General features: G+C 52.4%; 32 protein-coding genes across 32 annotated transcripts; 17 read left to right on the plus strand and 15 right to left on the minus strand.

Moving 5' to 3' along the window:
• Positions 1–393: 393 nt before the first annotated feature.
• Positions 394–861, plus strand: CH63R_12801 (uncharacterized protein; the record flags this gene model as incomplete). Its single annotated transcript, XM_018307775.1, has 1 exon — positions 394–861. One exon carries the CDS (start codon positions 394–396, stop codon positions 859–861), a length of 468 nt encoding a protein of 155 aa, XP_018152192.1.
• A 3,721-nt stretch (positions 862–4,582) lies between these two features.
• On the minus strand, positions 4,583–5,917 carry CH63R_12802 (putative cytosolic iron-sulfur protein assembly protein 1; the record flags this gene model as incomplete). The annotated part of the gene is made up of 1 exon (XM_018307776.1): positions 4,583–5,917. One exon carries the CDS (start codon positions 5,915–5,917, stop codon positions 4,583–4,585), a length of 1,335 nt encoding a protein of 444 aa, XP_018152193.1.
• Positions 5,918–6,997: 1,080 nt separating this feature from the next.
• Positions 6,998–7,612, minus strand: CH63R_12803 (uncharacterized protein; the record flags this gene model as incomplete). The annotated part of the gene is made up of 3 exons (XM_018307777.1): positions 6,998–7,129; positions 7,271–7,316; positions 7,497–7,612. The coding sequence occupies 3 exons, from the start codon at positions 7,610–7,612 to the stop codon at positions 6,998–7,000; spliced, it is 294 nt and encodes a 97-aa protein (XP_018152194.1).
• Positions 7,613–8,221: 609 nt separating this feature from the next.
• Positions 8,222–8,646, plus strand: CH63R_12804 (uncharacterized protein; the record flags this gene model as incomplete). Its single annotated transcript, XM_018307778.1, has 2 exons — positions 8,222–8,386; positions 8,518–8,646. The coding sequence occupies 2 exons, from the start codon at positions 8,222–8,224 to the stop codon at positions 8,644–8,646; spliced, it is 294 nt and encodes a 97-aa protein (XP_018152195.1).
• A 1,741-nt stretch (positions 8,647–10,387) lies between these two features.
• Positions 10,388–10,618, plus strand: CH63R_12805 (uncharacterized protein; the record flags this gene model as incomplete). The annotated part of the gene is made up of 1 exon (XM_018307779.1): positions 10,388–10,618. One exon carries the CDS (start codon positions 10,388–10,390, stop codon positions 10,616–10,618), a length of 231 nt encoding a protein of 76 aa, XP_018152196.1.
• A 1,067-nt stretch (positions 10,619–11,685) lies between these two features.
• Positions 11,686–14,669, plus strand: CH63R_12806 (Mhyt domain signaling; the record flags this gene model as incomplete). The annotated part of the gene is made up of 3 exons (XM_018307780.1): positions 11,686–11,855; positions 11,918–12,545; positions 12,609–14,669. 3 exons carry the CDS (start codon positions 11,686–11,688, stop codon positions 14,667–14,669), a joined length of 2,859 nt encoding a protein of 952 aa, XP_018152197.1.
• A 1,171-nt stretch (positions 14,670–15,840) lies between these two features.
• On the minus strand, positions 15,841–16,074 carry CH63R_12807 (uncharacterized protein; the record flags this gene model as incomplete). Its single annotated transcript, XM_018307781.1, has 1 exon — positions 15,841–16,074. The coding sequence occupies one exon, from the start codon at positions 16,072–16,074 to the stop codon at positions 15,841–15,843; it is 234 nt and encodes a 77-aa protein (XP_018152198.1).
• Positions 16,075–16,147: 73 nt separating this feature from the next.
• On the plus strand, positions 16,148–16,792 carry CH63R_12808 (Glycerol-3-phosphate dehydrogenase; the record flags this gene model as incomplete). The annotated part of the gene is made up of 1 exon (XM_018307782.1): positions 16,148–16,792. The coding sequence occupies one exon, from the start codon at positions 16,148–16,150 to the stop codon at positions 16,790–16,792; it is 645 nt and encodes a 214-aa protein (XP_018152199.1).
• Positions 16,793–17,845: 1,053 nt separating this feature from the next.
• On the minus strand, positions 17,846–18,706 carry CH63R_12809 (Regulator of g-protein signaling; the record flags this gene model as incomplete). The annotated part of the gene is made up of 1 exon (XM_018307783.1): positions 17,846–18,706. The coding sequence occupies one exon, from the start codon at positions 18,704–18,706 to the stop codon at positions 17,846–17,848; it is 861 nt and encodes a 286-aa protein (XP_018152200.1).
• Positions 18,707–18,718: 12 nt separating this feature from the next.
• CH63R_12810 (Regulator of g-protein signaling) lies at positions 18,719–19,642 on the minus strand (the record flags this gene model as incomplete). Its single annotated transcript, XM_018307784.1, has 1 exon — positions 18,719–19,642. One exon carries the CDS (start codon positions 19,640–19,642, stop codon positions 18,719–18,721), a length of 924 nt encoding a protein of 307 aa, XP_018152201.1.
• Positions 19,643–21,568: 1,926 nt separating this feature from the next.
• Positions 21,569–21,787, plus strand: CH63R_12811 (uncharacterized protein; the record flags this gene model as incomplete). The annotated part of the gene is made up of 1 exon (XM_018307785.1): positions 21,569–21,787. The coding sequence occupies one exon, from the start codon at positions 21,569–21,571 to the stop codon at positions 21,785–21,787; it is 219 nt and encodes a 72-aa protein (XP_018152202.1).
• A 4,323-nt stretch (positions 21,788–26,110) lies between these two features.
• Positions 26,111–26,556, minus strand: CH63R_12812 (uncharacterized protein; the record flags this gene model as incomplete). The annotated part of the gene is made up of 2 exons (XM_018307786.1): positions 26,111–26,184; positions 26,247–26,556. The coding sequence occupies 2 exons, from the start codon at positions 26,554–26,556 to the stop codon at positions 26,111–26,113; spliced, it is 384 nt and encodes a 127-aa protein (XP_018152203.1).
• Positions 26,557–30,034: 3,478 nt separating this feature from the next.
• On the plus strand, positions 30,035–31,640 carry CH63R_12813 (uncharacterized protein; the record flags this gene model as incomplete). The annotated part of the gene is made up of 4 exons (XM_018307787.1): positions 30,035–30,246; positions 30,512–30,579; positions 30,849–31,435; positions 31,503–31,640. 4 exons carry the CDS (start codon positions 30,035–30,037, stop codon positions 31,638–31,640), a joined length of 1,005 nt encoding a protein of 334 aa, XP_018152204.1.
• A 2,768-nt stretch (positions 31,641–34,408) lies between these two features.
• On the minus strand, positions 34,409–38,225 carry CH63R_12814 (Ulp1 protease family protein; the record flags this gene model as incomplete). Its single annotated transcript, XM_018307788.1, has 3 exons — positions 34,409–36,747; positions 36,800–36,890; positions 36,942–38,225. The coding sequence occupies 3 exons, from the start codon at positions 38,223–38,225 to the stop codon at positions 34,409–34,411; spliced, it is 3,714 nt and encodes a 1,237-aa protein (XP_018152205.1).
• A 1,044-nt stretch (positions 38,226–39,269) lies between these two features.
• CH63R_12815 (FAD binding domain-containing protein) lies at positions 39,270–41,363 on the minus strand (the record flags this gene model as incomplete). The annotated part of the gene is made up of 4 exons (XM_018307789.1): positions 39,270–40,229; positions 40,283–40,576; positions 40,633–41,255; positions 41,318–41,363. 4 exons carry the CDS (start codon positions 41,361–41,363, stop codon positions 39,270–39,272), a joined length of 1,923 nt encoding a protein of 640 aa, XP_018152206.1.
• A 2,831-nt stretch (positions 41,364–44,194) lies between these two features.
• On the plus strand, positions 44,195–45,044 carry CH63R_12816 (uncharacterized protein; the record flags this gene model as incomplete). The annotated part of the gene is made up of 2 exons (XM_018307790.1): positions 44,195–44,214; positions 44,393–45,044. The coding sequence occupies 2 exons, from the start codon at positions 44,195–44,197 to the stop codon at positions 45,042–45,044; spliced, it is 672 nt and encodes a 223-aa protein (XP_018152207.1).
• A 375-nt stretch (positions 45,045–45,419) lies between these two features.
• CH63R_12817 (uncharacterized protein) lies at positions 45,420–48,952 on the plus strand (the record flags this gene model as incomplete). Its single annotated transcript, XM_018307791.1, has 7 exons — positions 45,420–46,017; positions 46,082–46,342; positions 46,395–46,514; positions 46,618–46,683; positions 46,816–47,302; positions 47,354–48,188; positions 48,248–48,952. 7 exons carry the CDS (start codon positions 45,420–45,422, stop codon positions 48,950–48,952), a joined length of 3,072 nt encoding a protein of 1,023 aa, XP_018152208.1.
• A 563-nt stretch (positions 48,953–49,515) lies between these two features.
• CH63R_12818 (uncharacterized protein) lies at positions 49,516–50,391 on the minus strand (the record flags this gene model as incomplete). Its single annotated transcript, XM_018307792.1, has 1 exon — positions 49,516–50,391. The coding sequence occupies one exon, from the start codon at positions 50,389–50,391 to the stop codon at positions 49,516–49,518; it is 876 nt and encodes a 291-aa protein (XP_018152209.1).
• A 2,244-nt stretch (positions 50,392–52,635) lies between these two features.
• CH63R_12819 (Major facilitator superfamily transporter) lies at positions 52,636–54,229 on the plus strand (the record flags this gene model as incomplete). The annotated part of the gene is made up of 3 exons (XM_018307793.1): positions 52,636–52,818; positions 52,956–53,632; positions 53,725–54,229. The coding sequence occupies 3 exons, from the start codon at positions 52,636–52,638 to the stop codon at positions 54,227–54,229; spliced, it is 1,365 nt and encodes a 454-aa protein (XP_018152210.1).
• Positions 54,230–54,301: 72 nt separating this feature from the next.
• Positions 54,302–57,872, minus strand: CH63R_12820 (leucine carboxyl methyltransferase; the record flags this gene model as incomplete). Its single annotated transcript, XM_018307794.1, has 7 exons — positions 54,302–54,754; positions 54,839–55,129; positions 55,184–55,834; positions 55,897–56,921; positions 56,980–57,341; positions 57,412–57,683; positions 57,792–57,872. The coding sequence occupies 7 exons, from the start codon at positions 57,870–57,872 to the stop codon at positions 54,302–54,304; spliced, it is 3,135 nt and encodes a 1,044-aa protein (XP_018152211.1).
• Positions 57,873–59,292: 1,420 nt separating this feature from the next.
• CH63R_12821 (Autophagy-like protein 18) lies at positions 59,293–60,930 on the plus strand (the record flags this gene model as incomplete). Its single annotated transcript, XM_018307795.1, has 4 exons — positions 59,293–59,353; positions 59,447–59,601; positions 59,667–60,805; positions 60,882–60,930. The coding sequence occupies 4 exons, from the start codon at positions 59,293–59,295 to the stop codon at positions 60,928–60,930; spliced, it is 1,404 nt and encodes a 467-aa protein (XP_018152212.1).
• A 1,008-nt stretch (positions 60,931–61,938) lies between these two features.
• On the minus strand, positions 61,939–64,069 carry CH63R_12822 (Dual specificity phosphatase; the record flags this gene model as incomplete). The annotated part of the gene is made up of 2 exons (XM_018307796.1): positions 61,939–62,246; positions 62,299–64,069. 2 exons carry the CDS (start codon positions 64,067–64,069, stop codon positions 61,939–61,941), a joined length of 2,079 nt encoding a protein of 692 aa, XP_018152213.1.
• Positions 64,070–68,830: 4,761 nt separating this feature from the next.
• CH63R_12823 (DDHD domain-containing protein) lies at positions 68,831–71,952 on the plus strand (the record flags this gene model as incomplete). Its single annotated transcript, XM_018307797.1, has 2 exons — positions 68,831–70,038; positions 70,089–71,952. The coding sequence occupies 2 exons, from the start codon at positions 68,831–68,833 to the stop codon at positions 71,950–71,952; spliced, it is 3,072 nt and encodes a 1,023-aa protein (XP_018152214.1).
• Positions 71,953–72,265: 313 nt separating this feature from the next.
• CH63R_12824 (DNA repair helicase rad15) lies at positions 72,266–74,960 on the minus strand (the record flags this gene model as incomplete). Its single annotated transcript, XM_018307798.1, has 7 exons — positions 72,266–73,624; positions 73,694–73,791; positions 73,860–74,190; positions 74,251–74,367; positions 74,423–74,676; positions 74,745–74,876; positions 74,945–74,960. The coding sequence occupies 7 exons, from the start codon at positions 74,958–74,960 to the stop codon at positions 72,266–72,268; spliced, it is 2,307 nt and encodes a 768-aa protein (XP_018152215.1).
• Positions 74,961–75,838: 878 nt separating this feature from the next.
• Positions 75,839–76,057, plus strand: CH63R_12825 (uncharacterized protein; the record flags this gene model as incomplete). The annotated part of the gene is made up of 1 exon (XM_018307799.1): positions 75,839–76,057. One exon carries the CDS (start codon positions 75,839–75,841, stop codon positions 76,055–76,057), a length of 219 nt encoding a protein of 72 aa, XP_018152216.1.
• Positions 76,058–83,041: 6,984 nt separating this feature from the next.
• On the plus strand, positions 83,042–84,414 carry CH63R_12826 (Epithelial zinc-finger ezf protein-like protein; the record flags this gene model as incomplete). The annotated part of the gene is made up of 2 exons (XM_018307800.1): positions 83,042–84,081; positions 84,150–84,414. 2 exons carry the CDS (start codon positions 83,042–83,044, stop codon positions 84,412–84,414), a joined length of 1,305 nt encoding a protein of 434 aa, XP_018152217.1.
• Positions 84,415–87,605: 3,191 nt separating this feature from the next.
• Positions 87,606–92,797, minus strand: CH63R_12827 (DNA-directed RNA polymerase; the record flags this gene model as incomplete). The annotated part of the gene is made up of 2 exons (XM_018307801.1): positions 87,606–92,553; positions 92,616–92,797. 2 exons carry the CDS (start codon positions 92,795–92,797, stop codon positions 87,606–87,608), a joined length of 5,130 nt encoding a protein of 1,709 aa, XP_018152218.1.
• Positions 92,798–93,426: 629 nt separating this feature from the next.
• On the plus strand, positions 93,427–94,890 carry CH63R_12828 (Pre-mRNA processing factor 3; the record flags this gene model as incomplete). The annotated part of the gene is made up of 1 exon (XM_018307802.1): positions 93,427–94,890. The coding sequence occupies one exon, from the start codon at positions 93,427–93,429 to the stop codon at positions 94,888–94,890; it is 1,464 nt and encodes a 487-aa protein (XP_018152219.1).
• A 1,103-nt stretch (positions 94,891–95,993) lies between these two features.
• On the minus strand, positions 95,994–96,904 carry CH63R_12829 (histone H3; the record flags this gene model as incomplete). The annotated part of the gene is made up of 3 exons (XM_018307803.1): positions 95,994–96,191; positions 96,251–96,444; positions 96,508–96,904. 3 exons carry the CDS (start codon positions 96,902–96,904, stop codon positions 95,994–95,996), a joined length of 789 nt encoding a protein of 262 aa, XP_018152220.1.
• A 1,441-nt stretch (positions 96,905–98,345) lies between these two features.
• On the plus strand, positions 98,346–98,940 carry CH63R_12830 (Histone H4; the record flags this gene model as incomplete). Its single annotated transcript, XM_018307804.1, has 3 exons — positions 98,346–98,517; positions 98,583–98,720; positions 98,777–98,940. 3 exons carry the CDS (start codon positions 98,346–98,348, stop codon positions 98,938–98,940), a joined length of 474 nt encoding a protein of 157 aa, XP_018152221.1.
• A 10,346-nt stretch (positions 98,941–109,286) lies between these two features.
• On the plus strand, positions 109,287–111,398 carry CH63R_12831 (C2H2 transcription factor; the record flags this gene model as incomplete). The annotated part of the gene is made up of 1 exon (XM_018307805.1): positions 109,287–111,398. One exon carries the CDS (start codon positions 109,287–109,289, stop codon positions 111,396–111,398), a length of 2,112 nt encoding a protein of 703 aa, XP_018152222.1.
• A 1,555-nt stretch (positions 111,399–112,953) lies between these two features.
• Positions 112,954–117,776, minus strand: CH63R_12832 (Pentafunctional AROM polypeptide; the record flags this gene model as incomplete). The annotated part of the gene is made up of 2 exons (XM_018307806.1): positions 112,954–113,049; positions 113,127–117,776. 2 exons carry the CDS (start codon positions 117,774–117,776, stop codon positions 112,954–112,956), a joined length of 4,746 nt encoding a protein of 1,581 aa, XP_018152223.1.
• Positions 117,777–129,755: the final 11,979 nt, after the last annotated feature.

The raw sequence follows: 129,755 nt of genomic DNA on the forward strand, positions 1-129,755 counted from the left end.
GAAGTTATTGTGGTGGAAGAATCTCATCGTCAGACTGACTCAAGACTACTGTGAAAAAGGTCTGGGGTGCCTATCTTGCAAGCGCGGATGCGCGCGCACGCAACTTCGCCAGAGAGCAGCCGCCGCCTTGGAGAGGATTTGGCCGTGATCGGGCGGGTGGCATCGACTCTGCGCATACGCCATCGCCAAGATCCTTCGGCCACCGACGTCGTCCTACTCGTTGTCGTCCTCATCCTCGTCTTCGTCGTCTTTGTCTGCCCGATGATCCGGCGCACCCCGCGGCAACGGAGTTGGGTATGCGCACATCGCTGCCGTCCGCGGCCGTGGTCCACGGGGTGCCAGCAAAGGCCGAACTCTGTTTTGCGGGACTGAGGAGCCACCTATCCACCCACCATGACTCCTTTGACTGGGCTGTTGGGACGATCGGCGGGCCGGCCGCTCAATCGCTCGCTAGCAATCCCACGCTTGCACGGCGCTGGCCGCCTGGGATCGCCGAGGCCGAATGCCACCACCGAGCAGGTTTACGGATACCTGTACGTCCAGCTTCCTGCTGTCGCGATGAGGGTGGGTTTCCACGGATATGAGCGCACGGGTTGGAATACCGTGTACGGCAAGTCATCGCCGGGCCGCATGCAATGCGACAACACCACGGCAGTTCAACGCCAACCGGTTGAGGCCTTTTTTCTTCTCCTCTGCTGCAATGCCCTCTCCCTCGATGCCATCGACGCCCATCGCAACAGCAGACTCTGCCGTTGCAGCCCTCGGCGGACGTGCGTCTCCCGGGGTGTCGCGGACAGGGCCGCCAAAGTCTATCGGTGTCGTGCTACGGACCCTGGAATACCATGGAACGTTCAAAGTTAATTTTTTTTATTAGTTTTTTTTTCCCCTTCCCCTCCGCCCGCGCGCGCGCGCGCGCTCGTGGTGGCTTATGGCGATTGCAATCCCGACAATGCGAACGTGTCGGCGCGGTGTCGAGACTTTGGCGATCGAATGTGATAAACCTTTTGGCCCAATCCGTGCATCTCAGTCGATGATCAAACGCTCGATCGGGCCCAGGACCTCTTGTCCTACGCCCTGTTTCGGACGGAATCCTTTCTCGTTGTCGTCTTCTTCGTTATGTAAGATTTGGACTAAATAAAGCACGGTTAGACTTTCGGGAAGGTGAAAAAAGGTTGAATGTCCGTCGAGGCCGGGCGGGCACAGACTCTTTCGACACGAGTCCGCGGTGAAAACTCTGTCATCGCATCTTTTGCGTTTGCCAGGGCATGAAGTTTGTTTCAGAAGCAAAGCCGAAGCTTGAGCTTTTCGGTCGTTTTCGCACCGGACGCCGGCCTCCGGAAGGTTCGCGGAAGGTTCGCGGAAGGTTCGCGGAAGGGGGGGGAGGGAGGGCCACCGTGCAGTGGCGGCGGGCTGCCGGACTGGTCGAGCGGTGCGAACCCGAGAAGGAAGCGAGTTTCCTTGAGAGGTTGGGTGGGTGAGGGTCTGAGTCGTCCGGGTGATGGCTTCCGTCTGCAGGGGACGAGGCGAGGTTGTCTGACCGTCGGGCTCGGTGCTATTGTCAACGGGGTGGGATGCGGGTCGCCGTCGGATGGCCCCACCGTCGGAGAGCGGCCGGGGCCGGAGCACGGCACCGCACGGCTGTCACCATCGTCGTTCGGTGGGGAATCAAGGGCAGTATCTCTGAGGGAGATGTAGACATGAGGCCGATGATTTGGTCGGCATTGGCGACTGGAGTGTACGTTGGCTCAAGAGTCCGTCAGGTCCCAGCAAATTCGGCATCTCACACATCACTGTAGAGTCACAAATCACATCTCTTTTTTTGAATGTCAACGGTAACGGCTCTCTAGGGGAAGGATGACCGCCCAACCCAAAGATGGTACTCCTGTGTACCAACATGTCTCCTCGTCTACTGCACATTGTAGTTGAGCCCTGAAACCTTTGCGAATCCTGAGTTCCCAGAAGGTCTCATATTGAGGAGCAAGATTACCCGGGTTTCCTCAGTGCAATTAGTCAACATGTTTAGCCATGGACAACTTGCAGTAGTAGATGGGGCCTCTGAGCCAAGTCTAGACGTGCGAGAAGGTATATCAAAGAAGCCAAAGATAATCTTTGTGCCAGTGTTTCTCTTTCATTTTGAAGACGAGTAACTTTTATACTCAGTGCTATAACCCACTCGCAAGCTAATCTCAATGAAGCAGCCGAGAAGAATTAGGCAACATTTTCCCTTCTCTCACAGGTGACAGAGAAGCTTCCCATTCATGAGATCTCTCGACTAGAAAATACCTGCAATTAGCCGGACCATAGAGAGAGGGACGAACCTCTGAGCCGAGCTTCTGGCACAAGAATAAGGCCGACTGGAACGGAACTCGCTTCGGCAAGCCAAATTCATAATTTTGCGGTAGAGTACAACAGACAGCTTAACGAGACGATGAAGTAAACATGAAAATAGAACGAGTTAGTATGTGAAAATAATCAGGGGGGCCGAGAGAGAGACAGAGAGACAGAGACTCAGAGGGCAAAGCAGATAACTTACTACATGATTTCCTTGGTCCGGAAATCTAGCTTGGAATGACCTGCTAAAGAGTCGGAGAATGGAATTTAAAAGGTACGTCGGGCTTTTTGTGTATGAAAGTGATCCCGTTGAACACCAGCCAATATACCAGGGAATAATCCGGAGAACCCTGAGGACGGCAAAGACAGCGTCAAGGAGAGATAGAAGCACCTCGAGGGGGGGTATGACGGCGACCAGAAACGAGCACGATATCAGCAAGGGGTGTCCGAACGACAAGAAAGGCTCTCGGGGACCCAAGCCCCTTGGGCAGGCTTCGGGTAGGGAATGGCCAGTTAACGGCGGCGAAAGTCAGGAGTCTCCCTGAACTGCCTAGGGACGACTTGGTAAAGAGCTATTGGATACTAAGATCAAAAATATGAACGTTGTCATGCCATCCAAAGTAGATTCGACAAGCAGGCCTTCAGGTGAAAGAATCGGGCACCTGGAACTAGTTATCCACGATTTTACCAATGGAACGAGTTACGAACCCCTCGAGACTATTGAAAAAGAAGAGATCTTATGCGAGGAGAAACAGGCACTGCCATCGACGGGCATGTTTCTGCTTGGGTTGTGGGTCTTCACACACCGGCGGTAACCATTGCTGCCAACAAGCCGATGTGACGTACTGTGGGCGACCGCTGATAACTTCGGGCTTCGTGGCCTTTTGTATCGATCGATATTGGCTAATCCTTGTGGCCAGACGACGGCAGTCCCGCCGGGTGAATATTTGCAGATTGTGCAGATACCTGCAAGCGACAGGTTGACCGAGTCTCGAGACAGCAGCGGCGCAATCTCTTTGGCACAAGAAGCGCAAGTGGGCTAGCTATCATTTCTCTAACTTGCGGACTCGGGTTTTCGGTTGCCTATTGAGAACGCTTGGAATTGAAAAAGACTTCTCAAACGTCCTACGGTCCTTTAGAAGCTGCCAAGTGGGGTGTGAGCAGTGCTTTTGGTCACGCGACCACTTCTGAAGATGCCGGATTATAGAGTGAAAATGATAAATAACTCTCAATGCTAACCTGTTTCTGCTTGTTTCTTAGTCCCCATGTTCATGCGAATGTTGTCTGAATGGCTCGGTATGCCTCTGGCGCTAGCCGTATACCAATACCTGGCATGGCAGTGGGCAATATCTCTTCAAAAGGCAGTCATGAAGATGGTACAAGTCAATCTACGCAGCTGTTTCCAGTTCGAGATCAGTCCTGGATACTCAGCCAACAGCAATTCGAGATAGTCGGTCGGCCTGCTTGGAATCCGATAATTCATTGTCAGGCGTATAAAGTCTTGCTAAACACCCTCCACCAAGCCAGGGTGTTTGGAAATGGGGAAGATAGTATTCTCTTCGAGAAAGACCTAATTCCATAGCTTTGACAGTGAGCTAAGAAGGATTAGACTGATGGCTACTCTCGTGAAAGTCACGGACTGATGTTACTGTCTTATTCGACTTTATGTTACTCAAGTAACCATATTCCTCTATATCCAGCCTCTTAGTAACACTTATCCCTTAACTTCCTGTTTGTAGGTAAGTAGAATACTTGTTTTGTTCTCAGTTACTTCTTATATGACGACAAACAAACACAATTGTAGCAACTAAGAACTCTACAGGCTTTATGTTAGTTTATTTATAGCAGCATTCCATATGTAGATAAAAAGGCTAACATGCCCTATGAATTACATCACACTGTACAATTCTACTGCAAGGAAACAAATTGGCTAGACTAGGAAGAACTTATAGCCCTGTAATGGTCCAGTACATAATAACACCATAGGCAACATGTTGAACACTGTTGACTTTAAGAAAGATTGTGTAAGGCTCCTCAGGTGGCAAAGACAAGTCCAGTCTGAACAGGAAGGCAAAGAGATCAGGTGTTGTGTGATATTGATGTCCACCTTTGATACTCTTGAGGAGGTGAAAATCACCGCTCTAGGTGAATTACACCTCACTGGTGGTCTATGAAGACTTGTCTGGATGACATATTCACAGCTCCCTGTACTTTCGGCCGCCACGACCACCCTAGCCCTCCACTGCATCCTCTACGACACGACCACCTGCCAAGGCTTGACCAGTCCTTCGTCTCCCGTAGTGACCAGCATCTCCTCGACGCCCTTGTTCTCAGTTCCAGCGTCGTACCTCTTGCACCAAGTGATGTGGTTGATCTCGTACGGGCCGTGGGCGGTTGGCACCTCCGCCACGACACGCCACGTGCTCGATCCCGCTGCCGCCACGGTCGCGCTCTCTCCGCTCGTGGCAGCCGCTTCCGTATCGCTCGTCTTGCAGTCTTCCCGATATACTGCAATGAGGCTGTCGCTTCCCGTGCTGGCAACCATGCCGGACGTCGCGCTCCACGTCACCGAGTAGATGTCTCGCGTATGCACCTTGGGCAGGACAGCCGTGCACACCCACTCCTCCCGCAGCGACCTTCGCATCGTGTTGGGGATGCCGCCCAGGCCGCCTCGAAAGGCTGCCCCAGGCCCTTCATCCTCCTCGTCCTCAACCTTCAGGCTCCATATCCGTATCGTCTGGTCTGCCGAGTAACTGAGCAGTCGCGGGAAGCCGCCGTCCTCCCTCGGCTTCTGCTCCCATTGCACGCCCCAGACGGTGCTCTCATGGCCTTCAAGCACCGCCACACACACCCACTCGCCATCGCCGTCCTCGCGCCATACGCGGACCGTGTTGTCGTAGCTCGCGCTCGCGAGGACGTCGGCGCTGTACCGTCGGCGTGAGTTCCTTCCAGGCACGTCCGGGCACCAGGCGATGCCCTTCATGTCACCGTTGTGCTCGTTCAGCACGGCGACCGTCTCCCACTCGTCGTCACCCTCGGTGGCGCCCACGTCCTCCCATATCCAGACGGTCTGATCTCTACTGCAAGTGGCGAGATACGCACCCGACGGGGCGAAGGAGACGCCTTTGATCTCCGAGTCGTGGCCCTCGAGAACCAGCGTAAACTCCCAGTCCGTATCGCCGTCGCTGCCGTCGGTGGCACGCCTCTTCGCCGCGCCGCTGAGGTCGATCTCGAGGGGCTCCGGGGCGGAAACGTCGTCGCCGCCCGCGAACGGAAGTTCACCGTCCCAACGCCAAAGGCCGGCGGTAGAGTCGAAGCTGCCGGTGACGAGGCAAAGCTGTTGGGGAGGGAGGTTCGGCTTCCAGGTGACCGAGCGAATGGACCGTGTGTGGCCGCCGGTCAGGGTGCTGTGGGAGGAGAGAGTGGACAGAGAAAAGATCTTGACCGATTTGGAGTAGGCGGTCGCGATGAGCGGGAGTGTCGGATGGGGTACGGAACACCACGCGCGCTCGTAAAGGTCGGGTGTGAAGGGCGTGAGCGGGAGCACTTGGACCGCCGAAGACGGCGCCTCTGTCGACGGAGGCATTTCGATGGCGGGGTTGTTCCTGGGGAGCGCAGGGAAGGGGGGATTTCGATTATGGTGTTCGGTCGCAAAAAAAGGATTCGCCAAGATCGGATCAATCGGAAGGGAACAGGCCAAATCTTGCAAGAAGCAGTCGGAAAAGAGTGGTAGCCGATCTGGAGATGTAGGACCGTCAATGTCGAGTTGAAAGTTGCTCGAGAAGGTCCGCCGCATGTGGGGTAGGGATGCGATAACCAGTGATGCAATTACCTAGGTATCGTACGCGCTCCACCCACGGTCGCTGTGTAATCTTTTTCTTCTTTTCTTCTGCTATTTTTTTTTTTTTGCAGCAATGGAGGGGCAACTGCCCCGCGTTCGGGGCCTCTCTGGGCATCTTGTCTGGGCTCGGGCAATTGTTCTTCCAGTATGGGCACCTCCGGTCCCGGGAACCCGGCCCCACTACACGGTCTCTGCTTCACCGGGACCCATTCTACCGAACCCCCTTGCATTGACTCTCGGCATATCCTCCTCGAAAGAGCAAAGCATATACATCACCACCGACAAACGTACATCTTGGACTCGACAAAGTACCGCCAACGACCCATCCCGATAGGGGCTCAAATAGCGCTCCGTGCCCCCCCCCCCCCCCCCCCCCCCCCTGGGTTCAATTGAATCAGTTCATCGCGATGGGGGCTTGGTCGTGCAATGGAAGACCAGTCTCATACAAATGAGTCTAAGACCTGTGGCACTTGGAACACCAACACAATCCAACAGGAAAGATGAACCAAGTGGGACCAGTGACATCTGAAACTCCACGGTTTAATTTACCCTTCCTGTGACGCCCTTTGTGTGTGTTACGCACAACAAGGAACAAGCTTTTGCGACATTGCCGTGGCTGCATCGCCAGCTACTCATGGTGAGACGAGAAAGCCAACGTGGACGGCAGCCATCGCATACAGACTCTTTGTCATTTTCTTTTCCTCCCCCGTCGCCTCACTGAGTGGCAGTCGAGGGTTGCCGGACCACTGGGCTTCGTACCACGTCGTCAGCACTCACCGGGCCGGACGGGCGACAGACGGACAGGTTTCTTGCCTCGGCTTGGGTCTATGCCTGGCTTCCGCGGTCGACCCAGATTGCCAGCCGTTGGGACAACCCCGAGTCGGACAAAGCGGCCATGTCTCCACCATCAAAGATGAGCGACGGCCCGTTGTTTGAGATGTCGAAGAGAACCGCCCGCTGTCTCTCACAATGGTGTTTCAAGGCTAACGTGTGTGGTCAGGGAAACAAGCGCTGTCAAGATATTCGCTAGTCGTTCAGGTCTGTCAGCCCGCCAGCCCAGAAACACACCAGTCAGCAGCCAAAGGTTTGCTGGCGCACCGACTTGTCCGTGTTGCGGCGCTGGTCAGCTGTCGTCTGGTGTAAGCTGGAAGAGAGGGAAGGGATTGATGGGACATGGGCTCGCGCGACATATGATCGTTCAGATGACTGGAGCGTCCGAACCATCCTGCGTACCGTTTACCAGTCAGAATCAGACCTCGCGCTTGCCTGTCACTAGTTCAGGGGGTCGGTCGGTCGGTAGACTCTCTTGAGGGGCCCTACGAACCTATGTACAAACGACGATGGAGGGGAGAGGCGACAGGGTCCCAGAATCGTATTGAGCAACAGTCGCTCGTCCACTTCGCGCCTCCGGTTCGCCCTCATCCATGTCTGGTTGGCCATCTTCCAAGTCTGAACAAATAGCATTAGGACGGCGAAAACTCTTCGGCTTAATTGGGCTAGAGAAGAGAGCCATGGTGCACCCACAGAACGCCTGGAAACACCCACCATCGCCTCTATCCCCGAAGCTAGTGCAACTAGACTGGATTGTCCAAAACACCAGCGCCGACAGACCCCTTCAGGCTCAGGGAAATGAGGACCATACAAGCATCATAGCCACATGGCATGAGGGGGGGGGCCTTTCGGTATTGTTTTGGCTTCTTTCCCTGCCGAGTGGCGTGCCCTCACCGTTTCGCAAAAGAAAGGAAGAAACACATCTATGGCGTTCTGGAATGAGCGTCATGAAGAAGTAAAGCAAATCGAAACCTCTGGAGACGACACCTTGATGCTTTACCAAGCCTTCATCGATCGACCGGGTGGACCCCAGTCTGTCCGTCACAGCAGGATAGTCCCTCGGCGCAACCGGCCGGTCAGCGGATGCTGCTTGCCTGGAAGCGGACGTCTGCGTTCCAAGGCTCTGTGTCATCGACCCTCACGGCTTGTCTCCGTTCCGTGTCCAATTCGTCGCTCCAAAAACAGCAATAGGCAAGACCAGCGTGGAAAAGTGTGATTATGTCAGGAGGCAGGCAGGCAGCACAGCGCAAGCAGCCAGCCGCCAGCGAGGGAAAAAAGGCGGCCCGCCGCCCATCTGCTGGTCTCGCGGCCCTTTTGTCTGACGAGGAGGAGCTGAACCGCCAACCGAGACATTGGATTCAGTGCGTCCTTCTGGACGACTCTGTACGCCGTGTCATCCGTCACGCTCGTTGCTTTTCCTTCGTCCCCCTAATGGATACACTCCAATGTAGTTCCGGTTCCGTGACGGCCACATGGGCATAGGGGATGGCCGGGCGGATACCAACAAACCATAGAATGCCCTTCGGCGCGACCGTGACGACGGCCCGGAGGACTGGGTCGCTCGGTTTGCCGGCGAGGATAAGTCGGTCGATGGGCTTGTTTGGGGCAAGTGGGACGATCTACCGCCCGAATGGTCCGACTGACGATTGTTTTGGGATTACCGACAGCAGAATCTCGCCACCCGGGGAAGCCATCATCATCGCCTTTCATCGTTAGCCCTGGTGAAGGGCGAGTGAGGCCACTTCGAGTCAGGTAGGCCGCGGGCAATTTGATTCTAGGGAGGGGAGAGGTGTTCAGAGCACAATGCACACTTTCTCTGGCTTCGCAAACCATATCCTGTGGACATCTGCTCCCTTGGCTGGACCGACAACCTCTTCGTTCGGAGGCTCTGGCGTTTCCCCAGAGCCAGGGTCGGGGGGGGGGGGGGGGGGGGGGGCATGGCGTCTCTAGGTACAGGAGATGATGCACCCCTTGCTCTCGCGCGCTGCATGTGTCGAGCAGCCCTGTGCGTCGCCGGGAAGATGCACACTCGACTGGAGGATGGCCAAATTTGCATCTGTGGCGCTCGCTAGCTTGTAGCTTGTGGGCGATACCCATCCGTGCCACACACACACACACACGCACACATACACGCACACAGACACACAGACACAAGGAAATAGAAATGGCCCAGCAGGGGGCGTTGCTTTCCCTCCTGTCAACCCGAGAAAACACCACAAGAAGGCAACAAGAGGGGGGCGGCGGCGGCGGCGGCGCATACCCACAGATAAGACCTTGAAGTCTCGACTCGATTCGGGCTGGTTGAAAACGGATTATGGAAAGAAACCAGAACCCCGACATGGCCGGTCCTGGCAGTCGAAACCCATACGCATCGGGGTTAGCATTGGACGTGCCGGGGGCGCATACCCAAGGCAGGAGGACAGTACCGCGTTTGGCTGACCGTCAGAGGTCGTCTTGGTCTTTCCAATGAAGGTTTTTGTTGGCTTGGAATAGATACTGAGTGAGATACGTGGCCAAGGTGGTCCCTCTTCAAATCGCTTAGGTAGGTACAAAGTTTGAGGAGGAATTAAAACCCCCCCCAGTCAGTAGAAAACGTAGTATAAGTGCCGTGCCGTGCCTAGCAATGGAGACTGTACAATGGTATCTGTGGTAACGAGAAACGCACTTGGGATACGACACGTCGTGCTTATTGTCGATGGGGCAGACCGTAATGTAGGTAGAAATCAGGGGGGATGCCGCTTCGGGTCCAGCTGAAAAGCCCAGGCCTGGTGAGGTGAGCATTGCGGGAAACAAAAAGAAACGAATGCAGGATAAGCGAAGGGCCATCGGCCGGAAAGCTTCACTGTCGCTCACAGATTTGCATCTTGATGAACGAATGAACTTACTGGATGTCTTTCCTTTCCCGAGGAACCCCCCCTCCCTCTTCCCCCTGGTGTCCGTTCGCAGGGATGAGCGCAGATCATGCATCCATCCATGTGCATCTCATCTCGTCCAAAAATCCGACCCTAGGAGGCTCAGACTCCCGTCCGAAGCATATGCGAACAGCCTGTTCGTGGTCGGGTGTCCTTGGATGGTCCGAATGCATCACCAAAGAGAGGATTGGTGGGTGTCCCCCCCCGGATTCCTTCATTTTCGGCAGTAGCCAGAGTCTACTGCTGCGCCTCTCGACCTCTCTTGTCTGTTCTCGTGCGGTTTCTCGCCTCCGGGTTGGTCTGCAGCGGGGAACGGCGCCGAGACCAGCAGCATTCCTGGAATCCTGAGCCAACCGTTGCTCGAGCGCGAACAGCCGTGGCGTCGGGGCTAGGTGCTTAGGCGGCGCCTCCAGTAGAAGTCGCCAAAAAAAACCACCCAAAAGTCATTCATTGTCGAACAAGACCTGCAGGCATGCCGCCCTTTCCAGCATCATCGAGGGCGGTCGATGACGGGCCCATCACTCCCTTGATCCTACTCCGTGTCTCTCAAGTTGCTGCTATTGCTGGTCAGCCTATGCCCGTCGGCGGTGGCGATCCGGGTTTGGTTTTGGCTCGTGTCTTGCTCGTCCTGCGTGTCTACGACATTTGCCATGACGGCGACTGGCTGCAACTGAACCGCACCCAGCTCCCTGCGCTAGGCTAGCCGGAAGTGGTTGGGTTTCGTTTCTTTTCCCTGTGTTTCATTCATCCATTCATTCGTGGGGGGGGGATATGGAACAGGGAGGTTGTGCAGACGTTGAACTTCTGTCTCTTCTGTCTCTTCTGTCAAATTCCTCACCCAAGTCGCACCAGTCGTAGCAGATTTAGTCGAGTGCTTCTTTCTTCCGGACCGGACCAGGGAACAAACAAGCCAATCTCAGGACACGCCGCTACTGCGAACAATTATAAATCTCTTTTTCGGCGCTAGGCCGTCGCGACACCAGCAGGTGACCAAAAGATCGTGGGCCCGAGCTGGACGAGGGCGAAAGAGAGAGAGAGAGAGAGAGAGAGAGAGAGGAAAGGAGGGAGGGAGATGGATAGTCGCCGGCCTTGGGAGAGAACTAGCCGCATGGGAAAAGAGGCTTGTCCTGTCTGATCTTGATCGGCTCGGATGCTCGTTACCGAAAACCACCACCACTCACCCCCCTCGACCTGATCGAGTCCATCAGCTCAGGCGTGCCCAGGAACACCCGGCTCTTGGCCAGGCGCGGCATAGGCCCGTCTATTAGGTCTCCAGCAACCCTTCCTGACTTGCTGTGGAGTAGCCTCATCACTAGGTGACGGTTGTCGCGTCCGCTAAGGGTAAAGGAAGGTGGGAAACCATTTTCTCAGCTAGACCCTTCGTGACAGCCACCCTCCGAGGCCAGTGAGGATACTTGGCAAAAGGCTGCGCCCAGCGTCTCCGAGAGTCCCGTACCGCCACCCTCTCTGTCTCACTTTGACAGACACCCTGAATGATATGTCCTGGATAGACCCCCCGTCTTCCTTGAGGAATCACGCCCTCCCCTTGATTCCCTTTAACTTGGTCAACGGCCTCCCCATTCCCCGACTTGCCACGCGAGTCCAAAGATATATATCAACAAGCCGGCCGAACTTCGCGAACCGAGAGTGTGTATGAGAGGAAGAAAGTGAAGCGAGAGAGAAAGAGAAGAGAGAAGGAAAGAAAAAGAGAGACATTCGAGAACGACAGACACTATCCTGGGTGGCCCATCCCAGTCAGTTGCCGCCAACATGTCCGCCGCAACAATGGAAGCACTGTTCGACAGGTATCATGGGCATGTGGTCCCAAGAGCCTTCAATGGCGGCTTCATCACGCTCAGCTTCGCCGTCAGTCTGATCGGCGCAGCATCCACCCTCGAGCTGCTGAACAGGCGAACTTCGCCCAAAGGCAAATTCAACCAGTACGCGGTGATCCCTCGACAACCACTCCGCGGCGTCTTTTGGCTAACGCTCGTCGGGACAGTCTCCTCCTAGTCAGTTCCGCCGTCACGATGGGCGGCATCGCAATTTGGTGCATGGTGAGTCGGGTTTCCCTGCAGACCCGCTTGTTGTATTCGCTGACACGTCCCGTCTTTCTCTCTCAGCATTTCATCGGTAATCGAGCCATCGACTTGGGCAATGGAGAACCCGAGCTGCAGATTGCGTATTCGAGCGGCTTCACGGCCTTATCCTTCTTCGTCCCCATCGCCGTGCTCCTCGCCGCATTCGTCGCCGTCGGTATCAACAACACCGTGTCCTGGTGGCGGGTTTGTATTGGAGGCGTCCTGGCCGGTGCCGCTATCTGCGGGATGCATTATCTCGGCAACAACTCCATCGACAACTACATCTGCATCTACAACCCGATCAACGTCGTTGGCGCAGCCCTCATCGCCGTTGCCGCCAGCATCGTCGCCCTCGCCCTCTTCTTCGTCTTCCGGGCGGCGTGGACTACGTCCTGGTGGAAGCGCGCCGCGTGCTCCGTCGTCTTGGCCGGTGCGGTCTCGGGTATGCATTGGTGCGCTGCCACCGGCACAGAGTACGAGCTTGTACGTCTCAACACCGGGAGCAACGAGCTGTCCCGTAACACCACCGTCATTGTCGTTATTTGCCTGGTAGGTTTAGCGAACGCTGCTGTCTCCGAGGCGATCATATCATAGCGGCTAACATGTCGACAGTCGATTGGCGCTTGTTTCGTCATGGGCGGAACGGCCATTTACACCGCCCGCATCATGAGACGCTATGCCAGCAAGGCCCAGCAGGTGGTTATCGCGGCGGCGGTGTTCGACAAGCACAACCGTATCCTTGTCAACCCGGACGGTCTGATCCCGACGGAGAAGATCACCGACACGTTCCTCGAGAAGAATGCCAGCGACACCTTTAGCATTGCCCATCCCCTCTTTCTGTGGATGTTCCAGGCGTCGCGGAACTGGTCGGGCATCTCGACGCTCGTCGGCGGCATGTCGAACCACCTGGCCCACCTCCCGAGGCGTGGTCGCGACCGTGATTCCCGCGCCGGCATTCAGCTCATCAATGAGCACGGCGAGCTCATCGAGAACTACGACGTCATCTTCCGCGAGCTCTTCTGCGTCGCCGCCGCCGGCCTAGCCGAGAAGATGAAGGAGCATCTGACATCTGTTGGATTGCTCTGGGACGAGATCCTGCCCACCGGTGCCAGCGGAGAACGGCCCGGGCACGGATCGAGCAGCCAACAAGATAGCCCTGCCGTGAGGCCCGACGGGACAACGAGAAAGGTTGAGGCATCCAGCACCACGGCCGATCTCGCGGAGAAGGGCATCGGTCGTCGGAAGAATCACGAGTTCGGCCGTGGGGCTCTCATGTTCCTGGTCCGACGAGTGCAGACGGACCGTGAGACCGAGAGGCTAGAGGCGGCCGGCTACCGTTTCGCAGAGCTCCGCCAGGTCAGCAACATCATCGTGTCCAGCATGCAGATCAAGTCGGCCGACTTCGAGTCCAAGCTACACAACATGGCCGCGTACGCCAACGAAAACAACCAGCTCGAGCCCGGGGTGCACATGGGATTCTTTGGCATCCGCGCCCGTGTTGGCAGCTACGGGTTCGACGTCGCCGTCCGCAAGGGCGCCCGGCACCTGCTGCCCAGCGTGCAGATGCCTATTGACCGCATCGAGCAGTGGCATCTGGATTTCCTCCGACAGCTCGACCGACTGACGGCCCTCGGCATGAGCAGAAGGATTGCCTCCCTGAGCAACGTGGGCACAAGAGAGGCGCACTTCGCGGCTCAGTTGACAGACAGCCTCGACGCATTGCGGACCTGGATCGATGACCCCATTCTCAACGAAGCCATCCTCACCAGCACCGTTGTCACGCTACCGGCGAACCATGCCCCTGGCGATGCGGCGCCGCCTCAGCCGACAAGCCTGATTGCTTTCCGCTTGGTTATCCCGATCCACGTCAACGTCACCAGTTCCAAGTGCGAGTTCATCCCATTGAACTTCTTCAAGGTTCATCAGCTCGTCGGCCGCCACGCGTCGCGGAATCTTGCCTTTACGCAGTCGGTGCACCGCGAGCTGGCGCCGGTCCTCCAGTCCGTTCCTCCTCTCGAGAAGCCGACGCCGGCAAAACACAGTGACAAACAATCGCGCCTGTCATCACGTATTCATAGGTTTGGTAAACTGAGCCCGTCGCACCCGGTTGACTCGGAAGGGAACCCGATCCCCACAGTCCTCGGACGCGCTTCGTCGGCGACAAACTCAAACGAATCAAGCTCAACTCTCAAGCTCTGGTCGGGACGTCGCGATAGCGACGCCCTCTCGCCGGGAACTTCGAGCTTTGAAGCAGCTCCTCCGGCGTACACAAACCACGAGGCGGGTAACCAGTCAACGCCCTTTGGTGGCATCATGGTGTCGGAGGAGATCCGAGTCGAGGTCTCCAACGCCGACGATGTTGCGCACCCGGTGGCTCACGAAGCGACGATATCGCATCGGCGGACGCCGACGATGATGACCAGACGAGCAAGCGACAGCACCGGAAACATGGTCGGTGAGCAGGCGGGGACGGCGACGGAAGAGGGGCGTAGCAACGGCGGCGGTGGCGGCGGCGGCGGCGGCATCGAGATGCGGACGCTGCAGGTGGCCGAGGTAAGAACCAAAGTTCATACCGGCGGAGCGACTCAGACGTCGAACGTGGAGGCGGAGAGAGAGAATGAGGCGCCGACGTTCGTGGACGAGCTGTTTGCAATTGCCATTGAGAACCGGTAAACGTGCCTTTGGGGCGGGTTGTTGGGCTTAGGCGTAATGTTGCTCAGGATTTGGGTTCATTTGTGATACGTTGGATGGCGGAAGCATGAATAGATACCCGGAATTACACTGGATAGGCGATTGGTAGGCGGCAAATGTGAAAGCGTAATCTTTCGATGCTATGCTGGCACATGTATCTTGGTGTCTGTCTTGGTCATGTATCGTGAGGAAAGCATGAGTATCGTACCTCAGTGAAATACAAGTATCAGGAACAGCAATGGTTGCCCGCCCGTGCATCAGGTCGTTATGCATATAACAGCTCGTTTATGAATCAAAAGATTTAGGCCTACTTTACCATGGCTCCAAGCACTGTTTAGATGCATGGCCCACATCCCAATCCGGGCCTACCAATGACGTCAAGTATTGCCGGATCGGGCATGTCTGGAAGTACAAGTAAGCATGGACATGGGACTAAACAGGGGGCCCTTGAATGTGTCCAGTAGAGATGGAGATGTGGTTATTGATATGGATGGTGTCTCTTCGCTTGATCACGAACTCTCCGGTAGTGACAGATGGAGTAGCTCGGGCAATCCAGTACGAGCGGTACGGTGTTGAGAAGTTGGGGTGGCCTAGGGCGCACTTTCTTTCCCATTTGGCTTCTGGACGAATGCGCCTGTAGCAATACAGATATGGAAGCGTGCCCTCCACCTCGTGTGTGAGACTTGGAAACTGAATAAATAAACACGCTCATTATCGTCCTCATTCTATCCGCTGCAACCCACATTGCTCTGTTACCCGGGCTGGCAAAAGGTTGGGGAGATTTTAGTCGACCTCTTCAGGGTGTTCCTGCTAGCTCTTGGTAACGACAACCGGTGTCGGTCCGGGTGTCGGTCGGTCCGCTCGGCAAGGGACAGCAAGCGGCACAGCCATGAATAAAATAAAATAAAAAATAAGAATGGTTCCGTTCGTACGTCTCGGCGACGGTCTCCCACGTCGCGTCGCTCTCGTTGTTGTGTGCTCTAGGCACGGCCGACAGTGCCACCCCTACACTACGTCTACCGGCCTTGCGACATCCCCAGCGGCGGAACGAGCAGCAAGAGCACGAAGCTGATGAACACTGTTGCCATGCGCGGATCCAGGAAGACCGTCTAAAGTCTTGACCATGCCCCGTATCGGCGGGTGAAGGAGGACCTCAAGGAACGCAAGTATCTTGCTCCCCATCGACTGGTGGTGCAAGGCCTCTCACTACTGGTTGGGGACCAAGTGCTACGACTTCCTTGCCGGCAATGAGGGCATCGAGAGCTCCCACTCCCTGATGCGGAGCAAGACTCTCGAGGCGTTCCCCGTGTTGAAACGGTCCGACCTCGCCGGCGCCCACAACGACTTCCGCATAACCGTATCCATCGGCGTGACAGCCGCCCTGCATGGCGCCAGCGTCGTGAACCACTCGCGGGTTCACGAGCCTGCAAGGATGCTAACGTGAAGCTTTGCGGCAGGACATGGGGTCTGCCAGAGACCGCCAGACGCCTCCGCCGCATGAAATCCGCATCAGGGCCAAATTCATCATCAACTGCACGGGGCCCTTCACCGACTCGCTCCGTAAGATGGATGACCATAACTGCAAGACCATCGTCGCCCCAGTCTCGAGAGTCTACGCCATCCTGCCCGGCCAACATGGGCCTCGTCGACCCCTCCACGTCCGGCGGCCGCGTCACCTTCTTCCCACCGTGGCAGGACAAAACCATCGCTGGCACCACCAACGAGCCCGCGTCCATCACGCCGAATCCGCTGCCCGACGAAAAGTCGATTGGATGGATCCCAAGCTCGTCCGCAACCACCTCGTTGACGTCTCCGCTTCGGGCCCCCTGACCTGCGCTGACAGCCAATTGACGACTTACCCAGAACTACGGCGACCGCGCCTGGTCCGTCGCCATTCTCTGCCGGCCCACAGACAAGCGCGGCGAGCGCCCCTCCTTCGAGGCCCAGACCTTGCTCGAGGCTCTGCCCAAGGTCATGGACATCGTGACCAGGGAGCTGAAATGACGGGAACAGGCGATGGCAAGATCTCAAGTGGCGAGAAAATGAGGTGCCGCGGCGATGCTGCAGTGAGCCATCCTCTTCTTCTTCATGCGTCCGTATGCTAAAGTCCGCCGGCTAACCGTCGCGTTCCTCGAGCCCATGGGGGTGCCCGGGTCGATGCTTTGCATCGCCCGCAAACAGGTCGAGCAGCGCAAAGATTGACTTTGCCAGCCAGCCAGGAGCACAAGATGTGCTCGCGCCACGACGACGGAACCGCTGACGAGCAGCAGTTGCCCGCGGAGACTGCGATGCTGCTTCGCATTGGCGGTAAGCCGGAAAGCTTGTTTCGTTTAGTGAGCCGTGTCGGCCGTAAGGTAAGCGAGAGGTGACTTGAGGGTAGCGAGGGAGGGCTCGAGATGCAGAGCAACAAGGTTAGTCGAGGACAAAGAAGAGTTGTGCCACTAGTTGAATGTCTCGGACGGACAGACTGGCCCCCTCGCCCCCCGGTGTGGTTGAGCAATAATACATGGGACCGGTTAGTTGCTCTGGACCTTATGTCACACTTCAAATAGGACGAAAATGGGATTCCAGAGATGTTGGTTGTGAGAATAGAGTTCTTTTCCCTTCTTCCCCCCCCCCAAAACATCAAGATCCTACTTCGTGAAGTGATGTAGCACATCTAGAAAACATGGTCATAAGCCTCGTCTCAGCCATTCCAAATATGCCAGTGAGCAGGGAGCCTTATTCTAATCCCTCAGGAACTCTGAATGAATAATGCTTTTTGTTCCCTGTGTCTTGCGTGAAATAAAAGCAGCCGCTTCCCGCCAAAGCTCCTCGCAATGCATCATGAGATTTGTCCAGGCTTGGCCAAGCCTTGTAAATGCCACAATAACTCCTCATGCAAATGACCCAATCCCATTGTCTATAATTTTCCCCGTTCTTTTCCAGATGATGTAGTCGTGATATCTTGTCGCAGATATAATAATAAAAACCCCAATATATAAAAGAAAAAGAAAAAAAAGGGGGTCTTGATGCCAGAATACAATAGTTGAATGTCAAAAGGTAGAAAATGTAAAAGAAAAAAGTGGTATCATAGCTTCGTGCGAAAGCTGAAGAGTGGGATTTCGATTGGGAGCAGCAAGACTGCTTCATTCGTGAGATATTCGTGTGTGAAATGTCTAGCTGGAGGTGCTGCTAGCTCGGCGTATGTCAACGCTGTCAAAGTCTTTGGGGGCATTCCCCATGCTGAAAACGCGATGCAGGAGACTGCGCTTCGTCATGCTAGTCCGGCGGTACTGGTAGTCCTGGTCGTACGGGCATGACAAGGTCGGACTGCTGTGTTGGCTCTGCCGCTCGAGCTCGGCATCCCAGCCGTAGATGTCTTCGTCAGGCGCAGCATGGCAGTACGAACCGTTCTCGCTCTGGACAACGGGGACGGCCTCCTCATCCGGCGGAGACTGTACGCTGATGCCAAGTAGGTTGGAAAAGTCGGTGAATTGGCAGTCGATCGGTGGGGACATCGGCAGTGGCAGCTCGCTTGACTTGACATCCGCGGCAGCCGCCGCCGCCGCCGCCGCCGGAACAGCCATGGCCTCGGCATCAGGCTTCTTGCCGTCCGCCTCCGGTATGGCGGCAGGGATGGCAGGAGTGGCCATTGCGGGGGAGGGTACCACGACATTCTGAACTGGCGGCATCGACTCGAGCTTTGCATCGTCGGCGATCTCGGTCGTGATCTTGAGCGGAGCTGGGGTTCGTGATCGAACGCGGATCGGGCGTCGTACCAGCCAGGGCCGACTGTTGCGGTACGGATTCAGTTCCTTTGCGGTCATACCACCGTTACATCCACCGTCGATGTGTTGTGAACCAGCGAGCGCAACCTTCTCAGAGTCCCTGCTCGCCTCTTCCGCCACTGTGAGAGGTAGTCGTTTGCCTGGATGGGGCTCCTCCCAAGGGTTGAAAAGGTGACGGACACGCGAGAAACCGTCCAACGGGAGGTGGGAAGACGATGTTGCTGGGGTGGTGGATGTAGTTGATGGCATGACCTCTGATTCCTATAATGGGTTGCTGTGGCTGGCTTCCGCCATGGTGACGTCTCCGTCCGTGGTGGGCGCCGAAGAAGGTGCGTTGTTGCGGCGGTTAGATCGCGACTTGCGATGCAGTCCCAGCTTTGCGCCAACCTTCTTCCAGCCGTTGTTGTGGGCCGTCAAGGCCCGTTGGAGGCCGCCGGGCGAGGTACTGAATGTCCAGTCCGACGTGGGCGGCGTGGTAGGAGGCGTCATGGGCTCTGTGCCGGGCGAGGCGGCACTGCCGCTGTCATCCGTCAGTCCTTCGCGCTCCACGCCCAATGCAGAGGCCGATCGACTGGTGGCTCCACTGCGACCAACAGTCAGCTGAGGAAGAAACTTGGGAGATCTCTTGGGTTCTTCTGACCTGGTCCCGGCGCCCTCTACCTGGAGGCGAGAGCGTCCTTGCCGCGCATCATGTCCGTCCTCCTCCATGTGCACATCACCGTGACCAGGCATGACGGACTCAATAAAAGGCACGAGAACGGAGTCGTTCATGAGCTCATAAACGATCTTGACGGCCTCGTCCAGTTCGGAAGGAGGGGGAGGGGTAGGAGGGCACTGCTGGGCGGTGAGACGATCCCGTACACGGGAAGGCAGGTTGACTTCTCGGGGAGCGTAAGGGATGATGTATGCCTGCATCAGCTTCTCCCATAGCGAGCAAACGTGCTCTTTGCCGTCGCCAATCCACTCCTGATTAGTAATGATCTGCTCGTAGGCCGTGCGATACCGCTCGGCATCCATGGTGAACTCGAGCGTTTCCAAGCAGTGGTTCTGAGAAAGATAGGCCATGAAGGCTGCTAGCGTCCATGGTGGCGAGGAAGTGTTGGACAGGATTTCCGAGAGTGAGGGAGGCGTCAGGATGACAGCGCCCGGCATCAAGGCCCCGCTGGTGGGCCTGGACCTTGACATGATAGTGGTATGTTCCCAGTCCGCGACAGCTAGAGCCGGACTGGGCGGTGACAATTCCCTCTCGGGCGATGGCGATGGACTCAGGTAGATGGGGGAATGTCTTCTTATCCTGGACCTTTTCATTTCCACGCCGAGTTGTCGAGTAGAAAACGAAAGGTACCAGATGCGCTATTCCGAGAAATAGCGACGAACTGAGGTGGAAGGGCAGTCTGGTGTGCCTAGAGTCGGCTCAATGGACCCATAGAAGAAGGGCGTTGAGTGGTGTGCTGGACTGTGTTCGCGAGAATGGTCTTCGATTTCCAGAGACGCGGGGAAAGCCAGACAGGTATTCGCGGCTTGGCTAATTGACGTTGATGTCCACCAAAACTCTTGCTTGGCAGTCGTATAGCCTCGATGATGATCCCACACGATTTCCAGCTCACTAGATCCGAAGCAAAGTGTCGTTTGGGGCCGAAACTCGGTCGTTTGATTCGATAGGCGGTTTCAAGTGTTAGTCGTGTAAACTGCTGGTGTGTTACTGAGGTGTCGGGATCGAGAGACTCTACACAGCTATCGATTGAGAAAGCTGACGTGCCGGGACGAATGGGGCCCACGCGAGGTAAATAGCCCAGAGCGTTACAGATGGGAGCAATTCCTCCAGGCGGGCTTGGAAAGAGGCTTGCACTAAGACCAGACTGGATACGCTAGAAGTGTCTTGGTGACGGGAATGGAATTGACTCGTTGCAATCGGCAGCGTGCGTGCAAAATGCTGCTTGCAGAATGTCGCAGAAGACAGTGAGTTCAATGGCAAGAATGCAGGCGAGCCACCAAGGTAGACCAGTAGCAGGATGCCGGGGAGATCTATGCGGAATGCAACCAAGCCACACGTTCGACAGTCGCCCAATACAGTCGGGAGATCGATACGGTGAGGAGAGGGGTCACTCTTTTCGTTCGTGGCTTGCAGAGGTAGCGACGTGACGTCTTGCTGGACTAGGCGAATTCGAATTCGGGATGCGGATGCTGATCGAAGGAAACGAACGATACGGAAGGCGGTGGTTGAACTCGTCGGGACTGTACAAAGAGCAGGCTGCTCGAGAATCCGGAGCTGGACGGAATGGGAGCCGAGCAAAGATGAAGCGGCGAACGAACGACCAGTGAAGGAAAGGGTTGTGTGACGGCGCGAAGAGCGAAAGCCGACGGCGAAGTGCTTTCGTAAAGGTGTTGAAGGAGGGCGGCGGCGATATATGCGATATGTTGTGTAGTCCGGCGACGGGTATCTCTTGAGGGTATCACGCGAAGTTTGACCGTTGCGAATGGCGATGACGGAATGGTTGTTGTGTATCGTGAGAGAGTGGAAGAAGAAGGAAAAAGGAAAATGGTCTGGAATGTCGAGGGCGGATCGGGAGTGTTTGAGAAGGAGAGCGTAGGTGAAGCAATGGCGGTAGGAACGATGGGGACGGCGGGTAGAGGAGAGGACATGAGATAGCTAAAAAAGCGTCTCCCCGTTCCCGTACTGGCTCGGTCAGGCAGAGGAGGGAGGTACCTCTTGGGCGGCGGCCGTACCGCACCGCAGACGACTGGAGAAGGCAAGGAATGCTGGAGTAAGGTCAGATCAGGATGGTACGGGGCCAGTGAGAGGAAGTGCTCCGCACCGACTAGCGCGCCCTGGGTCGTGTACCTCATGTACCTGTTCCCAGGACAGGTACGTACCTATACCCTTCTGTCTCTGCTTGACATCACTATCCAGCGAGTGACGCCGGGTAGGAGTACTTTCCCTCTGCCCCTTTGGTGTGTGCAAACCCACCCACACCAACGCATCCATGCGCAAACACACTAGAAGGACCCTCGTTTGGTACCTAGTCTCCAGCTGGTGAGCAAGGGGGGCAAGAAGACCGAGAAGCCTTTTAGGGGGAAATCACATCAAATCAGATTCCTTCCTACGTCTCCATGCCATCCATGGTCATCACCCCCTTCCCCAATCCACCAGACCAGTACGCCAGGACATCCCCAGCCCGGTCCATCGCTATTGCCTGTTTGGAGGGCGGCCAGGACGACGGACGGCACGCTGGACGGCACGCTGGACGGGGCGACGAGGGCAAGCTGAGCAGGGGAGGCCTGATAACGGGGGGAGGCGAGGAACAGGTTCATGATGCGGAAGGTATCTGACGCGGCCTAGCGAGCAAGCCGCAGTACTTGATAATGAACTTCCGCTCAGGTATCACCAGCAGAAGCGCACTGGCCCACCACGGACGGAAATGCCTACGGCCTACGGGCGTGCTTACAGGGGCTTGCCAGCCAAGCAGAAGAGACAGGATGGGGCAGGTGGTACATCATTGCCTGAAAGGAGAAGGCGGCGGACGGCCCAATGTAGCCAAGCAAAGGGAATGTGCATTGTATCTCTTGTCGTCTCTCTCTCTCTCTCGGTCTCCTCTTTCCATCCCGCTGCGATCTGAAAGCCGTCCATCTCAGCTTCGACCGCAGATGAGAAGACGGACAGAGTGACGCGAGAAGCTTTATGCAGGTTGTATGGGCGAGGGCTTGCCAGGAGGCACGGTACACAACCACCGCAGGCAGAAGCGGGCACCGGTAACCGGTGGAGGCATGTCGTGACTAACAAGTGACGCGTTGCTCTTGCGACGACGGAGTGGCACAGAGGCGGGGAGAATTATTAGTTGTGGTCTGTCAGAAAGTAGCAGCCTGAGAGGGACGGGACCGGACCGGGTACCCTTTTGGAGCCTAGAGTCCAGACAAGCCAGCGCCGTGTGGTCTTGCCTGTCCGATTATTCTGCGGAGTCGCATCATCGCAGGGGTTGCGGATGTGACCCTCCTGCCCTGTAGTAGCAGGGTATGATAGGGAATGGGCAGGGACGGCGCCATGAAGGCTGATCACAAGTGAAATGGTCTCAGTAGTGAATATTGTGCGACGGACAGCCTTCTGGGAGGGTGAAATGGAAGACTGATAGAAGGCGGGATGGAAGGGCGGGAGGAAGAGAAGCAGACGGGGGGGAAAAAAGGAAGGAAAAAAGGGGTTGGGACTGCAAAGCCAAAGCAAACGGAAAGGGGTGGGGCCACAGTGGTGGAAAGGAGCAGGAGGTGTGTGTGGGGCTTTGCGTCTTTGGTGCGCGCTAGAAGATTTCAAAGGCGGGTCCCATGGCCCAATGACAGCGTTGTAAGAAGCGATCATGCCTGGTTGAGGGAAGTCTGCATGGAAAATGGCAGCAGCACTAAAATGGAAGGAAAATGGAACAATTCGAAGAAGCGCAAGGCGCTTCGAAGAAGGGAGACGCAGGGAGTGGTGAGCAATGATGGGATTAACTGGAGCGGGGCACGGGTCTCGGAGGTCTAGGCGTGGTCTTTTCACTGAAAGTATTCTTCATCGTTGTTTTTCTCTCTCGCCCCCTGCATCCCCCAATCTTCCTTTGGCCGCTATACCCCTTCACTGCAATCTCTTGGGTGTGCCTTGACGGTACGGAACCGCCTTCAGCAGCAATTTCTGGGTCCTTCTCCTCCATCCCCCCATTTGGAGCAGCGTTTGGTGGCAGCTCGATGGTCTAGATGCCGCCATCCCCAGTGACAAGTGCCCGTTTTCAACGGAGACGACGCCCGCCGTGGCCACTGGTCAACGCTATTGGATGCCACACTGGGACTTCGAAGCCGCTGAGCCCGATCCAATCCTAAATCCAGTCCAGTCCCACTGCCTGTCAATTCTTCCGCTGCCCGCCGTGACCACTCTTGCCATTCCCGCTAGTTCGTTGCCCTCCCTCGTCTAGGGATTGGAACCGTCGAGCGATTACGCGCTGTTGACATCCATCCAGGCAGCTGGGGACATCCCCTTCGCGATGGATCTGTCTGTACTTCGTACTCTGTACACTACACGACCGTTCAGCCGTTTGTTCAGTCCACCACATGACGGATGGCCCCCACAATGTCATGATATCTCGCATATGGGACGGACATTTCATCCCCATTGCCAAGGACAGTGTCATGGTCCACAGCCTCGCTCTGTCGCCCGCACGCCAAAGTGAGGAGAAGCCGTCATCGTGATCCCGGTGCGTGCCGACTATCCTTCTCGTCTGCTTGGCCCCATGGCCGTTTCCCCCGTTTCATCCCTCTTGGCGCCCAATCACTTTGCGCGCTTGTCGGCCATCCATCCACAGAATCTGTCTGCCCTTCCTCTGGTTTTCCATCTCATCCGCTGGCCGCTCCATCCTCTTTCGATGCCGTCGGGCGCCGGCCTGACGCTTTTGACCTTAACAACGCATGCCAATGGCGTAATTTGATGTCACGGATTTTACAATCATCGCCGCGTGCCTCTTTGGCTCGGACTATGAGCTTGGGAGCATTCCCTCAGCCCCATGCCCTGATGATTTGACACATTCCTTCAGTGGCAGTCTCCGAAATCCGAAGTCTCACACTGCACCATCACCTGGCTTCGACTTGTTCCAAGGGATGCCATCCGTGCGCTCGCCCTTTTGCCCCCTCTACCCTCACACACACACACACACTCTCTCTCTCTCTCTCCCTCTCTGTCTCTCTTTCTATCTCTATCTCAACTCTGCAGTCGCAATCTTGTCTCGTTCGCTTGTGTCCGTCCCGCTCGGTCCATACCCTCGCTCATCTCCCTCATTCACTCGACCGTCTCCTCGTCTCATCGTCCGTTTCGCTCTCGGTCAGCTTCACTGCCGCCATAGCCCATGGATCAACCCAGTCACAGTCTGCCTTCAGCCGGCTCCGCAAAAAGTGGCAGATCCCAGGGCCTCCCTGCTCGCCTAGCTTCCAGTAGTGGCTGACAGAGCACTTACGGAGCAACGGAGAGAGGAGTGAGCGAGTATGGAAGAACCCTCTCACTGCCGCTGCCGCCGCCGCCACAACACACCTACGACGGTTCACTGAAATGAGCTTCTGAATAGGTACCTGCAGACCACAGTAACAATGAGCCGCGAGCCACGGCGGCGGACCCTCCTATCCCTCACCCGTAACGTCGCACGTCGTTGTATCATATCACCGGCGGCCGCTGTTGGCGTTGCTCCCGGCCCGCCCGCTTCTCATTCCCGGGGATTGCCATCGTGACTGACTTGTTGACCTGTTCACTTGGTGACTAGATGGCTGAGTCGATGACTCGGTGTGTGGAATCATTTTCGGCATGCTTGACGGTGTGGACCAATATGACCAGCCAAAGTCGGGCATTCCTGGCGTTTGCTCCTCGGTCTCCCCATGCCGGGCTTCGCGGCTTCCCATGTAGCAACGATGCTCTCCCCTTGGCAGGTCAATCTTGAGCTTGGCATTGCTTCTTCCACATTCAGAACGCTCCTCGTCTCTCTGAGTTTCTATCTCGACTTTCTGCACATCACCACACTCGCGTCCTCGGCCATCTCCCTCTACTTACCCCAGACCCAAGATGCCAGTGGGTATGCATGTACAGATGGATGTTGGAAACTACTGTAGCGAACGCGCACGCTGCACGCTGAGGTAAGTGGCCATGTTTAATTAACCTGTCTCCTCTTCCGACTCCTATGCCTTTTGGGGAGGACTAGCGCGGTGGATCAGCAATAAGAGCATGCCATGCTATGGGCTCCGATATCTGATCACTATGCGGGCGAGTGGGATGCTGCTCTTCGACTTTCCGATCGAGGCATAATGCCATGAGACAGCCATGATTATGATGCGGGCGCCATCGTGCCAGAGCCAAGGCGGGCCAGGAGAATCCAGCCCGTCGTCACTCACTCGCACTCACACCACCTACGTCCGACCGGAAGGGAGAGGAATGACGCTTTGCCGTCCTCCTCATGCTCTTTGCAGGGGCTAAAACCCCGGGGACGACTAACGATAGAGCCCGTGAGACCGAGATGCGATGTGCCGCATTCCGGCATGTGGCGTCATAACTTCTGTCCGAACGTCTCTTCAACGCACGGGTACGGTACACTCCTTGGCCTTTCCCCTCGTCTCTTTCACTCTCAGGTGTGTTGCCTCGCGACATGAGGCGACAATGCGACGATGAGAGAGGTAGCTTTTGCGTTTCAACAGAAGAAGCCCGCCCTTCTCCCTCTTAATAATTGCCGGCGTCATTCATCCCAGCTTGACAACCAAGAGCATCTGACCTAGGGCATCCATCACATCACCCATGCCGGGTACCCCAGGGTGCGGTGTCGTCCTACGGGTATAAGGTGTTCGCTTTCCGAAAGCAGAAAGTGACACTCAAAGACTAATACTAGGGTCGCGACGCCCGCACGAGGGGGGGGCACACAAGTCTAGCGATGGCGAGTTTGCGTGTCGGGTTCCCTGCCTGCCTGCTAATCTAGCTGATGCAATACAATAACCCCATTCCGTGGCCGTGATTGGCCATTGGATCCTGCCGCTGAAGAGAGAACACAAGCAAGCCAGCAGGATGGGCAAGTGAACCAAGGTACGTTGCCAAGGCGGTCCCTCTTGAGGTCGCATAGGTACACAATATGAAGAAAGATGGGCAAGTGAACGAACAGTTCTCTCCATCTAGCCTCTTGGCCAGAAGCACCCTTTCGATCTCATCATCAGTGTTTGGACGCACTCATACGCCCTTTCGGACCCTGGTTGGAGACGTCAGCACACACACACACACACACACACACGGGCGGGCGGGCGCCCACACCACTGGCCCGGCAGTTGAGGAATGTGGCAGTCCATACATTCATTGCCTTGCCGGGGCGGCTGACACTCAGGACGGGCGTCGGGATATGAGCTAAATCCCGGCAAACACTGGGGGATGGTGCAGAGGAGTCTAAAGAAGCAAACCCCTTGGGGGCCGAAATGGCGGGTGTAACAAAAGTGAAAAGAAGGGAAAGCAAAGAAACCCCCCCCCGGCCAGCCGGCCACACCACAAATCGGCAACAGCTCGCGAAGGTTTGAAAGGACCCCAGGACCTTATCCGATTCGAACCCTCCCTCCGCCCACTCCTCCATCGGTCCCGGGCGTAGCACCCGAGTGAAAGACAGTCGCGGCTGCCGCGGCCATTCGTCCGAATTCTCCGTGAGCAAACAGCCACCGCTGCGTTGCTCGGATCTGTTGGCTATTTACGATGTACTTTTCAATGTCCGTGGTTCCGTAGTTTGTTTGTTCCATGTCACTCCATGCCCACCCCATTCCTGGAGTGAGACAGCTTATTACCGGCCGTCCGTTTATTCCTTTCCAACGCGAATGACGGCATAACCCCCTCCCCCGCACGAATCACCTTCCTGACTGCTGTCGCTGGCGATACGTTTTGCGGGGCTGGGGAGGAGGCGGAGATCGACTTTGTGAGGGGATGCGGTGTGAAGTCATCGTCGTCGGATCACCCAGACTCGCGTGGTCTACTCGCACCATGGTCTGCCGCTTATGACATGTGGTCTATGTGGGTTTTCTCGCGCTGCTGCGCCGAACCCGAGGGAGTTGGCCGTGTGAGCCTCTGCCGTCGCAAGCCGCCGCCGCACTTCCTTTCCCCCCATCCCTACCCGAGCAGCCCCCCATCCGCTTGAACCTTGCTTGGCAGCTGGCCGCCGCCTGCTGTATTGACAATGAACCCCCGTTATCAAGAGGGGCTACTTACACATGTCTCGGCCCAAGGTTGCCGGTCATGGTCGGAGGTGCGGGGGCAAGGCAGAGGAAACAAGAAGGAAGAAACGAGCAAACGGATGCAGATGGCGGGACCCCTCACGGGAATAGTGAGCAAATGGGCGACGTCGTTGCTGGTTGCAAACGAACAAACAAACAGTCACGAGCTTTGGCACCGGGAGGGGGGGAGAGTGGGACATGTGTGGCTGGAGATGGCTGATATTTGGGGCGGTGTGCCCACCGTCTGCCGACAACCCACACACACAACGACGCCACGACGATCGTTGAGGGGTTTCCTTCCGGGGTACGTCGAGGCGGGGACGGCAAGCCTGATATCTGATACATAGCATCGATCGATGTCGCCCATGGCGAGTTCCTGTCTACCTTCAGATACTCCCGAGTCCAGAGTTCGAATTCGAGTTCGAGGAGTGAATATGGGGCCGCCAACGCTTCGCTCCCAGGGGCTTGCATTCAGAGCTCACCGACGAGGGGAGGGGCCGCCTTGGCCACGCATCTCGGCCTGCTTGGCGCGCCTTTGATGAGAGTGTCCTTGGCCATTTCCTGCATGTGCATGTGCGAGAGTGCGTTGCGCTGCACGGTCCCAAGAGGGTTGCAGTTGCAGCCGTTCCGGATGCGAATGGGGCAACGGAAGTGGCTGTCGATCAGTGTGACGAGGAGGCGGAAATGGAAGACGGGAAGGAAGAACGAGAAAGAAAAGAAGAAGAAGAATAGAGACGAAAAGGAATAAGGGGAGCGCAAAAAGAAAGGATAGAGGCTCGTGGCAGGCGTCGGGGCTCCTTTGCCTTGTCGTCGGTGAGCTTGGCTCGAGCTCCGTGTTGTTGCTGGCGTGGCTGTCTTATTTAGTTGCCGCCAAGGCAGCCTCCGATACAAAAACAATCCGAGTCGAACCGTCTCTGACCAGCCAGTCCGTCTCCGGCGATGTTCGGGTTCGTCTTGATTCAACGCTGGCCGATGTGGTTGATTCACCTGACTCTTGGGCGGGTTTGAACAAAATATCGTATACCTACGTATAGTGGTTGACGGTGGTCTTCACACGCCAGAGTCTAGGGGCTCAACTCTGAAGCTTTCATCGGTCAATCAAGTTGACAGACGCTGCAACACCGGTACACTTCCACTAACAACCACAAACCGTCATAAGTGCCTACCAACCTTACCTACGTAGGTTCCGAAGACGGAGGGGGGGCCTATAACCAACCATTGAGCTGATCAATGCACGTCTGACGGGCCCCTCCCAATTGCTATAGATAGTGCAAATCGTGGCTGGGCCCACGTGCGAACCCATCATGCCATCTGCCAACCGTTTGCAACCAGGCGTTACACGGTCACGGTTTCGGGGCCGTCGTGGTGACGGACGATCTCAGGCTGAAAAAGACAAGTGCAAATGCCAAGAGTGTGTGGCGGCGGCACGAGCAGGCCCAACATTGCAGGGCAGGGCAGGCATGTATCCGTATACTTTCCAACGAAGCTTGGAAGTTAATTAAGTTCCACGGATGCACGGGACGGGACAAGGCAGGGCTGTGTTGGCCAAGGCAAAGCGACGTTGAGGCTTTCGACGCGCCACGGAGCTGACGACATGAAGGAGGAGGTCGGGTGGGTTAGTCAGGTCGGAATACTTATTCATCATCCGAGGCGGCTCGGCAAGCCTGAGATGATGGGCGAGGGAAGCAAAAAAAAGGCAGCGGTGCATCGACTTTGGTGGGCTCTGGAGCCTCTCAAGGCTTTGGGCTCCGCAGGGTTCCAGAAACCGCTGCAGAAGCTTTTGTTTCTGTTGAAGTTTGGGGCTTTTCTTCTCCCGCGCTTCTACGCATGCGCCGATCATACTGACTGCATCCACCCTCGCAGGTTGCATGTATCTCGATCTAACGTCCGACGTGGGACGCACCCTGTGTCGGTCCATCCGTAATGTCAAGAACATTTTTCCCGCCCATGAAAGATGACAGGGAATACGGATTACGAGTGGCTGACGTCGGCATGAGAGCCGCGCCTTTGTTCTTCGTCTTATTCTCGCGTGTAGGATGAGACTCCTATTGCTGTTCTATTCGGCCGTTTGCGAGGCCGACGGCAACATACGATCTCCTTTCCGGCGGGCGTGTGCGGACGTGTGCGGACGTGTGCGGACGTATGTGTAGAGTGGATAGGCATGCTCCCACCGCTTGGGGGACCAAGTCCCTCAAGTGCGTGGCCCAGTCCAACGGCGAGTCCGTAGCTGGGGCTTCCACGTTGGGCAGGAGTTCACCCCCCCCCCCCCCCCCCACCCCGTTTTCCTTTTTTGTTATTGTTGTTGCAGTTTGCTCTCTCTTCGGACAAGTGTGGAGATACGGAGTCACGGAATGAGTGATTTGTTTGCCGTAATCCAGGTGCTTGACAATGCGGTCAACATTCCAGACTCCAGAGTTTTCTATCCGAGGGCTTGGAGTGACATCGCACTGACCGGCCTTTTGGAGTCTGCCCCCGGGACGATCGCCAAACACTGTTTAGAGGGGCCGAGAAGATACCTTGGCACGGCAGGTAAAGCACAGAGGGGGATGCGCCCAACAATGCGAAAACAGGACGGAATGTAGAGGCCCAGTCTAGGCCATGACGATCAAAGGGACGGTCCAAGGATGACATGACGGGTGACGGATGACGGATGATGGAAGGAATGAATTTGGATTCTGGAAGGATTGGACGAGAAACGGACATAACACGGAGACGGAACCGCGAGACATTGCATCGTACAACGATTGAAGTCTACCCAACTAGGTACCCAGGTATCCGCGAGCAAAGAAAGCAGGGTGAGAAGACCCAAAACAGAACACAGAAGATGCAAAGCCAAATGCAAAAGCAAAAATGTCAAACCCGGGAAAAGGCAATCCGGAGCCCAATGTCGTCATCGGCCGAATAGGAATGCGCAGAGAAGGTTCTTTGGCACCTTCCGTGCGTGCTGGCTTCGTCCTTCCTCCCTGTCCCTTGTGTGCGCGGAGAGCAACGGCTAGGAAATTACGGGCCTCACGATGGAGAAGGAGCGGCACACCCCCGATCTACCTGTACATTGCTGTTATGTAAGCGCACATCATTATCGGGACGTCCTCGGCGAGGGCCATCCATGTCGTTGTCACGTCCGTCTGTTCTGCGATGGGCTGTTTGCATTGCACACACAAGCACACAGAGACACGCGCCATTGAAAAAAAGTTACGCTCCTATGCAACCTCACTGGCAAGGTGATAAATCAATCGCTTGTCTCCGCCCCATCGGAACTGAGCCGAGTGTGGCATGCAGCATTTTTTTTTTAAAATAAAAAACATAAACAACAACACATCCCCATAGCAAGGCTGCTACTGGACTGGCTGGCAGGACACCCTGCGAGACACCCTCCCGCGATGGTGTACAGATACGTGCGCCGAAAGCTCCAGAGGGGGAAAATGAACATGTCGCCATTGTGGCAAACCAATTGCTTCTGGAACCCTTCCATTTACGGCCTAGTGCCCTTCCGGCTCAGCTGGACCTTGATCGATCCCGGGCCATCCTGACCTGAACCTTCCGATCTTGAAATCTGCGTTCGTGGCAGCAATGCATGCCGCGCCCTGCAAATAGACAGACGTCCTGCGTGCTACTGTACGGCGGCTACGGGTGGAACGCATCACTGGCACTGACACTGACGCAGTGGCCAGTGGCCAGGACGTCCAGCACGGAGGGACTTGTGTGCTGGAAGCCGGGGGGACCGCAGGCAACACGACGCAATCCGGTCACGCACTGCGGCGGCACCTTGGATATGCTTGGATATGGGGGCCATGTCATGGGACGGGAAGAGAACACACCATCAACAAGTCGCAACCCAACCTCGAGAAACCCATCGGATCCCGGCCCATGTCAGCCACAACCGCCCTCACCGTACTGCATGTCCATCAGGTACCACTTCACGAGCGAGCAGTTGCTTGCACGGGCGCCTGCCTCCCCAGCCAGCAGCGACACAGGCAATGTTCCATAACGCCGACGGCGTCGCCGGGAGCCCGACTTTGCTTCCCAATCCCAATTTACATCGCACACACCCGAGGCGCCGATGCCCGTCCGCCCGCCCGCCCGCATGGCGCCGACATCCCAATTCTTGCCCAGACCGGTGCTCGAATTTTCAGCTGCTTTGCCCACCTAGCCGCCCAGGTCTTCTCCACAACTCCTTCGAGTAGCGCGGTGACGCCGGAACGCACCACGCTTCGCTCTCACTTTCGCGCCATCGCGAGTCAACACCTCATCGTGTGTGGCACGAGACGAGAGTTCTTTTGCAGAGCAACGCGTGTATGTACAGAGACCACAATCTTAGGCGAGCCCGGCTGACCGGCCCAACGAGTCGGCTGCCGCCGTCGCTGCCAAGTCGCCCGCCGTTGGGAGTCGCCCAGATAGCCAACGGCGTCGGTTGCCACACGGCCAACATCCGTTGCGAGGACGGGCGTCCAACTAGACCACCTTGGTCGTCAGGGCTTGCAATACGTTGTGGTGTGACCTGCCAGCTCTGCTCCCTGTCTCGAAGTGGCTTACAGCCAGGCATAGAGTGCGACGTGTGTCTGTTCATGATTTACTGTTCGGCAAGCAATGACCTGCTGACTTGGGATGGACGGGCCGCTCTCTGATCGAGTTGCGCCGAGGAAAACTGTAGTGGTTTTCCTTGGCCAACCCGCAGAACCATCAATCCAGCAGTTCGTCTCCGGGTCTCCCTACCCGAGGGCCCGACTGAGCGTGCCACGTCCGAAAGCTGTTCGACCAAACCGCCAGGCGCCGCCCTCCGTCGTTGTCGCCAGGTCCAGAATGCAAGCCCACAACGTCGTACGTGCCATGCACGAGGCTCGTGAAGCCTGTCTTTTCCCCTGTCTTCTCCCGTCATGTTCAGGGTCCGAGACTCTCGGCTGGCTGGAAATGCCGCTGTCAGACTCGAAGAGCAAGACCTGACTCTTAATCGGCCCGCTCACGTCCCACGTCCGTCCCACGACAACCACATTGAACCCTGCCCAGGACTGTGTACGTACGGACGACGATCGGCAGGGACAGCGAATAGATTCCCCCCCCCCCTCCAAATCCCCGGATCTGCTGCTTGTTCCCTGGTCCCGTCGAGGGCGATAGATATGTCGGCGGACTGTCTGACATGATGACTAAGACATGCGGACGGACAGCCCGAGTGATAAGCTCCAATAACCCGACAACAACGTTTGCTAACCCATTCCTACAACCTGAACGTCTCAATCGCAACGTCTCCACCTCGTGAGTTGATGGAGATCGGTTGAAGCCTGGGCGACAGCAACACGGCAGGACAGGGGGGCCCGAATTGACTTTCCCGCCTGCTTCCTGTCAATCGATGGAGGGGTTTGACAGCTCAACGCCAAATACCCGCCCACCACGCGGTGTGGCCGTCGCCGTATTTTGGTAAGGAAAAACCCACCCCCCGCTGCGCCGCCGTACCTACGCGTACCTACTACCTGCGAGCATACGGATACGCAACGAACGCGGACCCCTTGTTCCAAGAAGGGAACACGAGAGAGGGAGAGAATGAGGGAAGAGGGAAGGGGGAAAAAACCTGCGACTTGCCACCTCGGAAGCGCCAATCCATCGACAATGCATGCATCTGCCTGAATCGCCGGACCCTTGAAAGCTCCTCCTCCCGCCCGTCACTTGGCGCCCATCTCACATGTATCAGACCGACGGGACAGCCTGAACCCTTGGGTCGATCGTTGAGGGGCCCAAAGTATTGATGGCTGCCTCGCAACATCAACAACACACAGAAAGAAAAGAAAGGGAGAAAAAAAAACTAGAAGAAAATAGTGGAGTATCAGCCAGCCTTGTTTTGCCTCTTCCAGGGCTGGCTGGACTCAGACAATGAGGGAGGTACGACAGACAGCATGGAACGGTGCACTTTCCTAGTGCCAGCCTGCGTTTATCGCCTCTTGGGACCAAGTCAGCAACCCCCCATCCCCCCACCATCTCTATCTAGCCTCTTTGCCTATGGCCTTGGGGTGATGGGGCTCGGCGGGTGTTTATGTCAGTATCTCGTAACAACAAGTGATGAAGAGATACAGAGGCAGGCAGGCAGGCAGGCAGGCAGAGAGAGTTGTCCCGAATGCGTCTGTAACTCGCGAAGCCGCGGTCGGCGCGCGTGCGGTTGGAATGCTATCGCCAACAAGACATAGAGCCCCTCAACCAAGCCCCATCGTCCGGGCCGGGAGAGGGGCGTTGCGCGCTTGTCTCGATGCTCGGCGTCCCGCACCTGAAACCGAGCCTTTTTCTTGCCTGCCACAATGACCAGGGCGGAAGGCCTTCCGGCCAATGAAAAGCATGTCTTCTTAGCGGGCGAACACGACGATATCGGCCCAGGTAGGTCCGTATACCCAAGGTACGAACGGATCACCCAGATACCGCCCCCCCGAGCTTCCTGTCCGGCCGGCACCGAAACCCTGGCTAGACACGAGGCCGGAAGGGGTGACTCGGGCTATGCCTTGTCCATGCAGGCAGCGAATACGTGTGCGGTTGGGATGAGTGAGTCAAATCACCACTTTGTTTAAACTGGACAACGCACAGTTGCCCATATCCATCCTAGGGCTCTGGACGAAAATTTCAAGAAGAGAAAGGGGGGAGGGAAATCATCCGACACGAACCCCGCCGGGCTGCCCTGGGCCAGTGGACTTGGGTCGTCAAGGCTCGATTAGTGAAGCCTAATACCTCACGAACTGGATGCCTTCATCACCCGACAAGTGCGTGTGTGGGATTTAGGAATAGTACCAACCAGACCTTTCTGCTTTTTTCGTCGTGCGGTATGTCTTGCTACCTATGAGCAAGAGAAGCCGCTTGTTCTCGTCATATCATCTTTCCTAAATGACCACCGAGAACCCATAGTAGAACAAGATCTTAAAAAAAAAAGAAGAAGAAACAAAGACTCGTACAAGCATCTTAGCAAGACACTATGTGGTATTCCAGAACTCCCAAACACTTTTGGTCAACGCCAAGTTGCCCATGCTCCTTTTCCTCCTCGAGGAAAAATGCGGTGATAATGATAATGATACGCAATTGGGACGAACGCTTTCGTTCCCACCCTCTTCCGCGATTGCTCGATTCGGGCATGCCCAACTACATACGAAAGATGACTCTTCGATCATGAAGGGGGAAAGTCCGGCTATGATACCTCGGCTTCTTCGGTCTGCTTTTCCGCACGAGGAGGTAAGAACAAGACATTTTGTTGGTGGCTCAGAGGCCAGCAAGATCAAATTCGCCGCTGAAGCCCCTGTTCAGCAGCATCCCGGCGAGTCGGAGACGCTGCAGTGGCAGATCGTCGCCAGAATAAGCGTCAATGGCATTGAGGCCGAGAGCCAGACACATTCCGTTCGTGATGGTGAAGACACCGCAGTCGTAGCCATTCGTCTGCTGCGGAGCTTCGTGACAGACCGACCTCCACTCGCTTGGTTTGTAGTCGCTTCCCAAGAAGGCTTCGACCCAAGACAAGGCTCTGTTGGTATGGGCGACCGAGCCTTTCGGGTTGAAGGAGTCCATGTGCGATACCGTTCGCTTCTGGGGCCGAACAACGAGTAACGTCCAGTGGTTGTTCTTGCAGATGGGCATGAGAATCGTCTCAAGCTTCAGAAAGTTTGCCTTCGTAACTCCATATCGGCGAAGTGCTCGTTCAGTGTTTTGCACGCCGTTGTCCTCCAATCTTTTGTAAAAGAACGAACCCATCGCCAGGCAAATCCGGTTTGGTGATTTTACGTCTGCAGCGCCTGCGGCTGCGTTGACATAGCGATCGAGCCACTGCAGCGAGCCGTTGACAATCTCGTCGTTGAGCCATTCTGTCTGTGGAATCACCTTGGCGAAGTCATGTTTCTTGAGCTCAATGCTCTCAGCCGTGATGGCGAGTGTCTTGGAAGAGCTGGCTTGCAACAAAGCCGACACCTTCTGAGACCATTCTGCCGACAATGAAGTGACCAAACGTTTTCGAGGAGCGCGAAGCCCGCCGGTCTTGCGCAGCTTCTCGGCCTCATTTTCTCTGGCCTTTCTTTCCTCCTCCTCTCTTCGACGTGCCTTGTCGACGTCAAACAATAACTGTAGGTGGAGGGAAAGGTCCTCGAGCTCCTCTTCTTTGTCGTCCGAGATGTTCAGACCTGCCAGGGTTGGAGGGCTTGGGGGGCAAGGTGACGGTTCACGGGGGTTATTCTTTACGAAAAAGCCCTTGGCTTCGAGGCCGTTCAGAGATTTGTTCAGATGCTGTACAAGGCGGGGCTTGCATCTAGCCGCAAGAGCCTCTCCATCGCTATGCTCCGACGTGTTGTCGGTCTCTGGCTCGGCACCCACGTGCTGTTCTGGTCCATTGGAGCTGCAATTATCGGGTGAGCCATCGGTCTGTGTGTCGCTCAAGGAGCTGCTCTCGGTGACGCGCCGAAGCGGCGAGCCGATCATGATGGGCGAACGGAAGAGCTTCTTGAACAAGCCGGCTGATTTGGTTGACGAGGGCGTCAACGGCTTTATCGATGGCGAAAATTGCACCCTCTTCAGACCCCGCGCCTTCTGGAGTCGTTTCAATATAACGGGAGATGGACTGTCCTTCTTGAGGATAGACGCCTGGTTCAGTCCAGGGAGCAGGTCTTCTGGCGTCATACCAGGGGGCACCTCCTTGTAAGCAGTCCGTCGCTTTGCCGCAATCTCGGCCAGATGCTCCCGAACGAAGGTATAAGCATCAGTGGTTCTGACAGGAGGGACGTAGCCGGTCTTCGTGGCCGGTCGGTATTCGGGTGCGTCTCTCGGTTCGACGGCTTCCTCCACTGACTCGCTTTTCGCCAACGTGTCGGGGAAGGTTCCGGGCATCTCAACGTCGATCCTCGAGACAGGATCGTCAGATGCGTCGATGCCAAAGCTGTCGCGCCCCCGGAAGAAACTCATGACTTTGCCGACTAACCCGGCTCGCTGAACAAGATTGGGCATCGGCTTTCGACTTACGAGGGCGTCCAGGTCGGCTCCAATGCCCTTGAGAACCCGCTGCGGGACACCAGACTCGGTCAGAACATGAGCGCATTCGTCGGGGAAGTTATCCACAAATTCTTTTGCCGCCGTAATAGCAAGAAACTCGTCCGCGCTCATGTTGTAGTCCATTGTCGACTGAGGAAATTTAAAGGTACTCTTCAGTCTCCCAAGGAAAGTGTGAGAATAAATGCTTTCGAGGACGAACGCTGTCTGCTGAAAAACATCGATGTAGGCACCGAGGGTGCATATGCGCTGCGAGAGGGCATCGTCGTTCATTCGGAAGGCAGAAGAACCGTCTCTGGGGCCCGATAGCCCCTTTTCAAGCCGGCGGCTGATGTTTCGAAATGTTCGAACAAGTGGAGCCACTTGATGCCAATGGGCGACTCTTGTTGATTCGTCGACCCAAACAAGATTGGTTTTGGATGTCTCCGAGTGGACAGATTGAGACTGTCCTGCAGTCATGCTTTCATCAACAGAGTCGTCGAAAAGTTCCAATCTCATGCGCTTCGTGGTAACATTGCCGGTTTGAGGATCGCGCAAGTGGCGCTCAACAACGTCGTAGTTGCGAGGGTACACTAGTGCATTGGTTAAAATCGACCAGCGCAGTGCCAACACCGGCAAACTCACCATAGCCAGCAATGCTACTGGAGACCTTTGTAACAGCGCCTCGGACTGAGGTCATGATATTGATGAGCCAAGTCGCACGGCCCTGACGTCTCTGTTGCAATCCATTAGCAGAGCACTGAGAGGACCCTATTCGACAACTCACAATTCCTTCGTCTGAAGCCACACTTGCAGGACTCGAGATGTAGCTGAGTGGCTCCTGCTCAGGCTGACTCTGATCGGCCGCATTCGCTACGATCAGGTCCAGCTCCGAGTCTTCGGCCCGCCGCTTGCGGGATGGGTTGGAAACAGGTAAGCTTTGGGCGAGACCTAACGGGCTGGAGCGAAGGGAGCCTTGATCAGAGGACAGTGACTTGTGTCCCGCAGACTGGAAAGTGGTGATATCGCAATGCGCTCCTTCAAGAATACAATCCCGCGTTCTCGAGCTATCCGCCACTCGGACAAGGATCGGCCGCTTGGGCTGCTCAGGAGAGATCGGAAAGGCTCCGGGCGGCGCCCGCAGAGTATGAAGATTGGTGAAGGGATCGGTAGAGCTGAGGAAAGTGTTTCCGACACGAGGTGTGGTATTTGCCACCTCCTCAACACTGATTGGGCTTGTTGGGTCAATCAAGTCCTTTCTCGCGTGCCGCTGAGGTGTAAATCTCTTCAGCTCACGTGTTCCTCTCGTCTTGGTATTGTTAGACGCGAAGAGTAAGGTGCCCAGATCAGGCAGGTGCCGTAGGGTCTTGCCGACACAAGCGGCCTTCGTTGCGGGTAGGTGCGAGGTAGTCGCGCGTCTGAGGTATTCGGCTTGCTGAGATCTTGGGAAAGGAGGGACACAGACGCCGATGCTATTCGTGGTCGAAGGCTTGCCAACGAAAGGGTCTTCGAACGATGACTTGTTCCCGGGAAGATGGCGAACAAGGCTGTAATCGGTCTTCGGCAGCTGGGGGGCTGGCCTTACCCTATCTAGATGGGGTTCGAATATTAGTCTACTCGGTCGCTCGGGAAATGCGCGAGTGGTATCCTCGATCTGTCCTGAAGTAGGGCGGGGCTTTCGTCTGAGCCGGTGATTGTGGCGATCGATCCGAAGTTGCTCCTGATTCAAGATAGGTCGCGGGTTGGGGTTGGGGCTGGGTTCGGATTTCCGTCCGGCCCGTTGTTGACCAAACTGCAAATGGTAGTGACGACTGAGGTAGGTAGTCAATTGACGAGGTGCAACAATTCCGGCGAGGGGGTCGCGTCGGTCGAGACCTGGGTTGACGATAAGGCTGGGACTGGTCGGATGGGGTTCCCAGCTGTATCTGAATGTCGTCAGTTTCGCGGGCGCGGGGGAGTTGGGTCGTGGTTTGCGGCTCGCAATGAGCTCCTCAAAAGAACTAAGATAGCGGATCTTGCTCTTTTGTCGGGGAGGAGGTCGGCCCTGGTGCTTCAGCTGCTCTGACGCCATGGTTGTTAGCTGGGAAAGTGCGAGGCTCGAAAGTCGAGCCCGGGGTATTCAGAAAAAGTCCAAGGCGCAAAGGAAAACAGGCGGAAATGAAAGGTCGGACGGGACGAAAAAGACGACGCCGGGGATTTTACAGTGCTTCTGGAGCTGCGCGACCCGAAATCGTCGAGAAAGCAAGTGGTTGAATTGGCTCGTTGCTGCTGTCGCGACGCGAGGACTGGGTCGTGATGTGAAGTTAAAGTACAGAAGGTTGAGAGGTTGACGAGGTTCGTCGCAAGGCGAGGCGCGTCGGTTTGTTGTGTGGAAAGAAAGAAGACGCAGTGTCTACTAGGCGGCAAGAGAAAGAGAGAAAAAGACAGAATTCACGTAAGCGGGCTCGTCAAAGAATCGCACGAGGTTAAGGGGGGGAGGAAGGCGCAGGCGATGCGGTAGGAAACTGCGAAATCCCCATCGGGGGGGTGCGACGGAGTTTCTGATGGAGTTGAGGAAAGAGTGCCTGCAGTTTTCGACAGCTCCGGTAGGAAGAGCGAAGGGAAATGAGGTAAGGCGGCACAGCAGGCCGCTCGCAGCGCAGCCCCACCGCCACGCAGCTTATGACAGCCATAGAAGGAGCGACTAACCCCTCAAAAATGCCAATTTTAGGCTCATCTGAGTTCCGCAACCCGATCGATGCAAAACAATTTTTAGGGGCCAGCTCTGCGCCTCTGCACTCCCAAGCTCAAATCCGTGTAAAAGATGAAGGATTGACCTGCATTTTAGCTAAATAGGTAGGTAGACATGTTCCAGCGTCCTGGACGGGAACTCGACAGCGCCTGTTCTGACCGAAAACACGATCAGTAGTCTGAATAATGACAAAAAATGCATTTCAAAGCTAAGGGATTACAAGACACCAGGCCAGGTGTCCATTCTACCTAATATGAGGAGTCGCAACACCCCTCTTAATGTTCAGAAGTCTAGACCATGTCTCGTTCCAGGACGCCAGTAAGTACAAACCCTTAGTATATGTACATGTAGACTTGGGTATGCTACGAAAACCACCTGTGGGCATCACAGTTGCGCCAGCGTCTCTCCAAGCTTCTTAGTGCAAAATGCACCGAAATATTCGTTCAAGGCGTCAACCGTACCGCTGCCTTCTACCAGCTTGGCCACCATGCCAACGTAGCCGTCAGGACGCACGACAACAACACCACCCCTCTCTTCATCAAGTCCCAACTTGGCATGCGCTGCCGCCTTGGCACCTGGGACGCGGTGGTCCCATCTGTCGTCCGCGTAAACATGGTCGCGGTATCGCGCCAGCACCTCCGGTACGTCGCGGGAAATCTCGATGGTGCTTCTCTTGGCCGCGAAAATGGTGCACAATGTGAAAAATAAGCTGTGTGGGTTATGCTGTTCATGATGTGAGACGCTGTTCACGTCATCCCTGATGTATGTAGCGTAGAATGACCGCTTGTTGTTGAGGTGGCTGGCAAAGTCCCTGAGCGCGCCCCGCGTGGTCGAGGGCTTCCCTGCGAACACAAAGATGCGAAAAGAGCCGTTCAGCGGGATTTCCTGCTCGAGATGAACGACGTTGGCATCGACAACCCTCGTCACATCAGCATTCATGAAGAGGCGGCCGGTGCGAAGCTTGGTGCCGTCGGGATGGATCAGGGGCGACTTGGCACCATGTGTCTTGGACCAGTTCAGGGTGTTCGGCTTGTATGCCACGCCGTAGCCACTCGTGAACTCGCAAGACTCCTTGAAAGTCTGGATGAACTGGTTCTCGACCTGATCCGCCAAGGCCGTCTTCTCGGTGGCTGCCTGGGCTTCGCTGGCAGCATCGGGTCTTTGCGAAAACAACTTGGCATACTTGTTGTCAAAGTTGAGCAGCGTCTCGGCTACATCCCTTCGCTCAGTCTCATAGGTCTTGAGGATGTCGCGTTGTGCGAATCCCGACTCCACAACATGTATCTTCCAAGCCAGGTTCTGCGCATCCAAGAACGCAGTGTTCATACCCTGACCGGCCTTGGGCTGGTTCTTCTGTCAGTGACGGGGATTGGATGGCGAGACGGTAGGATGCTCACGCTATGAGTGTGGCAGGCATCGCCGCCGAGAAACACTCTTTGATCCAGCGTGTACCGGTCAGAAATGCCTTGTCCGATGGGGTAGACGGAGTACCACTCGGTCCTTTCCCATTCGATGGAGTATGGATGAAGGATACGCTTGGCCGATTCTTGCACTTCTTGCTCGGTGGCCGTCTTCCGCGGGTCGAAGTCGGGGTCGGTCGAGGATGCGATTTGGATGTATAGGCGGACCATGTTCGCTTCGCGGGGAATAACCATGATGGAACCGTGCTTGCTGTGGATCGTGCATTTCATCTGCGGCGCTGTCAGCCATGGTCTCTTGGTGCACGTCTTTCTGTCAGGCCGCTCACCTTGATGTCAGGGAAGTCGGTCTTGACAACGCCATCCATGACACCCCATACGTGAGAGATGGGGTCCTTGTGTTTGATTCCGATCTGCAGCTGATTTCTGATGAATGAGCGGGCACCTTCGCCACCAAAAAGATACTTGGCACGCAATGTCTCGCGGGCTGTCCCGTCGACGTGCTCTAGTTGAACTTCCACAGGGTACGCGGGGTTCTTTGTCTCGTCGGAAGTAAACCCCGTGATTGTCCATGGTCGCTGAATCTGAACACCGTTCTTGCTGAGGTCGTCGATGAAGACTCGCTCAATGTGACCTTGGTGCAGAAGTGTCGTGAAGGGATATCTGGCGTCAATGAAGTCGGGGCAACTGGCCCACGTTCCGGTTCTCGCAATGCCACTGCCAGATTTCGGTGGGTCCCAGAAAGCAACTTCATAGACCCTAGCTGGCTTGTGAGCCATGATGGCCGACTTGAGTCCCATGTTGCGAAGCAGATCAAGGGAACGAGGCTGGATGCCGTCGGCTCTTCCGGTTGGCGTCGGCTCCGCTCGGTTGTCAATGTGCTTGATCTTGTATCCCCATCTGGCCAGGATGGTCGACAGCATCAAACCCACGGGTCCAGCACCGACAATGACTTTAAAAACAGGCACGTCAACGTGCAACTCGGCGATGGCGTACAGAAGAGAGGGCACTTACCGATGTCATAATGAGTGCCTGGCTGGCGATCAGGCTGCGTCTCCATGTTGCAGTAACAGCAAGCGCAACGTGTGGCTGAACGAAGGGTGAAGTTGGGGGAGTTGACAATATTGGGTATCACACAAAGGGTTTAGATGAAGAATGCTCTCAAGAGAGTCGTGAGGAAAGGTATAGGAGGCAACGAGTAGGTGTTATATATGGCTACGGACCGATTGGCACAAACTTCCTAAGCGGGCCACGGGTAGGATGGACGGCTTGGTGGACGGCGGGGAGATAATTCTATCAGTGAGACTGATCCGAAGGGTCCAAGAGGCCGGCATCGACATCGGGAAGTAGGTTGGGGACGGCAACGCTGACCGGGAACTTCAAAATCCCCACACTTGGAGGGGCATCTATCTACCTTCTAGGGATGGATACTTCCCAGTCAAGCAGCCAAGTGCGCTCGCTGTCTTCGGCGTTGAGGTCATGCCGCTCAATTAAGTCGGGGTGACGGACAGGTGCGCCATGGAGAAAGAGGGGTGCTTGCTCGGCGTGGCACCTCCGAGGGGACACCTGGAGGAGAGAGAGAGACAACGGGAATGAAAGAGATACCGAGAGAGCGTGAAGGCAGTAGACTGAGAGGTGTCCCGTCATCCCTGGGTGGGACTCGGGAAGTCGAGTCGGCAAGTTGTTAGTGGGGTTTGTTGACGATAGGCGCCGGGGGTGGGCATGCATGTGGTACCTTTGCTCAGTCAGTCGAGGAAGGAGAACAGAAAGGCAGTTGGGGACGGCATCTGGCCCGATGTGTGGCGCCTCCAGAAGTCTTGGCCACTGGAAACTTGGTCCACATCAAATTCGTCTTGGGGTTCTCGGGAGTTGGAGAAGGCAAAGTGCGGGGAAGGTGCTGGACGGCTGCCACTGGCGGATGCACTGACCGTGACCAGTCAGTTACATGCATCAACACCTGCAGGTGCATCCAAATACCTATCGTACCTATGTAACCGAGTGCAAATGGGCGGGGGGGGAGCCGCATGGGATTATCTATGGGAGCATTGGACCTTGGTCGATCGAATTTGCCTTCCATGCCTAATTTGACAATCACTGTCTCCGCCTCCACGTGACACATATCACCCATCTCGAGCTGACAAATATTCTCTGTTCATCCAGACCCTGGCCTCAAGGGCCAAAGATCGCAGATACGATGTAGGTGCACCGGATAGCCGGGCTCTGATGTACCTCAACTTGGTATAGAAATAGACGGGGCCCGAAACCTCGTTTCACCTCGTTTATTCTTTCCTCGGCATGCGCAAACCCTAGGCTCGTCACCAGCTTCATCACCAGCTTCATCTTTGATCCCGGATCATGTCCCGAGAGGCCGATAGGTCAAATGCCCTGCCCTGCGCTTCAATGGCACGTCGCGCACCTCGCTATCGCACGTTTATCCCTGCCGGGCAGCACCACTGCAGTTTCTGCACCGCGCCATGGTGACGCTAGTCAGCTGTCCCGAGACGGGATCTACCCGGCACGGAATCGGGCCAAGGTGTGTGTGCTCTGTTTGTGCAGCCAACAGCACATCTATCGACCCTATGTAGGTGTCGTTGGCACCGCAGTGCCGCTGACAACCTTCACAGGCTTGGGATATGATCTCTAATCACTGATGGTTCGAAGCGCAGTGCTGCAATGCACGGCTTCTCTCTCTTCCTCATGTTTGCAAATGGGCCGGAGCAAGGGCCGACTGCCGTCCGGTGTTTCTTCTCCGGGCCTGTCTACAGCCCGAAGCCTTCGTTCCCTTTTCCGCACTTGAATCATCAAACGAATACAGGCGGCACAACCCCGTTGGTGTTTGGCCCGTCGACTTCGAGGGAGGAGTGAAGAGTGAGGATCGAACGGACCTGTTGTGTCAACCGTCAGACCTTCTACGCAGGAAAGTGCCTGCTCGGTCAAGCCTTCCTGCTATGCGTACTCTGTGAAGACAGAAGGAACTCAGCAAGGGGACTGACGTACCTCCCTGTCACGCTATCTGGCAGGTGGGTAAATCTCTGCTTGTGAGCGCCCGCTTCACAATGTTTTCCATTCGTACCTGCCTACCTACCTACCTCGTTGTCTAGGTAGCAATCAAGGCTGAGGCAGTCCTTGCAAGCAGACACCTGCCTGGTACTTTCGAGCTTAGGAGCTTCGCAACCTGTCATAGACCGGCTGACAGGTTTTCGTGCTTCCATCCGCTCTTCACTCCTTTTGGATTTCGGAGGAACCTAGCCACTCGGCGGCCGACGCGTTCGATCGAGACGTTGAGCTGTCACCCAGTGCCATGTCGGTGCGCCGTTCTGCTTCAACTAAACAGCAAGCTCTCACTTGACATCAATCTGTCGCCATAGCTCGTTTCTGCCGGTTCAATGTGCTGTTTCGCGCTTCGTGCCTCGCCATGCGCAATCGTCTAAGTCTTCAAACCTGGGTCGAGTCCATCGAGACTGCTGCCCATGCAGAAAATGCAGGATGGCGTCAAAGACTCGAGGAGATGGCAAACGTCTTCTCCCGTGAAGCGATGTCTCGAAATGGGTATGACGAAGAAAGTATGTCCTTCGATATTTCGATGCTCTGGTTGTATTACATGTGGCCTGACCCTTCACAGAGTGCCGCAATGTCCTCGTAAGGTACTGTGCGCACATTCCCCGGAATTATCAATACCGGGACGGCGTTCAACTTGTTAGTCGGCTGCTTCCAATCATGCCTCGTTTGCTGGGACATTGAGTAACATAGTGCTCTGCAAGGTATTTCTGGTTCTGCGCGAACATCTTGGAGACGAAAACTTGGACCTAGCGGGCGGTGTGCTCTACGAATTGATCGAGATTGACTGCAACTATTCGGACGACCCAGGAGCCGAGTTCCAGCGCTGGAAACATGATCATCTCAACCGACATGTAGGTCGATCATCCGTCAAGCACCCTTAAAGCCCCCCTTTCAGCAACTGACTTGGTTTCCACAGTCCAACCTTGAATTGCCTCACATACCTCACATGACTACAATCACCACAACCATACGACCAACAGTGAGCCTTGTGCAATGGCGCCAACAGCATCCACATCGGTATCCCATCAGGTTATCAGACTACTACCCCTCGAGTCGCGTGGGCTCTAACGAGCCAAGCTGCATACGCAGTCGCAAGGCTTGGATGATTGACCATACCACGTATGTGTCGACCCGCGAGGGCGGAACCTGTTCTTTCCGCAGCCCCAACCCCAAAGAATTGCACGAAATGCAGTGGCAGATTGGCATTGGGCGAGCCGGGAGGTTTGTCAAGGAGGAGGAGGTTGTTCCAGCTACTCCGTCAACCCAGGAAGCGAACATGAGCACCTGGAACGACAACGCCGAAGCCGATAAAAGCCAGGTCAACGGCCCACGTGAGAGAAGGTCTCTATCACTTCTCCGTATTGTTAAGAGCAGAAGAGATACCCTGCCAGCCGAGGGCTCTCCAGAGCTCCAACCCGACAACAAGCGTCGTGGCTGGTTTGCCAACATATTTGGTTTCGAGACTGTTCTGTCTTTGCGCGAACCCCCCGATCTGAAGCCCGTGCCGCTGCCTGAAGGCTGCACGACACCTCATTCGATTTTTGCCAGGAAGTTCTCCTTGATAGCCGACAACCAACCTTTGCCGCCTTCGCTTTCGCACGAAATGATGCCTACGGCGGACATCAAGGCCAGGAACCTCCTGGCGGATGCGGCAGTGCAGGGGTTGATGGGTCCTGCCTAGGAGTTTCGTGGCCCTTTCACCCCTCAGCTCGGCTTTGATGGCGGGTTGGACCATCGACGAGTTCTCCTCGAGCCTACTACTGCACCATCCCGTACAAACGGCCGAGGAGCACCCCACAACATAGACGCCAGCTCTCGCCGACATGCTGTCGACTTCGACTCCTCTGTTCAAACGAGGACACCGAAGTCTCAACGTGGCCATGATTGGTTCGGGCTGGATATCGCTACCCCTGATTTTGACCGACCAAACCACAGTCCCCATACGCGAAGTGCTGGGGCCGACAAGCTGCCAGGCACCGCCAGCGGTGAAGCGACGAAGCGCGGCTCCAGATTCCATCCGTTTCCGAGTAGTAACTGGTTCGGCCTAGATGGTGCCATGGACGACCGGGTCGACTTGGAGCTGTCAGACGTAGGTTGTGTGCATTGCTGGACTGTGGTGCGTAACCAATGTGGGGTTGCCGCTAGGATCAACGGATTTGAAGCGCCAGCAAATTTTTGTTCGAACTTTCAGTCCATGGGGTCTATAGCGCATCACTCGGAGCAATGGCAGGAGCCATCCGGCTTCTCCAATACTGGCGAGAAGTGTGGTTTTGTCCCTGATCATCGATGGCTGGTCGAGCAAGATCCAAGGATACACCCTGCCTACGTCGTCAACGTACAGACCCACACACCTCAGCGTGCTCCATCGCTCGACCAACTTCGCAGCCCAACTCTTTTGACCAAACCCGCTGACTCGATCCTCCCTACATCTTGGGCCACTCCGGAGAATGACAGAGTACAACAAGTGGCCACGGAAGTCATGCTTGGAAAAGCCCGGGAGCTGACGATCACGAGGCAGCAGCCCGTCCTTCGTGACGTTGGGCGGGCGTCCCGGTCCAGCGGGATAGCCTCAAGCGATCGATCTGGTAAGATTTCTTACTCTCGGCTGTCATCAAGGCCAAGTTCGTCTTCGAAGCAAGACAACACACGCACCGGTAGGCATCTTTTCTGGTCTTACGACCTGGTCGAAACTTATGGAACTAACAAGCGATGTTCAAGCACGGCATCAGCCGTCATTCTCGGAATTCTACGACTATGTGCGAGGCGATTGTTCTCTTCCCGGCTCCGCCAATGGCTCGGAACGAGGTGCTGGTGGTGTTCCAGGGTCACAGGCATCCCACAGTGACTATCATAAGCCAGCGACACGACGTGGTCAAGGAGAGTTCCGATCAGGTGTTGGGCACAGCCATGCTGATGGGTCTGAACAGTCAGGTCAAGGCCGGTGTCTGCATGGAAAGTCAGAGGCATTGACTTGTCCTTGTGAGTTGCCAAGCACCAATTTCCATGAGACCTGTAACTGATAGATATTCAGGCGGCAAACATGAGGCCGGGTTGTCTATTCATAATAAGTGCAGTCCGTCACACAGTAGTGAAGAATCTACATTGTCAGATGAGGGCTACCGTGAGCAGCGTGTCTCCCGAGTGCCTGAGGGTACGTAGATTGATATCATGAGCGGTGTTTTCCCTCTTGCCTTGTTGTCCATCGTCGTCCTGTCAAACCATAAGCCGGCTTACTCACATGTCCTGAACAACAGAACGGGGCCCCGCTGTGCGCTTGGCTGGGGAACTTCTTGGTTTAGAAACGGAGTTTCCACAAAGAGGTATGTAAACAAACGCGTCCATCTCACCATCCGGGAAGGAGCCACCCAAAATTCCCGTTCACTTCCACCAGCACCTCACCCTGCTTAATTTTGGCGGCGCGCTGAAAGAAAGCGAATTTGCTTCCATTCCAGATCCCTTGTCGTATCGTACCCGAATCGAGGCTTGGATCGCAGAGCTTCGGACGAGCCACTTCGAGGATCCCGAACTGGTCGGCCCATTTCCCGAGCTTGTCCTCCAGAGACCACCTTCTTCACTACTGTACGCCGACCAACAGGAGGAACCAGAATTCTGCAACGAGCCGTTCCGCTCAAGGATTGGAGTACTCATTGAATCACGAAACCGTCCGGCATCTCGGTCCGTGGATCATCGCGCTGCAAGCCGGCGTCGTACTCGAGACACGACTTCCACGGCGTCGACTAACCTCCCCATCATGGCCCAGAACTCGGAAAGGTCGGGAGGTAAAGGTCGAGAGCCGGTACCTTCCGCGATCAAGGGCGACTTCATTTCGGTCTCGCCCAGAAAACATCGGTCACCATCGCCGCAGAAGCACAAGCCAAACAAATCCGTCCAGATCAACCTAAATCTAACCGAGAATCAGGTCGATCGGCTGACAGATGTGTGAGTGCATGCGCTGAGAAAACGCATGTCTTGCAGCTAATTTATTGCTAGATTCTCGAACAAGAGCGAATCGCCATCACGTCGCGGACGAGTCGACACCTTCAGTCGAACTCGATCACCAGTACGAAACAACGACCTCAATGACACTCAGACTGCACCTCGGGCTCACGGAAACATCGACCATCACATGCCTCCCTCGCAATCCAAGGACGGATGGAGCCGCTATGAGATGCCTCATGACAGTGACTCGACAACATTTTCGGAGTTGATGCCTTCCTCGAACCACAAACCTAAGGGCTCTCTGGCGTCGAGTATCGCCGAACGTCGCCGACAACATACACCGACGCCGGTCAATATCAATGATCACCAGCAATATGGAACTCTTGTGAATGATACCAATATCATTCCTCTTGTTCCGCAGCCCAGGACGCCGAACAGTCCGCCCCTCCCCGGCATCGATCATGTTGACTCATCTTCCGTCTATTCTCAGAGTGAAGGCCAGCCAAGTCCTCTCCACATCAAGAGAGACGACATTCCGCGACACATTGAGAACGTGATGCAGTCTTACAGTGGCTGGAAAGATTCAAATGTTCAAGCGCCGGTCCCTGACGTGCTAGGCCATGGGGGGAACGCTCAGGGACATGGCCCCTACAAGGGCAGGTTGGAGGCCCTTAGACAGCCGGTGATGGATGTCAGTCAGATTTATTCTCCCCTCAGACCGTACTTCGCCTACAAAGACCTCCCCACGCAGAAAATCGCGGGCAAGACCTTGATCGGGGAACAGGGATGGCTCGAGCGACCCAACCAGACCCCCGACCGCAAAAAGGACAGCTCGCCCAAGAAACCCGGCCTTCTCGACAGCCTCAAGAAGATGGCCAAGGACATGGTAGGCATATTTCTGTCCGAATTTTCCTGTGCTTTCGGCTAACACCCTGACATACCGAGGGCAAATCGTCAAACAGAAGGCTGCGCGACATAGAGAAAGAAGGAAAAGTACAGAGAGTGACAATCTCACTCGATCCCCGTGAGCAGAGTCTCCTTTACTGCGAGCTCGAGTTTCACATCAGCAACGCGTTGCACACCTACATCACCAACGAATTGAACCATGGACGGCTCAACCCGGACAAACTCAAAAAGATTGCGGATGGCTGGAACCAGAAGGGTCGCCCGAGAGTCGTCGGTTTCCGATACGACTTGGAGACGCAGCTCGAACTTGTTCACCTCCACATCGACGAGTTCCGATTCTTTGGCCGCCGTCAAAGCAACCCGCTAGAGATAGGTGGCCTCCTCCATGCGATGAAGGTCAACGCTCGATCGCTACGGATTCGCACCTACTGCCAGCCCGATTCTGTGATTGCCAAGCAGCTCGTCGATTCCCAATCTCTCTGCAACACCATCGGATGCTCCGATGCCCAGCAAATCGCCATTGCGGAGATAGCGCAATTTTTCAAGGTCATTGTAGAGAGAGAGCAGGCCTATCGTGCAAACCTAGATCGTAAGAACACGGCTCAGACGTTGCCGCATGGTCAAGGCGACCGGCAATGGGAACTGTCAAGAGACTTGACTCAAGGCGCGGAGTCTTACAGCGGTCTTCATCTTATACCCGAAGGCTACGACGTCAACGCAGAGACTCTCCGATATAACAGTTGAGGGAGTTTCACGATTGTTTCCTTCGCAGTGGTTCAAGTGCGATGATGAATGAGATCTCCGGCCGAGACCCTTTGACTGGAAGTCGGATGGCGGGAAACGGGCGCAGGGGCCAAGAGACATGAGAGCAGGGAGTCACAGGCATGCTTGCCGTAGGGTCAAAGGTTCACTTTATGGAAACAACCATCCAGAGCCTGTGCTGTTGAGTTCAAGTTGGCTCTTTCTGGATTGTGCTCCCTGGGGAACGGCTAATGGCGCAAGAGGGATCAAGTGCAACACGCGTGGCAGCAAATGATCCCATTGATGTACGAATACTTCTGTAGGTAGATATGATCCAGACTTTTAGGACGAACCAATTGCCTACATTCACCAATTCAAGAAATGAAACATTGATATCTGACACTGTATTTGGCATTTGGTGTCTGTCAGGCAACCCGTCCAAGAATTGCCTCCTCTGGGCTGTGGCCTCTGCTGGCAAGGCCCTCGTAAGTCATCATGTCGTAATGTGATCTCCGCATATAACAAAGAAGAAGAGAAGAGTAACAAAAATGTAACCCCGGGATATGTCAGTTCTTGTATGCAAATCGCTCTTCGCTCCTCAACCTCCCCGTCCTTCGGTCGTCGTACGGGTAGTCCCGAGGATAACCATCATGCCACTCTTCACGGCGTCGATCGCGGGGACGCCCCCTGCCGTGGTCCATCTCGTGATCTCTGCCCGTATCGTAGTGCGGGAGGTCGCGCTCCCTACCCCATTTCCTCTCCCAGGCTTCCTGCTGCTCTCTGTCCCGGTGGCGGGCGACCTCGAAGCGTCTCTCTAGCGCGTTGGCGCCGAGACCGCCGACAAGAGCGCCGACCACGGTGGAGATGACGCGAGCCTTCTCCGTCTCGCGGGGTGAACGCGGGCGGTACGTGCCGTTCTCCATCTCTTTATGATTGCGGTTTCGGACAGTGGCGTCGGAGACCTCGCGCGCGGCCAGGCCGCCGACGACGGCGCCCAGGAGACCCACACCGATGCCCGAGGAAGACTGAGTAAAGGTGTTGTCGATGGCGTGGCGGGCTTTGCCGATGGGACTCCGAGGACGGGAACGGGAGCGCGGTCGGCTCACCGCGAGGGCCTGGGGAGGCAGTGAGCGCGGGCGGTAACGGGGCTGGGGTGGGATCTGGAGGGCATTTGTATCGCGGGGCGACAGCGGCGATTCAGGACCGTAGTAGGGATGGACGGGAGGAGGTGTATCGACGGGGATGGCGCCCGAGAGGTAGGGACCATCGGCGATCAAAACGGGTCCTCGAGCGTCCGGATAGACCGTCTGTATGGGCCCACCACCGCCGGAGTAGTATTCGGGGGAATGCTCCCTTGAAACCGGAAGGGGGTCGCCGCGATGGTAGTGGCTTGGGTTGCGGACAAAGTCCTCACGGACTTCTCGCTCGTAGTGCCTGGACATGGCTAGGGCGAGTGGTGTTGTGTGGGCGTCCGCGGGTCTCGATGAGGAATTAAAAAAAGAAGGGAAAAGGCGTTGATGCGGTGGAATGGTAATGTGTGAAAGAAGGAGGGGGTTCCTACTGCTCGTTTGAATTACTTGCTTGGTTCGAGGGGGGTCTGAGCAGGTGACATAGAATGCGGTGCTTCCGCAATGGTGGGCGACTCTGACGGAAAGCACGCAGAGCCAACCAAGACCTTTTATTCAAAATGTAACGATGAGTTGTTTTCCTTGTTCAGCCAAACAGAGCCGTACACGGCAGAGGGCGTCGGCCGCAGATGGAAAGCCGCAGGGTTGGGGCTATCTTCGAGCCTTGCTCCTCTCCGTCGACACCGAACGGAAAGTTGTCAAAAGGGTGAGAGGCGAGGGGGTTGCCTCTCTTTGGATCAAGTCGAGTCAGCTTCGGTTTGAGTGGGTGTGCCTCGTGCTGGTTGGATACTGTTTAAAGGAATCGTGGGACGACAAGGCCGCAGACACAGACGCAGCGTGAGGTCACCGAAACGAAAAGTGTCTGTTTGTTGCACTGGGGCAGTTCCGGCCTCCCACGGACGGTTTGGGGTACATGGGTAAAGAAACAAAAACGCTGTGCCGGTTCTCCTGAAAAGGCGCAGCCACTGGCTCCCATCAGAAGCTGGAGGTCCTTGGTCTATTCTCGAGACTGGACAGAAACGGGCGGGGTAGACACCCTTTTCTTCCTTGGGATCTCGTCACGCAAAAATGGAATGCGGGTTGGGTGTCATTCCCTTCCCCTTTGGAGACACCAGCCCAGGCAGGCATCCTCTAATTGTATGCGGACGGGCGATGATGTCACGCATAATTGATGGGTAGGAGGAGCAAGGGCATGACACCTTTCGGGTGCTAGAGCCTAGAGCCCAGTCAGTGGCCCACGAAGCATACCTTAGGAGTGAGTTGAGTGAGGATGGGGTTGGAGTCACCCGGGTCTGGGCGCACAATGGTTGTTTTGCACGTTTAGAGGAATGTGCTCCAAGTGCATCGCGCTTGTGTGTAAGTGACGATGAGAAATTAGCTTCATATGCAGAGTGAGTATCAAGTGGTTGGACAAAGCCATCGATGAAAATCGAAATGCAGGATTGCGGAATTCTCCTACAAGTCCCGAGCCGAGTTGAGCCTCAATCAAACCGGCCCATGGATGCATCGATATCGTCTTACTCGCTACGTCTCGGACGTGACTGCGGCAAGTCGACCTGTGGCCGGTGCATGGGGACAAGAATCAGACGCAGCTGAGCGATGAGGAAGAAGAAGAAGAAGAACAAGAGGAAGCAGGCAAGCGGAGTAAGTGGGGAATTGGGCGACGACAGCCGAATGCCGGCCCCATTTAAACATCTTATTTTGGGGGGCGTGACCCTGTAGCAGGCCCCGCCATTGGTCGAGCCTTCAGGCCGGCAATACCTAAGGAAGCTTCTCATCGGCGCGGCATCGGCGCAACATCAGCAGGCTTTCCACGAGGCTTTCCGAGACTCAACGGACCGAATCGGCTGGGCTGGTATCGGACGGAGCCTCGCCTGCACATTCTCGTCTTGATAGATGTGAGCCGCCTCCAATCTCCCAACAGGGATACTTCAGCGAGTGAACCTACAGCGAGTCAGCGCTTGCGAGGCTGGCTGGAGCATCGGTAGTCCGGAGGAAAACAGCCCCGCCACCCGATTTCCGGCCCCACAGCGGGGTACCGCATCCGGGCAAAGGTAGGCAGTCTCACCTTCCATCTGTCCACCGTTCATTATCAACCCACTCAGACTCGTCTTACCCATCTATAATTTGCGACCTGGACTGGTAGACCTCGCTGTATTGGCTATACATCGACAGCGTTGTCGCTTTATGTGCATACAAACGGCACGCCACCTTGTCCATGAAGGGTGTCGCCACCACTTGGTCTCGATATCGTTGGGCCATCTGGAGTCCGGCCCTTGTGGCCTCTTTGGCGAACCGTCCGCTCTTGACGAATCAAAACGCTGCGGTGTCTGTTCTAGGCTGTCGATCCGGGTATTTTACTCATTTGTCCATGTTTGTATTCGTAACGAGGAGCTGCACTACTTCTACTGGTATTGCCGAGACTTTCGACTTGCTCGACTCATTAAATATTCACCCGCTACCCATACACCCCGCCTTTGAGTCTCTGTGGGAATTAAACCACGCCTCTTGGAAGGAATCCAGCGTTGAAATCTCGTATTTATTGATCAAAGACACGCCATGGCCGAGAAGGTTGTCAAGGAGCCTGTCCCAGGCGTGGCCGAAGACAAGAAAACATCCCTCCCAAATCCCACTTTCGAGGAGAAGCTGGATACATGGAATGGAAGTCGTACCAACTCATACCGGTTCTTTGTAACCCTCTGGAGCTTCATAATCATGGGCATGAACGATGCCGCCATTGGTGTAAGTCCCCCGTCTGTCAGTAATTTCGGCTAGCGACTAACACCCATTCACTGTACAGGCCTTGATTCCCTATGTAAGTCGGCGAGAATTGACTGGACTTGTATGTATGTCCGAGATTGGCTAACGCGGTTGTCTAGATTGAAGCCTATTACAATGTCACATACACCGTCGTCGCCCTGCTCTTTCTATCCCCCTTTGTCGGCTACCTGATGGCAGCCCTCTCGAACAACCTTATCCACCACAAGCTCGGCCAACGGGGCGTCGCCGTTCTGGGTCCCGTCAGCCGTATAATCGGATATATTCCTCTCGCCTTGCACCCTCCGTACCCGGCACTCCCCGTAGTTCTGCTTTTTGCCGGGTTCGGCAACGGCCTCGAGGACAGCGCCTGGAACGCCTGGGTAGGTAACATGCAGAACGCCAACGAGCTGCTCGGGATCCTCCACGGCGCCTACGGTCTAGGCGCCACCATCGGTCCTCTTATCGCATCGGCCATGGTGGCCAGGGGCCAGAAGCTGCCGTGGTATACGTTTTACTATGTAATGATCGGCGTGACGGTGGTTGATTTTTTCGTTGCCATCACGGCTTTCTGGAAAGCCACCGGCAAAGTCCACCGGGAGACTCACCAGTCTTCGACAGGCGATGAGAGAACGACGACGAGGACGGTGTTGAAAGAACCCGTCACCTGGCTCCTGGCTGTTTTCCTACTGGGTTATGTCGGAGCTGAGGTCAGCCTGGGTGGTTGGATCGTCACATTTATGCTTCGTGTGCGGCATGCCGAGCCTTTTCTGGCCGGTGTCACAGTGGTCTTGTTTTGGTAAGACCGACCTCCCGTCTAAAACCCAAACCAAAACTCCCCAGTGATCTTGTGATTTTGGCCCGTCTCTGTGCTGACATCTCTTGCTTCAGGCTGGGACTCACGATAGGCCGAGTGTTGCTGGGATTCATCACGGGGCGGATTGGAGAGAAGCGCGCCATCGCCATCTACTTGCTCGTCTCCATCGCGCTCGAGCTATTCTACTGGCTGGTTCCGAACTTCGTTGCCTCCGTCATATTTGTCGCCCTTCTTGGGTTTTTCCTCGGACCCCTATTTCCTGCTGCGATCGTCGCCGCGACCAAACTGCTTCCCAACGACTACCACGTCAGCGCGATTGGCTTTGCCGCCGCTTTTGGCGGTGGCGGTGCTGCCATTTTCCCGTTCGCCATCGGGGCCATTGCGCAGAAGAAAGGCGTCCAGGTTTTGCAGCCCATCATCCTGGCCATACTGGTGTTCATCCTCCTGCTGTGGCTCTGTCTTCCTGGAGGCATGCGGCGAGGCGGGCTCGAGAGGGCGAGAGAAAACAAAGAAGGCCTGGGCATCGATGTCAAGAACGTCTTCAGGTGGATAGGCCGACGGCCCAGAAAGTCACCTTGAACTGTGGGAAGTCCAGTGAACGTACACATGTCTAGAATGGTATATGTGGCATTGCTCGGGTATTTCAGTGCTCTATAAACTCTTTGTGGATTGTAGCAACTCGTCCGCCAAGCGTCGAATATAGAACTCCCTGGCGTCTAGGGGGAGCTTACTGAAACTGCTTCCGATGCGGGCAATGTCCTGGCGTGCCTTCTCGTAAGCGGCCAGGTCGCGGTTTCCATACACGTCTCTTCCCACGGAATACCCTTTCTCCAGGTTACGGAAGAAGATGTTGACAGCGACGCTCATGTCGGACGTGGGAGTGGCGGTGTGGAGCCAGAGAGGCGGGAGGAAAAGAATGTCGCCAGGTTGGACAGCGGCCTCGTGGGGGTGGACGCCTCGCAGAGAGCCTGCGTCGAGTGATGAGAAGACGTCGACGCTAGAACTGGATGCACCTGGGGCGAAGGCGAAATGAGATACGTCTGAGGGAGGGAACAGGATGAGACGTTTGGAGCCGACGACTTGGGCGTAGACATTCGCCATAACCTAGGAAGAAAGTTCAGGTCAGAAAACCACGGTGCTGGATCCATGTCCGTCTGTTGGGGATTGGGACTGTATCGCTCAACTTACGTCGTAGTGCAACCACATGTTCACCGGGCCGGAGATGCGCAGCACAGAGCTGAATGCGTTTTGGTCTACGAAACCGAGCTGGGGTGGCAAGGCAAAATCCTTCGCCAACGACGGGTAGTCAGCGGCGAGCTGGGTGGGGAGGTTCGATGGTTCGTCCTTGGAGAGCGCCCTCAGGTACAGTCGCTTTCCCTCCTGAGCTTCCCGAACAAAGTCCCCAAAGTCTTTAGTAACGTAGCGAAAATTCTTGGCGTTGAAGTCCATCTTCTCGGTGGCGGACTCGTGTACAGAGACCTGATGAAGTTGGTCAGCTTGTCCACCAAACAAGGCACTCTAGAGGGCTTCTACCTTGCGTTCAGGGCCTACGTTGTTGACTAGGTAGTCAGCAGACCAGATAGATTTGCAGGGCCCAATGTCCGATCCTTCAATAACGACAGGTTTGCCAGCTTCGAGGATCTTAAGGAATTCCTCTGCCGTCTCGACTTGGACACGCGGGATGGTCCGCATCTCGACTGGGGCCAATGATTGGACAACAGCCTCTTTGTCGCCCGTAGTGACCTCCACCGTCTCCAGGTACTTCACGGTCTCGGGCTGCGACAAAGGAAGTGCTATATCGCTCTGGCGCACAGTTCGCCCATCATCGAAGCGGAAACTATAGCTTCCTGCCGTCCAGCATGTCCCCATCGAGAAGCACGTCGCACCGCCGCCGACGATGGCGAGGTTTCCGTTTCCGTAGGGTACGACGGAGGAACCAACAATAAACGGACGTATGATTGTGGATCCGTCTGTGCCGTCGACCCGGGTAACCACATCCACCTCGCCTCCCGCCGTCGTCTTGAGAACAAGAATATCGTATGCCGACGGCAGCTGCAGGTCTTTGATCACTCCGCCAAACAGGAGGACGTATCCGTTGGACTGAACGGCAATAGAACCAAACCTCGACAAGATGCTAGGCGTCTGATCATCTCGAGACGTCTGTTGTGCAAATGACAGCGAAGGCTGTTTGGATATGTAAGCAGGCGCACGCGCATGAAGTCATTTGGCACTTGTGTCGGTCTTACCTCTGCATCAGACAGATCCAACGTCCATGTGTAGACAGTCTGATTGATTATGCCATCCTCGAGATTACCTCCCATGAGAAAGCCCACAAAATTGCGAGGTCCGTGACTGCCTGTGTAGACAAAGGTGGCGCCATACAGCGAAGGCGGCGCAGATTGTGTTCTACACTTGACCCATCCTTTGGTGGGATCGAAGAGGAAATACTCAGCCGACGCCTGAAAGTGGTTGGTCTTTCCACCAGCAAGCAGGGCGAGAGACGACGAGCCCAGCCGTGTCACAGAGTGTCTGAAAACAGGACACGGGAGGTCCTGCACTCGTTCCCAGGTATTGAATACCTTTTTGAAAAGCCAACAATCATTGAAAGCGGTGGATGGCGATGCACGACCACCTGCCAAAAGAACACCGATGCTGCCCAGGTCTGTGAGGGTATGACAGACTCGGCTCGATGGCCCCTCTCTGGATGAGCTAGGTGCGACAGGTTGGTCGGAGATCTGATACACGTCCTCGGAGCTGGGTCGACCATTCGGGCCTTGTCCGAAGCTGTGCGATATGAATTTCTGGCCGTCCGGGGCTTCGACAAGCATGGCAGCGCCGAAGCGTCGGTGCCCTCGGCCGGCCTCGTAGCCACTTGTGCTCATGGGAGTTCGGCATGACTGAACGTCGAGTTCTCCCAGAGACCTGGAGACACGCCCCTTGATTTCGGGGTGTGGAGTGGAGGCAACTATGACAAAATAGTGGCTGGCAAAGAGGGCAAACTCCTCCCACTCGTCGAAAGCCTCAACAGTATCGAGGGCCCTTCTCTCGGCAGCCGTCATAAACAGGTCATCGGACCATGTTTCCCAGAGTGTCCAGCTCTCTGTTGACGGCCACCCAAGGGACTCAAAACGCTTCTTCTGGCTGGCTATAGTAGGATAGCGGTGGACCGACTTTAGCTGTGTGTTTAGCTTGTTGAAATGCTTCAGCATCGTGTGAGCGAACGGGTGGTCAGGCCCATCCGGCAGGATTTGCTCTAGCAGACAAAACTCGGCTGCATGCCTCGTTAGATTATCAGTTATCCCATGAGAAGGCTGAGTGTGACTCTTTACCATGTCTCAAAGTACTTGCCCAGCCGATGACTCCATCGGCACCTTTTGTGTCCATGTAAGTGATGGACACTTCGGCCACGAAGAGAAATTCTGTATTGGGCACGTCGAACAAGGTATCCAGGCAGGTTTGCAGGGTCGCTAGCTGCCGGAGATCACATCCCACCTGGCAGTATTTCTGACTCTTGAGGACGATGGGAGAATCATGGCTAACTTCCCAGGTCTCTAGGAGGCCTTGGAGCTCAGGGGTCTCCAGGACGATCTGGCGCTTCTTCTGGATGAGATCCGGATAATCGACGTCGACGAACGTAACGCCTTGGCACGATTCGGGGTAGCGAACCTCGCATTGCCAGGGTAGAACGTCACTAATGGGTGGCATCATGTCAGTGACACCATGGATAGATGCACAGTAATATCTAGAGTGCAAGGCCTCACCTTCCGCACCCAAGATTGACGATGACCTTCTTCCGGGGAGAAGGCTTCTGGAGGAAGCGGCGCACAAGGGTATCGATGACTTTAAGGCGCAAATGGTAGCCTCTGTTGATGAGCGGAGCCCTCCGCTGAAACTTTTTGACAAAGAAGCGGAAATAGTGCGGCTCGTCAGGGTAATAGAGACGTTCCTTGACGGTATGAGCACACCTTCTCAGTGAGCTGGGTAGGTAGGTGTGGATATATAACGTACGACACTTCTTTTCGAGACTATTGAGCTGCTGTTTGTCTAGGTAGTTGCAGAGGTGTGAGTCCATGCGTTATAAAATACATAGGCTTGTACGACTCCATGGTTGTCGGCTGAGGGGTGTCGATGTTCAACTCACAGCCATGATGAGGTCGTCCAAGGCCTGTGTGCCACGGGTCTTCTGAGCCGAGGACGACATCTTGGGTGGTTTGGGACTCATGTCGTACCCAGTGCAAGTTCAGAAAGATAGGTAGGTCTAAGAGGGCAATGTATGTGTGTGTTTGTGTATATGTGTGGGATGTGACGGACCAAGTCCCGATAGAGGGGAGGGGGCGGCACCAATTTTTTCTCTTTTCCTTATTTTTATTTTTATTTTTTGCTGTCGAGGACAATTCTACAGCGAACACACAAGTCGGGTTTGCCAACTACGGAGTTCCAAGGTCTATCTTCCCCCCTGCCCATGCCTAAAGCCTAGGCAGGCCAGCTTCGCTCGTAGTTGGCTAAGGTACCCACGGAAAGCCGGCCACTGAATACCTTACTTGACCAGGCGATGCTTTATCATGCATGAAACGAATGTTTCTATTACCAAGGTATGTTGCGTTGTCTTGTGCCTGCATACTACTCTTACTGTCCTTGCTTTATCGATAAGACAACGAGGGAAGGGGGAGGTCATGTCGCCCAGTCATCTGCCGTGAGCTCCCGAACCTTCTGCTCCACTATAGCTGTGGCAAACGCACCAGCCACACGTGCCACGAACACCTACGTTATGTCGCGAGCGGACACATCAAGGCAGGTCTTGGGTACCTAGACGCCCTAGCACCACCGCCCTAAGACATTCTGCTGTAGGTACCTACCTATGTGCTTTGCCCTGCAGGCAGTGACAAGCAGGGCAAGCTCTGCTAGGACGGCTAGGACCATGGGATTAATAGCTTCCCCGCCGCCCCCACTGGATTGGAGCTGGGGCCGCCCGCCTTCCTAGGTCCATGGAAAGAGCTACGCCAACCAACCCCCGACCTCACCTTGCTCCGCCGCTACCTCGCCTTCTCCTCTCAACCGTCCTCGTCGTTGTCTTCGTTGTCTTGCGCTCCCGCTGCCTTGCGCCGTCCTGCTCCACTCCAACCGCGTCCCCGTACGAGGCTAGATACGCTCCAGCGAGTTGTTGCACCTTATCGAGACCTTGGTCGCCTCTTACCAAACTCACAAGCAGCTGGAGCCCGTCAAGTGCCGAATACCCTCAGCGACTCGTTTCGAACCGACCAGCCGCTGCTCTTGCGAGAGTATTGATCTTCGATCAAAACCCCCACCGCCGTATCTCGCGCACGTCATCCTCTCCAATATCTGCTTCCGAACCCGCCTCTCGTCCTTTGGCCATACTTTCCGAAACCTACCTCGACCGTCCGGTTTGGTTTCCTCTGGTGCCCCGATACCCCTACTTTTTGCATTCGGCCTGTCCAGACGCATCGCGACAGGCAGACATTGCAGGAATTTCTGTCTGCGATACCTGCTCAGGTTCACCAGTTCTTGCTTCTTGTTCTGGCTCTCCTTTAGAGCCGGCGCTGCCCGGGCGACACGGAAATTTGCCGTTCAAAAACCGCCAGAGCACATACACGTAGCCAAGGTCACGGTCCGAGCAGCGCATCATGGCGAACACCGCCCTTAACTTCATTACCTTCAACCAGGATCACAGCTGTCTGGCCGTCGGTACGATTCTCTCCGCGCACAAGTGTTTCCTTCTCCTCCTGCCCTCGGCCGCGGTTCTGAACTAACAGGCCGGCTTACTCTGCTCTACAATAGGTACATCCAAAGGCTTCCGGATCTACCACACCGATCCGTTCTCCAAAATCTTCAGCAGCGATGATGGAAACATTGCCATCATTGAGATGCTGTTCTCGACTTCTCTTGTTGCCTTGATCCTCTCGCCGCGACACTTGATTATCCAAAACACAAAGGTGAGCGCTCCTCTCGCCGTGTTGCCCGTATATAGGAGGTCCGAGCTGACACTGACGGTACCCAGAGGTCCTCGGTCATCTGCGAACTCACCTTCCCATCCGCCGTGCTTGCCGTGCGTCTGAACCGTAAACGCCTCGCTGTTGTCCTCGAGTCCGAGATTTACCTTTACGACATTTCCAACATGAGCCTCCTTTTTACGATCCCCACCTCTCCGAACCCGGGCGCCATCTGCGCTCTCTCACCCTCCTCGGAGAACTGCTACATCGCATACCCCTTGCCGAAGCCACGTGAGGACTCAGGTGACAAGAGACCGGCTCATGCGCCCCCTCTGTCGACATACGTTGCGCCGACGTCTGGCGAGGTTCTGGTTTTCGATACGCTCACCTTGAAGGCTGTGAACGTCATTGAGGCCCATCGCTCGCCTCTCTGCTGCATCTGTCTCAATAGTGAAGGAACACTTCTAGCAACAGCGAGTGAGACTGGCACCATCATCCGTGTCTTCTCCGTTCCTGGGGGCCAAAAGCTGTACCAGTTCCGTCGGGGAACGTACCCTTCTACGATTTACAGCATGTCTTTCAACCTCAGCTCTACCCTTCTTTGCGTCTCCTCGACCTCTGATACAGTCCACATTTTCCGTCTCGGAGCTCCTCCGCCAGGAAACAACTCGGCCGCCGCTGCCTCAGAGTCGCCAGCGTCGCCTCGCCAGGATCGCTGGTCCAGGTCACGCAGTTATGACAGCGCCAACGAATCGCCGGTGGGCAGCGCGGCAGGGTCTCCGAGAAGCGATCTGGCCGAGCCCGCAGGGCCAAGCAACGGGGGTGGTGGCGGTGGCACGCAGCAGATCAACAGGCGACAGAGTGGCTCTTTTAGCAGTATGCTCCGGCGCTCATCGCAGATAATGGGCCGTAGCGTGGCCGGCGTTGTTGGCTCGTATCTGCCACAGACCGTGACGGAGATGTGGGAACCCCTGCGGGACTTTGCCTACATCAAGATTCCAAAGCCGTCCAACTCGCCCACAGGACCGGTGCGGACCGGCAGCGGCAACATGAGCGGAGCGCAACTGCCTAGTGGACCATTGCGAAGCGTCGTGGCTATGAGCAGCAGCAGCCCTCAAGTAATGGTCGTCACGAGTGATGGCGGCTTCTATGTGTACAACATCGACATGGAGCACGGCGGGGAAGGCTATCTGGTCAAACAATTTTCGTGAGTCGCTTTCCCCATCCATACTAACGTATTCCATCGCTGGGAAGGTTAAGCAACTGACGCATATCTACGGCAGAGTCATTGATGGAGACGACAAATTGGACTCGTCGTCTTACGGAACGTAAAAGGGACTGCTTTCCTGCATGAACCATGACATCGACTGATGTGTTGTATTGGTTTACGGTCACAAGTCATGATTTCAAACCCATGTCGGAAGAGGGGGGTAGTTATGCATTAGGAGGCGTTTAGCCGCTGTTCGCTTCTTTTTTTCTCTTGCACTCTCAAACGGTTTGGTTTGTTCTTGAAAGGGGGGGAAGGGGGGGTTTACAGCCACAACACACGTAATTCGGAGCTACTCATCAATGCTCAGCTCTTAATTTGATCAGATCCACGAGAATTTGTTCGGTGCAGTTCCACCGAATGGACGAAATCAAATAGTCACTTGATACGCAGGGGTATCAACGATGCCGCCAGGAGCATCAGTCAGAAAACAAGACAATGGGCAACACAGCAAACACCGGCAAGTAAGAATGAATTACTTGTGGCCATCGTATATGTATTATCAGAACCCGGTCCGGTATTCAGCATCGTCTCCCCAAGGGCCTCATCGTCTCTCACCACCAAGAGTATTGGTATCGTCATCAGTCATTGCCAGCAGCCACGTGGCTTTGCCCTTTTGAACCCTTGACTTTAACGATTGTGCAACATGAACAGCGGGAACCTGGAACTTTCCAAGTCCCTCCAAAATAACAGTAAAGAAGATGGAAACGAGAGGGGAAAAAAGAAAACCAAATGTGACACAACCCATGCGCCTGTCCAGGACCCCTAAATCACCAGCCCAACGAGGGAGAGGGACGGTTCGGTAGCGCCATTCCATCGAGTCGTAAGTTCCGAGCAAGCCACGCCTTGTGAGATTCATTCCTCCAGGATACAAACAGGAGCGGCCGTCCGCCGAGGTGGGTTTCCAACCCAGGTCATCAGTCCACCGGGCCACGATGATGATGACGCGTCACAGACACCACAGGTAACAACAGCCGGCATCATCACGATCTACGTGGATGAGTAAATGGTAAAAAATAGTCGAGGTGGATCAGAATGACAAAACATGGTCCTGTGTTATCCATCTGCTGTCATCATCTGGCGTACGGACGATTCATGAGGGCGATTTCTCGGGCGATTTCGCCCCATTCCAGCTCGCGCTTGACGCCTGTTGAACCATTCTTCTGCACTTGGTTGAGCTCTTCCCATTTGAGAAGTTCGTAAGCAAAGCGCAGATGAGGTTGGATTATAACGTTGAGCCTGCGGGCTCGGACGAAACAGTAAGCCCGAGGAAACGAAAGACCCCGCGACCGCATCACTTCGGCGATGCAAATGGTTGCGCTTCTTGACACGCCGACTCTGCAGTGCACTAATGTGGCTGTTCCGTTACGCCGGCCACGATCTGGACACAGGCGAGTTAGAACCATCTCACTTTCTCAGGGACGTTGGCTTACCAATAAAGTCGAGACATCTCTCAAAGTCGTCTGTCAAGGGGTCGATGCCGTTATCTTGGACTCCTTGAACAACGCAGACATTTTCTGTGCCCCATTCTTCCAACTCCCCTTCCCTCCACATTGAGGTTTCGCCCACGCTTAGGATCTGACCGATTCCCAGGGCCCTCAGAAGGTCGGGGTTGTTTGCATGACCAAGATTGCCAAGGTACATGTAATCGAGAACTCGACTGGGTAACGAGCCATCTAGACCGGGAAGCCATGGCGGCTCCTTGATCAAGGCCGTAATGTCACGGAGACTCTTTCCCGAGTGGAGAGGCGACTCGTGAAGTAGCCGTGCCTCGATGCACGTGAGAAGGGCTACATCGGTGGGGTAGGCGAAGAAGTTACGCTTCTTGCTGGTGTGTAGGTGCAACCAGGCGTCGGCAATGCCTTGACCAGTGCTGTAGCTGAAATAGGCGATTGCTAGCATGGTGGACTCAGTGTACCCATCGGCGCAGTGGATGAGGATCTTCCTGGGTCGCGGACACACGGGAGCTGGCTCGCCCTGATCGGTCATGTCGGTATCGCCGTCCACGTCGGTGCCGGACTTGTCCGTGGCCGGAAGCGTACCGTGGGCCAAGTGGTACATCCACTTGCAGGTTTCCAGGATGCCGTCGGCTTCGGCTTGTGACCATGTTGGCGGCAGGATGCTCCCAGACGAGGGGAAATCAATATAAGGTCGTTGGGTAGGCTCGACTCGAGACTCCGCCAGGGTGCGCAGGGCCGAAGGATTCAGCCGACCAACATCACTGCATTCTATCAGGACATCAAAGTGGTCCTCCTCGCCGGATGTAGGGTCTGGTGTTGGGCCCAACCAGACGTTGTGGGATATTTCCGAAGCCTTGGTCATATTGTACATTTCCTTGCGCTCCTGCTGGAAAAAGTCGAGAACATTGCCAGTCAGTCGGCCCTGGGCGTCAATGGCAACGATTTCCTTGTAATCGTTCTCGAAGTCTTTGAATGGGGCGGCACACAAGAATGTATTGTACTCCGGGATGGTGTGGCCCTGTGTCTCGTGCCGTTGTCGCCAGCGAAGCTGTGCCGTGGCGATATCAAGACCGAGTTTGCGAACGGCAGCATCGTCTTCCCCATATACAACAATGTCCGAAAGCATGGCGGCTTTGGCAGCCTGGATCTGGAAGTTCCTCACACAGAAGCCATCGCGGGGGTCAACGTCGAGGAAATCGGGGGCGGCAGTCAGATGAATAAACTCTTGCGGGGCAATGGCACCCTTGAGACGGGCGACACTCAAGTCACCATCGGCTTTGACGAGCGTGACTCCTCGAACACATGTGGGTGTCTTGCGGAGGGAACGGTGGCGGGCAATGAAGAAAGCTTGCTGGATATGGTTGTGGGGGTGGAGCCCATGGAACCAAGGGAAGACTTGATTTGGATCCGGCAACGGCTGGCGGGAGATGTAATCGACGGCAGCGGCCACGTCGGCGGGGCAGATCGTGTAGACGGCCACGGAACCAGACTCGTACTTGGAAAACTTTGAGGGAGGGTACAACAGCGAAGACTGCTGGATCTGTTCGTCATCGCGGGGAGGAGAAGGCGGCGGAGTGTTGGGCTCCTCTGCAGGAACGGGCCCCGGGGGGCATACTGGGAGATGCTTGTTCGGTACAGGGACTTGGGCGGCGCCAATGGGCTCCAGTGATATGGAGGGAACGGCGCCCACCGTGGAGGTTGGACGATGCGGGGGAATTGGCCTCGGAAGGGCAATTGTCGCCATTTCGGTCAACAAAATTCTGTCGTTCTCGACGTGCTGTGAACAGCAATCGACCTTGGGTGCTGTTTATCGACGACTGGTGTGGGGGGGGGGGGGGGGGGGGTTGAAGCCGGCGGTACAGCCAAAGCAACGGGCTGGAGTCGGGCGTATGGGTCTGCGTTGGCAAGCTATCTCTCCAGCCGGACACCTATATCTGCAACCAGGAAGACAGTGTCAGAGATGGAGATAGAGATGGAGATTGAAAACAACAAGAGAAGCGAGCAAGCAGTCATAGAGAGAACACTCGGCTCGTCATTCTGGTTCTGGGGAGTTGTTGAAAGAGGGAAGGAAGGGGGCAGGGCGTTTGCACTGCAGATGAAATGGGGTATGACACCGCACTACATCGGGGAGGGGGGCATGTGGGCAGGATAGGAAACGCACACGAACCAACTAGGCGGCTGGGCTAAATGGTTTGGATCGACTGGGGTCGTGGCGGCGGTCGATCCTTATCGCGCGTGCTCCCCCAAAGCAACCAACTGCGATAGTAGGGCCAACAGCAAAGAAACAGGAGCACTGGCTGTTGATAAGCGGCTATCTTCCAACAACTTTGAAGATGATAACGGCCCAAAGAGGGGGCTTGTTGACAAGATGCTGAGTTATGCAAGGAGGTGGAATGGCATAGCCGACATTGAATGTTTCCGGCGTTTCCTGGATGAGCAGCAGCGATCGATCAACAGTGAGGGGTTCAGGAGAGGGTGGAAGGAGAAGAAACCAATCGAGATGGTGGCACATTAGATGGGCAAAGGGCACAAGGTTTGTATCACAGTACAGAGTAGAGTGGTGGCAGTGGCAGTACACAGTAGGGGCCACGGGCAATGGTGGTCGTACAGTGCTGCGACGACGAACAAAAGCGTCTAGGTAGCAGTAAGAAGAGAACCGGCAAAAAATAAAGCATACAGGACCCGAGACCTTGCCCAGCATCCAATCAAGCAAGACATGGGCAGAGAGGGAGGAGGGTGGTAGCCTGCGGGTTTAGTTTTGGCTTGATGCATGGCCGCCCGTGACAGGGGCTACTGCTTGGGTGAGTCCCTTAAGGTAGGTAGGTGGTAGGAAATATTAGCAGGTGTGTGGGACTTTGCACTCGGTACTCCATAGATGTTTGTTTTAGGGGATGCCGACCAGCCAACTAACCAGGGAGGTAGGTGGCAGGTTCATTGAAAGATCAACCGGCATTGGTAACCATTACCTACCTAGGCATCAAGGTATGTAGATGTCCTTGGCAACCATCTCTTGATTACATGGTAGTGAAGCGACTATGCTCGCGTTGTCGAAGAGTCTCTTGGTTTATCGCGGGCTGAGTGATGGGATAGGTGAGTAGCCATCACCTTGTTGATGTGTCATGTCCATCACATTCACCAGGCGATTAAAAGCTCGCAAACCACGAATTATCGTTCGGGCAGTTAAATCGGTACAGTATCCCCCACCCGCCGGCCACCGCTTGACTCCCAAAGTACCTACCCTAGACCCGTCCCCACCCCGCTGGCAGGCAGGTAGGGACGCTATCCAAGGTAGGCGAGGCGCTGGGGTTGTTGCTCCTGTTCTTTGTCGATCCGGTCTGGGCCCTCAAACCTTCCAGCCGCTCACAACTGAAATCTTGATCTGAAAACCAGAGATACCCAGCGACAGGAGACACGCTGTCCTGGGCTACTTGGGCCACAGCCTAAGTAAACTCAGAGGAAGAGCTTACTCCATTCTCTATTGTTGATATGGTCTTTTCTGCAACCAACAAATCAATTATTTCGGACCCGTCTTCCGCAACGGGTGGTGTCGCGAGATCAACCAAGATAACGACACCACGGTGGACCCACCACTGGTCAGGTTAGAGAAAGGAAGACCCCCGGGCGAAGGCTTGGGTGGACCCAGGGGATGGATCATGGGAGGGAGAAGACGGCGGGGGAGGGGAACAGACGGGGGTGTGAGAGCGGATGGTGGTGTCACATCCCAAGTGGGAATGAGGCTTTGGCGCTAGCGCACAGCTACTGCATCCAGTGACCGCAGCGCCTTTCGAATTGGGTGCCTCGGCACCCGCCTTGCACCACCGCAGCAAGCGCTATTGTCGATGCCTCACCAGGGTGAGAGCATGCAATCGACGGGCCCGATGGAATACCTTCCCCTTCCCCGACGTGTCCTTGTCCAGCGGGCAGTAGCTCCATGAATGTAGACTGGGAAACCAAGATACGTAGCCAAGGCGCCCCCCTCTTGTGGTCGCATAGCCACGGATGTTCTGACCAAGCCCATTTCTTTTCAGTTTCTAGGCATGTTGGTAATGCTTCCACATCCACATTCGTATGGAGAGGGCAACTGGTGTATCAGTACCAAAAAGCCTGCGTGGTCGATCTTGTCTCTGAACATTTCGCGGTATCCATGTCTAAAGGATACTGGAAAGATCTTCCATTCTTGAATTCGTTCATTTGATTGTTTTATCAAACTTCCAGCCGCCTATCCATCCATCTGTTCAAGGGATAGAGTTCTGGGATGATGGCCCTCGCGGCCTCCTGTGGTTTCCACCCCGCCGTGTCAGACGGAATGGGGGGGCGCTGGTAAAGTGTGCACGGTCCAAGCGGGGTTTCGAGGTAGATGTCTTTACTCCCGAGTCCCAGCATTGCCAGTCTCCCACTGGCTGTTGGCCACAGTCCTGGCGGCATGTTTGCATTTCGCAGCATTCTTCCTTGCCTGTCTGTCCATCCTGAAACATGCTGAGCGGCAGCAAGAGATTCTTTGCGCCCACGCCAGAATGCACAATATCATAGAGCAGATGCTGCAGACGCTGGATTTCGTCTACTCACTGCCAATTGAGAAAGGTCATGCATGCAGTAAGCAATATAACAAACGCACTAGGAAAGTATCAATAGACGACAATTCCTAGTTGATTGTCGTATAAATCGGTATCTAAATCAGTTCTCGTCCCCGTTGACCGGCTCATCCGCGTCGGGTTCATTCCTGTAGCTGCCGTCCCCATCCAGACACTGTCCCGTTGCATTGGACCACAACTCGTTCGGTACGTCCCTCTCTGCAATGCATTATTAGCGCAGCACCAGCGGTTTGGCGTCTGGCGTAACGACGCGGCTTCATCATATTGGGCAATTCATTACCCCTCAGGAGCCCCAATCCCATGCTCAATTGCACACACAATCTCACTTCAGATACAGTGACTCGGCCATTCAAAGAATGCAATGGCTTAGAACGAAGGGCCTATATACACGACGGCAGCTGCCCGGACTCCGCCAGACACTGATTGTTGAGGTCGTCAGAGACATCGCTCGCTTGGCAGATAGGCCTGTCAGGGGAGGCCCTATGGATCGATCGCTGCTGCTGATATTCTCCGACGGCATGGCCGGCCCCTTACTTTTCCCTCTTCTGTTCACTCGCTTGCGGTGCTTGCCCAGGCTGCATCCTGTTGCCGCGGGCGGCTGGTGGGATGTTCATTGCCAAGCCCTGGTAGACGGGCTACGTCCTTCGTCGATGCCACGAGAAACTGGCCATTGACAAGTTGCTGATGCTTGATATGCCCCCCACCCCCTTCGCCTTGTCCGTTGGTAAGACTGAAAAGCAACTTTGCCCTTTCGCCGAGTTGCGGCTCCCGACTATGTGCATGATACTCCTTCTCCAAGAGCAGGTTTGTGAGTCCAGATAAGGTTTCGAACCCCATGTTCTTTGCATCATCTCATCAACCAGCATAACTGGTGCCAGGGACACCATCTCCACCCGAAGATCCATTACCCGAGGCCGAGAGCCTACAGTACTTACTGTCCGCACTCCCGTCAAGGCCAGTCTGTGGGGTTTGTCAAGATACGCGGTCCCTTTTGGACAGCACCCCTCATATCATGCCCAACACCTCCCATAAGTGCCACACCATGTCTGATCGAAGCTCCTCTTAAATTGTTCGGTATAGGGTGAAACCAAATCACATAGACAGAGACAGGATGTTGCTCAGTAACTCCCTAGTATGGGACGCATTGGATGGAAGCATCGACAACGCACTGTCACGCCACCCCCGACACGATCGATCAAGGTGAGTAGTACGGACAGGCGCTCTGACCAGTTCATGTGCCTCGTGTGGCTGGTGCAGCATGGGGCGATGCCCCAGGGCCAGGAGGAAGCTAGAGCACTGACCACCGTCTCGGAAAGACTAGAAGTACGTCATTGAGCACCCCGAGACAAAACACACAAGTGAACGGCCTGATGAAGCGCACATGCCTTACCTAAGGCCAAAAGGGTGACGGCAGCTCTCCGCCAGGTTACCTACGCAATCGTTGCCTCCGGTACCTGGACTTGACAGCCTCTTTAACACTTAGCCTTGACCTAGGTAGCTTTCTCGCCTTCCACTCGGAACCCGAATCCAAGGACTTGACGTGCCTATCCAGCTTGGAAACCCTTGGTGGTGCGGCTTCCTGCGGTCATTTGCAATCCACGTGTTGGTAAGTTAACTAGTTGCCTCACACATACCATACCAACGCATTCTGGCTGACACGATTTGTGTAAAAGCAGTTTGGCTTGACGATATCCATTAACTCCTTCTGTCTCAACCATGCCAACGTCCACGATATTACAAAGGCTTACCTACGGCCGCTCGTGATAGTTTACTCGAATTTGTGAACACAACATCAGTCTCGCCAATCTTGTCTTCGGATCCCAGCCATCCGGTCCAGCCGCCGTCCTCCCGAGCAAGTTCGGCCTAATACCTCGAATATCGACCATCGCGGGTTTGGCGACAAATTGATCACCATGCCTTCACCACAAACCCATACATACGGTCCTAAGTGCCGCCTTGCGCCTGTTCCGCAACCCTTATCCGCAGGCGCCTACGATGGCATTCCTCCCGTTGCCGCACAGTTCTTCTACTCTTCGGTTATACCCATAGATGATCCCCTATCCCCTGGAACCATTGCCGGCGTCTCGGATGCGCGGACCGCACGTGGCCAAATCCGACCGTTTTCGCTAGGCGACAGCAACGCTCTCGAGAAGGCTTGGCTTAGCCTCCTGTCTGACGATGACATTCAAGCCCACGAGCAGTTGGTACGGGACCGTAAACTCAGCCCTGCTGCAGAGAAAGCCAACGCGGCCAAGCTGGTTCTCTTGGTGCGCCATTTAGCGGTAAAACACATCCAAAAACACGGTGGTACTATCCAGGTATCGTCCATGGCAGGAGAAGCCTCAGGCGTGCTCCTGGACACTCCACTTGCCGTATGCTGTCCGGACCTATTCATAGATGTGTCCACCGAGTTGCAGAACACTTTTTGTGCGCTGGCCAGGAAACATCACCCTTCACTAGGTCAGGAAAGTGTCGTGCAGGAAGTGATGATGGAGTTAAGACGTTTAGCCTCCTCGGACGAATCCCGACCCCAGTCAGGTAGCATCTCATCTTCGCGGCCCCGTGCAGACTCTGCCCGGTCACGACAAATGGGAATCATTGGCTCGTTCAGTCCTCGACGAGAAGCGGCGAGTGAGTTGCAGAGAATTAGTAAAGAGGCTGGACACACCGGAAGTGAGGCCAAAACAAGGGCGAGATCGGATTCTCGAGCAAGCGAGCAAACCTCACGGCCTTCAACGCCAGGTCTCGGTAGTTCGCTTCGCCAGCATCCGGTAGACGACGGCATTTCTGGGAAGCCATTCGTTCGAGCCGGACTCCGACAAAGGCCGCAAGACAGCTTTGCCACTTCCTTCCCCCCCCTTCAGGGGTCACCAACCCTGATCGACACCGAGGAACGAGACGCGCAAAACCCGAGCGACCCACCAGAGTTGCCGAGAAGAAGGGAAAACACCACACAGGCCAAGCTCATCAGTGACGAGAGTTATAAGAGGGAAGCCATCGACGTGGTCGTTGGCGTCTCCCGACTACACATGGTGTCAATTCCTGCGCTACAAATGAAACCCATATATTGGTCCCCTGTGAATGACATTGCCGTGGTCCTCCGAGCCACCTGGTTTTACAGGTTCGTTGCTTGATCCTGCTGTGTTTGCTGAGTTTCTAACAGACACATAGAGACACAATGCTACCGATACCTCCAGCCGTTGCGAACCAGCTAGAGGCTGGTTATCGAGAGCTCAAGCCACATACCGAGACCTGGAACGATGAGCTGCGCTGCGCCATTGAAGTTGGCCCCCTCGGTGAGGAGAAGGTGTCACATCGGCTGTGGCCGGAAGACATGGAAACCCTTAGCGACAGGGATAAGCAAGTAGTCTCAGACACTCGCATCTCAACAGATCCGTTCTGTGCTGCAAGCTGTTTTCGTGGAGAAGCTGCAGCAGAAGGTGCCGTTGATCCGAATCTGAAGGCTGGAGCAGCTTCCCAGCAGCATCGGAGCTATGCGAGCTACCATGTCGTCTACAAGGACGCCTCCACGGCCTTTCTATTGAAGCCCAGCCTGAAGCCTTCAGCTTATTATGGCAGGCGGCCGGTTGCGAAGATCATGAAAGGAATGACCATTGGCATTCCGGTTACCCGTGGGTTCGACCGGCATGCCTGGGAACGAATCCACAACAAGAAGGCCACTCGAGATGCTGCCAACCAGCCGCCCTTCTCTGTCAACGGCCCACCGGAAGCTCTTGGACGAGATGTTTGCGCGGCCTGCCAGGCGCAAAAAGAGCGTGGCCAGGTCACGGACCTCGTTCTAGTTGTTCATGGCATTGGACAAAAGTTCGCCGAGCGAGTCGAAAGTTTTCACTTTACCCACGCCATCAACGCCTTTCGGCGCGAGGTTAACCTGGAATTGACCAGCCCAGCAGTCAAGGGTGTTCTAAGGGAGGACCAAAACGGGATCATGGTACTCCCGATCAACTGGCGCCACACCCTGTCGTTCGAAGACGGCGGTCCAATGACGGAGGAAGACAAGGCAACACATGTGCCAGACGGCTTCAGTCTTAAGGACATCGAACCCGGCAGTATTCCTGCGGTGAGGAGTATGATATCGGATGTAATGTTTGACATACCGTTCTACTTGTCCCATCACAAGGGAAAGATGATCAATGCCTTGGTCACAGAAGCCAACCGTGTATATCGACTTTGGTGTCGAAATAACCCGGGATTTGCAGAAAGAGGGCGAACCCATGTCATTGGCCACTCTCTTGGCAGCGCTATGGCTATCGAGATCCTCTCACGCCAGCCCACGCGTGTCCCAAGGCTGGATCTATCGCTGAGGGCCCCTCAGCCAGACTTCTTCGAGTTCGACACTTGCAACCTGTTTCTCGTAGGGAGCCCCGCCGGGTTCTTCCTGCTCCTCGAGAGAGGCATGCTTCAGCCCCGACGTGGTAGGGTGAAACCAGGGGCAGACCCCGTCGATATCAACGCTCCGGAAGTGACGGGCGAGGCCTCTCGGTACGGGTGCATTGCCGTGGACAACATTTACAACGTGTTGGCCAAAGAGGATCCTATCGCGTATCTTCTGAACGGTACAATAGACCCCGTATACGCCACGAGCCTAAGGACAGCACATGTTCCATCAAGCGCCAGCTCCATTTTCCAGTATGTCGGCAACGCAGTGAAAAGCCTCGTGCCGGGGACGACACCCACCCCGGCGATGATGGCCCCTCCGGCGGCGCCAAAGCCACCATTCGCGCGCTTGCCCTCGCAGCTCGAGCTTGAGGTCCACGACTTCACACGGGAGGAGATTGCGGAGAGAAAGGCTTACCTGCTTAACGACAATGGTCAAATCGATTACTACCTCAGGTTCGGCGGCGGCCCTTTGGAGATTCAGTATCTCAACATGTTGAGCGCGCACACTTGCTACTGGACGAGCCAGGACTTTATCCGCATGCTGTGCATGGAGGTCGGAAGAAAGCCTGGCAGGGCAAACACCATACCTGCCATGAGGGCTCAGAAGGCGGCTAAGAGAGTTGCGCTGGGGTGAGGATTCCTACATTGCGGTGAGGGCCGCGTCTGTAGGATGGATGTCCCTCTAGATGCCTAGACCATATACATACACATATACAAATCTTATGAGCAACAAAGATGCACACAGTCACCAGAGAGAACAAAAGATATGGCGGGACCAGATTGAGACGTCGGTTTTGTTTAATTCGTCTGCATTCTTGGTTTGAAGCTAATGTGTCCTTCTTTCCCATTCAAACAGGACGCTGCGATCGTCGCCGGCTGGCCACCCCCCCTGATAACCAATCCGCTCCACACTTGTTGATATTTGACGGCCATGGGGAGGGGGAGTCTCAGAACCCGTCGTCAATCTCCATCAAGTCGTTGTCAAGATCGTCGTCCATGCCGTATTCGTCTCCACCGTCGGCCCCGTAGCCATCTCCACCGCCGCCGCCGGCCTCCTCCAGCTCCTGGATGCGCTCCAAGTCCATTTTCTCCTTGTGCCTCATCAAGTCCTCGTAGCTCCAGGTGCTCACGCCCTCCTGATCCTTTGCCCGGAACGGCTGCGCCATCTGCTTGAGGAAGCGCCGGGCGCTGCTGACGGCCATGTCCGTGCTTACGTTCGTGTCGGCGTCGAGTAGGCCTTGGTTGATCCACTTGGGCAGCTGCGCGCGCTTCTTCTGGAATCGGCGGTCTGCGAGGACCATGATACCGTAGTCGTCCTTGCCTCTTAGAACGCGACCCAGACACTGTGCGGCGTGGCGCATGGCATCGAAGGACAAGAAGTCGTTCTCGCGAATACGGTACGTCTCGCGCAAGAACTCGAGCCTCGCTTTGAGTATTCGCGATTCGGTGTACTGGAACGGCACACCTATGCACAAGACAGTTCTGCCGTACTGATGGTCGAAATCGATGCCTTCCGAGACCTTGCCTCGGGCGACACAAAGTAGGACGGCGCCGCGGCCATTGCAACAGGCTGTCCGGTAAGTCTCTAGCGCAAGTGACGTCTCCTGTGCGTCGGGCGTCTCGACGAGGATAAGCTTGTACTTCCAAACCTCTTCGAGAATGTTCATGCCCTGCCACATGCTGATGATGGACTCCATATAAAGATAGGACGGGAAGAAAACAACCATGCCGTCCGGTGTGATCTTGGCAAACTCGGTGAGGAGAGTGCCGTAATTTCGGACAACACTTGGTTCGTTTCGGACCTGGAAACTGGTGGAGATGGAAGACTGGTCACTTCCGCGGGTAACAATCATGGGCAGGAACGACCTCCTTGCCAGGGTCATGCTGTAAGATTCCTGGACCACGGTCGAGAACCCCAGCATCTTGGGGTACATTTCAAGCGGAGACATGGTTCCTGACGTGATGATGACGGAGCTGAATCTGTCAAAAACTGGCTTGATCGCGATGGCGGCATCAAGACACGTGAAATGCAGCACCGGGTTGGGCACCTCTGCTGTCTCCGACTCGAAAGGCTCGAGGATGAGCAGAAAACCCTTCTCGTACGTTGCGACAAGAGTCGCAAAGGTGGCGACTTCCTGAAGAGGTTGATAATCTTCAATATTGGTAAGCTCAAGGGTCCGCACAAGCGACGTGAGCCTCTCGGCACAGAATCTCAGAGGCTTTTTCTCGATGAAGGTATACTCCCTGAGATGGGCGAGAAAGGATGGGGGCGTCTCTGATATCGTGTGCCTGACCTTCATGCGGGTCTACAAGCGTTGTCAGCGCATAGGTGTCCCCCTCCCTCCTTTGCTATTCGGGCCGAGATATGGACTTACCTTGAGATACTCAATGAATCTCTTCAGGAATGACACAAAGTGTTCGGCCCTCCTGATGTTACCCGGAACCGCCTCCTTGAGCAAGTCGTCGGGCAGTGCTTCGGGCGTGTTAGCCGACCAATTGCACAACGAATGAACGCTGTAGGACAGCCAGCTGCTTGCTTACCTGGATTCGACATGAAGGCATCTTCCTGCCGCGCCTCATCGGCGCCACGGAGGCCCTCAACCAACTTTTGGTATTCATTCTGCAGCTGCTCTTGGTCGGTATCCCTCATCTCAGCGATCTTCCGTTCCAGATTCTGTGCTCCTCTTGTGGCTTTTCGCAGGGAGTCTTCCGTGATGTCTGTACTGAGTGATTCGATGCAGACGTTGTCAATGTTGTGAGCCTCATCAAAGACCACAATGCAGTCTTTTGATAGTTCCCGAGACACCCTTTCGGCGATCTTGGGATCCAGAAGGTAGTGGTAGGAGTAGATGATGACGTTACAGAATTGCATCTTTCGGCGTGTTAGTGAAATGCAGACTCGGCCATAAGCGCGCCTTTGATTCTACTTTACCATGCGCCTCGCGGTGAAGTAAGGGCACTGCTTGTGCTGCTCGCCATATTTCAAGAGGCCGTCGAACGTCCAGACACCGTTGGGGATCAGATTGTGTGGCTCCAGAAGGTCCAGGTTCTGTGATACGTTAGTGGTACACAGAGTCTGGAGGGTAGCGCAGGGCTTCACACACATCGTGGTAGACACAGACGTCAACATTCTCTCCACGATCCTTCTTCTCCTTAACGAACCCAGCTGTGAGACTCCGGCAGCGAGCATCGACGATGGCACCACTCTTCTCCTGCTTGACCGAAGGATGTAGACACAGGTTTTTTCTACTTGTCAGTCCCAGGCCGCGGAACTCCTCCTCTTCGCCGAGCTCTTGTGCTCGGTACTTCATGAGGGCCTTCAGTTCGGCCAAGGCCTTCTCGATCTCAGACATGGTACCTGTGAACTATTAGAGTTGGTCCAAAATGCTGGGGCACACATGATGCGCGCGTGATCATCTAACGCACGAGAGCAATAGATCAGTTTTCTGTGCTCGGGATTGTGTTGTTGGTATGCAACGATGAGTGAGAGCAGCGAGACTGTTTTCCCCGTTCCTGATGGCATCTCCAGAACGCAGTGCCCGCCTGCGTCCAGTGTTTCTGCATCGTCCGACTGTTAGCTTCAGGCCTGGTTCGCACCGAATGAAATCGATAGGACGCCGACTCACTTTTAAGGTCGCACATGTACCTGAAGCCCACGTATGGCAGGTCAGCATTTCACGCCGTCAGTGTGTCTACCCGGTGTGTACTCACGCATATTGCTCTGGATAGATTCTGGGATATGGGAAAAGAACAGGCAGCTCACTGAGGTGTCACTGTCAGCTGGTGTGCAAAGAATTTCGAGAAAGACATGGAGTCGTCACTCACTCAATGAAGAACTTCATCTTCGAGAGGAGAGGCTGCTACGGCCAGCCAGTTGATCGATTGATGAATTGGGTCTGAAGTAAGTATGGAAAACAAGTGACTGGCGGTGGGCCCTCAAGAAATGCGCAACCCCGTTTGCTGTCAGATCGATCGTCTTCTTCTGAGCCGAAGCGGATCGGTGGCGGGTTGTCCTGGGATTGGTAAGTCGGAAGCTGGGTCGAGGATATGAAGGAAGGTCTTCGCCTGGAGATGAGGCAGGAGAACGAGGCAATGGCGGTCACAGGCTCCAGCTTCAAAGCAGATATCTAAGAAAAAGCGCGCTTCTGTGTTGTAACAGTTTCTCCAGCCGGCTGTTGCCGTGTTGAGGCTGCGTTGCGGATGTGAAGACGGCAGGGAATGCCGCGCTGCGCCGTGTGCCGTGCCGAAAAGTCGTCTCGGTGACGTGGGTTTTGGTACCTACAGCAGTCACTAAGGCAGCTTCCAGGGGGGACGCTATTAGGTACCTAGGTAGCTTCTCACGGTGCCAAAACGTCGCGCTATCACGTGATCTGAGATTACCGATGTAGTTGCTTACATAGTACTCTACCTCACCAATGATAGCACAGACCAACTACTGGTGCTTGATGCGACAAGTCAGACGTGGTGGTGAGCGCTTTCTAAATATTTTCTATGCATTCGACTTTTCCATGCGCATCGCCATGTACAAGAACTACATGGACCCAAACCTCATCACGCCACTCCTGGATGCAACAGGCGAAGAACTTCTTCTAGTGATTGACTCATGTCCCAGCGAAATACAGACACTACTCATGTCTTCACGCACCTGGGGTAGCGATACCATCGGGTCTCCGTTCTGGATTCTGACTGGCGCATCTCTCAATTCTCATGATCCAGAAGCCGGTGGCTCGGAGGCTTAAGGCAGTTATTCACTGCATCGGCAAGATGGGGTTTCTCTATTCTTCTTGGCTACCCGCCCGACACAGCATGGTGCTCAATATCATCAGGTACTGGCTTCCTACGACGGCCAAGCGGCAAAAAGCAGGCTTACAAGTCATGGTCTCGGAGAGGTCTGAAGAACAGCGTGCCTAAGCGGCGCACGGCAACGACGAAGGCGATGACCACAGAGGGGAGAAGTAGCAAGGCCATGTCACTCGTAACTCGCCTACAGGCCTACGAACTTTCGACATGGGGTGAGGCTGTCGGGCAGAGGGCTCGCGACTTATGCGGCAGTCAATAGGGTCTGCCTGCTATACACATGTCTTGTTACGCCCGGTGGTCCGCAGGTTTGATCTCCTCAAGGCAGTCGGGGAAGGGGTCTGATGTATGTACTCAGTGCACACATAGACAGATCTACAAGGATAAGAACCCATTTAGGGTCGCGGGAGGCCCTCCCATTGGCATTTGAAGCGGTGGCTCGGACGATGAATAATGTATTCATCGCTAGGGCACTTCTTCAAGCGAGGGGTATACAGAGCCTGCCGCTACAAGGTTCTGGATGAATATCATCGCGTGAGATTCCAATGGTAGAGAAGACCGCATTGAACGAAGCGGATTCGTGGGTTATATGAGCCCTTGAGCCAGATAAACCGTGGTGGTGTGGTGGTGCTGCCATTGGTGTTACGGGCTCGACAATCGTTCGCTCAAGATGATCATAGATAGGCTCGACGGCGCATGGCTGAATCCGACAGGGACTTTGCGAGATCCAATTACACACGAAAGCAGTACGCACCAGAAACACCTACTCTTGATCGAGTCACAGTCAGCACTTAATCAGACAGCACCTCCTGGCTGGTGGGAGGGAGCGCGCTTGACAGACACGCCAGGTCAGGTGGCAGGTATCGAGCTTGTGCGGCATAATGAGAAATCCGACAAAAGCGACGAAAGGCTGGCTACCCATTCACCAAAATTCCCTTTGCAGCACCCCCCACCACGATGACTCTTGTTACGCCCGGCTACGCTTTCGCTTCGCGGCATCCTTGCTCCGGGTTCCAGAGCACCAAACCGAACGCAGGGATACTCGTGTCTTTCTGCACCCTAACTCGCAGTAGCGTGCCATCCGAGGTAACGTGAGTATGAGCAGACGTCGGAGGCCTGGGCGCAGGGTCTCGTAGGGCCGATTTTATTCGGCATCAGCCGTCTCTCTCTCTCTCTTCCCCCCTGCGCGCATGGTCATTTACAGGTGAACGGAAAAGGGAAGAAGAAGGCCACAATAGTCATTCGGGACGTCCCATAGGTATACACGGCGAGGAGCCTGAAGAGGCCCGCATCCGGAACGTACTGTTCCCAGTGTGTGTCGAATACAGTTGTTGCGGACAGGGCGGATGGCGAAGCGGAGAAGGATGCGGCCAGGCGCGGGCATAGTCACAATAACCGTCTTCGCCGCAGACGGGAGTTGGTGAGAGAGTGGACATGACGCCCCAGGTACGCGTGTGTTAGCTCTGGCCGTCCTGTGTCTGGCCTGCAATCAGTGCCTGTGAAGGGCAAATCGGAGCGGTGGGCGAGGATCGCGTTCCGACATGGCCTGTTTGTTTCTTTTGGTGGTTGTTGCGCCGGTTGGCTTCGGTGAACTCTTCATCTCGTCGCTTGTCAGTCAAAACAGACGGACACACGCATGGCCCGGGATGGCTGTGAAGATTGCGGTTTGGGGGGGCGGCCTGACGGGTCGTATCCCCTCCACAGGCTTTGCAACTTTGCACTCAGCGTCCTTGCCTGACTCCTGGGTCCCGGTGAGCCTGGACCGCATCGTGAAGACAAGCGCCAGACGTTTGTTAGGATGATGACCCAGCAAGATTCGCAGCCGGGATGGCCTGGAAAGTGACAAAAGCCAGGAACTTCGGGGATACCGGTGCCAACATGGGGGGGGGGGGGGGGGGGGGGGGTGGGTTATAGGTGAGAAAGATACTGTTGTTGGTTGGAAGCGTGAAGGTGAGGGACACCGACCTGAGGAGAGGGAAAGGGGAAGGAGAAAAAAGGTGGTGGTCAAGAGTCGAGACCAACAATGGAAGACCGGAAATCCTTGTGGCGCTTTTAACTCGCCACTGGTATTCTCAATCGACAATCACACGGCCAGGTTCCAGAGAGAGCGAAATGGAGGCAGGTAGTTGTCGAACACTACTGCGTGGCGACCCAGTTTCGCGGGACAGCTCTGGAACATCCGGCCAGAGACATTTTTCATCTCGCTTCGCCAACTCTCTTTTCCCGACGCCCGTGCTGAACAGACCCCCGTCTTGCGGCCGACCGAAGGCTTCGGCAAGGGGACAAATTGAGTCTCTCGGGTGGGGATTTGACAGAGGAAATTTCCTCTTGTACGGAGGGACATCTTGTGGACAGAGAGGGGACATGATCAATGAGTATCAGCCGTCTTTGACGATTACAGTATCAATGATTTCCCAATGAACCCACCCGAAAGTACCCTGCAGGAAGCTCGAAATGAGACAGCAGATGGGAGAGGCCCACTCGCGCGGCAACTATTCCTTTGGATGATGGGATTGTCGATGAAGAGGCGTTGAATCGAGTTCTGTGGCCAAGTCACCCACCAGCCATGTGGATTTCCACAACTTCATTCTGCCGACGCACAAGTGCCTGAACTCCGTCAACAAACCTTCTGCCACATGTCCGGCACCTGTCAAAACCAGGTACCTCGCTCTGTCCATCACCTTACCGCCAACGTCCACCACGGCGGCGTCAACCCCAAGCATCACATAAACCTACCCGCCTATATCTAGGTGCTCTAAGTGTTGCAGTACGGGTGCGGGTGGGGACGTGGGACGCCTGCCTGCCTGCCTGCCTGCCTGCCTGGCGATGGCCCCGGGTCTCGGAGCGACGCTTACGTCCGCATCACCACTACTCATTGCCCCGCAGCATACGCTACTTGCTGCCTCTTGAAGACTCCGAGCCGGCGCGCGCGAGCACACATACTGTCGCAAAAACATCAGTGTTTGACGGGTCGAATTCCTGACATCGAACTCCCGTCACGCAATTCTTCTCGAGTCGTCTACGGGCATCACAGCGGGCCGGAGCCTTCTCACGCCTGCTGCTCTCTATTCGTACTGGGGACGTGCCATTCCAATGACGAGACTCCACATTTTGCCCGGACAAACTTGGGGTCCCCGGTAATGTGCAATGTGCAATGCGCCCTTGGGACTCGTTGCTGACGGCCGAGTTAGCCGTTGGTCGAGGTAAGGTACTTTTGGCGGTTTTCCAGGCTCTCTACTGATTGGCCATTGGAGATTCTGTCCGCTAGTCACTCTGGAGTCTTGACTTGCCCAAGAAGTCATTGATTGCAGCGCCATTGGCAGCAAGCACCCCAAGCCCCAAGCCGACGCCACTCAAACGGGCGCGTGAGCGCGGATGGCCACCAATGAAGTGGATGGCTCAACAACTCGTCAATATCGATATACCCAAAGTAGGAAGTTGCCAAACCGATGGGTATTCTGTGCGCAGGGTTGGGGCCGAGACATATCGAGTTCTCTCGTTCCAGGCACATGCGTTTTCCAGAAGCCCTCTCGATCCCCATGCAATGCGAGGCGCCAATTCGAAGACAGCGAATATCTCGAACTGCCTGACTTTCTTCTTGTACATTGTCTCCTTCCAAACCATAAAGCATAGCAGCGGGCGTGTCGGGAACGATTGTCTCATACCTGGCATCAAGGGACGTAACGACGACGATCAAGGTTAAAGTTAGCGGCCCGTCATTTGCACGTTGGCGAAGGGGGGGACACAGGCTAAACACTCTCTAACAATGAGCGGCAGGAGCCGGCCAAGTGGCAGCATCACAACCCAAGGCAAAGGCAAGCAAAATACACGACAGATCCCAGTATCTGTCTGTACCTTACAGTATGGATGTTCTGTCCTGGGGGTTTTCAGCCCACCACGCCCCCCTGGACCTCCCAACAGGGCAATTGGGGCATTGTTAGGCTGCCTACGATAGGTACCCTGAAGGAAAAGGCAGGACTGTACTGTGTACAAAATGCATACAGCACATGTGTATCGGTACACGGCCTCGCCTCGCCCACACATTGTGCCTGTACAGCAGTAGTGTCGATTCCTCTATCAACATCAGCACAGACGCCAACGCTAGGAGACGGGTGGACGCAAGTTGCAACGGCTACAGGTCCGAAGCAGGGTTTCCAAAAGTGAGAATGCTGGCTTTTCCACCTTGGCAGCATGAGGGAAGCTTCTCCGTTTCTGCGCGGCTGATCGTACACTGACTTAACTTGATTCAGCTGACACACCTGCCCCAGGTCAAGGGGGTTTATGTCCGGGGGGGGGGGTTCCTTTTTTTTTTTTTTTTTGCCCTGTCCCCCTCCTTGTTTTTTCCCTCTCTTTCTTTCTTCTCGTTTTCTGTTTTAGTGTCTTAACCTCAAGCCCTGACTTGTTCGATGCCACCAAATCAGTGGCTTGACTTTTGTTGTCTCTCTGCTAACGACTACCTACACCAAAGAGACTGCTGATACTCAAGTCTTCCTCGCTCAAGACCTCTCAGGTGAGGAGGTACACAATTAGCATATGTACAAGGACACAAGCGTCAGAATACATTTACAGATGTACCCTTTATAAATGGGTACTGTGTATCCGTAGATATCTACCTGACTAGATACCTGGGCATCTATCTTCCTGAGATGCCCTGTGGTACGTGTCTCTAGCGGCTGACTCCACCGCGGCCGATGTGGCTCAATCGATCGATAGGTTCTCCGCTTAAAGCACGGGCTCCGTCCGGTCTAGGTCAACATCCCCGGCCAGTCTTAATTAAACGGTTGGTTCCTGTTGCTCCAACCACCAACAGCAGCAACCGGACAAGACCTTTTTTCCCATCCTTCATATTGAACCAACGGTCCCTCGGACTGACAGAGTGGTACAGGCAGATGCGGATACAGCACCTCGTTCCCAGTTCCCGGCAGGGAGTAAGTCTTGCTTGACTGGGGGGGAGGGGCCGAAAGACGCCGCACAACAAAAATGGCGATATGTACAGTCATTCAACACGAGTATGGCTATGCAATGTATCCGACTACGCAATATTGCCCGTCGCATCAGGAGTATCTGGGTAATCACTCAGCAAGCCCTGTCACCTTTCCCTTCCCCTTCCACCTCTCCCCCCATACCCCCTGACGCAGATGATGCCGTTGACCGGTCAAGCCTCGAGGGCTATATCCCGGTCTAGCCTCTAGGCAAGGCCCTCTTTAGTTCCCAAGTTGCTGGACTGACCAGTCATGGCTCATAAACGGATGGATGAATGTGCATCGCCTGCGTTGGTGCAGGCATTAATCGTACCACCGCCTGCGAGCTGTTTTTGTTTTTATCTTACGGATACTCTTGTCAGGTTCTCGCACTCTCACGCTTCTGCCATGGACCGACCAACCCATCGCACACACACACACACACACACACACCGAAGAGACCGCAGGGGCAATGTTGAAGAGGGTCAGGACGACCCAATTCCATTCACCAACACACGAACACATCCTGCTGGGCTCCTAAAAACGAGTGGTTCGGATTCCCCCCCGCTGCACTTCGGTCTTTCTGGAAAGCCCCCGAGGGGAGCGACTCGCGACGCTCATCTCGTTTTCTTCTCACTCGATCTTGCTGTCTTTCTCCCACGCCTGGGTTTCTCTTTGGGCTGTCTCGTTCAGATCCGGAAGTCATGCCGCTGTCATGGCACAAGATATCACTCCCCGTTTCCTCGTGCCCATGGCCACCTTGCTTCACTCGCCTTTCTCTCCTTGCGATACACCCACCACCCCCCACCCCCTCACAGTTTCCTCTCCCACGTCTTGCGCCGCCCCCAATGATACCCCTCCCTGGCTGATGCCAGGTTGGTTGAATCCTTCGAAGGACGGTCCAACCACCAACATGACCCACGATTCTAGTCCGCTGGCCCTGCTGCTGCTAGCTTCTCCCTGTTCTCCTCGTTAGACTTGAGGTGGCTACCGTGGTTTCTATCAATGAAATCTTCTTTTTGTCCTTTCGGGGGAGCGTCTTCGTCTGCGTTGTGCCCGCATTCTCCCGCACTCGCTTCTCTCCCCCCCCTCTCTCTCTCCGGTTCCAACGGCTGGAGTTACTTTCTCTACTGACGCCAAATGTGACTTGCCTTGGCACCCAACAGGCATTCCCATATTTGTCCCTTCGTGTTGTGCTATATCTGTACATGCACTTTGAACTGTTACTGTCTGTCCATGTTACCTTGCAAGCAGACCATTCTGCCTCCAAACATGGCCAGGCAGAAACAGGATCTTGGAGCTGCAATGAATGGTATAAACCTTTCCAGAATCTGCCTTGATCGATGTAAGTGATACAAGCGCGGTTCGTCTTGCTCCCCCCTTCGTTATTATCGACTCTTCAGACAACCAGACCCTGCTGGCGGCGATCACGGCCCCTTCTACCCATTGAGCTTTACCCACCCACGGCCTCTTAGCTTGCTCCCATCTTCCGGATACTGGCCTACCTTAACCTACCTTACCTTATTTCCCCCCTGCCCTGCACCACTCGCCTTGTTCTACACGCACCCATACGCTCCACAGCCTTACACACGCCTCCTTCCAACAGAACCCTTGCCATCTCCCAGTTTGCTGCCTTGGCTTGGCCCCTCCCCAGACGTGAACAGATTCTTTTATAACCGTCTCCTTCCCCATCTTACCTTCTGTCTTTCAGCCTTCTTTGACAAGGTTGCCAATCAGATACGCAATCCCCTCGATCTGGTCTTATCCACACACTCCTCCCACTCACACAAATCCACACAAGTCCCAACCGGGAATCTTCCACCCCCCTCCCCCCCCCTCACCTTGCAGCTCCTCATTGCATTTCCCCCCAAACACCTTGTTGGTATATAAACCGAACTTCTGCGTCCAACAAAGCTCCAGGGGAAATCGATAAAGGAGCAGTAAACGGCCTTGGTCAACTCAGCCATGGACCTTACACCACCATCTCTAACAAGGTCGCCGACATCTCCAACCCACACATATTGCCCATCAGAGCGCTCCTCATTGGACTACCCATCTCCGGAACTAGCAGCTCAACAGTACAAAATCACCACCTTGTACGCCGCCGGCCCGTTGTGTTCTGCAGGCCTAGCAGCCGACGCCGACATTTCTTTGCCGCCTTTGGACCCTCGAACAACCACAGATTGGGTCTCGTCAAGCATCATGGCACCATCTTCCTCGTCCTTTTCCATACCGAATGTCCTGTCAGAATATGACCAGTTTGCCGAATACGACTCTCCTATCCCAGCCTCGTACGGGTCTGAAGCGTACCCGCCGCCGCCCTCCCATTCATCCGGCCCGGCCCACCATCCGCACTGTCTCACAGACTCCCCCGGACGCTCACCTGGACCGTCGTCCTCAAGGAGCTCCTTTTCCTACGCGCAAAGTGGCCATGTGGCGGGTTCGTTTGGCCCAAGGATCAAGATGGAAAACACCAATGACTATGGATCCGGTATCGACACCTCGCACTATGCCTCTCCCCGGTCGATGCAGGCGCCGTACATGACGGATTCGGGCCCGTACGGCGCCTCACATCAACACTACCTGTCGGACACCCAATCTCCGAGTTGGTCCAAGGTCGAATATGGTGCCGAGCAATACTACCAGAACACACCGGCAGGCGAGTCGGCCCCTCCCAGTCTAGAGGCCAGGCGTACGGAAGACTCAAAGCACAGCCGCCCGAAGCGGGCGCCGCGGAAGATGACGTCCTTTGCGGATGCCCAGTACCAGTGTCAAGTCAAGGGATGTGGCAAGCTCTTCAGCCGCAGCTACAACTACAAGGCGCATTTGGATACACACGACGAGAAGAGGGAGTATCCATTCCCATGTTCCGTAACCGACTGTAACAAGCGCTTTGTTCGTAAAACGGACCTCCAAAGACACAACCAGAGCGTCCACATGAAGGAGAAGAATCACAGGTGCGACTACTGCGGACGACTATTTGCACGCAAAGACACACTTCGCAGGTAAGTTGGGACAGCATACGACGATGATTGCTGGTGAAAAAAAGTCTTACACTGACCTTCGGCTCCAGGCATATGGAAGATGGATGCTCCAAGCGTTTCGACGTTGGCACCTGCGACCTGCGCGTCGATGGATACGAAGGAATGGGCGCGGCCAGCCGTAGCATGGGCGCGCCAATGCATCCGATGGGATCGAGCTCCGGCCCCCTCCCACCAATTACCATGTCGATGGGCAGTGGAAGCGGGTTGTTACATCCCGAATCATCGACCAGCAGAGGCAGAGGCGTCGTGCCCGGCGCAAGCGATGGCGCGCATGGCGACAACTGGCAACGGTGATGGGACACTTGGTCTGAGCCCAAGAGAAAGGCGACTGGTGGGCTCGTCTCACGTATATAAATGTATCACCAACTGGGAAGGCTTGGGAGGGTTTGGTTTGCATGTACATGATCATTTGCTGCGTAGATACCTGGGGTACGGCGTTGAGACATCGCGGGGGACGACGGAACATTGCAATGATGGCCTGTGCTTGGCCGAACTGTGATTAGGACTAGGGAGTATCGATCCTGCAAGGCTGCGAATGGCAGCCTTGTTGCAACGCGTCGCCGCAGAGAAGATAAGCATGATACTCGAAGCGTATTTCCATAGCCATCGCTCAGATACAATCTGAACGCTGCTTTCTACCGGTGCCGGAGCCGAGGGAGGTGGATAGCTCGAGACGGAAACGCGGACCCGGGGGGGGGGGGGAGGGGCAGGGTATCAAGACAGTCGTTGTGCGGACCAGTCACTTCTGCAGGCTTTTGAACAGCCATGTCAAACACAAGCAAGAAGAAGGGAAGCCAGCAAAGCATTGCGTGCAAATGTTGGGTTTGTGCCTCCATCTCATCACTACCTGCCAACTGGCGTTGGCGAGATACGCACGTACGATTGGCCAAGACAAGCGCCAGACCTCGGGGTACGGTTGGTGATTAATTGTAGTGACGATGGTTAGGACTGAGCGAGTTACCTCCGAAGGCACGGAAGACAGTACAGTGGGTCGACACCTACCTAGGTAGGTAGGGTAGTGAGTAGTGGGCAGTAAAATGGACGGTGTACAGTGGGTAATATAGTGGAACCGGAAGTTCGGGAGACGGAGCCAGCCAATACTTGGTTAGGTAGATACAGAGTACCTGCCAGCAGTTGAGACTGTCACTGTAAGGTATCTGTGCAGAAGGTGTGGCACGGAAAGGTCGATGTGCCTCCAGGATCCCCTGACCAGACAGAGGTACCAAAAACAAGGTACTTCAGAAGAGACACGTACTATGTCTGTCCGGGTGCGTCTGACGCAATGCGGCAATCTCAATTCTTGGTAGAGCGTGATACTCCTGTTGCCTGCCCGGAGTTGGAACTCGAGACTGCAGACGTCCGTTTTCTCACAGGCATCTACTTCATCCGTCCACAAGAAACGAGAAACGAGAAATGAGAAATGACCGACTGTCCATCATCCTCTATACCAAGCACAAGTCCCTCTTCGACAAGTTGCACCAAGCAGAACTCGTTCATATACCGTTCATTGTAGTTAGTTGACACAGCTTCACACACACATACTTGAGAGTTCAGTCATCGTAGGGGTGATGGCACATTGTGTCGGGTATCTGACAGAACCCCGGAATTCGCACAGTTGACAGATCCTTTGTGATTTGCCTCCTCGGTCTCAGCGGGGCCATGTTGGGCACGCAGCGCAAGGCACATACACTGCAAGGTCAAGGGCCAAGGGACCATGGGGTTCCATGGGAGCCATCGCCTTCCCTGCGGATACCGAGTGGTTTACCTGGCTTGCACGCTAACAAGCTCACGGCTGTTGGAACGACCAAGCGACGTTCATGCTAGTGCACTGGCCTTCCCTTCAGCTAGTGCAGCCACAAACTACCTGCCTATGGTTACATCAATCATACTGGATTCTGCATCTCATCACCCGCTTCCCTCGATACCACTCTGCAACACGCACTGGTCACTTCGATGTCCCCTGCTCAAGCGTCAATTTCTCATCTCATCTGGCTCGAGAGCCAGAGTCGACGACAAATTGAAACCAGACGAGGGAGAGGTCGAGGAACTATCACAGCTACCGGCCATCATCCTCGCCGCTCATTCTTGGCCACAACGGGCTCTGAACTCTTCTGTCTCCTAAGACCACTGTCAAGGAGCACTGTCAGAGTACTGCCCAACCGTCACCTGGAGGATGCTTGCATGATGCACCTGCTGCATACCCATTTACCGCCCCCAAACGCGGTGGCGTTGCGCTTTCTCGTCTCTTTGGGCGCCTAGTATTGCCTCTGCGATTTGCTGCTTGGCTACGCCGCGGATATCGCCTGCATACGGATAGTTAATCTTCCTTTGACCAAGCCGCGTGTCGGTCAACCGAGGGAACGTAGGATAGATGCGCCGCATTCGCCTGGCCGCCTTCCACACCACCATTCTCGCACAGCCGCTGACCTCACGTGGTCCGCCTCTTCCACAACGCTCACCCCTCCTCTTCCTGGAGTGTCTTCGGATGTCCTGCCTGGTAGGGCTGGAGCGATGCAGCACCGGTACACTAGGTACGGATGACACGTGCCGCCATGTCATCCCGACTGACGAGGCACAGTGCATACGGCTCCTGCCCCTTGCCGCCGTTTCCGCCAGCAATGCCGGATAACTGCTCTGCAAAGGCCCTGGAACCTTTGCAGCAGCTTTAGATTGACGATTCCTCCATGAAGCCGATCCAAGAGGACGACATGGATGGTTTGAGTCTCACATGCTTCATGTAGTATCTGCATCGGGGTGCCGGTACACGCACGCCCATACCAAGATCTGGATGAGAGAGCGGGCCGCCATCCTTAGAGACGACACCGAGCCACTGGCCGCCTTTGGAGTCGTTGGGCAAAGGAAGCAGGCAACCTCCTCGTGTGCGGTTGCGGCCACACTCGGCACTGGATAGTGGCCGCGACCACTCGGGTTCAGGTTATGGGGCGTATATAGACATAACCGAAGGGGGGTTCCGACAATCTCTCATGTCCAAACGTCACCCGTCGTCTGTAGCCCATAAGGAACGACTGTTTACCAAGCCTGGTGGTGGATATACTGAATGTAGATACCAGATACCCTTAAATCGCCCAGAGCCAGATAACGGCGCGGCAACTTATGCAAGTGGGCACGGCCGTCCGAACAGGGAGCACCCGAAGCGAATGTTGCTTGGGATCGTATTGGTTGTGACTGAGTAATGGATGAAAATCCGCCGTGTCGTATACCACACTTTTCGTCGACTTGGCTTACAGGCATGCAAAGTCAACTATTAGCGTCACCGAGTGGGTGAGTGCACATTCGTCCAGCTGTCAGGTAAAGGATCCGACATCTCGGCGGTTCAAGCCAATTACTTTTCAGGTCACGTTGCCTCTCTATCAATCCCAAACAGTAAATACAATTATTGGCCAAAGAAAAAAGCATGCCAAACAAACCCCAGCCCCCAGAACATGAAACAAGACAGACACGAGAAGCCGGGAGATCGATCCGGCTCACTCCACGTGGGATGACATATGGTGCGTAGGGAGCGCCGTCAAGACATCAAAGGCGCCCGTACCAATCTTGCCCAGGCGGCCCATGACGATACGACCGCTGGGCGTTCTGAGATCGTCCCAGTCACCATCGAGAACTGCGTCCTTCAAGAAGGCTAACGTTGTCTCGAAGCTCATCTTGGTGAAGGGGCTCACATTACCACGCAGGCCGTTGCGGTTGAAGGGCGTGTAGTCGCCGTTGCGCGTCATGTAATCGGCAATGAGGTTCAAGTGTCGGTTGTCGACGCTGATGCCGTGACCGCCAAAGACGCCTGCCAGCTCAGAGACGATGTTGCTTCGGCATGCCTCAACACCATACACGTCCAGCACGGCGCCGATGTCGTTGGTCGCGATCTTGTTAGGGTTGATGAAGTCGCTGTACTTCTGCATGGCCTTGAGGTTGCAACCTGACGTGTAGATCGCCGGCACAGACACGTCTTCACCCGTCGTCGAGTCCGTAATCTTGTGGTCTGCTGTGAATGTGCATGAACCGACACCCGGTATCTGCTGGATGACAGACTTCTTGACGGCCGCCTGTACAATGTTGAGCATGAGAACCTTGGGGGTGTCGGCCTCAAACTCGAGCGTGAACTCGCACCATTCTCCAGCCTCGTCATTGCGGAATCTGGTGACACGGAGATAACGACTCTTGACGCGCTCGGCTCTCCAACCATAGTCGCTGTCCGAGTCGCCGTCGCTATCGTCGTCTTCGCTGTCGCCTTCTTCGTCATCCTTCTCGCGCCGCGGTGAAGGGCTGCCTCCGAAGCCTTCGTCTTCTTCGGGAGAGCCCTCGCGTTCCATCTGTCGCTGGACTGCGTCATCCTCGTCATCATTTGGCCCATACGAGACAGCCTCCTCCCGATTCGCCTTGTTCTTGGCGTTCGTGGCATCACCGTCACCGTCATCGTCGTCATCGTCATCGTCATTGGGAACTCTTGCCTCGCTGTTGCCGGTCGCCATCTCCACGACACCTGCCTTGACTCCAACATCCGGCGTCGCCGACGTGGACTCGCTGCGGCGCTTCTTAATCTCGCGGACCATAATCTTCAAGAGGTGATCCAGGAACCGCTTCTCGACCGTGTCCATGACATCGGATGTGTCGATAGCGTAGGCCTTGGTGTACTCCTTGGCGGGGAAGAAGTTAAGTCTTACGTCGTAGAGCTTGGCCAGAGCACCGTTGTTGCCCTTGCCGATGCGCTCATTGACGGTCGCTGTGTCAAGCACGTCAGCCAGAGGCAGGACGCTGATCGATTTAGCAAAGATTTCTCCCTCAACCGCGGAAAGCTCTTCATGGAGAAGAAGAGTCATGGCCGGGGTTGAAATAGATCGACTGGCTGTCATGAGGATTTCGCGGAGACGAGGAATACCGAGCGTGACGTTCTTGGCCGAGTGACCAGCCAAATGGAAGGTGTTGAGCGTCATCTGAGTCGAAGGTTCACCCACACTCTGGCCAGCAACAATACCAACACCTTCGCCCGCCTCGACAAGCGATCGCATGTACTTGGCAGCAAAGACAAGTTCCGCCGACTTCTTGCTGACAGCGGGGGCGTTGATCAAGCCAGACGGGGCACTCGACTTGTCGCGAATAAGGCCGTCCTTGTTGTCCTTAATGTATTTGGTCATTTTCGCGTAGAACTTTTCCGACGTGGCAAATGCCACTCTCGCCGGGTTGACCATGGAAATGATGGGGTCCTTGGCTACAGTACTGTTGAGCTTGGCGTGCTTGATGGCGCTCTTCATGTGTTTGAGGATTTCGTCCTTGCTGCCGGCGAGTTTGTCCTTGAAACCGTTGCCGAAATTCAGCTGGGCCGATTCAGAAGCAACGTTGCGGAGAACGAAGCTGAAGTCGGTGAGATACTTTTGTTTGGTTGGGTCGAGACCATCTTCGCCGTAGAGGAACTGCACAAGAGTACCGTCTGCATCCCGCACCGTCGAGTCGTATGTCACCGTCAGTCCCTCCATGCCCTTGATGATACATCTCTGTAGATAACCTGAGCGAGAAGTCTTGACAGCTGTGTCGATCAAGCCCTCACGGCCGGCCATGTGATGAAAGTAATATTCTTGAGGCCGGATACCGGTCAAGAAACGTTGAACGATGTAGCCGCCGGCGCGGACGTCTGTCTCGAAAGGCTTAAAGCATGGCAGAGATTTCCCGCTAACCATAACAGGAACTCTCCTGCCTTCAAGAACTTGCTGTCCCAAGTTGCAAGAGATAAGGTTCGCATTGACTTGGCTACCCTTGGCACCAGATGTCGTCATCGCCTGCATCTGGTTCTTTGGAAACTGCTTGACCAGGCCGATAGGCAGACAAGCTGTTGTAACCGCACTTGAAACAATTTGAGAGCTCTGGTTCATAAGCATATCGAGACCCTCCTGCTTGGTGTCGTCTCGCAACACCTCCTCAAGACGGACAAGAAGCTCCGGGTCTGTGCTGTTGGGTGCCTTGTCATCGAGTGAGACATACTTAGCCGCGACCTCGAGGCCAATGTTCTTGGCCGCCTTCAAGGCCTCCCGTCGAGCCACCTCGCCCTCTGACGTGAGACGCAAATCGTCCATGCCGCAAGTGAAGGCCCGCATGTTCAAGTATCGGGTGAGGAGGCGCCCCATGCCACTGAGCAGTTTGCCTGCGACAGCAGGTCCGTAGATTTCGTGAATGGAGTGAATGAGACCTCCCGAGCTGGGACCCAGATGGGCCTTGTCAAGGATACCTGTCAGGAACTGTCCGTCCTGGAACAGGACGCTGCCTTCTTCCAAATGACCCTTGCCCCACTGCTCGCCCTTGACTTGACATTTGCCGGACATCCATAGACCTTCTCCGTTGGGCGGCTTGATGTTTTTGAGGATTGTGCTAATGACCTGCTTGCCCGTCCATCTGGGTCTGGGCTTGATTACTGCCGGAGGGATAAGCTCAATCCTCTCGCCAAGAATGTGACCACTCTCCGGGCGGAGAGCTGCGTAGATGAGCTGTTGGTAGGAGTCGCGGTCGAAGAAGGTGTCCTTGTTACAGAGGGCGACGGAAACTGAGAGATGGTCCTGAATCAAGCCACGAAGGGGCTTGCCGGCCGTGCCTGACAGATACTGATGGTCCGTATCGGCAATTTGAAGAGCCTCCGCTCTGGCAACTTCATTTTGTGGGAAATGCATATTCATCTCGTCACCGTCGAAATCGGCGTTGTATGTGTTGCAGTTGGCGTAGTGCATTCGAATCGTCTTCTCTCCGGGCAGCACGCGGACTCGGTGACCCATGATGGACGGCTTGTGCAGCGTTGGCTGACGGTTCATCAAGACGACATCGCCGTTTGTCAGGTGTCGGTACACCTTTTTACTCTTCATGCCGCTCATATGGTTGTTTGTTGGCGCAAGGAGCTGGTTGGCGAGGGACATGCGGTCGTCCACAGACTTGGATCGAAGGTTGACGATTTGACCATTCTCGTACTCGATGGCAGCCGCTCCGGGCCACTTGTCGACACCATTGATGACGGCTTGCTGCATGTCTCTGAAGTTGTGACTCGTCACCGGTTCAGGATAGGTCAGTTTGCGCGCGAAAACAGGAGGCACACCAATCTCGTTGGTTTCGATGTTGGGGTCGGGCGAAATGACACTTCGGGCGGCGAAGTTGACTCGCTTTCCCATCATGTTTTTTCGGAAGAGTCCCTCCTTCTTTTCCAGCTTCTGCTTGATGCCGTCCTCATTTCTCTTGGCAGCTGCGCCTTGAACGGGGTTCTTGCTCTTGTCTATCAAGGAGTTAACAGACTCTTGCAACTCCGTCCATACTTGGTGCAAGTCGGTGATATCTCTCGGTCTTCCGTACTGGTCGGTGGCTCCAACGCTCTGGTGCATCCTCGCGATGTTGCCGCAGTTCCGCATGATCATCTTGTACAGCGAGTTCTGCTGAGCCTCGGAGATTTGAGAGTCGCCGGTTCGGGCTTCGGGTCGAAACTTGTTTGGAGGGACAAGAATGGTCCGGATGAAGAACATGTCCGCCGATACCTGTGCGGCCTTCTTGGTCGTCGGTTTCGAGCTGTACACCAACGACATGATGTCCTGCTCTTTCTCGAATAGCTCCCGCAGACGTGCGCGAACCTCCATGGCGCTGATGTAGCGCTGTTGACCGGGAGCGACGGCGACGGCATCGGCCCTTAACTCTTCTTCCTTATCCGCCAGGTCCTGCTCGTCGCCACTGGCATCGTGCATTTCGATATCGTTTTCCTCCGCTGAAGTCATATCAACGTCGGCGATGCCTTCGTCAGCATCGGCGGCACCGCGCTTTGCCTTGGATTTGCGGGCACGAGCTGCAGTCGCCATGGAGTCTTTGATGTGCAGGTTTCTCTGAGCCATCTGGGCCAGGTCTCTCTCGCTAAGGGCCTTTTCGAAGATCTTGACGAAGCGGTCCTTGCGATAGGCAGGCGAAATGCCTCCGCAGTTGTCGCATCGTCTAGGCTTGGTAATTTGTGTTAAGAAGTCCTTGATGAGCTCTCTCCGCATCTCGATAGCACCTTCGTGCTTGCCCTTCCTGACTTCGCCAAGACTGAGCTTGTGCGACTTGAGGGCCTGGCGGACGTACGCCTCCCTTGCCCCAATGATGTTATCGACGGAAGAGCTGCCCTCTTCTTCGGCCTCACTCTCATAGTCGGTAGGCACGCCGGGCAAAGCGAGACCCTTAAGCTCTTCGCCAATGGCGTCCACGAGATGGGCTTCATGGAGGAGACCGTGTTGCAAGAGTCGGAGTTTGCAAGAGTAGCGATTGATTTCGCGGTGGCGCATGCGAAATCCTTTACAGTAAACACACTGCGATCGTAGAAGACGGAGGACCTGGTCGAGAAAGACTGGGTGGTAGACGGGAACGGGGAGCTCGATGTGGCCGGCGTGGCCCGGGCATGAAGACTGGTTCAAGTTACAGGTTGCGCAGCTGTGAATAATTGTGTAAGTCAACCAATGTGAAGATGAGGGCAATTGTAAGCGATTTCGTACAGTGCATCGCCCCATGATCCAAGAGCCGGGTCGTAAAGACCACCGGGAACAGGGTTGAGGAGGTTGTCGAAGGTGCTGTCGTTCTCGATGCGCTTGACGGAGATGGCCTTGATTTCTTCGTCGGTAAGAAACGTGAACTCGACCGTCTCAATGGACGACGAGATGGGTTGGGAAATGTTCATGGTGCCGGCGAGGCTTCAGAAAATGAGCCTGACACCTGTCTGAGTCCGTACAGAAGGCGAGGCGGAAGACAGCAAATTTTCCATCCAGCGTCGGGTACAAGACAGCAGTCGATCGCAGAATCAACAAGGCCGGGGCAGACAGTCAAGGTAGCAGCAGCCGTTCGGCGGGAAACCGAGGGGAACTTTTTTTTTAGCGGTGGCTGTCGGCAGAAAAACGAAGGATCCGCCTTGTGTGGGTCTTTCTTGTTGTTCACCACCAAACACACGCTGACACTGGCAATGCTGCAGGGCGCCAATGCAACACCAGCCACTCACGCTGCGAAGAGAGGCCACTGCAAGAGCTTCATCCCCAAGCGAACCAGGGAGTGTAGGAATGTACCTACCCACCTGACCTTGAAGCACTTTTGCCTTGCATACCAACCAAGGCGATAACACCTCTACGCGGCCAGACCTCTTTCGAACCACGACATTTACCACGATTGTGAGGTCTCTCATCTGCTGCAGCAAACCCGCAGTGGAGATTACACCGACGTCGACACACCTTGCATATTTCGTTTCGCTCTGCATTCATCAGGAGACTTTCTTGCAACGCTCGCTAGGAAACCTTCGACCATCTCAGCACCACCAAGATGGACCGCCGGCCAGACTCGACGGGCCTTGGGCCCCGTCATGACCCGAACTCCCGTGTTACCAAGCCCGAATCGGCCGCTGATAAAATGGCTGCTCTCAAAGCAAGAGTCGCAGCGGCGATAGGAGGTACCAAGGCAAAGGGAGGTCTTAATGTCGGGTTGCACCCAGTCCTCGAGGGCCTCGGCCAAGCAAAGCCTCCAGGCAGAACAGGCGATGCGAAGCCATCGGGTAGCCGGTCGCAGTTTGAATCAGGTTCTGCTACTGCGTCTAGCTACAGGATGCCAGACAAGTCAGGGCGCGGCCGCGACGGACCGCAATCGAACCCGTACTTCAACGAGCAACTAGCAGCACAGCCCGCAGGCGGAAAACAGCGACAAGCCCGGCCGCTACACTTTCACCCCAAGGGCAAATTCATCCAGCAGGCTGCCGCGCTGCGGCGACAGGCTGCCTTGGAGGAAATGAAAAAGCGGATTGCGGCACAGACCAGGAAGGCTGGGATCGAGGATGAGCTGGACATGGAGAAGAATCTCGTTATCGAACCGCCTCCAGATATCGAATGGTTTGACGAAGGGCTGGTAGATGGCACGTACGACAACATCGGGGACGAGGCCCGCCTTAAGATCAACAAGGAAGACACCATTGTCACCGAATACATCCAGCACCCCGTCGCGCTGGAGCCACCACAAGAGAAGAACGCACCAGCAGTGAAGCCGATGTATCTGACATCAAAGGAGCAGAAAAAGCTCAGGAGACAGAGGAGAATGGCGGAGCTCAAGGAACAGCAGGCAAAGATCAGGCTTGGACTGGTGCCAGCACCACCTCCCAAGGTCAAGAAGAGCAATATGATGCGTGTGTACGCAGATTCGGCAGTGAAGGATCCGACGGCTGTGGAAAACCTCGTCAACCGGCAGATTGCGGAACGCCAGCAGAACCACCTGCAGACTAATGAGGAGCGCAAGCTCACCAAGGAAGAGAAGCACGACAAGCTCGCCACAAACCAAGAAAAGGATGCCGCCAAGGGTATCCATGTTTTGGTCTTGAAGATCAACAGTCTCGCGAACGGCCAACACCGATTCAAGATTCAAAAGAACGCCGAGCAGCACGCGCTCACGGGGATCTGCATCATGCACCCCAAGATGAACCTTGTTATTGTAGAAGGGGGCGAGCACAGCATACGCAAGTATAAAAGGCTCATGTTGGACCGTATCGACTGGACGGAGAACACGCCGTCTCGAGAGGGCAACACACAGAAGCAGATGCGCGAATGGTTGGTGGCAGAGAATGAGAAGGGAGACCTCAAGGACATGTCGCACAACGAGTGCAAGCTAGTGTTTGAGGGCGAGGAGAAGACGAGGGCCTTTCGCAAGTGGGGAAACAAGGTGTGCGAATCCGATGCAGAGGCCAAGGACGCGTTGACTCGGGCCAAGATGGAGAATTTTTGGGCGCTCGCGAAGACTATGTAAAATACCCTTCCTCCCTTTCATCGATGGGTGGAAACTTGTCAAAACCGGAAAATCTACCTAAGAGAAGCCGGCACGAGTCTTTCGCTTTTTCGGCCCATCTCTCTTGCCTTAATGTACCCATGATACGACGCATTCAACACCGTTTCTATGATGCATGTAATTCCCGTGAAGAGCGCGTTGTTTTTTCGTGTTTTTACAAACCAAACAGCTTGGTCGGGCGTATGCTGCTCTGGCTTGAAACCCAACGCGGATGTGACGGCGACCGAGTGGTTCCGGCCTAAGTCAGCCGGCAGCGGCCGACCAATAGAGGAGCGAGCCCATTTCAATCAGATATGTCTGATCTTTGAGTCGTCCGCGCAAAATGAGCCCGGCCGAATAGGCGAACGGCACTTGAGTCTGTCCCTCACAAATATGCAGAGGCCTGACTAACGCAGCAGGACTGGCAGATATGTGATGAAGTCGCGATGCCGACGACATGGTTATATGGGCACGTATGAGCATAGCATTTCGCCTGCAATTGGATGTTATCAGGCTATTATTGCGTGGAAGAAAACGGCCCAGGCAACACAGCCGAAACCAAGTTGCGACGTGTTCTTCACCGTTCTGTCCATATTCATTATATAGACCACATTTAACACCTCGGTCAAAGTGCCAAAGACTTGATGGACCCTCGTCAGACCCGCTTTCATCGTCGCCGGTCAGTAATGCAAGTCGCGTCGCGTGCATTATCAACAACAAAGAACTAAGCGAAGCGTGTGCAACACATCGCCGTTTAGGCGGAGCAACTCGGGCCAATATCCTCATACGCGACGCGACAATACTTGCTATGGTTGCAGGATCGCGCGGATGCGGGCGCCTCCCGCGTAAGACAACATCAGATTCACATTGCATGGCCGGGGTTTGGAGAGCTCAAGTAGTTCGTAATGTGTTTGCCATTGAATGCAGTCATCCTTTACTGCCTTGTAATGTACAGCCCTTGCGTTGTTCTTCAACGCATTGTTAACGCCAGATTACCCCCAAAACCAAGACGGTCCGTTCGTCAAGCATTCCCAAACGCGAGTCGTAAACCACCCATGAAAAGAGAAAATCGAAAGACAGTGCGCTTAGTTGCGCTCACCGCGGAGGCGGCGGGCAAGCTGGATGTCCTTGGACTGGATGGTGACACGCTTGGCGTGGATGGCGCAGAGGTTGGTGTCCTCGAAGAGGGAGACGAGGTAAGACTCGACAGACTCCTGGAGAGCGCCAATGGCGGAAGACTGGAAGCGGAGGTCCGACTTGAAGTCCTGGGCGATCTCACGAACCTGTGGAGCGTATTAGCAAGTGCACGATGTGGTGATGCATGCGGGGGGTGTGAGCTTACCAAACGCTGGAAGGGGAGCTTGCGGATCAGGAGCTCGGTCGACTTCTGGTAGCGACGGATCTCACGAAGAGCGACGGTACCAGGCTTGTAGCGGTGAGGCTTCTTGACACCTCCGGTGGAGGGGGCGCTCTTGCGGGCAGCCTTGGAAGCGAGCTGCTTGCGGGGAGCCTTGCCACCAGTGGACTTACGGGCGGCTTTGGGACGAAGTCAGTAAAATGCGACGGTGGATGATGCGCTGCCAGGGTGGTAATGCTTACTCTGCTTGGTGCGGGCCATTGCGACTGTTGTGTGGTGATGGAGTTGATGTGTTTGTTGGAAGTTGTTGATGAAGTTGGTTGGTTGCTGGATGTGGATGTGTTGTGAGTGGATGTAGAAGAGAAGGTTGAGGAGTGGGTGGAGGGCGGAGGGAAATAAATAGGTAGGAAACTGCGCTGGCTGCAGAGGGGAGTGATTGTGCGTCGAAAGGAAGGTGGTCTGTGCGTGCCTGCCTTGTCCGCGTGGGTGAGTGGGTGAGTGGGTGCAATTGGGGGGGGGATGCCGTTTTGGCAAGCGCGATTGCTTTGAAAAAAGATGTGTGCCGCAGGCGGTATTTTGCGCTTTGTTGTTCAGATGTACAGATGGCTGATTTTTGATTGGTTGGAAATCTTGCAACATCTGTGACGCCACCCCATCTTTTTGCTCCCAAGACCCGGCAAGTACAATACGTACCCTTGATTAGCGGTTCCACGTTCTGTTTATCTAGCGTCCCACATTGAGCGTGCATTCGAGTCACCCCTCTGGGCCTTCCTTCCTGTCTGTGGGAACCGTGTATGTGTCAAGCACCCCATCTGCCCTACGTGTATTCGCACGCGACTGAGTCTGCGTGTCTGCAGTAGGTTGGTAGGCCATCGTCGTTACCAAAGCCAGCAGTCATCTTGCGCTTTCGCTACTTGTTCCTTTGTGTATTGATGATGATGATGATGATAAAATATTGGTCAAAACATGCAAGATGTTTATGCTTCATCGCTTTTGTTCACCTGGTTCTCTGTTGGGTTTTTGGTGTGGGGTTTCCATTCTAGGCCGTTGCCACCTATCAAAGGGCCTTGCTCGGAAGTTAAATCGCTCTTTGGCGAAGTATCTGTACCATGTCAGGGGAATTTGGCAACGACTGGCTGCGTCAAACGCGACGCAGCATCGACGGGAACATCTCACATCCCTACGCCATACGCGACTTTGGCACCTAGGCTGAATGTCTGAGTCTCGATCTGACTGGGCAGTGAGTGACATCGACTAGTAATGGCATGGGCCATGACGAACACGATGGGCCCGGCCCATGCAAATCTACATTGCCATTATGGTCCTTGTTCACATGAGCAACACTTAAAGCGCGACCGACGCGAATGTGTACGTGTTTTGCAAAGTACTGTGCTTACTTGCACGCACCGACGAGGTGGGAGACTCGGAAGTCTCCCTTACTGGCCTGACCTGCCTATCCGTGATGCTGCCGCAATCCTGAACTGCCAGGAAAGCAGCAGATCAGAGTGAATGTCAAGCCCTCCTCGTCCTCGAGTCAACTGCCAACCGCCAATGCTGCAAGGTATACCGACATTGTAACTTGTGAATAGCGCGAGGTTGCCATGGTATTAACTCTGTGGGTTTGGTTTACCTGCAGCAGCGCCCGCTGACGGAGTATGTATGATGTATACCCATCTATGTAGGTTCCGACCCAGCTGCCGGAGTCTCCTTAGATCTTGGCCATCTAAGCCCTCGTACCAATCCACTTTCCGCTAGATGAGGAACAACTGGGTGTGACATGTAGCGTTCAGTCACGACGCGCATTTCAGACAAACCTAAGTGGTAAGGCGACGAGGCAACACTGGAGAGCCCCAAAGGGGGAAGGGGATCAAGACCCAAAAGTCAAGACCGACAAAAGAGCCGGATTCTGGTTGGCTGCGTACCATGCCCCCTGCTATCGCCGGTCTGTGCGTCCCCGAAAATGATGCCCTGTGTTGTTTTTTTGTTTTTTTGCCTGGGGGTCGCGACCAACTCGAGGCACGTACCCGCTTTTTGGCTGGCTGATCCCGAAGCTCACCTGGCCCACGCTCTGGTGATATAAATGCGTTCCCCCCTCTGCGCGTCTCTCCTCGTTCTTCCCAATGTTATCAAGCCCCACGTCATCTCACTCAAACCGCTTCATCCCACGCGACTTTTCCCCAAGAGCCTCATCAGAAACCCCTCAACCTATTTTAACCTTTCTCAACCCCATCACACTCTCACAATGACTGGACGTAAGTGCCGACTCCACATTCGGACCCCTTCTCTTCCATTGTGCATATACTGACTCTGGCTCTAGGCGGCAAGGGCGGCAAGGGTCTCGGCAAGGGCGGTGCCAAGCGCCACCGCAAGATTTTGCGTGACAACATTCAGGGTATCACCAAGCCCGCTATCCGTCGTCTCGCCCGTCGTGGTGGTGTCAAGCGTATCTCTGCCAGTAAGTTGCCCCTTCCTGTCACATGGTCGACTGAACCTAATGTGAGCCTCTGCCAGTGATTTACGAAGAGACCCGTGGTGTCCTCAAGTCATTCCTCGAGGGTGTCATCCGCGACGCTGTCACCTACACCGAGCACGCCAAGCGCAAGACTGTCACCTCCCTGGATGTTGTCTACGCGCTGAAGCGTCAAGGCCGCACCCTGTACGGTTTCGGTGGTTGAGCATTGTTTTCTTGCATGTCTGTTACGAATCTTTCTTGAGCCACGACGCGTTTTACCCCACAACGCGGAGGCACAAATGGACTTTGGGAGTGGAGTGTTCTGTCACGAATGACTATGGGTTTGGCTGGTTTTTGGTGTTCTACTGTACCATACGGGAAACAACGGGGTTCTACATGGATGGCTTGATTGGCTTGAACAATAATCAATCCCTCGCCGAGGCACGTTTTGATCAATATGTCTTCTGGCTGCGTCCACTTCATTGAGTTGTGTGACGCGTACCATCTTTCGTGACCCAGTACGCGTCTGAAATGCGACTAAGTCGCGTCGCCTGCCTTCCTGTCACAACACTCTGCCCTTGTCTGCCTGACCATCGTTCGTGAACATACTTTTGGAATTGATAAGGCCTGTCGATTTACCCTGCTTGGGCATGGAAGCAGCTTGTGGACAGTGAATTATGTATACGTGCCTCAATCTTGGTTTCGACTGAGCCTACCTGTTGTACTGCAAACTTGGTGATCCTGATGTGGCGTGACGCGTGGCGCGTGAGACGATGATACAACAAAGCGATATGACAAAGCCATCACTTATGTTATAAAGGGGGTTCCGCAATGTCAGTATTATAAGCCGCCTCAGGTTGAGTGTCTAGCAGTTGTTGGCGTCGGCAACGAGAATGTCTTTTGAGGGTGCTCGCCTCCATTCTTGGTTTTGCCTTGAGGTAGTTGTATCGTCGTATGTGATCAAGCATATACTTGCACTCTGGTGTTGTTGTTTGGCGTGAATAAATGCATGTCTACATACATATATATCTGAAAAGTATTATGCGGCGAATCTAGCAAGCACGTTGCATGGTTCAGTATGGTTCTCTGTGAACCTTGGTAATTGAACATTGGAAAACAGCGTCGTTGTTTTTCTTACTTCGGGCTACTCATTGGTTTTGATGCTTCACGAGTTGGTGCTTGAACAAGTGGACTTGAACTAAATGACATTGTCAACCGTAACTTTAATAGTGTTCTTTAGATGTGCTAAACTGTCTGCGGGATGAAGAAACAGGCAAGCAAGCGAGGTTCCATGGTCGAACGCGGGGCAAATCTTTCCGTAACTCGATGACAATCATTTACGACCGAGGTCTAGTTCAACACCGGCATAAGCTAGGACTGTGCAGAATCATAAACCACGGTTGTTGTCTGGTGAGCTTCTGGAAGTCTTCACAGAATCAACCCGTGTTGAGCTGGTACTCTGTTGTGCTCAAAGACATTCACGAACCTGCCACGATGATGGCTGACTGGTCAGGACTAACATCTAAGGATAATTCAAGAACTGGCGACAGCGAGAAAGATTCGGGTTCGTTGAGCCTATCGTGGAGCTGTGTGCGGCTGATGAAATCAGAGTCCACTGTCACCACTCACTGGCGTGGAAAGGGGAACTCTTGTCAATGGCGTCGGTATACTTACGTGTTCTAACATGGATACACGGGCAGCTATGGATGCAGGTCGACTAAGATACTTGCAAGCTATACCTCAATATGTAGTTTGGAATTGACTAGACTGCAACGTATTCGTGTTATAGTTCCCAAGGTAAAAACGGCAGCTCCGAGGCCTCTAGTAACATTGTTCCGTCGTACCGCTGACGAGTTTACTGGTTGACACTGAAGAATCGACGTCTCGCACCGTCTGGGACTCTGTGTCCGTAGCCACGATGTGATAAGTCCGCATAACCAACGTTTAGGATAGTAGTGGAGTGCCAGTCAAGCAGAGAACCGAGAGATACCAAGGATTAAACCCAGTCCCTCGCGTCCAATTTATGTTCCGCATGGCCAAAAGATGCTGGGACCGTTGCATCGAAACAAGCCAGCCTAGCTAAGCATTTCGTTTCTGGCTACACCAGAGTTATTACTAGGGGTACGACGCGGATGATTGAAAGTATCATCAAACATGGGTAATTTCTGAAGAGAGAAGTACTGGTTGTCCGGCTGCCCAATGTGCCAGAATGTTTATTGACATTGCAAATGTAAGAACAACGCTACCCTCGCCAACGGTAAACAACAAACACTTGCTATCCACTACCCACTACGCATCTAGTACTCATTCACTAGACTCAAATATCAAATCGTCGATATCTGTGGGAAAGAAATCTTGACGACGATGAATATACAGGGTAGACAAGTAATGTGAAGTGCATACTTATCATTGCCCTCCAGAAAAATCTGCCCGGCCATGTCCGCAGCGTTGGGGAGTACATGACAATTCAATCGGAAGTGTCCCGCCAGAACGGAGATCGTCCCCTGCGTAGTGCCGCAAGTTGTGCCAAAAGGTATGCCAAAGGAGGTCCAAGGGAGACGGCACGACGGGGACGAGGAAGCTGCATAACCACATGAGCCGAGCTCCCGACCACAGGACAAACTAAGAGTTTGGATGCTCTACGAAGTTTCCTGGCCAACAACAACTATTGGGGCGGTCAGTTCCATGGCATTGTGCAGGCATTCCGAGAGGCGGGCAACCGAAAAAAGTCAAGTTCCGACCGATCCTCCCAATGTGCGCATTGAATCAGTACCCACGAGCTAGCAGTTCTCGCCCCGGCACAGAATACAACTTCGAGATAGATAAGCAAGATTTTGGGCGAGAGGCTGTACCGAGACTAGGCTTTGTAAAGCTGTATGTTGGTCCGCGCTATCGGCTCATGCGAGACCGAAGAACAGATCTTCCCGGACCTCAGCGTACGAGAAGCGGGAAGAGGCCGTGTGCAGGAAGGGCAGCAAGGTTGCCACTGCGGAAAACCAGACACTACAGAGAGACAGCTTACCGAGAAGAAGCTACCGCGGATGACAGTAGCCCCCAGTCAGTATGTGCCAAAGAGGACAGGTGCGAATTCTTCAGCCAGGCTTTTTTTCGCAGAAAGAATCACGCATAGTCGAATCACGTAGGATGGCAGGCAGTCGGAACATAGTGCTCGACTAGTCAAAAGACTGGCTCGATTCCCCAGGAAAAGCGAAGTCCGGTTGCCATTTATCAGATCACTGCCTAGAAAGCAATGGTGCAGAGCATGACCGCCCAAATGATTGACGTTCCCACCACTGGTCCATGTGGGTTGATTATGGCTCACCTCACTCGGGTAATCTCTGGGCCTGGCCTCACTGCCGGGAAACTTCCAAAAACCCGAGGGTTCCCCGTTCCATGATTAATCACATGCTCTTTTATCAGCCGACAGAGCCGCTACTCAACAAGTATATGCTAGAGAGAACGAGCAGGCAAGGCCTCTGAGAAGCAGAAAGCGGGAAGCATGGGGCTTATCCCCGAACGGCCAAGGAACTTCAAACCCTGGTAGAAAAGTTCATTACGAGGTCGTGGCTGAGCCACGACCAACATACAGTCAGTTAGGCAACAGGACGCATCGCTCAGGGTCAGCCATACTGTGCTAATACTCGTGGCTGACGACGATGACGACGATGATGGTGGCGTTCTGTCCTACGCACCACGAACTACCGAGGCACGTGGCTAACGAGGACCCTCTTGAGGTCATCCAGGTACAGAGCACAGGAAAAACAGTCGTGAACACGGTATAAGTCCAACACTGAAAAACAGTATTTGACACCACGAACAACGGCCTGACTTGATAGGTACAAGAATAAGACGTTGAGCTAGCAGCGCAGCAGCTAAGGTACTGACTGCGGACTCGCTTCTGGACTCGAACAGTGGTCACCCTATCGACACCCACCCACTCACAGACAACTGCTGGACGAAAACGTTGCATGTGGCTTGATGTCGTGGAGTAGCGGACGCAAGTGTCCGGTTGCGGGCGGGTTTGGATCCGGGAGCTAAGCAGAAGCCGCGTTTCCCCAGCTCAACTACAGAGCAAGGAGCAGCCTAGTGAAGAGCCTTGACCTGAAAGAGTGTTAAACGCTATCCGGCAGAATGGATCAGCTGCCTGGTGGTTTGTTGGCTGGGCTGGCACACTCGGATCGTAAGGGTAAATGATTCGTGGGCACAAGGCTCAACCTCGGATGGAGCCGGCCGCGACTCAAAGATGGAAATGTTGACAATACGGAGAAAACAGGATGGAGAAAAGTCGATGTGCACACACGGGGAAACGTCGGCTATGGCCGTGAGTCAGTTGAAGGAGGGAAGTGGTAGATGATACATAGCAGCCATAGCACTGTAGCATTCAACGGGAGGTAGTGAGTACCCTTCCGGCGGAATGGGGGGGTAGGCATGTTGGTAGGTGGTACGACAGAGGGCCCATACCTGCGCAGTGCTGCCGAACCCGCTATCTTTAGATCTCCACGGAGGCGGAACCCGACTATCTAGGCTTGATCTGGGTTAAGGATCTGCATCGGCCACGGAGATCTTGCTGGTTCCCCTGTCGTTTGTGCAAGGTGATGAGGACATTCCAACGGCAGTCTGCAAGTCCCACCAAGTCCGCTCGTACGTTAGCCATCTGCCCTGTTTGAGAGCATCTGGATTTCAAAAGCGCGTCCAGGCACCCATGTCTTGAGGGGTGTGTACCCGACGCCTCCCTGTCCGCCATATTCTATTCATTGACGCTTTTGACATGCGTTTAATTCGTCAGCGTTGGTTACTACACCAATTCATAGTCATGCATCGTGGATGTTGCAGGCATCCATTACCATTTTCAGTCGGGTCGTCAACGTGGAATTCACCACCCGCCTTTAGAATTGGTTGTCGCCGGTTGATGAGACTGGGAAAACATCAAAGCGGACACGCGATGCTGCCATATTCAGAGAAGGATGTGACTTGTAGAAATGGGCCTTTTCTTTCATCCGTGGGACATTGACAAGAAGTGCGTCGATGATCGGCTGACAACAGTTAGTAATCACGTTGGTTCTCGTAAGCAATGTACGGACGGATGCAGAATACGTGTTGACCAAAAAAGACATAGAATAGACACAAATTGCAAGTATCCGAACCAGTTCTGGAGCGACCGTTGGCCCTTGGGTGCCGGAGCCACCGATGTTACGTGCCTCGGCATTGGTGTCTTGGACGGCCCCACACTCGAGTTTGTTTACGAGCCACTGGCACGCATGCTCGGTGTGGCTCGCTACCCGTCCTTCCGCCCTCATTCCATGGCGGTTGAATGGCGTCGGGTTTCTTGAGGGAGCCTACTACCTGAGTACAACAACGGCTGGTCGGGGAAGGGCCTCCCGCCCAATAGGATCACCGACTCATCAGCTCAGCCGCACTCTAGGAAATTTCTTCCTCCCGCAAGAAACTCGGGTTTTCTTTCTTTCTTTCGCTCGCCGAATCGCGACCCAGACATACCCCAGCTCGTTTTGACAAGGCTCCCAAGTGCTGTATCAAGGAATACGCCAGCTGGCGGCTCCCGTTTCCTAAAGGAAAAAAACAGGCTGGTTCCCCCCTACACGCTGTTGTTCTTTACACCCTACAGTGACAATATTGTTGTTGATGTTGTTGCTGTAGGCATTACACAGTGACATGCGAGGGCTGGAGAAGCCGAAGACCAGACCAGACCATTCTCTTGGCTGCAGGACAGGAAACACCGAGAAGTTTCTCCGACCCCAACACTGGGGGGCCTTAAAAAGTTTTTTACGATCTCATCCCTTCCGCCATTCCAAGCATCTCACTGCATATGCACAAGCCCCTGTCAGCGTCTGTCAACTTGTCGCTGACTTTCCGCTTGTGTTCGGTCATTTTAAACTTGTTGTTCCGGGCCCTGCGCATCGTTTTTCTCGGCCAGTGCGGCATCGGCGTTTCACCCATCCACTCCCTTTCCAGCCGATCGCCGTTTCCAATGCTTAATACAGCGACAGAATTCGGGCAAGGTCAGATACATCGCGGGCTATAGCGGAATTTAGGGGATGTCCGCGGAATTAGTTCGGCGTAGTCACAAGCCCCGATCAGCTCGTGGATGGGATGAGTGAGCCAGATTACAGATCACAGAATGCGCTCGGGATGCCAGGGCAAGGCGCGCGCATCTGAAATGCTGACAGGGATCCGACCCACCCCTCGCGATGTCTCAATTACAAATGTATGGCACTACTATGAGTAGGTACACCTAATGAACCGCGTAGGCCACTCTAGGATTGCTGTCCGATGTTGCTTGTTGGCCGGGCTTGTTCTTCCTGTGCGTGGCAAACAGGCGCAGCTGTGACTCTGTGTGCATAAGAGGACTAGTGGAAATCATATTAGATCCAATCGAAGTCGGTCTATTCGCTCTTTCGCTGGCAACTCGCACAAATTTCGATGCGACGCATCGTTCATGGACGAACATTGGGTTCGAGTTGCAGATGGGCTGGATCGGCCGACGGACACGGTGACCCACCCAAGGCCGCCGGAGCGGCGGTCTCGACCGCTCCAGGTGCTCATAGGCTCGCGTGATGCAGATGCGTGGGCGGCACTGCGCTGAACAATGGCAATCGGTGCACCGTATTTAGGAATCATGTGACACACTAAAAGAAACCGGCTGGAGGTGAGTAATGAGGTGCCTGGCCAGAGCAACAGCCCCAGCTGACAGGCGATGGAGAATCATGTCGACTCACTCTCCGTGTATGCTCGGTACCCATCAATCCACGTCCACGTCGTCGTCGTCATGCCATTCATGGGACCCCCCCGGACAGGCGGGGCAAAGCGTCAGCTCGGGTCAGCCAAATCAACAGCCCGGATTGGAGCTTGACTCTTTTTTCCTTTTTTTTCTTATCTTCAGTTGAAGCAATTCTGTACGGGTTTGAGTGATCTGCGGGTGATGCCTCACCCTGGCAAGAGTTATCCGAGGGAACCCGCTCTTTCGGTCGGGGTCCGACGGCCGGGGACTGGCTTTGGGGAGGGAGAGCAACAGCCACAATGAAGACGTGTCAGCCGACGTGCATGTGTGGCTGGTTCTTCGTCCGAGGGCTGCCCAACCTTGTCTTTGCACAGTCATCCACATCAGGTGGTTGAGCCATAGTACCTGGAAAGGAACTTTTCACGGGTTGAAAACAAACCTCCCAGGGCCTCACTAGGCACGCTGGAGCGGAGACACACCGGCATCTAGCCCTCGGCCACTAGCCACGCTCATTACAAGCAGCAGCACACCTTAACATACACCACAATACCGCACGACTGCACTACCTTGGCCACTAACTATTGACTGATCATTTGACGATCTCTGACTGGAAGATGAGGTGCGCCAAGATACATTATTCGCGAGCTAAAGGCACATAACACCCCCACCCCTGGATGGACTGTCATGCTGATGCCGAAAGTCAGATGCGATGTATGCAGCCGGCGCCGTATCGTACGAACAGCGTGCGGCAGGGTCCATGGTCGAATATAAGCTTTCTAGGTGAAATTCTTGCATTGCGTCGCATAGTCTACAGGCTATGATGAAATGTCAGGCTCTCAGCTTGAGGGAACGATGCCGAATCAGGAGAAACGAAAATGATAGAACAGCGAGGTGCAAAGCCAAAAGCATCTGCTACGCACCCTGGTTCGGGGGTGCCGGGGTTCTGGGGTTCTCTCACTCTGGGAGGGAGCCGGCATGTAAACGCAGGACGACAGAGGGGTCATGACCATACCTCGTCACTGAATACCATTTTCATGAAACGCTGCCCGGTTGGTCAGCAGACCAGAGAGGTCTGAGGTCTTCGGTGAATCGCCGGTGCAGTATCCAGATAGGCAGGCAGGGATATGGGAAGTGGGGGCAACCGACCGGGCATCCAGGCACGAGAAACGGCCTTTCTCTGCTGCGTTGGCGTACCTGCAGAGCGGCAAGCCACAAACTAGGCCGAGGTCGGGTTGTTGTCAGGTTTGCCAATGGGAGTATGCAAGGTTGTGGCTGAGCGAGCTGGAATTATCTTACAGCCAATCAAGAGGGGATGGGAGTGGGGGCTTTGAGGATTTTGCACCCAGAAGAAGGCTTGCTTCGGCTTGATCGAGAACTCAACTCTCCTCTCAGCAATGTGGCTGAGCACAGCCCCACGGCATTGTATCCCCCGCCAAGTCGGGTCTCTCCTGTGCAAAGCGCTACGAATACGGCTTCCGAGTTCCGGCCGACGGCTTCCTGGCTGCTGTCACCACCTCCAACGAAAATGACCATGGCAGCCCCCCTCTCTGCACTAACCCCCTGGCCCCTGCCACCATTTTGACTTGGCCCGACAGGACCCTTCGAACATGCAGCCCTCGCGGAGCACCATCAGCAGCAAAAAGCCGCGCTAAAGTACGAGCACGAGCGAGGAAGCGAATAGCGCAGCAAGTATGACAGCGATCGTCTTCTTTCCCCTTGAGTTGGACCTGGCCTTCTTTCTCACTTCCTTCCCCGCCTATCTCCCATCGGCTTTTCTTGACCAGACGCCGTGACGCCGCATGGCGGTAGACAGGGTGACGGGTCCAGCCAGACAAGGTCAACTAGGGCGGAATACGGGTGGGGGGGATGCAGCTCTGCTCGTGCAGACCCCCGGGACTGAGACGGTACTGGGCTTTCATGGACCACCGACTCAACTTCATATGGCATAGGTCAGAGAGGCCTCTCTCCGACTGAGATGCAGCAGGGCACAGTCGGGCAAGGTGCTGATTTTCGGACTACTCCCTCCGTACCAAGGATCCATGAATTCAACAGACATCGGGGAAACCTGTCAAGGCTGGGATTGGCAGTAGCAGTGACATGTTGCTGGGGCTTCTGAGGTCAGAAACCCATTCCGGGCCATCTCCGACGGGGTATGGTCGTTGACGATCAGGCGCCAGTGAGATAAGGTGACGGAAGGCACCTTGGCCCTTACCCTAAAACGCTGTGAGCTAGGGATCCTGTCGGGGTGCTGCTCGGGATGTGTGTGTATGTGAACATGGAAGGTGCACCTAGAAATGAGGTGAGGATGAGCACTCATACTGAAGCTGTCGGGTGTCATTGGGTGGGCCTTCTCTTCTAACATACCTACAGGTACTAGGCAAGCATACCTAGGTGGTCGCTGGAGGGTCATTCCACTGCTGGACTAAGTCGAACGCTCCCCTTCCCACCCACCTTAACTACGTCACCCCACCCAAACACGCAACAGCGCCGTCGATGTCGTTCCGCTGCCGAAATGGACTTTCAGTCCACACATTGACCAGCCTAGCGTGTCAATCGCTGTTCCCATTGCCAGACCCATGCTTCATCCCCCGCTGTTCCCTGTCTCGGCCGTGTACAGTGCTGAGCACATATCTCTTATCAGGGCGGACATCTTCGCCGTGCCCTTCCTAGCTGGAAAGCGAGAGGAACCTTTGACCTATTCTCAGCTTGGTCACTCATCAGGACCACCCGAGGCAGCGAGAGGTCTTCTGGATTACGAAGACAGGCCACGTAGGACTAGCCAAGAAACCCCCAGAGCCTTCGAGGAACCTCCTGTCGCCTTTGCTCTCACTGGGTAGGTAGTATAACACAGGAGACGAGTGGCCGCCCCTTAGTCAGAGCGCTGGGCGCGGTCAGTATGCTCCTTCGTTAGCGGCGTGACCCATTTTGTTCCCGCGTCAGCTGCTCGGGCCTGGCCAGACACTCGGTTGTTTGCCCGTCTGCTGCGGCCACTCTACCCCCACCCAAGCTCCAAGTCAAATCAACCCCAGTAGGCATCGGCGGCGCACTGCTTACACCATCATGTCGAGGTCACGAGAGCCTTTATTCACTGATTTCCCAGCAAACTACTAGAGTAGCAAAATGGAAGGGGCAGAAATGAATGACTCTTCGTTCGATCCGCTCTTTGCGCATCGAGTTGCCGACGACCTGCGCGCATGCATTATTAAAGCAGCATCGCTTCTTTACACGTCCATCCCTGGGTGGTTTACGAAGCAAGAAAACTCAGAAACCGGTTAGACCGTTGTCTCTCATGGGCTGTTCCTCGGGTTCAAAGCCAGACCGAACCAAACGTAGGAGAGGAGTGGTCATCAACGCGTCCACACACACCTGTAAATTTTTTCTTCCATCCTTTTCTCCCTGTGCTTCCGTCCCCCTCTTCTCTTTGCCCCACCCTCCGATTCCCATCCTCCTACATCATCCATATGGCCTAACCCCGTCCCGATCCCGGACCCCCTGTGCCCCTGCTCTGCGATCATCACTCCCACACCCGACCTGCCCAAAGCCCAAGCCTCGGGTTCTCCAACCGGCACCTCCGCGTCGCAAAGCGCACAAGTGCGATGGGAGTACGTACCGTACCCTGGTCATCCATGAGCTTCATAGCCCACTTCGGTACGTTCTCTTTACCTCACTCAGGTTAAACTCTACATGGGTACCTGTGCAAGTGAATACGTAGTGCACCTGTGGTCACACCTTTTGCTCCCATATTTATAAGTCGCCGTCCCTCCGTGGTTTGCCACCGGATCTCAAATCGCATCACACATCATCAAAACATTCAACCTTCTTAAACCCACATCATGCTGTTAACCCAACCCGCTACTGTGCAACCTCTTCAGCAACACCAATTCTGTCACAACAGCCACAACAACCATTCACAGTACCAGCAACAGCTCCAGCCTCAACCTCAACAACCACAACACTTCTATCCTCAGTCACTCGACTTCGACTTCGACCTCGACACATCTTTCGACGACGTAGCACAGGATCTTAACTCGTCGAGCATCTCATCTTCACCACTTTCGACTCAATCCTTTCTTTCTTCTCACTATTCGTTGGCGAACCAGCCGGTCAGCCTTTCAGATTACACTCCATCCAACATCGCCGTGCCACGAGGAGCGGTCATTGACGACACGGCTTTCGACCACTCGTCTTTGAATTTGAATCAGAATCATCAGCAAGACCATATGCATTCCGACGCTTGGGTGGTGGGGAATCAGTACGCTCCCAAGTCGGTCGGCCGACTATCTCACCAGCGGGAGTCCTCGCTGTCTTCTCTGGGCTCTGCTGGCCCTGCCTCACCCTACAATCTTAACATATCGAACCCCCAGATCGCGGTCACAGACTCGACAGCAGACGGTGTATACGACATGCAGTCCCACGACAGCAGTGCCTTCTATCAGTTGTCCAGCAAGGCCATGGCGGCGCCACACGAGAACATGTATCCGAATTACAACGGATTGAACAACATCTCACCAGACATGAGTGGTTATGCATCTGCTGTAAACGTCCAAAGGCCGCGTTCTGATCGGAGTTTGCTTCCCGCTCCGGAACTGTCGGTCGCAGGCAACAGATCTCACCCTAACTCGGTGGCGAGTTCCATTGCCGGTGACTCACCCGCCACTCCGTCACACATCGGGCAAGAAGATGACCGGAGACGCAAAGCTGGTAAGGATGCTTCTAATAGTTTTGATGAGTTTCTGAGCATGTGCTTACCAATTTTTGATGAGACAGTGTTCAGCAATGCCCCCAAGTTGGATCGTACGATGACGGATATCTATAACGATGAGCTCTACAGCCCAAACTTCACAATCACATCGGCATCCCCGGCCCAAAGTCAAATGGCTGTGTCTCCCAGCAACGATGTCTTTGCTCAAAGGCTTAGCGCAGCCAACAACCAACACTTGAGCGCGGTGCATTCACCTGCGTCCAGTGTATCACGAGACCGGTCTCCATTCCGCCAAGGCTCGCCACTCGCACCTGTTGCCAACCACGACTTCGGTGCCGGCATGCATGCCTCCCGTTTGAGGTTCAATTCGGCACACCAAATGCGAGAGCAGAACAAGGCGGACCAGGATGCTCAGGTTATGAGGCAACAAATGTCCATGAAGTCTGAGCCCGATACTCCCAAGACCATATCCCCCAAGGACGCCATGCTCGAGTTCCACGACGCTGATGGCGATTCTTCCTTCCCATTGTTCCCCTCACAGGAGCCGGCGGATTTTGAGGATATCGCAAAGGCCGTTGTCTCTCAGGATCAGCAAGCGAACTTCATCAAATCTGGCATGCAGACCGGAGCATCTTTTCCTTTTATGCCCGCACAACTCCAGGCTGGCGTCCAGATCCCTCAGCAATACCCTTTTATCGCTCACCCCCGCCAATCCCAGGATCATATGCCTCGGCTCAGCTCTACCGAGTCTAGTGATGGCGGTTCCGAGGGGACACCAATGTCGAACGGTGGTCCTATATCCAAGCCAGCTGGTACCACCGCTGATGGAGGGACGTATACGTGCACATATCATGGTTGCACGATGCGCTTCGAAACGCCTGCTCTTCTGCAGAAGCACAAACGTGAGGGTCACCGCCAGACTCAAGGAATCGGGGGCCCCCGGAGGCCCGACACCGTGGTTGCCTCGCCCGACAGCCTGCTGAACAGCCAAGCAGGTCCGCACCGCTGTGACCGCATCAACCCAAGCACCGGCAAGCCGTGTCACACGATATTTTCACGCCCTTACGATTTGACCAGGCACGAGGACACCATTCACAACGCGCGGAAGCAGAAGGTTCGATGCAATCTTTGCACTGAAGAGAAGACATTCAGTCGCGCCGACGCACTTACACGACACTACCGCGTCTGCCATCCCGATGTCGAATTCCCGGGCAAACATCGTCGTCGTGGTCACAACGCCTAGACATCTACCATATCCACGAATCGAGTTTGACCAATGCATCACATTACGCTTGTTGTGGTTTTCAGGCCATACAATAACATCCAACCACATCGTCATGCGATGTAGCAGGGACCGACCGGGTAAACCAGAGTACATGACGTCGACCAGAAACAGCCAAAGTTCAACTGTCGATATGGAGGGTGCAAACCCCCGCATGAAGACAGCGTCACAAAGACAGAAGGTCTGGCACTGACGTCTGTGTAGCCAATCCGACGGCTGTATTGAAACGAATGGGGTACGTCAATTGGCTGAACTGGTCCCTTGAACTCCTTAGCCGATACCACTTGTAGTGGGGCGAACGGGCATGAGTGGAATTCCAGGGTCCTTCACCTTGCAGTAAGGGTCGTGCAGCATGATATCATATGGTCCGTGCTCAACGACCCTGACGATCCGGATGATCCGCAATGACATCATCTGTTCCATCTTACCCTGCGGGTTTATCCACGCAATTCTTGCCGGTTCCGACTCTGTCAGACTCCGCTCGGCGACATTATGACGAGCCTTGGCACGATCATTCACTCCGCCAATTCACCCGTCAAATGGAGAAAATGAGGTGGAAGAGGAGTGCGATGACACTACCATGACATCTACCCCTTTTGGCATTCACTGGCTTCTTCCATCACCTACAAACACCGATACGTATTCGGCTTTAACAGGCTAGAATGTCTGAGACCACTGCCCACAAACTTCCCAGGCCTTGGTCCATTTCAGCGATCCATCATCACACTGTACATTAGCGGCGTTTATTGGCAACTTTTCTTGCCATGTAAATCTTGTCATGTTGCCGGACAACTGGGACTGTTGTACACTACACTTTTTTGTTTATCTGCGTCGCACCTGCATGAGTAGACCCCCCAAAAAAAAAAAGGAGCGCCATGGGTTTTGGTCGGTATGGGACAGCTGTGGTGACAGCTAACAGCGGAATGAACTTATGATTGGTAACGAGAGCCTATAGAGAATTAGTTAATAATTTGTACAACATTACAAAGATCAAAAATATCAAAGCACAAGCTTTACACCACTTGTTAATATCTCCGCACAACCATCACATCGAGCATAGCCGAGTCGCAACCGACAATACTTCTGTAACGCACAACAGTATAGGCAGACCCAAGTGAATGCGACATGTCTCGGTCACCACATTTGTGTCGAGTTGCTGCAACTGAATAGGCCCCGAGTTGAGAGCCGCGGGGTATGCCAGTAAGTACGAGTTACGTCATGTTCACCCATATGGGTTGGAACCCCCCCTTTGGTACAGCAAATTGCTGAACATCGACTTGTGTGGAAAACGCGGCAGAGCATAGGTCTTTTCCCCCTTGGTCATCGCTAACCTCATTCATGGTAGACAGTTCATCATTTGCTACATCTTGCCTAGGTAGAATTGACCCATAAAGACGAAGTCCTTACACAAGCAAATGACAGTGTAGTGCCTACCTCGCGTAACCTCCCGCGAAACGAGCAAAAGATAGCACATCTACTGTATCGATCCTACCATCGAACGATCCACGCCCTTCGATCAAGCCCTGCTCCCACTGACTTCCACGGTCACTTCGCCCAGCACAGCCGCTCGGGCCGTCTCGTAAAGTGGGACGATGTCGGTCCATTTCTGGAACTAGAGTTGTTGATTCGCGTCAGCCACTCTCTCTTCTCACTGTTTTCTTTGGGTCTCTAAAGTCCATATTTACTTACCTGATGCCAGCCCTGGGCCGAGAGCACTTCCAGTCCAGGGATGGTTTCCCATCCGGCTTCCTCGGCGAGTTGCATCAGAGGGGTATGACGAGGCTGGTAGGCCATCTCGAGAAGGACGCGTTTTTCATCGGTCGCTGTTCCGTGGCGTAACACCGCCACCAACGTCTCTCGAAGTGAGGCGTCAACTGGCTTATCTGCGGGAATTGTGCTGACAATGACAGTAGGTGAGGTGCTCAAGGCAGATGCCTCGCTGGCGCTCTTGAGAGCCTCAATACCAAAGTCGGGAGGGAAGGAAGCCTTCAAAGTCTCCAAGTTGCCGCTGTTGCGCGCCAAGGCATAAATGGGCCCGAAGCCCAGCGCACGAAGTGCAAATATGGCAGCTCTTGTGGTTCCACCCGAACCGATAACCATTGCGGAACACTGGCCGCCAGTGGAGGAGCGAGATGCAACTCCTGCAGACTGAAGAGAGTGGACCATGCCCGACCAGTCAGTGTTGTCACCGACCAGCTTAGTGTCACTACTTCCACTGGCCCTGGTCGGAACGATGGTGTTGACGGCCCCAATGACACGGGCAGCCTCCGATATTTCGTCAATCTCCTTCATAATGTCCAGCTTCAGGGGGATCGTGACGGAGGCGCCGCCAAAGTCAGGCGCACGGATGATCTCGCGTACATCAGCAGCATTGTCCGTCTCCTTTCGGAAGTACTCATGCGGCAAGCCTGCCAGCGCGAAAAGGGTGTTATGCAGTGCGGGTGACCTCGAAGCCGAGATAGGCTTGCCGAAGAGGTAGAACGACAACGGGTCAATGCCACCCAGTAGCGCCAAAGCCTGCCGGATCTCGGCCGCGGACAACTGCCCTGGGGCTGCCTTGAACGGCAGAGCGGGATGAGATACTGGAGTGAGGCAGCCGTTGAGCACACGGCTGAGCTTGCCAGCAGTTCCCATGTTGAGGGCAATGATGGGTGTCTTGTGCGAGGACAGCATCTCTGACTTGAAGTGCGCCAAGTCGTAGTTGTCCTCGATGCGCTGGGCAACGCCAACCAGCTTAATCACATCACCCCATTGAAGCGCCTTGTTGTAGAACGGGATCCAAGAGCCGTTCTTCCACGACAGGTTGCCCGTAGGGTCGTGATGAGAAGCTATTATGCGGCACGGTCCCTTGTTCTCCACGACCGTTTGGATGACGCGCTCCGGGAGTGTCATCTCAACGTCGATGAACTCGACACCCATGCGAATCGCCTTCCGGTAAAGCCCAAGACCTTGGTCGTAGGCATCGTCCGGAAATTTGCCGCCCTGTGCCTTTGTCCGCAGGGTGAAAATTATGGGCACGTCGGCGACAGATCGGAGAAGCGCAACTTGGTGAGCCACTGAATCTTCTGAGTAGTCTTGCAGTAAGTCTACCCGAAGCTCAACGGCATCTGCTCCAACGACAACGGCCGGTATCAGGGTCAGGGCCGAAGCAACCTCTGGTACCGTGAGCGAGACGAAGAAGCTGGGATCCTTTGCCAGCGCCCTCTTCGCCTGAGCCTGCTCTCCGCACAAGACATTGACGAAGCGCCGGAAGTCCAGCGGCGGGTCCTGCGTTGCCATTGTACCAGGCGGGTGAGGACTAAAGTACTCAAAGTTGCTGCATTCTTCGAAGAATGGCTTTCGGCGGTAGTAAACATCTTCAATGTCCTCTCTGTATGCTGGTCTAGACTTGTCCTGAAGGAGATAGTCAACGACTTCCTTGGTGTTGCGATGGACCAGCAACACAGTTCCGCTGTTGTGGCAATGACCAACGAGTAGTCTCCGAGCTTCGGGGGTCTCGACAATGCCACCACCGCACGAGAAAATGTGTCCGTGGCTCTGCTTCTCTAGGACATCACGCAGAAGGTCCAGCTCGTCTTTTCTGAAGCCGTCCCAGCCCCTGGAACCTCTGATCATCTCAGGAATAGTCATGCCAGCCCGTCGCTCCAGCTCCTCGTCCAGATCAATGAATGGTCTCTTGAGCGTGTCGGCCATCCATCTGCCAGCAGTTGTCTTGCCCGCACCACGCATGCCGATGATGAAGACAGACTTGTCCTTACGAGTTTTCGTGGAGGGTCCCATCAACGTCGACTTGGGGTGCTGATCAACACCGTCCAGATCAACGTCGAAGGACTGAGACAGTGTGTCCCACCAGCCCGGCCATGTCTTGCCAGTACATTCCCGTTCGAGTATCGTAACGGGCTTGGGCGACACAACTGAGAGAACACTAAAGCTCATGGCAACGCGATGATCGTCGTAGCAGAATATGCTGTCTGTGGGTTCCTGCAAGCTTTGAACAGGACGCCCAATGATGATGATGCCGTCGTCAAACTCGTCCGTCTCAACGCCAAACTTTGCCAGTTGCTCGCGCATAGCTCCGATACGGTTGCATTCCTTAACTCGCTGGTTGGCAATGCCGCTGATCTTGGTGGTCCCCGATGCTACAGCCGCGAGGACTGACGCCGTCAAGAATGCGTCTGTCATAGGCTCCATATCGACGTGATCAATGGCTTTCAGGCTGCCGATAGGCGGTCCGGTAACGGTAGTGGAAGTGCCTGTCTGCTCGACTGTGCAGCCCATGGGCCTCAGCACATCAACTGCGAATCGAGAATCGCCTTGTAGGGACTCTGAACCGATATTGGGCACAGTGCAGGTGGTGCCAGTGATGGCTGCAATGGCGAGGGGGTAGGTTGCGGAGCTAGCGTCGCTCTCAACCACATACTCTGGGGGATTTTTGTAGACGGCCTTCGGAATGTGGTACGTGTTAGGCTCTTCGGTCGACCTCGTCACGTCGACGCCAAAAGTACGCATCATAGCGATGGTCATGTCGATATAGAATTGGGAAATTGGCTTTCCTCCAACAAGGCGCAGTGTAACCGGTTGCTTCGCGTACGGCGCAGCCATAAGAATGGACGAGACATACTGAGACGAAATGGTGGCAGCCAACTCGATGACCCCGCCCGCGAAGCCGTCAGCGGCGTCCACCTGTAGAGGAAGACTCTTCTCCTGGCCAAGGTATTTGATCCCCAGACCGTTGGCTCGAAGAGCATCAACCAGAGGTCCGATGGGACGGACCTTCATTCGGGCATTCCCCGTGAGCACCGTCGAAGACACGTCAGACGGGGCACAAAGGCTAACCACAGTAGTCAAGAATCGAGACGCAGTGCCAGCATTGCCCAAGTACAATGCCTGTTTGCTCGCACTGAGCTTGCCTCCCTTGCCTTGGACAGCCAGGACCTCCCCAGCTTCTTCCCAGGCGTAGGTCGCACCGCCCAGTTGGGCGATTGCCGAGAGCATGTATTCGGTATCATCGGAATGCAGCAGATTCTTGATGCGGCAGGTTCCCTGACCAAGAGCTGCAAGAACGAGTGCGCGGTTGGAGATGCTCTTGGAGCCGGGAGGCGTCACTGTATTGTTGAGGGTCTTTGGGACACCAGGAATCACCTGCGTCGCCGGGGAGAGGACGACTCTGATTGCGCGGTCTTCGACAACGCTGGCCTTCTGTTCGTGCGTCTTTCCAATGGCCGAGAGGAGCACGATCTTCTTCTTGGCGCCGTCGTTCTTCTTGTCGACAGCCATCTTCTCCAGCAACACGTCGACGGGGCACTTTTTGCCTGCCGTCAACTTGATAACCTTCTTGTCATGTACGGAGGTGGGCAGCTCGTAGCTCGCAATGCACTTGACAAGCCGGGCTACGGCACCAGGCCGAAGAATGCCTAAATGGCGGGCCAACTCTGCCTCTTTGACCATGCCAATGGCAACTGCTTCTCCGTGCAGGAGCTGGGGCGTCAGGAGAGCCTCGTACGCATGGCCAATAGAGTGTCCAAAGTTGAGCAGATTCCTCAAGCCACCTTCTCTCTCGTCGCTGGACACCACCTGGGCCTTGACGCGGGCTGAGCCAAGCACGATTCGCTTGAGGATGTCTCGAATAGGTGAGAGTCTTTGGGAGGGCTCACCCTGGGACTTGATGGCAGCCAGAATGGCGGGGGCATTGGATTCGAGAGTCGTGAACTCGTCCTCATCCCAGATTGCAGCCGTCTTGACAACCTCTGCCATGCCATTGATGAATTCTCGCGTCGGCAGCGTCTCGAGAAAGGTCAGGTCAATGTAAATGCGGAAAGGCTGCCAAAAGGCGCCTATCAGGTTCTTGCCCATGGGGGTATCGATTGCAGTCTTGCCGCCAATGGATGAGTCAACCATGGACAACAAAGTAGTAGGCACCTGGACGAAGCGAACACCTCGCATGAAGGTGGCTGCAACGTAGCCGATCATATCACCAATAACGCCGCCGCCGAGGGCAATGATGACGGTATCCCTTGTGCATTTCTGCGACAGCATCCAGTCCTCGATGCTGGCTTTGGTATGGCGGCTTTTGGATACTTCGCCGGGCGGGATGGCGTAAGTGAGGAGTCGTGTCGAGGCGGGCGCAGATGCATTGAAGACATTCTGGAACGGGGGGACGTATGTGTCGTAAAGATTTGTGTCGGTGATAAGAACGTATGTTGATGTCTTGAGATTCTCGAGGAGATCGTGAGTCACGAAGTCGAGCCAAATGCCGTGGTCAACAACGATGTCGTCCTTGCCCAGGATCGAGATCCGGGTCGGTCCTGAGCCCGACCCCGAGCCATTGGCCAATCCCATGATCGATGGCTGATGTAGAAGGAATGTCTGTGTAGTTAGGTTGGACTATGGCGCATTGAATTGATGTTTGCCGTCGATTTCTGTGTGTGTGCTTGTGCGAGTGTGTCTCTCAGCGATTCTCGGCGCGTGAATCAGTTTATTTTTTTCTAGGGGAAGGTTAATTGAGAGGGGGAGGGGTACAAAGTGAACGTGCACCAGTGCCTATACCGGAGCTCAACATTGTATGACTCTTTTCTTATCTTTGCTTCCTTATCGTGCTGTCTATTATATGTTGAAAAGGCTTTAGTTTAGCCTTTGTTTAGCCGATGATGGAGTAGGGTAAACTCTATTCCTAAAGTACTAAGACCTAAGAGGCTATATTTCTCTTACTAAGCTAGTAGAGTAGCTACATTAGTATTTATTTTTTAATCTATCTTTTTATTATAAGATTATAATACAATTAAAGTTAAGTTTTTAAATATAGTATAGTCTCCTATTAATAAAACTTCTCTTATAAATATAAATGAATATATATATTATTTTCTTAACTTCTCTACTATATAAATACTTTAAGAAACTAAAGTACTTAATAATAAGAGGCTAAAGTATATAATTTATATAGAAAAGTATAGTATATATATATAGTAAGTTTTATATTATAGTAAGTAATAACGTACACGCATAGCGAGTCGGCCAACATAGCGAGCCGGCCACTCCTTATCGCTAGAAAAAGCCCCTTTTCTAACTATTTATTAAAAAGTAGATTCTTAACTAATAAAGACCTAGTTTTTAGCATTAGATAACGATAAGAGTTAGATTTTAAGAAATAATAGTATTAAAATTATTATCTCTTTCTAGCCTATATTACTAAGCTTACCTCTTATCTAGGCCTCTAGATAAGAGGATTACTAAGAACCTAGGGTTAGGAAGAGACAATAATTTCTACAATATTATTTCTTAAAATCTAACTCTTATCGTTATCTAATACTAAAAACTAGGTCTTTATTAGTTAAGAATCTACTTTTTAATAAATAGTTAGAAAAGGGGCTTTTTCTAGCGATAAGGAGTGGCCGGCTCGCTATGTTGGCCGACTCGCTATGCGTGTACGTTATATAATACTACTTAATTAACTTATATAAATAGCTAGAGGGTAGGTAGAAGTAGGTAACTTACTATAATAAGTAACTTACTATATATATATATTAAATTATTTAATTCTCTTATAATTATAATATATTTATTAATATTCTTATTATTATTATTTTTATACTACTTTATACTCCCTATAAATTAGTACTTTTATTATTATAATAATTATCTCCCTCTCTATTTATAATAGTCCTCTAAGTAGTTATTATATATAAGTAATTAGAATAAATATACTCCTTTTGTATATTTACTTTAATAGTCCCCTTATTCTATTAATATTAAAAAATTTTCTCCTTTCTTTATACTCTTTCTGTATACTATTATTAACTATTTATTAAATAATAATTTTTCTTTAACTTCCCCCTCCTTTTTTCCTATTAATTATATATTCCCTATTATTACTCTACTACTAATAAGCTTCTACTTATTATAAGTATTATTCTTTATATTATAAATGTAGTTAAAATTAAATATAATTCTAAGGAGAGTTTTACTAAAGTTAATAGTAATAGTTTACTTTATATTAATTATTTTAATTAATTCTATTATAATATTAATAAGCTCCTCTACTACTAAAATACTTATATAACTTATTATATTACTTATATTATTAATTATAAAAAGTACTCTATAGTAAATCTCTTCTCTTTATTTTTAGTAATTATTTATTAATACTAATTCTCTTTTAAATTCCTTATAAGCTCTAGAGTACTACTTAGAAAATTTAGAATACTTTTATAAATTATTATACTTATAAAATAAATAGTAACCTGTATAATGTAATACTAAGTATTTAGTAGTATCTATATGCACTGCGCGCAGACAGTTAGTTTAATTCTAACTGTAGGAACCCCTATTGCAGTAGTCTAATTAATTATAAGGTTACCTACTGCATATAGAGCCCTAGGCCCTATATGTACAATAGGGCTCTAATAATAGTATATGCATTAAGTTAAAAAAGGTATAGGGTTAATAGGAAAAGGGCAGATAAAAATAAGATCCCTTAATAAGTATAAGAATATAAGGGGGTTTTTCCTTTAACTCTTTAAAGGGGGGTTTACCTCTTATATATATAGGTTAAAATATTTCTATAGGGTAACTTAGTACTGTATAAGAAGTCTTTATTAGATAGTCTCCTATTAATAAAACTTCCCTTATAAAAAAATAAAAGAAATAGTAAGCTATTACTCTATAAGTAGTAGTATATTTATACTACTCTTAAGTATTTTTCTACTTCTTAAGTTAAAGTAGTTTAGTATATTATTAATTTATTATAGAGTAGTCTCTATTTAAGAATACTAATTTAACTAGTGTAGAACTAATTGGATCTAGTAGTTAAGACTAATTACACAATGTAAAAAAAAAAGACTTAGTAGTAAAAAGCCTAATACAAGTACTATACTCTATTCTTATACTATTAACTTAGTAAAGTAGCTTATTTAAGAATATATAGTACTATAGGATTAGTATAGTTTAATACTAAATTAACTTACTAGAAATAGCTTTACTACTATTAAAGTTTATACTATTAAGGTTTATAGTAAGAACTCTTAACTATAGAAGTATTAAACCTTAGAATGCAGGCTTTTTAAATATATATAGTTAGTAAGAATAGAATCTTCTAGGATTCTTCTATTCATTATACTTATAACCTGCAAAACCTGCAATTTAGACGAATTATCCCTTAGCTATATAAAACTAAAGTAATTAAATTAAATCCTTCTTTCTAATTTAATTAAACTATATTTATACCTTAATTATAGTTATACTTAATATAAATAACCCCTTTAACTTACTCTACTCTCTTAATTATAACTCCTTAGAGATTATATAGTAGTTAATAGTAGCTTAAATAAGTACTATTATTAAATAATATAGAGGGAAATTATTATATAGTATTATTACTATTAATACTAGAATAGACAATTATACTGTAATTAATATTATAAGTATTAAATTAGTACTCCTTCTTCTTAATAGCCTAGTAGCTAATTTAAGCCTAATTATTAGGATGAAGTAAGTCCTATAGTAGAGGCTCTACTTCTTTATTAGTAGAATAGTTTAGTAGTAGGAGGATATTTTAAGAATTCTAATAATTAAGTAATACTTAAGCTAACTATAGGCTGTAATCTGTACTATTTAGTAGGTGCAGTACAATTAATATTTATAATAGAAGTAGAGATATTATTAGAAAATATACTATTAGTAGAAAACTTAATGCAATTATTAACGTATCCGCATAGCGAGTCGGCCAACATAGCGAGTCGGCCACTTTTCCTACTTTCTACCTCTTTGACCTTTACACCAACTTTCCTCCACGTACGACCATGCAAACCACCTCAATCGAAAGTCGCATTATCCTTGCTCTCCAGGCTATCGAAAAAGACCCAAAAATGTCCGTACGAAAAGCAGCTAGAACCTTTGAGGTCCCTCGAACGACACTCCAAGACCGACGCGCCGGACGCGTCGCACGACCCGAAAGACGACCGAATTCGATGAAAATGACTATAACTGAAGAGGAGGTGATTCTTGAACGAGTTATTGACCTAATCGATCGAGGGTTCCCTCCGCGACAAGAAGACGTACGAGAAATGGCCGACCAACTCCTAAACGCGCGCGATGGGACGCGTACGGGACCCCGATGGGCAGAGAACTTCGTACGACGCGTCCCCGAATTGAAAATGCGATTTCGACGTCGAATCGACTATCAGAGGGCCTTAGCTGAGGATCCTACGATTATACAAGGCTGGTTTGCACTTGTGCGAAACACAATTGCAAAGTACGGAATACTTGATGACGATATCTACAATTTTGATGAGACTGGGTTCCTGATGGGAATGCTGTCGCACGCAAAGGTTGTTACAACGTCTGACCGTAAGGGAAGGCCTCGTACGAAGCAGCCTGGCAATCGGGAATGGGTTTCTGTTATTCAGGGTGTGTGTGCAGATGGCTGGGCAATGCCTCCGTACGTCATCGTGAAGGGCAAATATCACCTCCTCTCCTGGTACACCAACGGCCAATTCCCAGCCACATGGCGTATCCATCCAAGCGAAAATGGATGGACGACAAATGATATTGGCCTAGATTGGCTAAAGCACTTTAATCAGTGCACAAAGTCCCGTACGAAGGGTTCTTATCGCCTCTTGATCCTTGATGGTCACAACAGCCATAAATCAACCGACTTCGACGAATACTGCAAGGAACAGAACATTATTGCTTTATGCATGCCTCCCCATTCATCGCACGAGCTCCAGCCTCTTGATGTTGGGTGCTTTAGTCCGTTAAAGTACTCGTACGGCAAGGAAATCGAGAAGATGATGCGGATGCAGATTTCGCATATTACCAAGGATGACTTCTTTCCTGCCTTTAAAGCAGCATTCTTTGCCTCAATGGGCGAAAACAACGTACGAGCTGGTTTTAGACAGGCAGGCCTTGTACCTTTTAACCCTGAAGTGGTTCTTTCTCGCTTGGATTTCAAGCCAAAGACGCCAACACCATCAAACTCACGGCCAAGCAGCCAAGGCTCCTGGGACGCAAAGACACCAACCACAGCACTAGAGGGCGTACGAAGTGCTTCATCCCTTAAAAAGAAGATCCAGGCACATCAAGGTAGCTCACCAACACCTTTGTACGAGGTAGTTGACCTACAGGCAAAAGGTATTAGCAAGTTAGCCCACCGACTGGCTCTTGTTGAAGCTGAGAACCGTGGGCTTCGTATGGCAAATGAGGTATTAAGTAAGCGCCGGAGGGCAAAAAAGACCCGGCTACGTCTTGGAGGGTCACTTAATACTGCTGAAGTAGAGGCACTACAGGGAGAAAAGGATGTGGTTAATGCTGGAGGAGAGAATAACCCTCAGAAGGAGGGTCGTACGGAAGGTGCTGAACCACGCGCGCGACGCTGTGGCAATTGTGGAAAGTCTGGACATAACGCACGAACCTGTGAGGTAGTTTGGGATAGTGATGAGGAAGAGGATAATAAGTAGTTTTAATTGATTTCGTACGTTGTAGTTGAATTAACTTGTACAAAAGGGTGAAAGGTAGAGGAAGGTGGCCGACTCGCTATGTTGGCCGACTCGCTATGCGTGTACGTTATACTTAATACACTTTCCTAAATTCTAGAAAAATGAAAATATATTTATATAATGTATAGTCTAGAAGGGTAGAGTAGTCTCTATAGTATTAATATTAATTAAATAATAGTTTAAGAATTTACTTCTAATTATAAGTATTTAAGCCTCCTAATTCTAATTAATATAAATTCTTCTATAATAACTTTTTAATTATTTATTACTAATAAATATAATTAAATTAGAATTTTAACTAATAAAATAATATTATAAAATATCTTAATTAACTTTAGCTTACTTATTCTTATAATAATAGTAGAGTAATTACTCTCTAATTAATTCTAAAGTTCCTTATTTGCAATTATTACTTTATTTATTACTCTAGCAATTATAAGTATAATTTAGAGGAGTTTAAAGAGTAGTTTGCATTCTATAAAATAGTTTCTAATTTCTAGAATAATTCTATTCCTACTTATACTATTACTATTACTAAATTAGTACTTATAGTTTATAGTACTAGTACTACTACTCTATAGAAGTATACTAATAATATATAGTCTACTTTAAAGAAGGCTTTTACTTTATAGAAGTATTACTAATTCTTCTCTAAGTCTCCTTCTATTTAGGCTTCTATTTATAAGTATAATTATAGTATAGTAATTACTAATTAAGTACTTAACTCTAAGATAAATAAGAATTCTAAGCCTAAAGAGTCTATTTAGAGTTACTCTATTACTTAGAATTCTACTCTAAGCCCTAAGCTAGAGTTACCTCTATAACCCCCTACTAATAGCCCCCCTCCTTAGCCTTCTCTTAAGCTTACTCCCCCCCCTTAGGGCCCTATTCCCCCCCTCTAGAGCTCTATTATCTCTATTAGTTTAGTAAGTAGTTACTCTAAGTCCCCTAACCTCCTTTAGAACCTCTACCCCCTTTTATTTACCTTCTTTAATACTTAGAGTAATAAGAATATAGAAGAAATTTATAAAATTTATTAATATATTAATAATATTACTCTATTATATATAATTCTTAAATATAATAGTATTAATTCTACTAATTAAGTCTTTAGTATTCCTTATACTAAGTATTACTATTTTAGAGAGTATAATAACTATAAAGTAGAAGTTAAAGTAGAGACTATTACTTTAAGTATAGTTTAGTATAATTCTAAGAATAAGAATAAGAGTTAGAATAAAAGAATTTAATTATTAATAATAGTTTATTAATAAATTTAGAGTCTTTTCTATATTAGACTTAGTTCTAGTAGTTCTAGCTAATTATATAATAATAAGTATTTAATAAAAATTTATTAATAAAATTACAATTAACTTTACTTATAATATACTAGTATTTTACTATTACTATACTACTCTATTCCTTACTACTTTAGTATATTTAATTCTTTCTTTTATACTAGTAATAGTAATATAATTACTTATTAGAATATACTCTATATATTAGGAATAATACTTATAGAGTACTATTATTAGTGAAATTCTAATAGTAGTATAATAACTATTATTATAAGTAAATCTACTTTATTTAGCTATACTACTTATCTCCCTAATAGGCTATTAGTATAAATATAGAAATACTTCTCTAAAGTCTAATAGACTTACTTAGTCTATTTATTTATTTATAAGTAATATACTATTAATAGTTAGTATTTAATTACCTATTCTTAAGTAAATTCTTTCTAAAACTTACTTATAAATAGTTTATTTCTATTACTTATAAGACTCTCTAGTATACTAAAATAGTATTCTATTCTTTTATAAATAAATTATACTAATTATACTATATTTAGTATTTTTACTATAAGTATAAATATTATAAATTTTATTATTCTATATATAATAATTAAAATGTATTTATATTTAATACTATTTCTATAAAGGCTTAATAGTAGTTTAATAATAAAATTTATAGAGTTTTCTTAAAATAAATATATTAGTATTAAGAGTAATATACTTATATAGTAAATTACTAATTATAGTAAGTTACTACTTCTCCCCTACTTTTATACTTTTTATATTAGTTAATTTAATTATAATATATAAAATTAATTAAAATTACTTATTACCCTCTTTTTTATTACTATTTTAAATTACTTTATAAATTTATATATTATATTAAAACTTTCTATAATTACTATATTATTATATATATAATTTAGTACTATCTATATAATTCTCTTTTTAAGAGTTATTCTCTTCTCTAGTATTAATACTACTCTTTTCTACTTATAGTACTTCTACTTTAGTAGTATAAAGTAACCCTCTAAAATGTAGTTAAGTTTTTTTTACTCTCTAATACTTACTTAGTACTTTTATTCCTATATAAAGCTTATAATTCTTAATTTTAATAATAGTAAATTTATAAATTAATTTACTAATACTTCTAATTTAAAAATTAAATACTTTATATATTAGTATTAGTAAGCTACTTTAATATACTTAAATTTTTTTTTAAGAGATAAAGTACTTTATATACTCTCTAGTACTACAATTAGTATTTTTATATTTTAAGAGCTTTAGCTACTTAGCTATAAAATTAAGAGTATTAGTATTTTTAGTTTAAAATTTAAGTAAGAAAGAATTATTTTAGAATTAAAAAGTATAAGGCCTACTTATTTAAAATTAACTTATATATTATTTTTACTTATTAAAGTAAAGAATACTACTTTAAAAGTAGGAAAGAAATTATCCTTAGTAATATGCAAAATTTATATTTATATTATCTTTTTAATTTCCTTATTATATAAGTACTTTAATAAGCTAAAATACTTAATATTAAGAGGCTAGAGCTTATATAATAAGTAAGGAAGTATATAAAGAGTAATAATACTTTATTCTTTATAGTATTTATTAAAATTAGTTACTTTATAGCTATTATAACTATTAAGAATTAAGAAGTAATAAGAATTCTTTATATAGAACTTTATATACTAATTAAAGTACTTTAATTAATTTACACTAATATTATTTATTATTTATCTATTTTAATTTAAATAAATATACTATATAATTAGGAATTAGCTATTAGTATACTAAAAGAGGAGGTAATATTTACCCTTTATAATAATATATAGAAGTATTATATAATTATTTATATATATACTCTAAATAATAGAAATTTATTTCTAATTACTAGACTACTTTATATAAGGTTTTCCCTTATAGTTAAATATTATAATAATTTTTATATATAATAGTATTCCTATTAGGAATTTAATTTTATTAAAATTGTAAATATTATTATTAAGTATTCTATACTTTATAATTATATTTTGTATAAGTGCAAATTAGCCCTATATAATTATAGAATCCTCAGTTAAAGCCCTCTAATAGTTAATTTAATATTAAAATTGCATTTTTAATTTAGGAATACATTATATAAAGTTCTCTATTTATTAGAGTCTAATATGCATTCTATTATATATATTTAGGAGTTTATTAGCTATTTCTTATATATTTTCCTATTATAGAGGGAACTCTTAATTAATTAAATTAATAACTTATTTAAGAATTACTTCCTCTTTAGTTATAGTTATTTTTATTAAATTTAATTGTCTTTTGCCTTATATAATGCATTCTGTATATTAGTTGTATAGTATTATTTAGGGGACTTTAAAGATTAAGGCTACTTTTCAAAGAGATATTTTTAAGTCTTTTTTAATAGCTTAAATAGTAAGAATAATGTAACTTTTAATTAAGGACAATTATATATTTATATATAGAGGAAAGTTAGTATAAAGGTAAAAGAGGTAGAAGGGAAGGAAAAGTAGCAACTTACTATAATTAGTAATTTACTATATAAGTATATTAGTTATAATTAGCTATATAGTTTATTATTATAGGCTAGAAGTATAGGAATTAGACTCTTATATTAAGAAGTACTTAACTAAGGCTAAGACTTACTATAGTAGCTGCACTATAGATAAGTATAGTAGAGAGTACTTACTAATAGCTTTAGTAAGTATACTGCAGCTACTAGCTACTATTATACTAGCTATAGGGGCTAAATAGGACCTTCTATAATATACTCCCCTAATTGCAAAAGTATTTACAATTAGACTATATATAATTACTTTATATAAATAGGTAATAAAAGAAAGACTCTAATAAAGGAGCTTTATACTTATATATAAAGGAAATAAATTATAAATACTACTATTTAATTACCTTTAGTAATTATACTCTTAGTCTAATTAATTCTATATATATAATAGTATTATTTATATTATTATAATTATTTAGTATATTATATTAAAGTAAGTAGTTTTTATTTAAAAGTTAAGAGGTAGTAGGCTATTAGTCTAAAAGTACTTACATAAGTTAAAATACTCCTCTAAGCTACTTAATTTATTTTTATTTTCCCTTCCTTCTTTAGCTATTATAAAAGTTATTTTTATAAATTATTTAAATAAATTAATTTATACATAATCAATTTTTAGTACTAATAATTTAATATAATAGTATATATATATATATATAATAGTACTCTTAAAGAGAAAGACTACTACTACTAAAGTTACTACTACTTATACTACTACTAAAGCTACTACTACTACTCTCTATATTAAGTAAGAGGACAATAAACTTACTTAAGAGGAAGAAATTAAGGAGACCTCTAAGGGGGCTTCTTTTTACTCTTCCTCTTTAGTAATTACCTCTAATAAGGAGGAATACTTTACTAAATAAGTAAAAGAAGTATATAAATATAAAATTAAGTATAAAATTAAGACTAAAGTAATTATAAGAGTAATTACTAAAGTTAAAATTATATAAAGCTAAAATTACTACTACTATTAAGACTACTATTAATACTACTTTTAGTAAATTATTCTAAATACTATAATACTTTTAAATTTACTTTATTAATTTACTCTTTATAATTAAAGTAACGTACACGCATAGCGAGTCGGCCAACATAGCGAGCCGGCCACTCCTTATCGCTAGAAAAAGCCCCTTTTCTAACTATTTATTAAAAAGTAGATTCTTAACTAATAAAGACCTAGTTTTTAGTATTAGATAACGATAAGAGTTAGATTTTAAGAAATAATATTGTAGAAATTATTGTCTCTTCCTAACCCTAGGTTCTTAGTAATCCTCTTATCTAGAGGCCTAGATAAGAGGTAAGCTTAGTAATATAGGCTAGAAAGAGATAATAATTTTAATACTATTATTTCTTAAAATCTAACTCTTATCGTTATCTAATGCTAAAAACTAGGTCTTTATTAGTTAAGAATCTACTTTTTAATAAATAGTTAGAAAAGGGGCTTTTTCTAGCGATAAGGAGTGGCCGGCTCGCTATGTTGGCCGACTCGCTATGCGTGTACGTTAAAGAAAATAGTAAGCTTATAAATTATACTTAAGAAGGGAGCTAAAATTCTAGCTAAATTTAAGAAGACTAGTATAATTTTATTTATATTTATACTTAAGAGTAAAAGTAAGAGTAAAGCTACTATAGTAAATAAGAATAAAGAGGAGGAATTTAAAATTCTAAATTCCTCTCTATATACTACTTACTTCTACTCTATAGTCTTAAGTAAGAATACTAAAGTATACTATATATATTCTACTATTATAGAGGAGACTACTTATATTAAGAGTAAGTATTTTAAGTATACTACTAGTAATTATACTTATTAGAAAGTACTTAAGAAAGCTATAGAGTTTACTCTAAAGCTTTTAGCCCTCCTTATATAAAGTAAGAATAAAATTAATTAGAATAAGGCTCTAACTTCTATAAGTTAATTTCTATTATATTTATATATTAGACTATTATTAATAATTACTTTTAGGAGCTAAATTACATTTATAGTAATATTTATAAGGCCTTTTATAAGGCTAGTATAGAGAGTAAAGAGAATAAGGAGGAAGAGGACTTTTAGAGTATTATTCCTAATAGTCTCTTACTTCCTTTAGTTATAAGCTCTAGTCCCTTATAGTTAAGAGGTAATAGTAATATTTTAGTATACTTTACTTCTCTAATTATAGAGAGTTATACAATTTTTAATTCTATTAAAGAGGAAATTGTAATTCTATATTAGTACTAGTAATTAATTCTAGTATATACTCCCTTAGAGTAGTTAATTTTTTCTTTAAGTAGCCCTTTAGAGTATATATACTTCTTAAGAGGGGCCTTTAAATTAGAATTATTTTTTGTAGTACTCTTTAGAGTAGGAGTCTTTATTCTTTTAAGCCCTTTAGAGTAAGTATTATTTTAGTATATACTTAACTAAATTAAACTATAGCCCTAAGCTATAGCTCTAAATTAAATTTTCTTTGTTTACTATTTTAAAGCTTCTTTATAATTATTACTTATAGTTTTACTAAATTAAAATATACTCTAAAGTTTAGGAATTTTTCCTATAGGAGATTCTTAATTAAACTATTTATAAGTATATTATTTGTAAGGATATACTTAGTTTTAAAGTAGCTAGTAGTATATTCCTAATAGAGCTATATATTTTAAATATTTATATAATAAAAGTAAATTATAATTCTCTTATTAGTTACTACTACTAGTCTAATTATTCCTTTATTATTATAGAAGACTATATAGAGCTACTATTATAGGCTAGGAGTATAGGGATTAGACTCTTATATTAAGAAGTACTTAACTAAGACTAAGAGTTACTGCAGTAGCTATACTACAGATAAGTGCAGTAGAGAGTACTTACTAATAGCTTTAGTAAGTATACTATAGCTACTAGCTACTATTATACTAGCTATAGGGGCTAAATAGGACCTCCTATAATAGCTACTTAGAGTTAAAA

The sequence above is a fragment of the Colletotrichum higginsianum genome, chromosome 9 (genome assembly GCF_001672515.1).
Source record: "Colletotrichum higginsianum IMI 349063 chromosome 9, whole genome shotgun sequence".
Taxonomy (NCBI): domain Eukaryota; kingdom Fungi; phylum Ascomycota; class Sordariomycetes; order Glomerellales; family Glomerellaceae; genus Colletotrichum; species Colletotrichum higginsianum.